This window comes from Haliotis cracherodii, unplaced genomic scaffold, assembly GCF_022045235.1.
Source record: "Haliotis cracherodii isolate W230 unplaced genomic scaffold, xgHalCrac1.p SCAF_11, whole genome shotgun sequence".
In the NCBI taxonomy this organism is placed as follows: domain Eukaryota; kingdom Metazoa; phylum Mollusca; class Gastropoda; order Lepetellida; family Haliotidae; genus Haliotis; species Haliotis cracherodii.
The window spans coordinates 7,672,234-7,816,412 of NW_027266266.1; the positions used below are offsets into that span (position 1 = coordinate 7,672,234).

The window sequence follows — 144,179 nt, forward strand, 5'->3', positions numbered from 1 at the left end:
TGGAAAAGGTCTTCAGCAACCCATGCTTGCCGCAAAAGGTGACTATGCTTGTCGTTGGAGGCGATGAACGGGATCGGGTGGTCAGGCTTGCTGGCTTGGTTGATACATGTCATCGTATTCCGATTGCGTGAATCGATGCTCATGATGTCAATCACTGGATTCAATTATTTGCAGACCGCCATCATACAGCTGAAACATTGCTGAGTGCGGCGTTAAACAACAAACAAACAAACAAACAAACAAAGCTGATGTACAAGGCATAGCGCATTGGATAGAGCATAGAGCATTGGACAGGGCATAGCGCATTGGACAGGGCATAGCGCATTGGACAGGGCATAGAACATTGGACAGGGCATAGATCATTGGACAGGGCATAGAGCATTGGACAGGGCATACAGCATTGGACAGGGCATACAGCATTGGACAGGGCATAGCGCATTGTACAGAGCATAGATCATTGGGCGGGGCACAGAGCATTGTACAGAGCATAGAGCATTGGACAGGGCATAGAGCATTGGACAGGGCATACAGCATTGGACAGGGCATACAGCATTGGACAGGGCATAGCGCATTGTACAGAGCATAGAACATTGTACAGGGCATACAGCATTGGACAGAGCATAGAACATTGTACAGGGCATACAGCATTGGACAGGGCATACAGCATTGTACAGAGCATAGAGCATTGGACAGGGCATAGCGCATTGTACAGAGCATAGAGCATTGGACAGAGCATAGCGCATTGTACAGAGCATAGAGCATTGGACAGGGCATAGCGCATTGGACAGGGCATAGAGCATTGGACAGAGCATAGAGCATTGGACAGGGCATAGAGCATCGGACAGGGCATAGAGCATTGGACAGGGCATACAGCATTGGACAGGGCATACAGCATTGGACAGGGCATACAGCATTGGACAGGGCATAGAGCATTGGACAGGGCATAGAGCATTGGACAGGGCATAGCGCATTGTACAGAGCATAGAGCATTGGACAGGGCATAGAGCACTGGACAGGGCATACAGCATTGGACAGGGCATAGCGCATTGTAGAGAGCATAGAGCATTGGACAGGGCATAGAGCATTGGACAGGGCATAGAGCATTGGACAGAGCATAGAACATTGGACAGAGCATAGAGCATTCGACAGAGCATAGAGCATTGGACAGGGCATAGAGCATTGTACAAGGCATAGAACATTGGACAGGACATAGAGCATTGGACAGAGCATAGAGCATTGTACAAGGCATATAGAATTGGACAGGACATAGAGCATTGGACAGAGCATAGAACATTGGACAGAGCATAGAGCATTGGTAAGGGCATAGAACATTGTACAAGGCATAGAACATTGGACAGAGCATAGAGCATTGGACAGAGCATAGAGCATTGGACAGGGCATGCATCATTGGACAGAGCATAGAGCATTGGACAGGACATAGAGCATTGGACAGGGCATAGAGCATTGGACAGAGCATAGAGCATTGGACAGAGCATAGAGCATTGGACAGGGCATAGAGCATTGTACAAGGCATAGAGCATTGGACAGAGCATAGCGCATTGGACAGAGCATAGCGCATTTGACAGGGCATAGAGCATTGGACAGGGCATAGAGCATTGGACAGGGCATAGCGCATCGGACAGGGCATAGTGCATTGGACAGGACATAGCGCATTTGACAGGGCATAGAGCATTGGACAGGACATAGAGCATAGGACAGGGCATAGCGCATTGGACAGGGCATAGAGCATTGGACAGGGCATAGCGCATTGGACAGGGCATAGAGCATTGGACAGGGCATACAGCATTGGACAGGGCATACGGCATTGGACAGAGCATACAGCATTGGACAGGGCATACAGCATTGGACAGAGCATAGAGCATTGGACAGGACATTGAGCATTGGACAGGGCATACAGCATTGGACAGAGCATAGAGCATTGGACAGAGCATAGAGCATTGGACAGGGCAAAGAGCATTGTACAAGGCATAGAGCATTGGACAGGGCATAGCGCATTGGACAGAGCATAGAGCATTGGACAGGGCATTCATCATTGGACAGAGCATACAGCATTGGACAGGACATAGAGCATTGGACAGGGCATACAGCATTGGACAGAGCATAGAGCATTGGACAGAGCATAGAGCATTGGACATCGCATAGAGCATTGTACAAGGCATAGAGCATTGGACAGGGCATAGCGCGTTGGACAGAGCATAGAGCATTGGACAGGACATAGTGCATTGTACAGGGAATAGAGCATTGGACAGGGCATACAGCATTGGACAGGGCATAGAGCATTGGACAGGGCATAGAGCATTGGGCAGAGCATACAGCATTGTATAAGGCATAGCGCATTGGACAGGGCATGGACCACTGACCAAGTCTGAAATTCACTCACACCAAGCCGTGAAGTACAATGTATGATACATTGTTATCAGCACTTGTCGATTCTGTGCATGTGTATCTCTGATTCTGATCGTGTACAGTATTACGATGAGAGGGTGCCTGTCCCCTCAACCCTAATATACTACTCAAAAGAAGTTAAAGAACACCCGATGTTTTAAGTATTGTTAATCTGACATGGGTGGTGGGTACTCAAAGTCTCCAAGTGTGTGTGTTCTATGATTTGTTTTGAGTAGCATATATAGGAACAGCTTGTTTGGTGATGGATAACATCGACAGCGAAATACAGTGAAAACCCGCCATTCCGGAAACCTCGTCTTTCGTAAGATTACTGTTTGTAACGTCTCCATACAATTAAAGGGACACAACTTCGTAAATACGGATATTTGTTAATCTGGGCAATGTTAACGCCAGTGTCCGTATTTACGTTGTTTAGTTTCTTTGTTTGTTGTTTAACGCCGCATTCGGCCACGTTCCAGCTATATAACGGCGTTCTGTAATTAATGGAATCTGAACCAGACAATCCAGTAATTGACGTCATGGGCATCGATCTGACCAATTGAGATACGATAATATGCTTCAACCAAGTCAGCGAGCCTGACCACCCGAGCCCTCTTACGACAGACAAGCATGGGTTGTTGAAGACTAACTGGATCGGGTGGTCAGGCTCGCTGACTTGGTTGATGATTGTGATCGTATCCCATTTGCGAAGATCGATGCTCATGATATCAGTTACTAGATTGTCTGGTCCGGACTCGATAATTTACAGAACGTCTTCATATAATTTGAATATTGCTGAGTGCGGCGTTAAACAATAAACAAACAAACAAACAAACACGACACCAACTGAGACATATCGAAGGTATTCGGAATCTTAAGTATACAAGAATACATTGCGGTGAATTCTGTGATGTTGTTTAATTGGGGTGACAAATACAGTGTACCTGTCATTAATATAACACGCCATTCCTGGTGTGTCCGTTTTCTAATGGATGTCGTGAATATCGCATGAGTTTATAATCTGTCCGCGTGATCGCATAGCTTACGATGACCCGCGGATCCGGAAGCAGCCAGTGTACCGAGTACTCATATATACCACATACATCGGGTGTACATTCAGGCAATCTAAACTGTCGGCCAAAGAAATAATTCACTTAAGAATTGGAGATGACCTAAAAATTACAAAACGGTATCAAAACGTTACTCGGCTGAAAACAGTCGCCGAAATACTCCAAACTTAAAGACCCGTGAAGATCCGGGGTAGAATAGGTCTTCAGCAACCCATGCTTGCCGTAAAAGGCGACTATGCTTGTCGTAAAAGGCAACTAACGGTATCGGGTGGTCAGGCTCGCTGACTTGGTTGATGCATGTCATCGATCCCAATTGCGTGGATCGGTTGCTCATGATATTAATCACTGGATTGTCTGGCCAAGACTTGATTATTTACAGACCGCCGTCATATAGCTGGAATATTGCTGAGTGCGGCGTTAAACAACCAAACAACCAAATTTAAACCCCGTATCAAATACATCACCATCGAATAACCATTTCTTGTTTGTTTCATTCTAAGCCACAATCAAACATGGGTGTATACTTTCTTTTGTCCGGTAGTTTACCCCAGGAACATAATAACCGACTCTTCAGCTTTTACAATGATGTATTTAGTGATGAAATACTGTATTTATCTAAAAATATTAAATCGATATCTCATACTTTGTACTGGAACTTGTTTCTGTCTGCCTCCATGAAACAATGGTTTAGAGGAAAGTCGGATCAGAAAGAAACAACAAATAGAATTTGGCTTTCTAGTTAAATACCATGTTTGTCTCATCTTGTGACCTCTGAGACGCTGTTTCGAAACATTGTATACTCGCTGTAAAGAGGAAAGAAGCAAATCTTTTTTTTAAACAAGAGATCTTTTCCAGTATTGCTATCTCCAATGCTTACTCGGGTCCACACGGGTCCACTCGGGTCCACTCGGCCGCCCTCGGCTTATTCCGCTTCTTTCATGATTCGGGCAGCATTGGCGTAGTGATATTCCTTGAGTTAACTGTGAGCCGCATAACGATAGATCTCTCCGCATATGCGTTTCGTGTCATATGAAGGCCGTTTTTGAAGACAGTTCACTATTTGCTTAACAGACATTATGTAAACGCTTTGTTTGGAGACCAAAGAAAACAGAAACAATCTATTAAGTTCACGACGGTCGCAAGGTTGTGTTGCGTCTTGAGATAGTCACGTGCACGAAACTCGTTACAAAGTGGATTCCTGACAGTTTTGAACCGTGGTTACCTCCTCCCTCGAGGTATGGTCCCTGACCAAACGGAAATACACATTAAGGTGTAGCACGCATGCGCAAGGTTGATGTCCGTTCCCCTTGACTTTGTCATGCTATTGAGCTGTGCAGAGTTACGTCCCTTTGGCGATTAAGGATCTATGATTCCAATCCCAGATACCCCCAGTCAACTGGTCATTGACCCTGTCCACCGTTTGAGTTACCAGACCGAGTCCACTGCCGGTACAAGGCATTTCTGGTGTTGTCGCACAAACAATTTGCACCGAAACAAAATTCTGTTCTGGTGAAGACGTTAGGATCAATGTGTCACAGATATCACTCGCGGGGTGTGCGGGATTTTACGGGATTACATGAGCCGAATGTTCGTGTGTGGCAGGATGTATATATTTGGGATTATTTTAAAAGTAGTTTAGTATAAACTTATCCAAAACATAGGTATTTTAGGATTAGTGTATTTATTAAATAAATTACTTTACTTAGTCCACTAACTCACACCTCAGTAACATAATCTAACATGTGGTGATTGATTCTTTGTGCTAAGGCTACTGCGGTCTCAGCCTAGCCTTTTGTTCTCTGTCGGCCAGCTTGGCCTGGCTTTGTACTTCCCGCGTCACATGACCACCTTGGTCATGTACTTCACACCTCTACTATGTGCACCATTTCTAGTCACAACTCTCACTGGGAAAGGACAGTTTAGTTTGGGGTCACGTAAGATACTGGATGACCAGTTTTGACGACATCTTGTGGTTTGGCCTCCGTCCCTTAGACGAGGGTTTCATCATCATCATAACCACTGATTGCACACGTGGACCATCATTGGAATAAATCCGGTTGTAAAAACAGCATGCTTTTGTGTCTCTCCATTAAGAAATAAACCGAGAACCTACAGGCGTTTCAAACACCATTACGATACGGAAGATTACGTTAAGAAACCACTGAGTCGTTGCCACAGAAGTGCGCTCGCTAACTTTAGATGCGGGGTAGCCCCATTAAAGTAAGAAGCTGTCCGCTACTCTAATATTCCAGAACAGCGATTTTGTTTTAACTGTAGAGACTGTGTGGAGGACGAGATACACGTCTTACTTTTATGCCCACGATGTAATGATGTGAGAACAGATCTTCTCAAACGATGTACTTTTACTGATCCGTGTTTCAAAGGCTATTCCTACTGTGAGCAATTTACACTACTTCTATCCAGCTCCGATCTCACCTTTTACGTGGCCAAAACCTGCTATGATATTTTATTGAAGCGCCGATCTATTTTATATTCATGATGTATGTATTGTATGTATATTCATTTTGGTATATAAGTTGGTTTTATGATCATATCGTCTCTCATAAGTCGTTTTACGACTGGCCGTAAGTTTACAGCATGTTTTGATTTATATGTATACTGTACAATGTACCTTATGGGTGAGACGCAAATAAATTATTGTCTTGTCTCCATTACCCTGCAGAAGCCTCTGCGACACGTGTCCACCCATCGACCATGCATGGTTTCATGATGTAAAAACGCATTCAGCTCGTAAAATACCGTACAGTCGGCTAGTGACACATGTAACTTATATTCAACCACGAATTTGGAAATTACTCGATTCTGAGTGGTCAATCAGAGGTATCAAATCACAAGAACTACCTCTGATTGAAACAGCCAATATGACGGTCGCAACACCGCAGAAGCTAATATGTATAACAAAATACTTCTTAGTCGTTCTCTGCAGGTATCATTTCCCAAAACAATATAAAGCATTATAGGCTAGAAAATAGAAAAAATGCGATAGAAATCGGCTATTAAAGTGAGACATTTCAAATTTTAGGGACAAGAGAGAGTTTGAAATTCTGGTGCTGTGACGTCATATTTTCGGCGTCTACAGGTAACCTTGAAAACGCAGTATGTCGATTGGTATGAGTCTGCGGATATCATGTCGTCTTGAGGTCACAATTGAAACTGCGCACATCCCCGCTAGCGACACACCTAACTCACTGAGTCTTCTTTTCCAATCTGTCCGCCATATGCATGGTTCCTAACCAATCAGAGCGCTGCTCTCCTTCACTGCCGAACAGCTCGTCACTAGGACCAGTACATAGCAACAAGGACCGTCAGACACCGTGGTATAATAACTTATAACAACACAGGTGATATCTATACGTTAATCCAAACTTTATCAAGAAGCTTACGGTTATTCATACATGGTATTCTCTAAGCCGCCGACATCTGCTTGACAATGCGAAACATTGTGACATGTCAACATCCGATAGGGGTAGATTATCAGAGTATAATACATACCTTACTGTCGTATTGAGTGTTCGGGGTATCTAACTTAGTGAGTCGGGTATATTTGTGTGTGCCTATGTTCTGTAAGGTCAGGGATTTTGTCCAAGAAAATAATATCCAACATGATACAATTGACTGTGTCCAAATTGACTTAAAAGTCTGTTTTCAGGAGAGAGAGAGAGAGAGAGAGAGAGAGAGAGAGAGAGAGAGAGAGAGAGAGAGAGAGAGAGAGAGAGAGAGAGAGAGTTTAATGTTTAACGCCGCGGACTGTTAATAATCGAGTCTGCAACAACGACATGCATCAACCGAGTCAGCGTGACTGACCACCCGATCCCGTTAGTCGCCATTTACGTCAATCAAAGTCGGAAATAGGTCGGATTGACCTGGACTCTATACAAAAGAGAATTCAAAACCTTAATTAAGTATACTGGAATTAGATAACTGTCTACTTGTAGTAAAATATGATAGGGGAAAAGCTTTTTTGACAAACCATCGTATTAAAGCTGGTGACACTTGTATTTTATTACGGTAATTTACCGTTATAATATACCGAATATACGGTAAAGGTATTGACGACTGGGCCACCCGTGCCCCCAAGAGAGAGAGAGAGAGAGAGAGAGAGAGAGAGAGAGAGAGAGTTTGTAGTATAACGCCGCACTCAGCAATATTCCAGCTATATGGCGGCTGCCTGTATGCTTCTCAGTTTTGTCCTTTTAATTGTCTCGCTTGAAGATTTAACTGAAAATCCCTGACTATATTTGAGCAGTATACGCTCCAAACGACAGACATATGCCCTCCCTATCAGTTAGAAGCTATCTCTTTCCGCGACGTATCACATCGTTGAGGATTTTAATTAGACAACTTACTCGGCTTCCTAGTCATAAAAAGACAATGGGGTGGTATTGATTACTGTCAATCAACATGGAGATGGATGGTTGCATTATTGACGAGGTGCCGGTGGGTTGGAGTACGTGGGTCGACAGACGGGCGGCTACAGTACTGATCAAACACTAGCAGGAACTTGCAGGCTTAACACGTGCCCAGGTAAGTCGGTGTATGTTTATTGTTCAGTATAGTGGATCCCTAGGGGTGAGATTGTTACATGAGTGTGTGTGTCTTATTGAATTTGAGAAACAAGTGTCTGGGTGTTAATATTTCCAGTGCGACAGTATGACACGATTTATGACAAACACGCGGATTATGATAGACACTAGTTATTATACACACGGGTTATGATACACACATGCTTTATACAGATAGGAGTTATAATACACACGAGTTATTATACAGATATGACTTGAAATACACAAGGGTTATAATACAGATATGAGTTAAAATACACACACGAGTCATACAGATAGAAGTTATAATATACACACGAGTTATTCAGATATGAGTTATATTACACACACGAATTATACATATATGAGTTATAATACACATACGAGTTATTATACAGATATGAATTATAATACACACACGTGTTATACAGATAGGAGTTATAATATACACACGAGTTATTCAGATATGAGTTATATTACACACACGAATTATACATATATGAGTTATAATACACATACGAGTTATTATACAGATATGAATTATAATACACACACGAGTTATACAGATAGGAGTTAAAATACACACACGGGTTATATAGATATGAGTTATAATACACGAGTTATGCATGTATGAGTTATAATACACAGACGAGTTATATAGATATGAGTTATAATACACGAGTTATGCACGTATAAATTATAATACACATACGAGTTATACAGATAGGAGTTATGATACACACGAGTTATACAGATGTGAGTCATAATACACACGACTTATACAGATAGGAGTTATTATACACACACGAGTTATATAGATATGAGTTATAATACACACACAAGTTATACAGATAGGAGTTATAATACACACGAGTTATACAGATGTGAGTTATAATACACACGAGTTATACAGATGCGAGTTATGATACACGCGAGTTTTTATACAGATGTGAGTTATGATACACGCGAGTTTTTATACAGATAGGAGTTATGATACACGCGAGTTTATACACATATAGGAGTTATGGTACACATAAGAGTTATACAGATGTGAGTTATGACACACGCGAGTTTATACACATATAGAAGTTATAGTACAGACAGCAGTAATGATCCACACTTGAGTGATGATCCACACACGTGATGTTCCACACACACGAAAGCAACATTGCCCACATGGCGTCAACCTTGCTGGAGCGTGACGTACTCATCAAGTGTGACGTCAATAATATTACGTCAACAGCGATGGCTGTATTACGTTAAAACTGTACATTCTTAAATATGTGATTCGTATGCATCTACAGGGTGAGTGAGTCTGTTTACGCCGCTTTTAGCAATATTCCAACAATATCACGGCTTGGGACACCAGAAATAGGTTTCACACATTGTACGCATGTACGAATTGAACGCGAACGCTTTAACCTCTAGGTTACCCTATCGCTCCTTAAATCATGAATTAGAAATCCGGGCATTGCGTTTACTAACGTTCTATTTCTTAACCACATGCATAATAACTAGTGCTATTTACCCGTACAAATAATCTACAGATTAATCAAGGACTTATCTTGTATACTTCCTTCTTCAACGCCGTTTTGCCAAAGGTACCTGGGTGTATATCATTTCAATATGGTATATTTCGGGAGATCAGTTGTTGACTCTGATGAAACGATAAAATGTTTAAGGGCCAGCCAGTTTCATATTGCTTGTTTTATCGTACATAAGATCAGCTATGTTGCCTATACTGTTTTGTTTGTCGCGTATATCACGTGTAATCGTGCCGATTACTTCGCTTTCACCAGTATATACTAGTTGCCGACCGATCTCGAGGGATATATATGTTATATGTGCCCAAAGTGGAGCCCATGTACCCCAACTGCCGAACTGTTGGCATTACAGTTGAAACATACCAATCGCAATTTTGTATCTCGAATTAATGATGTAAGGCGCCATTCTCCGGATATTTACGATATTTTCCGAATGAAATAGATCTAGGGGTAATAAATCTAAGTTTGTTTTCTGTCGTCTGCTATTTTTCGAGGAAGTGGATAAATGCCTAACTATGGTATTCTTACCGATTTTGAAGCATAAGACATACCAGCAGTTGTATGGTAAGATTCGTTGTCCGCCGGTCCCCCGGAAGACATGGGTTAATGGGTTTATGCTAGTATATGTTGCCTAAGCCCGGAGGTATGTACCCCTCGAGTCCGGTAGACAACTAATAATATACCCCGAGGGACAGGTAGACAACAAATATATCTTGCCGGTGAAAGATTACATACAGGCATCCACATCTTCGGGGCTACCATGATCAGTTATGTCAAATCTGAGTGAGTTAATGTAGTTAAACGTCGCAGCTAAACGCCCTGCAAAGCATCAGAATTCAAGGCAGAGAAACCAGTGGTTGACAGCATGACCACCGATCAACATCGTCGGAGCATGATGATACACAACAGCCAGATCACACACTAATCATACGATGGGACACTGGTGGCTCAGTCGTCTCAGGCGCCGCAAGTCGCTGCGCAGAGTTGCCTCCCGTTTTTGCGTCAGAAACCTATGATTGTGAGATCAAATCCTGGTTCACCCCGATTAGGTTTGTCAGCTCCATACCCGTGGGTTTCACCAAAGTGGTTAACGTCTGAGACCTGCATCACTTCGGGCTTTCCTCCCACACGCCGTGATATAACTGGAATACTGTTCAAAGAGCGGTTAAGTCAAACTCACTCACTTACTCATTGTGACCCGTGAAGATCCGGGACAGAATAGGTCTTCAGCAACCCGTAAAAGGCGACTATACTTGTCGTAAGAGGCGACTCACGGGATCGGGTGGTCAGGCTCGCTGACTTGGTTTGATGCATGTCAGCGATCCCAATTGCGTGGATCGATGATCATGATGTCAGTCGCTGGATTGTCTGGTTCAGACTCGATTATTTACAGACCGCCGTCATATAGTTGGAATATTGCTGAGTGCGGCGTTAAACAACAAGCAAACAAACGTAATCATTGTAATCACCCGATGTTCGCGCTTTTGGTGAGTTCAGACTACAAGCATAGGCTATTTTGGGCCTTTTCCACCCAGGAATCGTCACTAGGCCTCATAGCCAATGCCTAATCTTTCCTGTTGGGGCGGTCGGGTAGCCTAGTGGTTAAAGCGTTCACTTGTCACGCCGAAAACCCGGGTTCGATTCCCGACATGGGTACATAGTGTACGGGTACGCCGTGATATTGCTGGAATATTGCTAAAAGCGGTGTAAAGCCATACTCACTCCTTCACTCTTTCCTGTTGGTCAGTCAGTATTTGTGCAAAGGGGATCATCACTCCGGGATCCATACTCAATATAATGAGCGTTTCGAGTGTCGAGGGTTGGGGGTATAGCCCAGTGGTTAAAGCGTTCGCTCGTCACGATAAGGTTCCAGGTTTGATTCCACACACTGATACAATGTGTGAAGCTCATTTCTGAGTGAGTTGGGTTTAACGCCGCTTTTAACAGTCTTCCAGTCAGCTTAATGAGGGAGGAAAGCCCGAAGTGATACAGGTCTTACAAACCTAGAAACATTTCTGGTGTCCCCCGGGCGTAATTTTGCTGAAATATTGCTGAAAGCTGCGTAGAACCATACTCATTCACTTTGGGTGTCATTCAAGCAGTGATATCTTTACCATCTTGACAAATCATTCAGTGAACGTACCGACTATAACGAGCATTATGACAGATCTTAAGAAATTATTGTGCAGATAATTAGCTAAAGCCAACCAATTAAAATGCTGTGTCACATTTCGTGTGCTCACACTCTGGCAGAGTTCACAGTAACGTAAACTTTTGAACGTAAAGTCTTGATTGACAAATACCTTCACGCTCATGGCTAAGTGTCGAGACCGAATTTCAATCAGTCGGGTTTGTCAAACTCGGAACAATGTCTTTTGACATTATCACGTTAAGAAAATCAACAAACAATCGCCAATATCTACATCTAGAGACCGGTACACGATATAGCAGAACATACGATGGAATATACTTATAATTGCTATTCATCTACCATAAGTCATTGACAGACACAATCATGCACCGTACACGTTTCAATACAAATATTATATTTGCGATTGCTTCTTGTCAAGATAAACTTTCTTATTCTTGGACTACAAAGCCACGGGTGAATGCAGAACATATACATATTGGCATGGGTCATATCTGGCAAGGATCACAATCAGTAAATACGACTAACGACATGTCTGCCTTTCGTTTAAACAGTGTGAAGGAAGTATAATAGCAGCCTCTCTCAGATTGACTGGTTCTTTGTGTTGGGAGTGAGTGAGCCAGGTGTGTGTTTATCCACGGGTGTATATATTGTGAAGACGTGCCCATACATAGTGTATATATCTACTGACCCTCGTCATACAGCTTAAGTTTTCAGCGTAACTCAGGCAAGGTGCTAATCGTCTAAGAGGTGGACGAAAACAGGTGAGAGCGCCCAGGTGTGACGAATACAGACTGGTTTAAACATTAATCTACACAAATACGTCGCCAAAAAAAAATAGCCTTAAGTTATTTGATCTTTGTTATGTTGACTTTATTTCAACATACTGTACACAAGTAACGTACAAAGGGGTTCACTTGAACGGACATGTGTCCATCAGAAAACAGCCGTTGTCGTTTGAGTTTCGTGGAGCATACTGGATTTCACCACAGGTAAATCTAAACAGTTCTGTTAAGATTTGTTTGTTTGTTTGTTTGTCGTTTAACGTCGCACCCAGCAATATTTCAGCTATATGACGGCGGTCTGTAGAAAAGCGAGTCTGGACCTAACAATCCAGTGATTGATGTCATGATCATCGATCCATGCAATTGGGTTTGTTTTGTTTTTTGTTTTTTTGTTGTTTAACGCCGCACCGAGCAATATTCCAGCAATATGACGGCAGTCTGTAAATAATCGAGTCCGGACCAGACAACCCAGTGATTGATATCATAAGCATCGATCAACGCAATTGGGATCCACGCATCAACCAAGTCAGCGAGCCTGACCACCCGATCCCGTTAGTCGCTTCTTACGACAAGCATAGTCGCCTTTTACGGCAAGCATGGGTCGCTAAAGACCTAGTCTAACCCAGGTCTTCACGGGGCGTTTTGTTAAGAGAGTGAGTGAATGAATGAGTGTGTGGTTTACGCTGTTTTTAACAATATTCCAGTAACATCACTGCGGGGGAATCGTCAGGGTCTTCGGCTCGACGAGCGAACGCATTAACAACGTGAAGAAGGCTACACCGCCCCCTTTAAAGAAAATCTTTGTTACATGCTGTGTGTCTCGCAGATGAACGATAATCAACGCATCACTTGAATTGAGACACATAGGCCTTCAGATGGAATTTCTGTATCTACCACCTCCGTGGTATAGTGGTTTGAGCATCTGCCCAGAGAGCGGAAAGTCGTTGGTTCGGTACCCGGCCGCGTCACACCAAAAGACGTTGAAAGATGGTACTTGTTGTTACCATGCCCGCTCGGCATTAAGGATAAAGCAAGACTGGTCGGCTCGGAGTCGGATACCTGTGGGGAATCCATGTTAAAACTGTGGGGCATGGTATCGTTATGGGCCAGCACTACCAAGCCGTCATTAGTACGGACTAGAAACACACGCGCGCGCATGCAGAAGCTATTTAAGTGCAAAATAATAATCTTAAACCCCATTTCACATTCGCCTAATTTATCTGTATGACGTGTTGTGTCAAAATATTGCGATGAGAGTCTTGTTTTGCCTTGTTTTAAGGGACCGATATTATGGGGGAAATAACTGTCTTAAAGCTTCCCGAGAAAAAACAACAACTACTGTTCGTCGGACCCGCTGGATGCCTTGCAAAAAATGTGTTGTGAAAAAATATATTCTTCGCCTCCTCCTCCTCCTCCTCGTTTCAGGGTGAATCGATAGAAGCAGCAAATTAAAGTTTGTTTTCTTATAAACAAGATCCTTAATTATTTGAAGCGAGGAAATAAATGTCCTTGTTTTTGTTTCAGATCAGTTCCCTAGGAATGGGTGTCTGGCGTCAACTGTGACTCTCTCCTGCGCCACAGAATCACACCATCGCGGCTATATTGCTTGGCGTTCACTCAATTATTCACCGCAAAAGTCGACCATTGCTCTTATTGGAAGGAAACCCTTCAAGGTCTGATAAAGAATTAATGTCAATCTTGCCGTGGTGTAATTAGAAGTGATGGTATGACACAAGCCCGTATCATCGAAATCAAAGATGGCGGACTGTTGCCATGGCAACAACCAAACGAGAACTACGAATCTCAGTTTCAGTCACATTTCAATGACGACATACCAAAGAACTGTGACAAACACCATCGAACCGTTTTTCCAGAAATTGACACAGTCGCCGCTGCTAATGGTTCCCTCGTATGCAAATGGTCAGGGAGTGCAGTTATTGAAGAGGAGGACGAGGAATATCATGATTTACCAGACAAATGCTCTCCAAAAAACGAGGCGCTTGAGGTCGTGCAGACGACACCTAAATGTATGTGCAATTATGGGAAATCTTCCTCCGGAGAGCAGCTCAAATCGTTTTCGTTGTCAAACAGGAAGTGTTTCTGCAGTCCTATTAATGAAGGAGAGGAGGGTATCATGTGTGCGTGGGGAGGGCCAAAGAACAAGGCTCGACCACAGAATAGTGGTGCGTCTGTGTCAAAACGGAAACCGTACATTTCTGTGTTTCAGCGTCTCTTCGCCGAACATAAGTACACACCATACCACTTCCGACACGTGAGTGACTCCAGCGACTATATGGCTCAGTACCGGAAGTGCCATACTGTAGCGGATGTCGGGAAGGAGTCCCGGCCGCCGCCCAAGTTTGGGGTTGACGTACCAGATCCCTACGCCATCAGGATTAAAAATATATGGTTAGTTTGGCCACTGGGAGTGCATGCTGTGATACAACGACTCCTGGGCCACAAAGCCATCTTAGCGCTAAGGTGACCTCAACTCCCATACTTTAACCCTGGCTCTCGAAAGTCCTAGCGCTAAGATCGCTTTGTGGAACGGTGCCCAGTTTTTGTTTATGGTGCTTTAACAATATTATTAAGAAACGCATAGTGGATTGGTAAGAGCTTGATGGCCGAGACTGAAGGTAGCGAGGCACAAATGATTTTTCTGCCTATTCTAAATGTGTCAATATAACACGTCAACGCCAGCGAAAATCAGTCTAGACTATCTACCGAAACAAATTATTTGGGGCTTTAAAGGAAAAATAGCATTTGATATTATATGAATGGATCACTGAAAATCGGTGATGACGCCAAGTGTTCGCGATAAAAGGGTAAGCATGTCCTGCCCTACAGGTAGCACCCGCCACGCACGCGACTTGTACAAAAAAGTGGTTGTTTGTTGCCTCACAGTAGTACTCCTACCCTACGACGGCGTCCTGTACTCAATCGAATCTTGACCAGACAGACCATTCGTCACAACTCGCCCCTTCCCGTAACCTGCAAAAAGACTCGTACCCCTATCGATGAATGTTATGTGCGAAAATACGACAAACCATTCAGAATGTGTGTATGATTTCAGTTCTTCGTCAAAGAATCCCTCAGTAATAATTTTTGATTTTATGTCTTGCATCTAAAAATATACCCAAGACACGGTTAAATGTGATCAATCATACTGTATAATTCCGCACGCCGTAATGTGCTTTAAATTGCTTCTGAAATATATATAATACATGGGGAAATAATATGTGAACCATTACGCAACGAGTTGACAATTGTTTTAGGCATGCCCGTTTGCGCTAAGACGGAACCCGTTCTCAAAAATGGCCAAGAGAGGGGCACGAGTCGCTATTCGGCTTGTCCCGGAATAACACGAGTTGGTCACGAATGCAGACAATCAAGTGACGATACTAAATCCTAAGACTCGAATAGTCCAGCATTTTTGCGTACATTGTTACTGGTAAAATATAGGTATCCTTTTAAGGAGGTTTCAGGATCCGAGGATTTTCTTAACTTTACTTAACTTTAATGTTTGCACCAAATAAATTGGTTCATCAAGTCTCAGAATCTTGGAAGTTTAAAAACTTTCTTGATTTTATTACTTTAATGTATTTTGTCCCATACCAATTTTCCTGCGGAGGTGCCAAGGTAGAAAAGGTTCCCAGTACCTTGATTAACGTAACCATGGTAACTACAGAGGTTACAGTTATGGCGTGGAATGACGTTCGTCACTGTTCCCCGTCGGCGTGGATCGTTGACCATGCCACCATTTACTCAGACTTAGATTCCTTACAGTCGGTCATATGGATGGAATACTGCTGGTTGCGGTGTAAAACAACATACATTCTCCTCTACCTATACCCAACACGGCACGTCACAAATTATAGCAGGTTCACGTTCACTTGATATTGTTTTCACATTTGAAAGTGTTTCTGATTACCTTGTATGCGTATGGCAACGTTGCGGACTCTTAGTTATTTCGTGTAGTGTCCAGATGTCACGAACCACGCACTTTGTGCATGCCACGAACCCCGCCCCCATGTATTGCACCACGCCCCTTGTGTATGTGTCACTGTCCACACACCCTACGTATGTCACCTACTACACCTATATATAATATATGCTTAGTATATATATATATTTATATGTCACTAACCACACCCCTTGTGTGTGTGTCACTGTCCACAACCCATTGAATGTCACTGACCACACCCTATGTATGTCACTAACCACGCCCACTACGTATGTCATTGACCACGCCCCTATGTATGTCACTAACTATGCCCCTTGTGTATGTCACTGACCACACCCCTATGTATGTCACTGACCACACCCCTATGTATGTCACTGACCACACCCCTATGTATGTCACTCCTCACGCCCATTGATTATGTCACTGACCACACTACCTATATATGTCACTAACCACGCCCCCGACGAATGTAACTGACCTCACTACCACTGCATATCATTGACCACGCCCCATGTATGTCACTGACCACACCCCTATGTATGTCACACCTCACGCCCCTATTGGTTATGTCACTGACCACACTACCTATATATGTCACTAACCACGCCCCCGACGTATGTAACTGACCTCACTACCGCTGCATATAACTGACCATCTCCTTGTGTATGTCACTGACCACGCCCCCTTTGCATGTTTTTGACCACACCCATTTTGTGTTCCAGCTCTATTGTCAACTCATGTGATTTCACTGCACTGCTCCCCGGCGACACGGACGCAAGGTAACAAGGGCAATCTCATTAAAATAGGACCTTAGTTCTCGCTACCTAAACAAAGATCTGAGGACATCCCCACGTCAGAACAATCTTTAGCGTACTGCCAATAAAATGACTAACAAGAAGTAAACATTGGCCAATCAGAAATCCGCTTTTGGACATTTACGGCACTTGTTTCAAACTGGCGGCTTCCATTCCAGACAACCATTTGAAAGTTATTTTTACAAAGCAAAAATTTACAAACTTTACGAAAAAATCTGGAATGGCTAATAGATGGCCGAGATTGTCTGGCAGTACTTCCCACGGGCTATGGAAGTCTCTTCCGTTTCAAATGTTTATCCAACTGAAGTGAGAGATAGACGATGAGTTTGACGCAAGTAGTCTTACACATTCCGACTGTCACTTTCCTGATCAGGTTAGCGACGTTCTGATTGGTAAGATGAAAGGTCGTTCTGACGTGACCGTAATGAGATGTTCTCAGATCTTTTTAAGGGGTAGCGAGAACTTAGATATGATTTTAATGAGATTGGAAACAAGGGCAAAATCTAGCAAAACAAAATCCAAACCGGTAGCTTCGCGTCAAGATCATATCAAATATACAATCGGGCTTTTCCCAACAATCTAAATACTAATACTACCGCTAAGACCTGGTACAACGGCACCCAGCACTAAAGACACTCCGCTTGTCTCGAAATACGGATGTCTCGATATTACGACTCCAATGACTTCGAGTTAACGAGGTGTCACTGTACATCGTGAGTGTTTCTCTGAATAGTTATTTCCAACATATACGAAATCTACGAGTGTCTTGAACAGCAGTATTCTAACACTGAATCAGGCAAGTCTACACCGGAGCGGCCCGTGAAGATCGGAGTAGAATAGGTCTTCAGCAACCCATGCTTGCCGTAAAAGGCGACTATGCTTGTCGTAACAGGCGACTAACGAGATCGGGTGGTCAGGCTCGCTGACTTGGTTGATGCATGGCATCGATCCCAATTGCGTGGATCGATGTTCATTTTGTCAATCATTGGATTATCTGGTCCAGACTCGATTATTTACAGACCGCCGTCATATAGCTGGAATATTGCTGAGTGCGGCGTTAAACAACAAACCAACCAACAAACTATACGGGAGCAAATCAGTATACTTAATGACAACAATTCTCTAATATCATCAAGGCTGGTTCATCTGTGGGGATTCCAGGTAAGAACTTTGGTCCTCAGAAACCCATGCCTGTCGTCAGAGGCAACTAAATGGATCGGGTGGTCAGGCTCAGTGACTCGATTATTTACTGGCCGCCGTCATATAGCTGGGATACTGCTGAGTGTGGCGCTAAACAACAGCAAGCAACAACTGATTGCTGATTATGTACCCCGAAGGCGTGGATAGGCAATCAACCACTGGATTACAGGTTCCCGTGATAAAACAGTTATACTGCTTACTCTGTGTTTCACCTTTCTTTCATAATAATATTAGACCAGCTACCAAAATCCTTCTTTAATAGCTCTGTGGCACGCATAGACATGGTGACAAATACAGGGCTGAGTTAGGTCCCTTTGTCACGACAGGATGTACTGATCATGGGTTCTAATCCAAGAGTAATGTGATCATAGAACACTCCTCTGTTATATTTGGGATTGTAAACCCTCGGGGGAGACTCGTGAGTTAGACCTCCGTCATCGGGACTTCATTTCCCTGGGCTCTCTTCTCTCGGGTTTTACAATCCAGAAGATTACCCTATAACCAGGTCTTATCCGGTCACATAAAGACGACACATCGTGACATCATCGAAACAATGTTTAACTCACTAAACCCCTCCGTGAAGATTCGGGTTAGAATTGGTATTTCGTTCAACCCATGGTTGTCCCCCGTGAAGATCCTGGTTAGAATTGGTCTTCAGCAACTCATGCTTGTCCTCCGTAAAGATTCGAGTTAGAATTGGTCTTCTTTCAACCCATGCTTGTCCCCCGTGAAGTTCCGGGTTAGAACTGGTCTTCTTCAACCCATGCTTGTCCCCCGTGAAGATCCAGGTTAGAATTGGTCTTCTTCAACCCGTGCTTGTCCCCGTGAAGTTCCGGGTTAGAACTGGTCTTCTTCAACCCATGCTTGTCCCGCGTGAAGATCCAGGTTAGAATTGGTCTTCTTCAACCCATGCTTGTCCCCCGTGAAGATCCGAGTTAGAATTGGTCTTCAGCAACCTATGCTTGTCGTAAGGGACCGACTATTTGACATTCGGCGGGGGTTGCTGGTAGTTTGTCTCGAGATTATATATTTTCAGCTACGCTGCTAAACCAGATATGTTTTTTAATAAACAATATGAGCCTGAAACACCTTGCAACAATGTAATTTCTGTGGCTGACAATTTCTATTTTTTCAGCAGTCTGAAGCTATGGGGCGACTAACGGGATCGGGTGGTCAGGCAGGCTGACTTGTTGATGCATGTCATCATAGACCAGTTGTGTAGATCGATGCTCATGTGATGTCAGTCACTGGTTTGTCTGTTCCAGGGTCGATTAGTTAGTCTGCCGTCGCATAGCTGGAATATTGCTGACTGCGGCGTTAAACTACAAAAAACAAACACACACACACACACACACACACACACACACACACACACACACACACTCAAAAAAAAAGGAAAAGTTAACACTAAAAAATAATTATATATCTGTCTTCTCCCCAGCTGCTCCGACCTCAGTAGCGTCATGTCCGCGGAGTCCGGGGGTAAGGAGAAGGAGAGGGGCCATGACAGGACGCCCCAGGGGGACAACCCAAAACGAAAGAAGGGGGACAAACCGTCTTTAACCAGCACCCGCAGCGTTCCAAGTCTGACTCCAGTTCGACAGAAGAAGAGCAGCGACACCGCAGACCATCAACACCGCCGAGCAGACGACACAACTGAAGACCACATGAAGGAATACGAACGTTTGAGAAGGGAACGCGAATTGCAAAAGTCCAACACACTGCCTCAGATCCTGCTTCGACAAGACGCAGAATTAACCGTCAAACCAGGATCCAGACCCAGTTCTGACTCCTCCTCGGCTACCCAGCGGTTACTCGACCAGTTACAGTCTCCCTTCAAACGATTTCTCCAATATAAGCATATTAAGGGGGGACATGTGGAGTTTCTCAGGGAAACATACCATCAAAAGTCCACTAGTGTTAAACTGTCAGAATTCCTGTCAACAGCTCTCCTTGGAGACGGATGTCTAAGAACAGGCTTCAGGACCGCCAAGGTTACGAAGCCGAAGGTCAAGGAGAGAAAGGGAGATAATAAAGAGACACCGGAAGTACATCTGCCAGAGCTTGTTGGACGGACGTGTGACACAAAGAAGGATTCGAAGCAAGGACAGGGGTCTAATGAGTCTCAGAGATGTGCTAATGTTTTGTCGGTGTCCTTTGATGAAGTGCCAAAGACCAAGTCCATACGGAAATCAACAATTCCCAGTGCGGGGGATCAGCTTCCAATTGAATATAAGATAAAGAAGAGACAGATGCAGAAAGTAGTAGACCTGATGTCCATAGCGAGGTAGACCCACGATTGAAGGATTGAAGACCCACGATTGTCATCGGCTGGAATAAATCGTTTATCTTTCCTAATGTGTCATTTATTCCATCTTATAGGTAAACTGTTCCTTGGTTTGAGATTCTTTCTAATTAAGATCCAGATGTAATTAGAGTAAGTGTGTGAGTTGGGTTTAACGCCGCTTTTAACAGTATTCCAGTTATATCACGGCGTGTCAGCTTAATGTGGGAGGAAAGCCCGAAGTGGTGCAGGTCTTAGACGTTTACCACTTCGGTGAAACCCACGAGCACGGGTATAGTACTGACAAACCTAGAAACATAATCGGGCCGAACCGGGATTCGAACCCACAATCATAGATTTCTGGCGTAGCCAAGGGACGCAACTCTGCACAGCGAATTGCGGCGCCTTAGACGACTGGGCCCCCCGTGTCTCCCACGTAATTAGAAACATTATCTTCGTAAAAGGGTAAGACTGGCCCCAAGTACTGGTATAGATGAGGTATAGATGAAATTGGGTTTAACGTCGCCTCCAAGATTATTGCACTTATATAGCGACGTGCATGAACGTGTATGTGTGTGTGTGTGGCTGCTTGTACTAGTCCGGACTGATGCCGATTTATAGTGCTAGCTCACTGAGATACCATGCAGCAGTTTAACATGAATACCCCACCCAGACACAGTATACTGACTCCGAGCCGACCAGTCCTTGTTTTAGCCCCTTAATGCCGAGCGCCAGACAGGGTAACAACAAGCACCACCTTTTAACGTCTTTTGGTATGACGCGGCCGGGGATCGAACTCCGGCCCCTCAGCTCTTCGGGCCACGGAGGCGGTCTGGTATAGATGAGGTGAGGTGAAATATGGTTAAGTTTAGTCTGGATTGATGTTTATAGTGATAAGTACTGCTAACCCACTAAGATACCTTGCTGATGTTTAACCTGGATACCCCTCTAAGATACGTTATACCGACTCCGAGCCGACTAGTCCTTGTATTCGGTTAATGCCGAGCGTCAGGCAGGGTAACAACTAGTACTATCTTATTACTTCTTTTGGTATGACACGGCCGGGGATCGAACCGCCGACCTTCGCTCTCCGGGACGACGCTCTATCCCCTAGACCGCGGAGGCGGTGAAATTGGTGAAAAACAAGACATTATCTTTGTACACTAAGAATTCAAATGGTCCCTGTACTGATAGACAATAAAATTTAAATGTACAAACACAGAGGTTTAAATGACTTTGTTTAACACTTGCTATGATTGCCAATTACCATGAACCTATAGTTTCCCTCTAACTCAACACGGGCGGTCGGGTAGCCTAGTGGTTAAAGCGTTCGTTCGTCACGCCGAAGACCCGGGTTCGATTCCCGACATGGGTACAATATGTGAAGCCCATTTCTGGTGTCCCCCGCCGTGATATTGCTGGATTATTGCTAAAAGCGGCGTAAAACCATAATCACTCACTCAGTCTAACTCAACACCCACACACTCATAGTGTCAGCCTGTAAAGAAAGATACTTTGTTTGTTGTTTAACGTCGCACTCAGCAATATTCCAGCTACATGACGGCGTGCTGTTAATAATCGAGTATGAATCCAGTGATTGTTATCATGAGCATCGATCCACCGTATTGGGATACGATAACAAGTCAGCGACCCTGACCACCCGATCCCGTTGGTCGCCTCTCGCCACAAGCATGGGTTGCTGAAGACCTATTCTAACCCGGGATCTTCACGGGTCTGGGTCTAATACGACTATTAATTACGGTACAGCAATATCTTATCCGAACAGGTCTGCTTGAGACTGATTTTAAGTCGATGCCAGGTGTGCACTGTTCATTGTTTTAATTGAGTCGCGGTGTATGCTTATGTTTTGCAAGTCGACCTATCCGATATGAATAAGTTGATAAGTGAGGTTGAAATAGGTTTAACGTTGCGTTTAAGACTATTGCACTTGTATAGCTGTGGGTGAGTTTGATTTTACGCCGCTTTTAGCAATATTCCAGCAATATCACGGCGGGGGACACCAGAAATGGGCTATGGCGCGGCCGGGAATCGAACCACCGACCTTCCTCTGATCCGTGAGGTGGCATTATCCACTGGACCACGGAAGCGGTCGTGATATCCACGAGGATTCGAAATGTGTGGACAATCCATGGATCCGTTCAACAAAGATATCGCAGCCGTGTCGATTGCAGGATTTGCCGTTCATGTGTACCGTCAAATGGGCGTCGACAGATTTTTTCCAATTTTTTTCAGATTTTTAGTCAAGGTGCTCAGGTGATTTGATGCATCCATTTTATTATAAAACAGATCTTAATTATTGATCAGATTGTCTTGACTGGGCGCCGCCATTTTATTTGAATCAAGTGACACGAAGAAGTGGAATCTGATTGGTCAATAGGAGGGACATAACCTGTTATCTGGCCTTCGATCGAACCAGGAAATTTGCAGCCAAGGTGCGCAAGGGTGGAAACTTTACTTTTACAGTCAGATAACTCCCTTGCCTCGGGATAATGCGTTAAATTATGGGAGTTTTGTGAAAGGGGGCCCACGATAACTCAGGATCAGGGATTCCAGCAAACGATTAGCAGATCCTGGTAGGCGAAGGGGTGTAACTCATTACTGTGTGCCACCTCTTCTTAGAAGTTAATACTCCATTTGTTTCTATTCTAAGGCTTTGTTAAGATACTTCATGACAAACTAGGAAGAACACATCCAACATTCAGAACTTGTAGTGTTTTTTGTGGCAGGGATGCCATTCCATGGTATTGCCATAAGGTCCACTAGACCATGGAGCCATGGTCATAATGTTGAGATCGCAAAAACAAACACGTACATAGACCAAAGGTAACTTTTACTGCCATGGGATATGAACAATGGCCATAGTGGTGAGGTATATACAGGATGCTGACCAGTTGTATAAACATGGAATATACATGATATATGATACACAGTATAAACAACAAGACTGGGTAGACCCAGGCCAATGTGGACATGTGGACAGGACCCTCCATGGTGAACATACTTCACAGCCAGTCACTGAATCTGCAGAGGCAGCTGGAACAGTGAATTCCAGTGATCCATTCATCATATGATGTTCACTATTTTGCTTTTTACACCCAAAGGAATGTTTCGGCAGGTACTCTGGTGTATATATATTTATTTATGAAATATGTATACTATATTGTATATATGTTCCAAAAGATGGCCATCTTTCTGATCAACCCGTGACATCACTGACAATATTGGTTGGTTGATTTGTTGTTGAACACTGCACTCAGCAATATTCCAGCTATATGATGGCGATCTGTAAATAATCAAGTCTGGACTAGACAATCCAGTGATTAATATTGTCCACCATTTCTCACCAAGTCTTTGATAAGCAAACATGAATGATGAATGTTAACTCATCAAATGGTCGTTACAGGTGAGGGGAGGTGAAATGGGGTTAAACGTCGCATCGAAGATTATTGCACTTATAAAGCGACCTGCATGCACGTGTGTGCGTGCGTGCGTGCTTGCGCTTGTACTAGTCCAGACTAATGCCGATTTCATAGCGCTAGCCCACTGAGATATACCATGCCACAGTTTAACATGAATACCCCACTCAGACACAGAGTACTGACTTCAGTCCTTGTTTTAGCCGCTCTACCACTAGACCACAGAGGTGGTCCCCATTGTTACAAATAATAAAGAAGTTTCACATCTCCATCACAGGAAAGATATGTCACATGTCCCAACCGGCCTGGAAGCCACCCTGTCATCTAACGTGATAGACAAAATACTCCCTTGTCCATTGCGTAAATAAATGTTTCATCTAATCTAAACATTTATTTCATTTCTTACCACAGCTCATGGAATTCTTAACACAAGTGTATATAATACATTACAGACATTACCGTAAATATTCTATTATACTAACACCCAGAATGAAAGGATAAAGAGTCCTCTGTATTTCTTCCCTTACCCAAACAATGGTATTGCTCCATAAAAACACTAAAATTACACATGCATAAGATATATACATGAACCATCTCTCCTAGGGCTGGGACGGGTAATCTGGGTACCCAGGTCAGGTGGTTACCGAGTAGGACCCGCGTACCCATAGAACTACCCGGACCCGTGATTAGTCACGTGATATATTGTTTATCTAAAATTATCTAAACTCTATGGTAACACTTCAAGTCACTAATGTTCCCATTTCTTTCTGACTATGCACCCATTTCTTCTGACTTTCATAGGTTTTAATAAAGATAAAACTTCAGTAAACTTCAGTGTTTGCATGACCAGATCGTTTTAAATGTGTATCTTACTTAATACATTTTGCCTGGGCAGACTTTTCCAAATAGGACATTTGTACGTATCTCAGGAGACCTACACCACGTACCCGGGTAGGGTCGGGTAATAGGGGGTTGGGTACCCGGCTAGTAAACTTGGACTCGTCCCAGCCCTAATCTCTACCATGTTATGTCACATGTACAAATACACTGTGTTCTTCATCACTTGAGAATACAAACGACCGCTTTGCGGAATAGATGCTATTTTTAACCAGCGAATCAAAACACGACCTTGGAAACCAGCGAGGACGCAGGCCAATGAACAATAAGTCTACATTGGCGGTATTTCTTATGCAGCATGTGCAATAGCCTTGCTTTGTTTCCATGTCAGGCAACGGCAGGTTTAGCAAAATGTTCATGCAAGAATAAGGATTTACTTGACTTCCACGTTTGTTTGGCGTTTAACACCTACTCAGCATTATTCCAGCTATATGACACGGCCTGTAAACATATCAGACAATCCTGTGATTTACATTATCATCATCAATCGACATAATTGGGATATGATGACATGCATCAATCAAGTGGTTGGTTGCCTCATTTGGTTGCCTCCTACATGCTTGGATTTCTTTGAGTAACACAAAGCCTTATTTCATCAGCTTACTAAAAATAGACACACATCATACATCGCAAAGGTGCCTTTAACTTCATGGCGATGGAGGACACAGTGTATATACACATCTAGAGTAATATAAAACACATATCCATCATTACTGTGCTGTTGTATCAAGAGAATATTTATGATACATGTGTTCCCAGAGCTCCAGATAAGCTGCGTATCTGCGTAAAATACGCATCAGAAATTGAGAAATACGCAGTAAAATAAAATCCAAGCGTATCAAATACGCTACGAACATTACAGATATGCTACAAAAATAAAACTTGTGCGTATCATCAAAATATTGTGAAGTAACCCTACGTATTCGATTAGCAAATCAGCAACTTATTTTGAAATTATAAACGGGCATTCCATCAACCTTGCCAAACTCCACAATGACAGTTACATCATGATCATTTACCATCACACTTTCTTGTGGAAGTATCGTGGTATTTTTGAGTCCTATAAAGCTCTCGAACCCACACGACACCAGTTTGCAGGGACGAGATGAATAGTGTTTTTAAATATTTAACTTAAATACCCACATGTGTAAAAACTAGTGGGTAACAGAAATTTGAATACCCAGATAGAATTACTGATACCCAATGATTTTAAAATGCATGCGTAAAATACCCACAACACCAAAAGCTTATCTGGAGCTCTGGTTCCGACTCCACTTTCACTCTCGACTCCACTTTCACTCTCGACTCCACTTTCACTCTCGACTCCACTTTCACTCTCCTCGAACCGTCTCATTCACTTAATCCTCAGTTGCAAAAACATTCACTCTGCATTCATGGCTATTAAGATACATTGCAGGGATTCTCCACGATTTCAAACTTATTTCCTTTCTTGTAATTGTATCAATACATGAATGAGTTGGGTTTAAAACCGATTTGGTTTATTACATGACCATGGACAGCTTCATATGGGAGGAAAGCCCTAAAGTGATGCAGGTCTTTGACCAATTTGGCACAACCTACAAGTATGGTGCCGACAAACCTAGAATCATAATCACAATGAATTTGGGATTCGAACCCATGATCATCCGATTCTGATAAAGGAGTAACTATTCACAGGTAATTCCAGTGCTTAAGATCACCTGGTCAACCCTCTCCCCAATAATACATAATACAAGCGATCGGCAAAAATTCACAGGTATTCAGACCTTTCAGTTGGATTTGAATCAGGAATCCCATGTCTTCAGATGCTGTTATTGTTAGATACCTATGAAGAGACAAGTGTATCCTAACACCCCTCATGACTCTGTCACTCTTACTTCTAAGAAAGCAATCTATCAATCTAGAACTACATATCAAATCTTTCTCTTCCAAAGAGCAATCTCAGCAGTGTAACCATGGCAACTATGGACACCATGTTTAGTTATGACTTATCTGAGATTACTCCTTGAAAAGTTCTACCAAACTTTATCAAACTAGAATTGATGAGAAATATCAAATATACATTATATCTAATATACAATATATGTAATAAAAACATTTTTGCTGCCTACAAACGAACAAGGTTATTTGATTACCGAACTGTCGATGAGACGGTTGTCAATACTGAATCGGGACGTAGACTTTGAAAGGAACAGATCCAAAGATTTCTGCCCATCACACAAACACTGACCTCTACACTATGAAATCACTACTAAAAACAGGTTGAGAGGTAACCACTAGTCTGCTAGTTTAAGACTAAAGAATATTCTTAAGGACTACTTCCTAGTCTCAACATTTTAATTTACAGGGGTAGACCAGAATCTGTCATATCCAACCAGTCAACAGCTTATATTCGACTAGTGACTTCACGTAAAATAACTAGATTTGGGAAACAAACAATCATTCCCTCTAGATTTTCACTAAACTTGGACTAACAGACTAGTGCTCGTGTTTAACACTGACGTGAACAACCAGTAACAAAATACATGTGGATTACTTAGATTAACTCATTGAGTCCACCCCTGCGGAGACAGCAGAAACATGAAACAAGAATTTACAAAGGCCACAATATAATCATGATAATCATTTTGTTTCGTAATGTTTAACACTGCATTCAGCAATATTTCAACTATGAGCTATATGACGTTGGCGTGTAACTAATCAAGTATGGACCAGACAATCCAGTGATTGACATAAGCATCAATCTCTGCAAATGGAACAGATGATATGCATCTCCAAGTCAGCAAGCCTGACCACCCAATCACCATTTATGACAAGCTTGAAGACCTAATATAACCTGGATTTTCACAGGGACATGATAATCATTATAATTGTAAACCATAATTCATTCATATTACTATAGTTAAACCTCTTTTGAGGAGTATAAATGAAATTTGAAGTTTTGACATTTGATGTTTAACACTTGTCACGTTACCAGTGAACCAGAAAACTGGTTGGTAATAATCATCATAAATTATTGCCAACACAGAAGAGGAACACAAGAGAATTCTTGACAAGAACCCTCGGATATGTATAGTCAACTCAATGTATAGTCCATACTCAATTCTTGTTATACCCTGTGTTCTTCATCATTTCTTGGCAAAGATCATAGAAATTTGAATTCCATGACATCCAACAATAAAATACAAGGGTCATCAGGAGATCGCAAATATCCCCCATCACCACTAGTCTATTTGGAGCTCTGGGTGCCGTTGTACAGGGTTATCTTAGCGCTATGACAGTCGTATCGCTAAGGTTGTTTTGTTCAAAGGCAGCCTGCTCCAGGAATGAGCACTACCTTCCTTTTCAGTAAAATCCAACTTGTCCTCAAGGAAACTTAAAAAATAAAAAAATAAAAATTCCAAATCTTCCATAAACAAGCACTTCCCTCAGTCCAACTTGTCATGATGAAATTTGAAGAAAAAAAATACTAAATCATCAAAAGGCACCATCTCACCACTATACTGATCAATATAGCAAGTTCAACCAGAAATATCTAACGCTTTTGGAGTTCTCCGGAGAGAAATGGAAAACAACTTGTTTTCATCATGAAAAATCATGAAAACGAAACAAAACAAAAAGAATTAAAAAAATCCCAAATCTTCAAAAAGCACCAGTTCCACACTAGACTGATCAATGTAGAAACTTTCAGCAAGAAATATTTGACAGGTTTTGGATTTCTGCTCTGGAAATGCACAACGGACGGCTGACAGATCGACGGACGGACTTACTGATCGCTATACCCCCAAGTTTTTTAAACCTGGGGGATAAAAATGCTCAACTGGAGTTTAAATAATAATCTGTGTGGAGTGTCAAACAATTCTGCCAATCAGCATGATGCCTCCCCGATTAGCCAGTGTTTTATATCTCCATATATAATAATCAATACACTTGACCCTTGCAACCACAGCTTCATGTTGTGTCTAATTCATATGGCATAATGCAAAGAATCAGTCTTATTAAAATCCGATCTTGGTGCATGCTCCTGATACACAAAGATCTAAGGACAAACCATTACTGGTCACGTCAAAATGTTCTTTCATGAAATGACCAATGAAATGACTAACAAGAAGTGAACATTGCCCAATCAGAAAGCAGCTTTCTCAAGCTTTACAGCACTAGTTTTGAAATGGCTACTTTGAATAATATTTTGACAAAGTTCTCCAAAATTGGAAAAAGGAAAATTCTAGAATGTCGAAAAGATGGCAGTACTTCTCATGGACTATGGGATGTTTCTTCCTTTTCAAATGCTTATCATTGAAGCAACATGGAGATGATGAATTTGGGGGATCAGAATACCGTGTTAATCTTTTTAAGTTTGCATGATTAAAACACATTTCGACTGTCACTTTCCTGATCTGTTAAGCAACGCTCCTAATGGGATGTCCCCAGATCCAGTAGCAAGCCCTATGATCTGATGTTTATAAAATAGACATCAAATCAAATCACATCCACAAGCAAAGACAATTCCGTGGAAAGGTAAGAGGAATCAAAATTGTCCATCACTTGCCAAATGAAGTGATAGTGACTGTGTCTGATAATAACCGCCTGCCTGCCCACCTGCACGTGGCTGGTAACTTTTCTGTTGGGCTGCATGAAATTTTCCTCCATCTGCCCAACTGTCTGGCAGATAATTTTAAGAATATTTGCATATTCTGTTTTATTATAACTTTATTATTGTAGTTTCTCAAGTTTGCGTTATTTTAATTTAATCAAGACCTGATTTGTCTCTTAACTTTTGCAAATTTTCAATATTCATAATGCCTGAATGTGGGCAGGTAACTTTGAAGATGGGCAGGCAACACTTATGGGTCACCTGCCTGACTGTCTTGTTGGGTTTAAAAATTATTTCAAAGACTGGACAGTGGTGAATGAGTCCAGGTTCATAATTCTAACAGTATGGAGATATAACACCCTGGATCACCGAGGATGGGAAAGATTGGAGCCAAAGCACTAAAACAACTTTAAATATATACAAATATTAGCGAACATGTTCACCCCATCTGGTTCCACACAGCAATGACTGTCTGATTATAAAAAGCAGACATAGTTCTAAACAATCATACAAACAATATCAATGGTGTGCGAACGTCCCAAACACACCATTTCTGGGATACAAAGTGTTGTGGAGCCTATGTATACAAGTCAAAGTCTATCCTCCGTGTGGAGTAGAACTGGGTGTTAGCTGCATCAACTTTGCGACAATACGCTCCTTCTTTAAAGAATCCTTCGTCTGACCAGTTCATCATCTGTGAGCTGGAGAAGGGGCCATGGATCGTTGCTGTGTCTGTGTCCTCCCACTTGTACTCCCACCTCACCTCCGACGACTCCTCTGCTGCTGCTGCTGATGTTGATGCTGCCTCTGTGGATGTTGATGCTGCTGCAGGTTCTGTTGTACGGGATGAATCTTCTGGAACATGAGATGAAAAGAATTGTTTATACCAACAAAACTATAAGCAGCCTCAACCACTGAAGATGACTGGTATGGTAAATGCAAAATGGGTTGAACATTGTCACAAACATGAGTGAGTGAGTGAGTTTGGTTTTACCCTGCTTTTAGCAATATTCCAGCAATATCATGGCGGGGGACACCAGATAAATGAGAAATGGGGTTCACACAGTGTACCCAAGCCGGGAATCAAACCCAGGTCCTCGGTGTGACAAGTTAACACCTTAACCACAAGGCTACCCGATTGTCCCACAAACATGTGTATGATGCTTTCAAATCTAGAAACATAACCATGAAAATTGCAAATCTATGATTCAAACCATGTTTTATTACTTATCATGTTTATAAACACAAAAAAAGCTGTGATAACCGGCGTATATACCACGGCTATAAGTCCCTGCATATGTTTTAGATCTGTGAAGATCTGAGGTTGAATAGGTCTTCAGCAACCCATGCTTGCCTTAAATGGTGACTATGCTTGTCGTAAGAGGCGACTAACAGGATCGGATTGTCAGGCTCGCTGACTTGGTTGATGCATGTCATCGTATCCCAATTGTGTGGATCGATGCTCATGATGTCAATCACTGGATTGTCTGGTCCAGACTCAATTGTTTACAGACCGCCGTCATATAGCTGGAATATTTCTGAGTGCGGCGTTTAACAACAAACAAACAAAACATATGTTTCACTTCCAACAACTAGAACATTGTAGAATGATTTGTTTCTTGTCTGACCCCTCACTCATACATATTCCAGCTATATGCATCTTCCTGAGGCAAGAGAGTTAACTGACTATAAAAGTCCAGTTTCCACCCTTGCCGCACTAGGCTGGTATTATGGAGTTACATTTTGGCTGGGCTAACGAGTCTATGCATAGTCCAATCAAAATCGTGCACCGAAAACGAAATCTGGTTCATAAACTGTCATGCAGATTTTGATCAATTGCAGGATTTGCAAAGCATGTGCACCGCCAACTCGTTGGCAGCAGATATTTTCCAAATCTTTTAATGTTTTAGTGAAGGTGCTCACGTGATTTGATGCATTTCGCGATGTAAGACCCGTTTTATCACAATATAGATCTTGATTATCGATCAGATCGTCCTGACTGGGCGCCACCATTTTGTGTGAATCAAACGCAAGTGATACGAGAGGTGGAATCTGATTGGTCCATATGAGAGGCTTAGAAGGGACATAGCTGGTAATAGCCACAGGTGGCGCTACGATCGAACCCAGTAATTCAAGCCTTGTTCGGCAAGGGTGGAAACTGGACTTTTAAAGTCAGTTAACTCTCTTGCCTCGGGAAGATGAGCTATATGATGGCGGTCTGTAAATAATCTGGACCACACAATCCAATGATTGACAACATGAGCATCGGTCTATGCAATTGGAATACGACAACGTGCATCAACCAAGTCAGCAACATTGACCATCCAATCCCGTTAGCTGCCTCTTGCGACAACATGGGTTGCTGAAGACCTATTCTAAATTCCAAACAGCATTGTAATAAAGTGACTCTCTGACACCCAAACCCACCTCCATTGCCGTTCATCTCCATCTTGGCTTTCTTGCTGCTGCTTGGTCCAATCTCCTTACTGTCAGCATCCTTCTTATCAAAGTTATCAGCAAACATATCGAGAGCATCATCATCATCAACATCAGCTGGCACATCAAACTTCACCTTCTGACTCTCCATCTTCTTCAAAGTGTGCGTGATCTTCTCGTATGTCATTTCGTATATGTCCATGATGCCATTTGACACAAAGCTGTCGGCAAGTTCTGTCAATTTCGCCATCCTAGCTTTCATCTCCTGGGCTTCATCCTCAGTGCTGCTGTTGTTTTTATTTTCTAATTTCTTTTGTTTCTTCAGTTTTAATCTTTGACTGGCAGACAGATTCTGGTTTCCTCCAATTCGCCGCAGGGCTTTAGCAATTGTCTCACCTGGTTGCAACATAGGCAATATCTCAGCATAGACAGCCTTCTCATCAAAGGGAGGTAACTCTTCATCACTGTCTGACAGTGATCGCTTGAGGTCATGTTTGATCTGTGTTTCTTTTACCTTAACCCAGTCAATGTTGTCCATCCAGCTGTCTCGGATTTGTGCCTGAAATAGACAGTAAAATTTCCATAAAATTTTAAATCATTATCCCTCCGGTGGATAGGTAAGGACAGTTCTCCCTCCCTGCCTCCTAATGGGGATCCGAGGATTACAAAGTGTTATCAGGATGATTTTTTATCAATTATTTTATATTTTAATTTTTTAACTGGCTGATTTGTGTGACACACAGTGAGAGAATGTTGTTCCACAACAGTCAGCAATATTTCAGCTAAATGTACACATCATGGCAGACTGCGGTGATTTTGCTGGGGACAATGAAATTTGAAATTTTTACAATTTTATCAACTTTTTCATTCAGCCATTGTCATATTCGATCATTCACTTGATGAAAGAGCAAAAATTAGCTCTGAAACTTCGGACTTTGAATAAAAGAAGCTGCACTCCATAAAAAAGTGTCATGTTATCCTAAATGCCTATCAAAGACTTCTGGAAAGAGGATGTGCCCGATAATATACATGTCTGAAATAAAACAAATTGCAAGGCTGCCATCAGGACCAACAGACTGTAGAAGCTGCAGGCCCTGACTAAACTCTTCAGGCCCTCATTGAAAAACTACACCTTACTGTGACATATAAATCGACACTGGGCTTTAAGGCCCATACAAATTTGAAACCCATTGGCCCGACAGAACATCTACCTGCCGCAAGCCTACGGGCAGGCATTTTATTTCGAACACTGCACACACACCACAGCCACACCCATAATTGTGTTACAGGTAACATCAGATCCTGTAGCTTCTTTAACCAACAGAACTCCAAGCATCTGATGTATTTGCGTAAAATAACCAAACTAAATCACCATACCCCAATCATTGTAGCGTTGCTTGCGTACAAATATGCATTGCGTACAAATATTACCACGTCCGTGTGTTCCGCCATGCTTACTAGTTGTGCTATGCTACTTCTACCACTACGGGAGGTAACTCTTTCAGTTTCTGTTCCATTTATAGCGAATCACCTCACAAACTGACGATTCAAGTATCATCTGTACCTTAGTAATGATGATATTGTAGGTAACGGTGAATCATTACAGCTCTGATTAAAACCTGTAAGTAAATACTCAATACAATTTCTTGAGCTCTGGTCAAAGATTGCATCAGTACAACATAACATCATAGAACTGAATCAGTGAGTGTTACCATGGTTACCTTATCCTTCTCAAAGATGAACATGCCATCTTTGTCAAAATGTCCTTCTTCCATCTCCTCTGCCATGTTGAAAGGAGTGACCTGAATACCTTCCACTACGTCACTTATTCCTTCTTCCTGACCTGCCAAATAGGATGTTCAGGGATGTTATTATTACCATATTCGACGCAATAAGCGCCCCGCTCTAATAAGCGCCCACGGTGATATTTGCTAATATATTGGCCAGTGGACAATCCCAATTAGCACCCCTTCCGATTGATCACTGTACACAAGACTTATTTATTCGCGTATAATACGCACTCGTCTGATATGTGCACACTTAATTATGGGCAATTAAATACTAGAAATATATCTGTCGTACATAAACATTTCAGGCTGTCAGCACAAACCACGATATTTATCTTTCAACTCTGTTTTTTTCACTAAAATAATATTCCAATAAGAGCCCTCTATTTCTAATTTTGGGAGCGCCTTGGGCGCTTATTACGTTGAATACGGTATTATAATGATGATCATTATCTTTGGGTCCATCATCATCATCATCATCATCATCATCATCATGACCCTGAGGGTGTTTTCCAGTTCCAGATTATATCAAAGTAGTAAAATGTATGATCAGGTGAGGTGAGATGGGGCTTAACATTGCATCCAAGATTATTGCACTTATATGGTGATGTGCATGCACGTGTGTGTGTATGTGTGTGACTGCTTGTACTAGTCCGGACTGATGCTGATTAATAGTGCCAGCCCACTGAGATACCATGCCGCAGTTTAACATGAATACTCCACTCAGACACAGTATACTGACTCCGAGCCGACAAGTCCTTGTTTTAGCCCCTTAATGCAGAGCGCCAGACAGGGTAACAACAAGTACCATCTTTCAACGTCTTTTGGTATGATGCGGCCGTGGATCAAACCCCGGACCTTCCACTCTCTGGGCGGGCCCTCTCCCACTAGACCACGGAGGCGGCCAAATGTATTATCATGATTATGGAAATGAAAACATGTTAACATGGTTATAAAAGTTTATCACAATTGTATAAAATGTATTCAAGGCTTTTTTTTCACAATTCCTCTCAATTTACATGATTTAGCTGTGTAAAACATGCACCAGTGCAACCAGTTACCGAAAAGGGGAACCTAATATTTAAATGAACGTAGTGCATCATGATGCATGTAAAACAAATTCAAATTTGTGTCTGTCCAGAGACCATTTATGGTCTCTGGTCTGTCTAACCCTAACTTTGCCACACAACACACTTTGAACACACTCAATACAATGTACCTCTAACACATAGCCATAACTTGATTATCATATTTTATGTATAAACTGGAGTGAGTGAGTGAGTGAGTGAATTGAGTTTAACGCTGCTTTTAACAGTATTCCAGTTATATCATGACGTGTCAGCTTAATGTGGGAGGAAAGCCCGAAGTGATGCAGGTCTCAGACGTTTAACACTTCGGTGAAACCCATGAGCACGGGTATGGTGCTGACAAACCTAGAAACATAATTTGGGTGAACCAGGATTTGAACCCACAATCATAGGTTTCTGGCGTGCCCAAGGGACGAAACTCTGCACAGCGAATTGTGGCGCCTTAGACGACTGGGCCACCCGTGCCCCCGTATAAACTGGAAATACCATGTAGTCAATTTGGGGGACAGTTACCCAAAAATATCAAGAAATGTCCAAGATGGTCTGTCTGACAAGGTGTCACCTTGTCCATGTTACAATGATACAAGATACAGTTTATACATGATCAAAAAATAACCTGATAATGATAAGGTTTAGTCACTATCAGACTGGTAAGTAAGAATTAATGAATTCCTTATCTCTATGAAAAATGAACTAATTTACCCTATAAGTAGAACTAGCAGTGACTGTGAAATGGGTGGAAAAAGTACCTGTGATCTGTGACAAGATGGTCTGAATTACCTGTGAACAGTTATTAGGCATAGGTATTCCCTTCCCTCTTATATATATAGGCCTATAACCAAATGTCGACATAAAAAGTTCCTAAAACGTTACTGGGACCATACAAAAGAACATGAACAAAACGTTTTCAAATATATACATTTGCTGAGCATTTCGCAATAACATTTTTGAACATGTTGAACGTTATAAATACATTTCTACAGAAAACGTTGGTGAAACCATACAAATTCACATAAATAAAACATGTTCGTGATCCCATTTTCGTAACATTTCTTTGAAATGTTTTAGCGGGTTTGTTATAACATTTTCGTGTTAGCTGCAAGGGTATAGTGGTAGCTTCAAACACAATGTAATCAATATCAGTCTCTCGTTAAGAATTAAATCGAAACTTTTCACTGCATGTTGATGTATGTTATGGCTACCTTCAATGTCTTCATCATCGAGAAGTTCATATTTGTCACCATCGTCGTCTTCTTCGTCACTGTCAAGAGAATGTTTTCCTTTAAACCGTGTCTCCTTCAATTGCTCCTTGGGGCGTTTTACTTCCATTTCAGAAAACATATCTTCTTGAAATTCAGACATCGTGGTTTTTGATCTTTTCTCTTCAACTGTCACAAACCAATATTTATTTGGCAACGAGGAAACACCTCAAATATGAACGGTTTCCACACCACAAAGCATGAACGTTCGTCAACGCATTTGGCGGAAAAACATCAGTCGGATTATCTCGGAGATTTCCGAAATTGTTTTGATCAAGCTCCGGACAGATGATGAGGGTCAACATTCTCTCCAAAAGAAGGCCCTGGGAAATGCATCGGCCGAAAAGTATAATATACGTTACGTGGATCTACGTTAGGGTTTTATTACGCGACATTGCTTTGTGATCGAGAGAGTCTTGCTTATTCATAACTATTTTCAGGCGTGTACGAGAAGGTGCCGATTGTTGGAATGTTATATATTGTGAACTTCCGGTACTATTTAACATGGTTATTGAAACGACCATGGCTTTATCATTATATTGGAAAATGAATATAAGTTAACATCAACATTATGAAAATATTTATTACAATACAAACATGGATTTTAAAAGTATGGAAAAAGCATTAGATTCGGAGTTTTTTGGGGGTATAAATTCTCAGATCGTTTTTTTTGTCACTGGTTAGTTGTAAAAAGAAAATGGAGTCCAAGCACTTGGCAACATGACGCTGAGGAATTTCGTTTCAAGTGTTTGTCGTCTGTCCTAATGTGAATAGGTAACTTGAAGTCTAGTATCATGTCGAAACTTTGCAGTTTTAATTTATTTACGCACGGTTGATTTATTTCCAACATCTGCATTCAGCTGATCACAGCTGTAAACTAATAAGAATATATTATTTTATTCGGCCTCGTAGGATACTCGAGGAATATACAGTGGTACAGTTATTTCTGTACAGCCACGGATTCTTGTGATTTCATCAATTCTCTTTGTTTCCTGCTGGTATCGGTATAGCTGACACTCTCTTTTAGGTGAAATTGGGTTTAACGTGCGTCCAAGATTATTGGACTTATATAGCGACGTGTGTGTGTGTGTGGCTGCCGATTTATAGTGCTAGCCCACTGAGATACCATGCCGCAGTTTAACATGAATACCCCACTCAGACACAGTACACTGACTCCGAGCAGACCAGTCCTTGTTTTAGCTCCTTAATGCAGAGCGCCAGACAGGGTAACAACAAGTACCATCTTTTAACGTCTTTTGGTATGACGCCGCCGTGGATCAAACCCCGGACCTTCCGCTCTCCGGGCGGACGCTTTGCCACTAGACCATGGAGGCGGTCACTCTCTTTTAGAGGAACTGTATTCTCTAACGACTTTCTTTACGTTTGCAGTAGATCTAGCTTTATATGTTTAACATGTTTAATGGTTTTAATTACTAATAATTAATGTGGCTGAAACTGAGGGTATTTCCAGAGTCCTGAATGCTGTATTATTGGTCCTAATTTAGATATCACAATACATGTGAGTTAAAAGTTTGTACAGTGAAAGAATTGACCTGAAAGTCAGTGTTTATTTTTCCTCAGGGAAACAAAATAGCAATTATCGTGTTTAAGACACTTATCATAAAAAGGTGTGCCTGCCCCCAGAAGTTTGTCTATTTTATTCAGACATTCTGCAAGTGTTTTTCATGACCCTCTGCTTCAGATAGCAAATCCTTTAAAGGGCAAATTCAGTGAAGAAATTGGTTGTAATTTTATTGCAAATATTAATTTTCCTAGATAAATTAAGTCATTTCCCAAGAGATAAAATATCATAATGTTCGTAAAAGATATTGAATTTTCGAAGTGAAAGTGCAGAAATCACACGCTCCACAGAGCTACCAATAAGCAGCGTATTTGCGTAAAATACCCCCCCCCCCATATTCAAAACCCAATTACTTTCAATCAACTTGCGTACAGAATCGCATCCATAAACTGAAAAAATCAAATTATAAAAAAAGCTCACGTAAATACCCAATGAAGCTTTATCAGCATGCGTAGAAAGGAGCTAATTTCCGAAACACAATTACGAGCTAATTTACTTTCCGAGTCAAGCCTATATATTTAGAACAGTTATATACTTCTAAAACATAATTTCATTTTGTTTAAATCTTTAAACGTTCACTAATTTTGGGAAATACACGAAAGAGTGATGAATAGATGAGTGAAAAAATATTGGTTACCCAATGAAAAATGTAATAACCCAATTAAAAATAGAAACCCCAGAGTAAAAACACAATTGCTCAAAAAGTTATCTAGAGCTCTCCTTGGATTCCACAGCAATACTATTTGGCGCTTTTTCATAATTCAGTATAGAACAGACTAATGCAAGTATTTTGGGGTGCTTAACATATTGTTTTGCATAATTATATAGATATGCTACTACAACTGAGACAATGAATTTCATGACAATGTATATTTATACATCAAAGTGACCTTATCGCTAGCTCTCTGTTGGGCTTCGACGACAGCACATGGAGCCGTACAACCAATGTATACAAAGGATAACTACGCAAAAACAAGTAGATTTTCACTTATTAGGATACTTTCTTTATGAACCGTAACCATTCTTTGACATTTGTTTATGAAAAGGTGTAGACTTATTAAAGAAGAAACTGATGAAAAGCTTATTCAATATCCTGAATGGACTGTTGAAGATTTGATGAATCGTCACATGGTGCTGGCCTGTGGCAGAGGTCTGTATGAACATCCCTGAAATGGGATGTCCTCAGATCTTTGTTTAGCGGAAGCAAGAACTAAGATCTGATTTTAATGAGATTGGTATTTTCTTGCTCAACCTGCAGTATCTCAATGGATGTCATTGCCATCTGGACCAACATAATTTAGAACCTGCTCTGTCTAAACTGCTGGTCTTTGCTTGTTCCTTTTCGGGGCTCAGTTGGCCCAGTCATCTAAGATTCCCCAATTCGCTGTGCGGAGTTACCTCCCTTGGGCACGCCAGAAACCTATGATTGGAAGTACGAATTCCGGTTCGCCTGATTATGTTTTAGGTTTTTCAGCACTATATCCATGCTTGTGGTTTCACCAAAGAGACAGATGGCTAAGACTTGCATCACACGCTGTGATATATCTGAAGTACTGTTCAAAGTGGCATTACACCTAACTCACTCACTCACGACTTGTTACATTTGGGGTATGCCAATGTTTCATGTGTTCTGCAGCTAGCTTTTGGTGTTGCAGGTAATGTCTAAAACCTGGATCACTTGATTTGATTTAAACATATTTTATTGCAGAAAATCAAATGGATTACCGTAGGCACAAGTGACACACTTACGAGGCCTTCTTCTAAATCACTTCAGGCATTCCTCCCTTATTAAGCTGACACGCCATGATATAGCTGTTCACAGTAGCATTAAGCCTAATCACTCTATCATAACATTTTCAGGTGTCACTACCAATTTGTGACATAAAGAGAAAATCAATATGTTTTCAGATTGACCATGTCGACAATAGAACCATCATCTCGTGTCGGAGTGACTCTCGACCTCATTCTTAAAACCCTGATCGCATCTGCCGACTTCAATGACCTCCAAACAAAAAACTGGGAAGCAATTGCCCGTCTTATTCCCGGAACTACAGCAACACAGGTATGTTGTGTTGTGTTGAACTGAGTTGTGCTGTGTTGTGCTGAGTTGTGCTGAGTTGTGCTGAGTGTCAGGTAATGCACTGTGTGAAATACGACAAGCACATTCTGCCATAACTCAATTAACTGTGCAGAGTTGCCTCCCTTAGTCATGATTGGATCCGATGTATGATGTGCAGAGTGTTGAAGAAAACATCTTGTTGAGTGGGAGCACACTCGGTTATGATCCATGATCAATGATATGAGCACGCAGTGCTCCTCGGTTTCATAAAAGCGGCCATTGTCTTAACCTGTCTCCCACATAACTCAATTATTTCCCAAAGGGACCTTTTGAACAGTCATTTAGCTATATCACTACCAGTCAATGTGGGAGTCACTCTTGGGGATTCAGGGTAAGAATTGGCCCCTATCAACATCTGCTTGTTGCAAGAGGCAACTGAATGGATCGGGTGGTCAGGCTCGCTGACTTGGTTGATGCATGTCATCGTATCCCAATTGCGTGGATCGATGCTCATGATGTCAATCACTTGATTGTCGTGTCCAGACTTGATTATTTACAGACAGGCATCATATAGGTAGAATATTGCTGAGGATTATGTTAAACAACAAACAAACAAAAAAACCAAATAAATAATATTGGAAGAAACCAAAATAACACAGTTTGTAGATCTTGATGGGGGTTTATCCCGTGGGGATTTCCGGTAAGAGATGGTCCCCAGCAACTGAAGGGGGGTCAGGTGACATGGTTGATTGTGCATCATTGTACCATGACTGTTGAATTTTGCTCAGAATATCAACCTCATCAGTGACACCAATAAGGGCAACATGTGTTGTGTTGTTGTGTAGTGCCACCCCCTGTTATCTTAGCGAGATGGCTGCATATGGTGGCTAAGAAACTTAGAAACTGTTACAAAGCAAGAAGCTTATGCTCATTCCTTTCCAAAATGGTGTCCGGTATTCTGTATCCTAGTCAATAACTGTATCAGATTTGTGGAGTAGGCTGTTTGGTTGTCATTCATCACTTCTGAACATTCTTAGAATAGCTTTCTTTGTCATGGGCATTTGAAAGTATCTTTTATCAAATAACTATTATAATATGTACAAGTTATAGCACTAGTCTTGGAATTGTATATTAGTGGAAACTGTACTTGTGTTTTTTTATTTGTGACTCAAACAATGATGCAATTTATGTTACTAGATTATATAGGTATATCCTTGCTTATCCAATGAGAATTGTCAACTAAAATAATATACTAATTACATTAATATTTATGCATTTTGGTTCATTGTCGACTTTAGGAGGAATTATTTGCGAGTACAATTATTAGCAGACGTGTTTTCCAAGATCAGCTTTTATTTATGTCTACATATGTGTAGCAAAAGAATTTAGTTGCCACAAGATATTTTCAAGGTAATCATTTGGCTATGTCTGAAACTTAGATAGTAGACAAACTGAAATTTAGGTCACATGGGTGACTGTTTTAGTCGCAACTTTGAGGCCTGATAGGTAAAACTCATTGCTGAATTTTAGATATATAAACATAAGCATGTTTGAATGATCCCTTGATGAATGACTCCAAAAGGTTAAGCCTCTTGTTTTTATTAATCTCATATTTATTTTCATAAAACAACAACTAACCTAGACAAATGAGAATATATAAACATAAAATAAACGGTGATGCTTGCCTTCTTACTCTCTCTTTTTTCAAAGATGTTTCTCTATATGTGCGACCCAGGTGAGACTCAATTCTTTACATTCTTTACACGGTATATTTCCCTGGCAGTGTTCTAGAAGGTACCAGGAGCTGCTGAGTAGTGGAACTGGTCTGTCCTACGCCCACTTTGGGAAGACCTTCCCACTACAGACGGCCAGTAGCAGCAGCCAAGTGAACCCGACTGAGTCAGACAGTACTAGCAAGACAACTAGCTCTACATCCAGTAGACTTGGCTCCGACAGGCAGAAAGGTCAGTGATGGTGAAGCCTGTGTTCTCACAAGCAAAGCAGGGTGGTCGGGTAGCCTAGTGGTTAAAGCATTTGCTTGTTACCCGAAGACCCGGGTTCAATTCCCCACATGGGTACAATGAGTGAAGCCCATTTCTGGTGTCCTCTGCCGTGATATTGCTGGAATATTGCTAAAAGTGGCGTAAAACCATACTCGCTCACTCACTCACACGCAAAGCTGATATGTGTCAATATTTTTTTAAGATGAGGAAGTACAAATTGTGGGGTCTCCACGTATATTTTATGTAACACAACAACACTGCCTGGCCAGGGACTCAAATCATTTGGTTTCCGAACATTTATTCATGTAACACCTCTACTCCTGGTATTTGTTCCCTTTGTCCATCTGACCACCTCTGTGGTCTAGTGGTAGAGCATCAGCCTGGAGAGCGGAAGGTTCAGGGTTCGACCATACCACGTCATACCAAAAGACTTTAAAAGATGGTACTTGTTGTTAACTTGTCTGGCACAGTATTAAGGGGCTAAAACAAGGACTGGTCAGCTCAGAATCAGTATACTGTGTCTGAGTGGGGTATTCATGTTAAACTGCGGCATGGTATCTCAGTGGACTAGCACTATAAATCGGCATCAGTCCTGACTAGAACAAGCAGCCATATGCACACACACACATGCATGCACATCACTACATAAGTGCAATAATCGTGGATGTGACATTAAACCCCATCTCACCTTTGCCCATCCAGCAGCCTCCATCTATTAGCTGATATTAGAGGCCTTAAATTCAGGGTTTTTACGCGGTGCGCGAATGTAAATATAATGCATCCCTAGTGAGGCACAATAATAGTAATTGTTCCTACAGCGAATCAAGAGCAGTTATAGGTGTCTGTTATTTCATCCATCAATCATGAACACTGTCCGCTTAATGATTGATTCATTCCAGACCCTAACTCTAGGCTCTAAGTAAAGTTACTTGATGTGGGAGAAAAGCCCGAAGTGATGTAGGTCTCAGACCTTTACCACTTTGGTGAAACCCACGAGCACGGGTATGGTGCTGACAAACCTAGAAACATAATCGGGGCGAACAGGGATTCAAACCCACAATCATAGGTTTCTTGCGTGCCCAAGGGACGCAACTCTGCACAGCGAATCACGGCGCCTTAGACACAACACTATGGCAGATGGTGCATACATTGTTCTGCTGCTTCTCGAATGTAATCTTAGTGCTCATTGGTCTGGGTACTCCTGATTTCCCTCCTGCTGAAAACAGGCCATTGTAGGATTCGTTGGTGAAAACAGTGACAACATTGCAAAGTATCAATATGGATTGATGCGTAGTGAGGGAATGAAGTGTAAACACGTCTGTGAAGTATTGATGCATAGTGAAGGAATGAAGTGTGAACACGTCTGTGAAGTATTGATGCGTAGTGAGGGAATGAAGTGTGAACATGTCTGTGAAGTATTGATGATGATTGATAAGAGAACTCTTTCACCTTTCAGGAGTGAAAGAAGAACGAGGAAACACAGAGGTCAAAGGTGAACCTCAGAACTCCGAACATGGAGAACATGGGTAGGTACATCTACAGTGGCGTTCCATGGTATATCTACAGGGGTGTTCCATGGTATATCTACAGGGGCATTCAAATACATCTACAGTGGCATTCCATGGTATATCTACAGGGGTGTTCCATGGTATATCTATAGGGGTGTTCAAATACATCTACAGTGGCATTCCATGGTATATCTACAGGGGTGTTCCATGGTATATCTATAGGGGCATTCAAATACATCTACCGTGGCATTCCATGGTATATCTACAGGGGCATTCCAATACATCTACAGTGGCGTTCCATGGGATATCTACAGGGGTGTTCCATGGTATATCTACAGGGGCATTCAAATACATCTACAGTGGCATTCCATGGTATATCTACAGGGGTGTTCCATGGTATATCTATAGGGGCATTCAAATACATCTACAGTGGCATTCCATGGTATATCTACAGGGGCATTCCAATACATCTACAGTGGCGTTCCATGGTATATCTACAGGGGTGTTCCATGGTATATCTATAGGGGTGTTCCAATACATCTACAGGGGCATTCCATGGTATATCTACAGGGGTGTTCCATGGTATATCTATAGGGGCATTCAAATACATCTACAGTGGCATTCCATGGTATATCTACAGGGGCATTCCAATACATCTACAGTGGCGTTCCATGGTATATCTACAGGGGTGTTCCATGGTATATCTATAGGGGTGTTCAAATACATCTACAGGGGCATTCCATGGTATATCTACAGGGGTGTTCCATGGTATATCTATAGGGGCATTCAAATACATCTACAGTGGCATTCCATGGTATATCTACAGGGGTGTTCCATGGTATATCTACAGTGGCGTTCCATGGTATATCTACAGGGGTGTTCCATGGTATATCTACAGGGGTGTTCCATTACATCTACAGGGGCATTCCAATATATCTACAGGGGCGTTCCATGGTATATCTACGGGGGTGTTCCATTACATCTACATGGGCATTCAATGGTATATCTACAGGGGCATTCCATTAAATTTACAGGGGTGTTCTGTGGTATATCTACAGGGGCGTTCCATGGTAGGTACACCTACAGGGGTGTTCCATGGTAGGTACATCTACAGGGGTGTTCCATGGTAGGTACATCTACAGGGGTGTTCCATGGTAGGTATATCTACAGGGGCGTTCCACGGTATATCTACAGGGGGTGTTCCATGGTAGGTATATCTACAGGGGCGTTCCATGGTAGGTACATCTACAGGGGTGTTCCATGGTAGGTACATCTACAGGGGTGTTCCATGGTAGGAACATCTACAGGAGTGTTCCATGGTAGGTACATCTACAGGGGTGTTCCATGGTAGGTATATCTACAGGGGTGTTCCATGGTAGGTATATTTACAGGGGTGTTCCATGGTAGGTACATCTACAGGGGTGTTCCATGGTAGGAACATCTACAGGAGTGTTCCATGGTAGGTACATCTACAGGGGTGTTCCATGGTAGGTATATCTACAGGGGTGTTCCATGGTAGGAACATGGTGATCATTATTCACTACATGTGGTGCACTTTCAACCAGCAAATAAACATCTGTAAGGGAATATTGGCCTGCAAACTGAAAACCCTGGGTACACAGTGTTGTTGTACCCCTGGGTTTTTAATATTTGACATGTATATTTGTACACAAGAACCTAAATCTTAATCATTGTTAATGACCTATGAAGATCCGGTGTAGAATAGGTCTTCAGCAACCCATGCTTTCCCGAAAAGGCGACTATGCTTGTCATAAGAGGCGACTAACAGCATCGGGTGGTCAGGCTCGCTGACTTGATTGACACATGTCATGGTTCAGACTTGATTATTTACAGACTGCCGGGATATTGCTGAGTGTGGCGTTAAACAACAAACCAATCAATCAATCCTTGATAATAGGGTAATGGTGACTTATTTTGTGTATTTTACACAAATATACAGCATTTATGAAGGTCTGGTAGTGTCAGTATTAACAGTGCATCATTGTACGGTGGGAGTAGTGGCCTGTTCTTTTGTTTCAGACCCATCATGGTGATACATGTCTGTGATGAAGCCAAGAGCTGTGAGTACCGACGTCTTTCTGCTACATTTCATCAGTTAATTGGCTATTATGTAAAGGTATGGGAGTTACGATCACTTTAGCACCACGACTGTAAAAAGTCTACTATACAGGTATGGGAGTTACGATCACTTTAGCACCAAGATCACTTTGTGGAATACGTCCCTAAGCAATCTTAGCCCTACGACTGTGGTAAGTCTACTCTGTAATAGTATGAGAGTTACGATCACTTAAGCCCTACGACTGTCTTAAGTCTACTATGCAAAGCTATTGGAGTTACGATCACTTTAGCACTACGACTGTAAAAAGTCTGCCATAAAGGTATGGGAGTTATGATCACTATAGCACTACGACTGTAAAAAGTCTGCCATGAAGGTATGGGAGTTACGATCACTATAGCACTACGACTGTAAAAAGTCTGCCATGAAGGTATGGGAGTTATGATCACTTTAGCGCTACGACTGTAAAAAGCCTGCCTTAAAGGTATGGGAGTTACGATCACTTTAGCACTACGACTGTAAAAAGCCTGCCTTAAAGGTATGGGAGTTACGATCACTTTAGCACTACGACTGTAAAAAGCCTGCCATAAAGGTATGGGAGTTACGATCACTTTAGCACTACGACTGTAAAAAGTCTGCCATAAAGGTATGGGAGTTATGATCACTATAGCACTACGACTGTAAAAAGTCTGCCATAAAGGTATGGGAGTTACGATCACTTAAGCACTACGACTGTAAAAAGTCTGCCATAAAGGTATGGGAGTTACGATCACTTATGTGCCAAGATCACTTTGTGGAATACGGCTCTAGACACATAATAATCCCGATTTTGAAGCATAGTCACTTTACACACATGATCCTGGGATTTGTTTCTTACACACCTGTGGGTGAAAAAACCCAATTGATATAACTGGTATCAACCGTATGAGATTGAATTCCAATTCTGTGATTGGCTACTGCATGGTGACAACCTAAGGGGGACTACTTTCCTGAATGTAATTTATTGAAAGGTTTCTCGTGTTTCAATCCAATTCACCTACGTCTGTGTCAAAACTTTATGGTTTTAGAATGTAAATATGGCTGAAACTTTATTCGTGGAGGGTCACACAAGGTATGTGTAAGTCGGATGACGTCACTCATGACCCTTGTTTTATGTATTAGTGCGCAACTGTGATCATGAATTGACAAAATATGAATCGATTCAATGCTTTAATGGTACGATTTTAGTTTGTGTAAGAAACGTTCGCTCATTTATAAGAAATGTTTTGAAACAACTTGTAAGATATATGGTACCTGACAGCCACTCGTAGAATAATCCCTACATAACTGGCCATGTGTTTCAGTGAAGAAGGACTTCAACTGTCCCCGAGACCTGCTAGTGAAGGAGATGAAGTACTTCGCGGAGTACCTGTCGACCGACGCCCAGCGCTGGGAGGAGGTGGACATATCCGTCCACTGTGATGTGCAGATCTTTGATTGGCTCATGAAATATGTCAAGAGGTCAACAAAAGACGTCCCGGACAAGCCCAGACTTGGTGAGTAACACAGTATGTTCGTCATGTGACATTGCTCCAGATTGCCAGGGAACAGGTCAATGACCACTGATAAATACAAACGAATTTGTGCAAAGTGTCAATACCAGTTTTTATCTCATTAACATCATAAATGCAAAAACATGTTAAAGTCAATTCTTATAAATAAATGCATCAACAATAATAATTTCACAGACTGCTTGTTTATTTATAACAAAAAAATGACTGTTGACTTGGGCTGCAACAAATACACTATGAGGCTAGTATGATACGTGTCACAAATATACGGTAACGAATATGAAAACTCATTCACGAATACAATAACAAGTTACTTCTGGTGTTACGTGCTCACGGTAATCAGCTGGTATTGACTGTGTGTTGGGGGAAAAACATTGTGTTAGTGTAAATCTTGAGTTAAAAATGTACGTAATGTATGTCATGTTATTGCTTAGGTTGAAACATTTCAGTGATATTTTTGTGAAGCAAACAAGCGATACATAGGGACAGTGCCGCTTACAGCCTCATGTTTTGGTTGACAGTACCATAAGGGGCCTTGGAAAACTGGCACAAGTTACGCGACTGCATGGCTTGTATATACCGTATTCGACGTGATAAGCGCTACGCTCTTATAAGCGCTCACGGCGACATTTGCTAAGATATTGGCTAGTGAACAATCCCAATCAGCACTCCTTCCGATTGATCAATGTACACAAGACTTATTTATTCGCGTATAATACGCACTTGTGTGTTATATGCAACCTTAATTATGGGCATTTAATTCTGGAAAAATATATCTGTCGTACATAAACATTTCAGGCTGTCAGCATAAACCACGAAATTTATCTTTCAACTCTGTATTTTTCACCCAAATAACATTCAAATAAGAGCCCCCTATTTCTAATTTTGATAGCGCCCTGGGTGCTTATTACGTCGAATACGGTATTCCGTTTTGCATATCTCAATTTGATAAATAACAGATGAGTTCAAGTAAAAAACATTCTTTACAAAAAAATTTGTACATATTCAATTCTAGTGGTCACGAATATAGAATTCAATTCATGAAGAGATACGGGTTGATTCACTGAATATGTGTGTGGATCATAACAGCCATATTGTTGACAACAATACAAAATCCCTAAAGCAGTCCCTATGGTTGGCGTGGCTGTATTCTGTTTACATATGTGGACGCATAACCTTTAAAGCAGCTTGGTTAGCCAATCAAATGCAATGAAATCACTTTCAAGTTATTTATTGAGCAATAAATGGTCCCTTGGTTTGGCAATATTGGTCTTGATAAAATAGATCATCGAATTGATATGAAATGGTTGACGTTGATATTAACCACTCCCCAGAGAGCAAGAAGTGTTCTGCAACTTGCTCATCCCAATAAATGTATGAAAGTCATTGCTTGAGAACAAATTGTTATGTATGACCAGACAAGTTGTTTGACATTGTTTGTTTTCAGAACCAAACAATGTGGTCTCCATTCTCATCTCATCTGACTTTCTCAAAATGGACAATCTGGTACGTTGATAAATGTAGTCAGTTCTTGTACAGTCAAGCCAATTTAATTTCTTCTTCAATTCTAGTCTCTCCATAATTTTACCAGAGTGAAAAAGAAATGAAAAAGCTAAATGAATGAAAACATACTTTTTAAAACATCTTTTTGTTTGCTTTTTGTTATGTTGATTTGAAATGTTGTTTTTTTATCTTTAGTTTTAGTAAGTCAGCCTTAATGTACCATGTTTACTCTAACAACTTGTTAATTGTTTACGTTGTTTAGAGTGTTGTTGAGTGAAAAACAACCTAAAACAAAATAATTAAATTTTAACCAGGTCTCTATGCTATATATTTTAAAATATCCTTACTGTATCTAGTTATATAGTTTTAGACCCATGAAGATCCAGGGTAGAATAGGTCTTCAGCAACCCATGCTTGCTGTAAAAGGCAACTATGCTTGTTGTAAAAAGGCGACTAACAGGATTGGGTGGTCAGGCTCTCTGACTTGGTTGATGCATGTCATCGTATCCCAGTTGCGTTGTCTGGTCCAGACACGATTATCTACAGACCGCGGTCATATAGCTGGAGTAATGCTGAGTGCGGCGTTAAACAACAAATAAACAAACAAACAAACAAACAAACAAACACAGTTTTAATGAAGCATTGGGGTCAAGACTCCAAAATCAAGACTCCAAGAGCAGAAATGATTTCTTTGTGTTCATGTTCATACTTTGAGGTTAATGAGTGTGATGGAATAGACAGCTATCCCAGCCATACGTCTCTGTACCCCTACAATTTCTTAGGAAGGGCCCCATGAAACTCAGGGTCAGAATTGGTCTTATTAGGAACCAATACTTGTTGTAAGAGGCGACTAACGGTATCGGGTGGTCAGGCTCTCTGACTTGGTTGATGCATGTCATCATATCCCAACTGTGTAGATCAATGCTCATGATGTCAATCACTGGATTGTCTGGTTAAGACTCGATTATTTACAAACAGTGGTCATAAAGCTGTAATATTGCTGAGTGGGCGTTAAAACAACAAACAAATACAATCTTAGGAAGGTGTAATCTTTCCTTGTTGAGGGAACAGCATGATCACATCTGGTCAAAAGTTCCAAGAAAATATTACCAAGAATAAAGTTCTGATGCCACTAGCAGAATATTTAGATGTTTAGGGTGTATCTTTGTCTGTTGAATACGCCCAAATAGTCTGTATTCAGCATATGGGCTGTCCATGTGTCTAACAAGTTATTGTTGGTTTGAGAAGATCTTCAAACATAATTTGTTTCCACAGGAAGTAATGGGACTGAGAAACTGTGTAATAGTTTTGTGTTTCTAGCGTGTGCCGTGTTGTAGGTTCAGGAATGTATCGAGTACTGCCACAAGCAAATGTCCTCCATCGTCGCCACCAACTGTAATATGAACTGCATCAACGACAAGCTCGTCACAAGGTATGTGTGGCATGCCATGTTCAGAGATTATGTCGAGCATATAAGGCTGCACATGGCAAACTATGGACAGTGAGCCATGATTGTTGGTTATATGCTCAATCAAACTAGCTGGGAATTAGAGAGGATTTTAAACTGACTGCCCTTGACAGCAAAATTGGGAAAAATTGTAATTTAAGTTCTTATTTTCTTAATATCAGAGATACCTTAACAATGTTTTCTACCCTGAATTTGGATATTACTTGATTCTGATTGGTCAATCAGAGGTATCAAATCACAGTGAACCCCATCTGATTGAAACAGCCAATTTGACAGCCACATCACCGCTGAAGCTAATATCCATAGAATAGTACTTTTTTCAGTCATTGTCGGTATTCTTATTTAAGTATCATCTCTCTTGTGTCACAAGGAGCGATGTGACACAAGGAGCGATGTGACGTCTTAATGGTATCATTTTGTTTTGTTTGTTGTCGGTGATTCTGTAATTCAGATCGACAACCCACTCAAAACACTGGACTCAAACCATGCCGCTCCACTCAATATATTTGCTAGCACCAAAGAAGTTGTGTTTTATTTAGTCATTGTAGATTGGAGATAAACCTACGGTGCTTTCATTGTAGAGCAATCTACCTGCAGATTTAACTGCGCCAAATTTAACATTTGAAACCTCATGCTGCGTGTTCGGTTCCAAATTCAATTTAGTGTGGTTAAATCTACAGGTAACCTTGGTCTACATTGAAAACACTGTATGTTTATCTCCAAATGTTTGTCTCCTGATTTAATGCTATAATGTAAAATTAACCACATGCTCCTTATTGGTACGGGGGCACGGGTGGCCCAGTCGTCTAAGGCGCTGCGACTCGCTGTGCAGAGTTTCAGCCCTTGGGCACGCCAGAAACCTATGATTGTGGGTTTGAATCTCGGTTCACCGCGATTATGTTTCTAGGTTTGTCAGCACCATACCTGTGCTCGTCTGTTTCACTAAAGTGGTAAATGTCTGAGACCTGCATTGCTTCAGGCTTTCCTCCCACATTAAGCTGACATGCCTTGATATAACTGGAATACTGTTAAAAGCGGCGTTAAACCCAAGTCACTCACTCACTCTTTATTGGTCCTGTTATCAGTAAAATACAAGTCACCTTGACCAAGTGAGTGAGTGAGTGAGTGAGTTTGATTTTACGCCGCTTTTAGCAATATTCCAGCAATATCACGGCGGGGGACACCAGAAATGGGCTTCACACATTGCACCCATGTCGTGAATCGAACCCGGGTCTTCGGCGTAACGAGCGAACGCTTTAACCACTAGGATACCCGACCGCCCCCACCTTGACCAAGTCATCCATTAGTTATAACTATATTAACATTAATTACCATTGGGGAATTTTCACTGACATTTGCTGCAGACTTGGGGCTGAATATGAACTTCTGAGCTGGTCTAGATAAAACCATGAATCAGTGGATCACATGCCTTCATTAGTTTTTCATTTGGTTCTTTCAAGGCCTGTTTTAAGAGTTATCTCCCATGGTCTGTACATGAGCATCATGGGAATAGGCCTTCAGTGTGCTACCTTCCACCATGTCATTCATTCATCATACTATTGTGGGGCGCTAGGGTCCATTTGTCTGAGGCGACGGAGTTGTGTCCCTTGGGCATGCCAGGAACCTATCATTGTGGGTTTGAATCCCAGGTTTGTCCTGATTATATTTCTAGGTTTATCAGCACCATACCCATGCTCGTGGGTTTCACTTCCTCTCGCATCAAGCAGACATGGCGTAATTTAACTGAAATACTGTTCAAAGCGATTGGGTAGCCTAGTGGTTAAAGCGTTCGCTCGTTACACCAAAGACCCGGGTTCGATTCCTGACATGGGTAGAATGTGTGAAGCCCATTTCTGGTGTCCCCCGCCATGATATTGCGGGAATATTGCTAAAAGTGGCGTAAAACCATACTCACTCACTCGTCACACCAAAGACCCGGGTTCGATTCCTGACATGGGTAGAATGTGTGAAGCCCATTTCTGGTGTCCCCCGCCATGATATTGCTGGAATATTGCTAAAAGCAGCGTAAAACCATACTCACTCGCTCACTCATTACACCTCTGATAAACCACTCATGTTTTATTCTTTCTCAGAATTGCCGACCTGTTCACACATTCTGAAGCAGATGAGATCAAGGACAGGAAAGACAAGTTTAAGAGGTGAAACTTTTGTGACACTTCCCACAAAAATAAAGGATTTTTTAGTTCATTGCAGATCGCGTGTCTCTATATACCCAGTAGTGTTTAAACTTAAGATATGACATATCAGCCAGGCAGCCAGAGTTGCAAGTCTGATAAATTGACAGTCTAGTTTTACAGTTACCATCCAGACTTTTTTTACACAGCTGATCGTGCATTGTCGATATATGCAAAATAATTATTGCAAGGCCTTTGTGTATATCAATATTTGGTCACTGCATCTGTCCATGTAGGGGGCACGGGTGGCCCAATCATCTAAGGCGCTGCAATTCGCTGTGCAGAGTTGCATCCCTTGGGCATGTCAGAAACCTATGATTGTGGGTTCGAATCCAGGTTCACTGCAATTATGTTTCTAGGTTTGTCAGCACCATACCCGTGCTCATGGGTTTCGCCAAAGTGGTAAACATCTGAAACCTGCATCACTTCGGGCTTTCCTCCCACATTAAGCTGTCACGCCAGGATATAACTGGAATACTGTTAAAAGTGGCGTTAAACCCAACTCACTCACTCAATTTAAAGTGTATAACAGTGTTTTATAATGCACAAGGCCATATTGTGATATGTATCACAATATATTGTATACCGTATTCGAGGTAATAAGCGCCCCACTCTAATAAGCGCCCACAGCGATATTTGCTAATATATTGGCTTGTGAATAAATCCCAATTAGCTTATTTATTCGTGTATAATACGCTCTTGTGTGTAATATGCATCCTTAATAATGAGCAATTGAATTCTTGGAATATATAATACTTATAATACGCACAGATGTTTCTCTTGTATCATTTCAGGCTGTCAGCATAGACCACGAAATATACGATCTTTCCACTAAAATTTTATTCTAATAAGAACCCCCTATTTCTAATTTTGAGAGCGCCCTGGGAGCTTATTACATTGAATACGGTATCCTAAATTTTGAATTCAGAAGAAATCTGATACATAAGGTAGGAACTGAAGTTCATGAATTGAACAAAACAAGATGCTGGTACAACATGATGTTTACTCAGTCAATAAATACAGTCAAGTCTTGTTAATCTGACATGGCTTGTTGCATATGATAATGTTGAATAAATGAGTATGTTGGATAAACAAAATTAAGTAGTACCAACGTTCGTTGGTCATAGTTCGCAAAAGGTTCTTCTGTTGTGACCTGTAATGGGATGTCCTCGGTGATAGCGAGAACTTGTATCTGATTTTAATAAGATTGATGTAATCTAAGCATGTGATTAATCCTGTTTTCTTTATTTTAAGCATTAATTGTTTATTGTTAAGCAAAGTTTATCTCTGCAGCTTTGTAATATGCAGCTACCAGCCGACTCGTCTCGCTTTAAAACACTGGCTGTTTACTCGCGGACAGATGACCACAGACTAAGCTGATCACTGTGTTGGTTTAATGAGACTGATTAATGAGTGATTTCAGTAAATTGTTGCAAATTAGGTGTGTCAGAGTCGGTGTGAGAGACTGTCGGATTAACGGGTCTAAATAGCATCGGTTCCCATCATAAGTGTCAGATAAAGCCAATTGTCAGATTAACGAGTGTCAGATTAACAAGTCTTGACTGTATGCATGAGACAGGGGTAACTTGGTGTGACACCACTGCCACAGAGGAACTCCAGAATTGCAAATTTGCATTTTGGAATTACAGAAACATTTCAAAGGTATCTGGCAAATGTATCACATTAAACACGTGATAAAAATCGCTATTTGATGAAATCACCTGATGTATCGAGCATTAAAATATGATATTGTGATGCCTGCCGAGGAAAGAGTGAACGCCAATTTACCCATATACCGGTAATACCGCACACCCTTTGTAATTACGCGTAGTGGTTATACCATTGGGGCTTTTAAAATCTTTTCATACGTATTTGTACTCGTACTCGTACGCCACAGCATTTATATGGGTTGTGGTGATTAATTATGCGTATTTTGTGCAAATATGCAGCTTATAAGAAGCTCTGTTGTATGTTGTTGTGATATTGCTGCACTATGGCAGCCTGTGATGTAAAACTGCATACATATGCATGCTCTCACTAACTTCTTCATCTGAATGTCTGTCTTGTATTTACCACAGCAAGCTGTTCAGCAAGAAGTTGGAGAAGCTGTTTGATGTGGAGAATACATCGCCCGACTCTCTCGAGAGTGCTGTCTCCCTCTTCAAGTAAGTAGTGGGTTGCAGTATTTTTATCCTTTGCCATGAAATGGAAGGGGGATAAAGTCGTCCATCCGTCCGTCACGTTTCGTTTCCGGAGCAGAACTCAAAAACCATGAGTGACATCTTAACCAAATAGTGGTGGACTGGTCCTTTTGAGAATTTGGGATTTTTAAAAATTTATTTGACTGACAAATGGAATGACTGATAAGTAGCGACATTAGCCAATCAGAAGGCAGCTTTCTCATGCTTTATGGCACCAGTTTCAAACTGGTGACTACGTTTCTGAACATATTTTGACAAATTGTCTATTAAAAATTTGAAAAATGAACAAAAGAACATTCAGGACTGGTTAATAGGTGGTCTAGATTGTATGGATTCAGTCGTAAAGCCCGTAACTATCGTTCGGAATACCCTGTGTTCGAGGTTGGATGATTAGAAAACACATTCCAACTGTCACTTTCATGATCTGGTAAGCAACTCTCTGATTGGTCGGATGAAAGGTCGTTCTGACGTGACCCTAATGGGATGTCCTCATATCTTTGTTTAGCAGTAGTGAGAACTAAGATCTGATTTTATTGAGATTGGTTATAATTCTGGTATGTGGTAAAATATGGTGTTAACATTTATTTAATTTTGCAGTAACCATGATAACCTGGCTTCTCCAGCAAGTAGAAAGTTAAACACAAACTAGCTGACTGCAACAAGCTCTTGTCAACCAGGCTACATGGAACATACACAATTTCTCCAAAATACAGTACAAATTCAGTATCGCAATACGTATCATATCATGCCGCAAGTATCATAGTGTGTATTGATACATTAGGTATGTGTATCATAACACCCTTAGCATGTGGTGCTTGTCCACCCCCTATTTGAAATTCCAGGATTTGTCTCTGTGTAGGGAGCCAAGTTATTCTTATAAGATTTAATTACTGTTTTTTTCCAACCTAACTTTATTCCTGTCTTTGAAAGGCCTTTTAGTGAGATATACATAAGGAAGATAATTTATGGATGTCAATGTTTCGGAGTACATGCTTACTCCTTCATCAGGTGAATGAATGCCACGAGACAGAGAGCATATATTATATGTATGTAAGGACAACAAAATTAATAAGATAACATTATGGGTTATATCAGAACGACCTTTCATCTGACCAATCAGAGCATCGTGTTCAGATCAAGAACTTGACAGTTGGAATGTGATTTTTGATCGTGCAACCTCGAAGAAAACCAGACAGGTATTCGAATCCATAAATTCTCTTCCCTAACTTTATTCCTATTTATTTTCAAGCTGTGTATAGCGTTATGATATGTTGAAGTCAGATATTTCTTCAGACTCCATCTGTTTCAGGTGTTCTATTTGTAAACGACACCTCACATCTAAGCTGGAGAAGAAGGTCAAATGTGTAGCCAGCAGGTTAGTGGTCACGGTTTTACCGTAGTTGATGTATTAACAGTTTGTTTATTTTTAGTTTGTCATCCATATTTGTTTGAAATGTGAAGCTGGAGACAATTGATTTGGTATAGTTTATTCTTGTTATTGTTGGAGACATCTGTATACATAAACTGTTGACGGTTGTGATTCACGTGAAGCAGGAATGTTTGGTACCACAATGTATATGGTGTAGTTCATCAAATATGGGAAGAGTTTCTGTGTAAGTGAGTTGATTTAACGCTGCTGTTAACAGTTTCAAGATATATCATGGCGTGTCAGCTTAATGTGGGAGGAAAGCCCGAAGTGATTCAGGTCTCAGATGTTTACCACTTTGGTGAAACTTACGAGTACGGGAATGGTGCTGACAAACCTAGAAACATAATCAGGCGAACAGTTATTCGAACCCACAACCATAGGTTTCTGTTGTGCAGCACAACTTGTGCCAAAGGGACTTAGCCCTGCACAGCGAATTGCATCCTTAGACGACTGGGCCACCCGTGATTTTCTTTGTCTGTAGGTAGATGAGGACTGGAATTGATGCGAGGCTAGGGGTTTGGTGATGAGACGGGCGGGAATGAAAAGCTGACAATTAATTTATTGTTGAATAACAATCCTTTTTTCTGTCTTTCCTGACACTATTAGACACGGTGGTCAAAGTGATTAATTGACATTTCATAAATGATCTTATTTCCTCCCAAGTTTACCAAAACAAATATGATACTTTCAAATTAATTTCCAAATTTTGAAGTCACAGAATTGTTCATTTTTGTTGTTGTTCATGTTGTGTGAGTACATATGTGCAGAGTTGCATCCCTTAGTCATGCCAGGATCCACTGGTCAAATCAAAGATTTGCCCAAGTCATGAGTCCATGACCTTTGCTGGGTCAGCACCTTGTTTGTGCTCGTGGATTTCACCAAAGTTTTAAACATGCATAACCTGCGCCATTTTGGGCTTTACTTCCACAAAGCAACAATGAACCTGACACCCTCTGTTGGGAGTTTGCTTCTCTCACTGTTTTTAAAACTCTGTCACAGGGGATTTTTCAGCCCATGAATAGCTTTCTTGAAAGATAGGATTTTGTTCTATGTCCAAAATTAAAAAAGGTTGCCCGTGAAGATCCGGGTTGGAGTAGGTCTTCAGCAACCCTTTGCTTGCCATAAAAGACGATGTGCTTGTCGTAAGAGGCGACTCACAGGATTATGTGGTCAGGCTCGCTGACTTGGTTGATGCATGTCATCAATCCCAATTGCGTAGTTGCGTAGATCAATGTTCAGGATGTAAATCATTGGATTTTCTGGTCCGCACTCGATTATTTACAGACCGCCGTCGTATAGCTGGAATATTGCTACGTGCGGCGTGAAACAACAAACAAACATTTAAAAACATGGCATTAAATGCCTGAAAGTTTAAGTTGGGTGAGTGAGTTTGGTTTAACAGCGCTTTTAGCAATATTTCAGCAATATCACGGCGGGGGACACCAGAAATGGGCTTCACACATTGTACCCATGTCGGGAATTGAACCCTGGTCTACGGCGTTACGATCGAACGCTTTTACCACTAGGCTACCCGCCTGCCCGAAAGTTTAAGTTTAAACTGAGGTTGAAAATATTAATCTTGCTGTTCAATGAATACTCAGGAACACCCACAAATCTGAAACCCATTGATCCCCTTCTTCACTCCTCTTCAGAATCAGGGGGCACGGTGGCCCAATCGTCTAAGGCGCCGCAATTTGCTGTGCAGAATCGCGTCCCTTGAGCCTGCCAGAAACCTATGATTGTGGTTTCAAATCCAGGTTCGCCCCGATTGTGTTTCTAGGTTTGTCAGCACCATACCTGTGCTTGTGGGTTTCACAAAAGGGGTAAACGTCTGAGACCTGAATCACTTAGGGCTTTCCTCCCACATTAAGCTGACACGCCGTGATATAACTGGAATACTGTTAAAAGCGGCGTTAAACACAACTCACTCACTCACTCACTCACTCACTCACTCACTCACTCTTCAGAATGACTGTCAACAAGCGTGGAGGACTGACCTACTGTCACGTGAGAGACACCACCTTCGATCTGAACGACTACCTGCTGGATCTCAAGTCCCAGATGAAGTACTGGCGGGATGTATACTGGCGAGTGTGGGGGACAATTAACTCCCTGGCGTGCAGTCGATGTGGCGAGACATTCCCGCTTACAGAGTTTGGACACTGTAAATACCACCCAGAAGCCCCCCGCTATGACAACGAGGGAACGGCAGTGGGCCCAGCAGCAACATCGTGTGTCGGGTTATACCCCTGCTGTCATCAGAAAACCATGAGGTTCGATCCCGTCCAACTCAATAAGGTTTGTTTGTTTGTTTGTTTGTTTGAAAAATGTTTACTTTGTTTACATTACAGCGTTAGAAACAAACAGTTTTCTTCCACTAGTCCTTATAATGATAACATATAGCAAAACCCTTAAAAATTGCAATTTTCTACTAGTCATTATGATACCTTTACCATTGGGCAGTTTGGCAACTATAGGACTAGTGCCAATTTCTAACCCTGCATTTTCTATCAGCTTTATTCTGTTCCAACTTGTAGCAAAATTGAAGCATTGAGAACTGGTTCAGAATTATAGCCCTCAAATGCTTAGTCAATGAGTTCTACCATTGGAATTTTACTTGACCTCGGTAGAATTTTGTAGTCTCGGGCTAGCAGACTAGCATGTATTTCGAAGGCTAAATAAAGTGAATGTCTACAGGGTTGCCGTGTGAAGGACCACATCATCAACCTGACAGAGGCGACCCCTGGTGGGGGTGACCTTGACACTGGCTCCAAGTCCCCGCTACACAAGGTGTATGACGACCTGCTGGCACACCGAGACGTGATCTGCGTTCCCTATCAGAGGTTGCCAGACACCAGGTGGGTGTCATCACGTCTGGGTTTTACTTACAGATCTGTTCGCCAACACGCAGCCTATGTTTATAGATCGGGTCACGTGAAACCCATGCTTGCCGTGAAAGGCGACTATGCTTGTCGTGAGAGGCTACTAACAGGATCGGGTGGTCAGGCTTGGTTGATCCATGTCATTGTATCCAAATAACGTCGATCGATGCTCATGATGTCAAACACTGGATTGTCTGGTCCAGACTCGATTACTTACAGACCGCCGTCATATAGCTGGAATATTGCTGGGTGTGGCGTTAAACAACAAACAAACAAACACGTGAAAGCACCATTGTATGAACTATGACTGCACATGAAATGGCCAGGTCCAGGCTGTGACAAATGATTATTTAGTTAGCACTAGACTGACGTAGGCGTTAGACGGCCAGTTTCACATGATATAGCCCTTATAGGTGAGGTGAGGTGAAATGGGGTTTAACGTCGCGTCCAAGATTATTGCACTTATATAGCGACGTGCATGTACGTGTGTGTGTTTGTGTAGCTTAGACCTCCATGTTCATGCCTTAGACCTCCATGTTCATGCCTTCGAACCCACATGTTCATGCCTAAGACCTCCATGTGCATGCCTTAGACCACCACGTTCATGCCTTAGACCCCCATGTTCATGCCTTAGACCTCCTTTATGCCTTAGACCCCCATGTTCATGCCTTAGACGCCCATTTTCATGCCTTAGATCTGCATGTTTATGCCTCAGACCTCATGTTTATGCCTTTGACCCCCATGTCGATGCCTTAGACCTGCATGTTCATGCCTTAGACCCCATGTTCATGCCTTAGACCCCATGTTCATGCCTTAGACCTGCATGTTCATGCCTTAGACCCCATGTTCATGCCTTAGACCTCCATGTTCATGCCTAAGATCCTCATGTTCATGCCTTAGACCTCATGTTCAGGCCTTAGACCTGCATATTCATGCCTAAGACCCGGATGTTCATGCCTTAAACCTCATGTTCAGACCCTAGACCTTCATGTTAATGCCTTAGACCTCCATGTTCAGGCCTTAGACCTCCAGGTTCAAGCCTTAAAACTCATGTTCAGGCCTTAGACCCCTATGTTCATGCCTTAGACCTCATGTTTATGCCTTAGACCTCCATGTTCATGCCTTAGATCCCCATGTTCATGCCTTAGACCTCCATGTTCATGCTTAAGACCCCCATGTCCATGCCTTAGACCTCCATTGTCAGCCCTTAGCCCAGGTTTCGTGGCTTAGAGGGCGGTCGGGTAGCCTAGTGGTTAAAGCGTTCGCTCATCACGCCGAAGACCCGGGTTCGATTCCCGACATGGGTACAATGTGTGAAGCCCATTTAAGGTGTCCCCCGCTGTGATATTGCTGGAATATTGCTAAAAGCGGCGTAAAACCATACTCACACACTCACTCGTGGCTTAGACTCCAAGTCATCCTTGGACCACCAGGTTCATGTCTTCCCCAAAAAAGTATTACTGAGGAGCCTCATGGAAGAGTGAGTGAGTGAGTTGGGTTTAACGCCGCTTTTAACAGTATTCCAGTTATATCACGGCGTGTCAGCTTAATGTGGGAGGAAAGCCCGAAGTGATGCAGGTCTCAGACATTTACCACTTCGGTGAAACCCACGAGCACGGGTATGGTGCTGACAAACCTAGAAACATAATCGGGGCGAACCCGGGATTGGAACCCACAATCATAGGTTTCTGGTGGGCCACCCGTGCCCCCGTCTCATGGTAGAGAGACCCTGAGAAGCCTTTGAGACACAAATACCACTAACTCTCGCACTGACATGAGGAAGCTAGAAGCAAGCTGCATAGTTTGCATTGTTGCCCTGTGGCAGAGTTGTCAAGCCCCAGTGTACAAGAACTCCGATCTAGGACCAGGCACTGGTAGGGGCTTGATAGAGGCAAACAGAATTTACTGAATTTTGCTGCTCAAATAAATACCTCACGTGCTGTCATCCCACTGTTGATGCCAGAAGCCTGGTTAATGTAAATTTGAATTTGAAAATATAGTAAAACTAGTTTTAGGAAGAAAAATATATTTGAATGCAAATGAGCCTGTGTGTCATGTGGTTGTGTGAGATTTAGCACCTAATCTCGAGTGTTACATGACGTGTGCAAATGTTGTCAGATACAGTGTTCCTTCGCTATTACAGCCTTTCAATATAGCGCGGTTATAGTGTGCGGTAACGCATGTTTCCCAAAATTTATGCACATTTTTTATAAACTCAAGTTGTACACTGACACAATGTGTTTTCCCCATTGCAAAAAAAGATTATCAGCTGATCACTGTGAGCAGATAACACCGGAAATACCAATCAACAAGTCCGAACTGAAGTCTGCACTTTAATCCTATTATTACACTATCTGGTCATAAAAACATGTTCGTTGTTTATCTGGACTTATGTTTGTGCCATTTTTTATCAATATTAATCAAAATTTCATTCAATATTGTTTACATTGATTTCGGTGAAATTTTGTTTGAAGAGATCAGAAGATTATTTACAGCAACCAAGGTCAGATTACCGCTATTGATGCCTTGAAATGAACTTTAGTTGACAGAGAATGGATACATACAACATGAATGCCTCGTTTTTTTAAAAGTCAGGGGGCATGGGTGGCCCAGTCGTCTAAGGCGTCGTGATGCTGTGCAGAGTTGCGTCCCTTGGGCATGCCAGAAACCTATGATTGTGGGTTTGACTCCCAGTTCGCACTGATTTTGTTTCTATGCGCTTGTGGGTTTCACCAAAGTGCTAAACGTCTGAGACTTGCATCAATTCGGGCTTTCCTCCATTCATTAAGCTGACACGCCGTGATATAACTGGAGTAATGTTAAAAGCGGCCTTAAACCCAACTCACTCATGTTAAAAGTCATATTAGTTGTAGTTTGACTGTTATATGTCAGGTATATTTCTCTGGTCATGTTTCAGTGAAGCCGAGCTCAACATATTTGGCAATGAGGTGTTTGCCAGTAGGTCAAGGTCATCAGGGGTGCATATATCCAAGTTGTCCTCCCCAGGAGAAGAGGACAAGAAAATAGAGGTAGCTTGTTGATATATAATATTTTAGCTAGATCACTTTGTCTCTTGTTTTGCAACAGAAGTCCTCATTAGTGTAAACTATCTATAAACAGTTGTGTAGGAAGTAGTATCTAGTTGCCTAAAGGCTCTTGTGCATGCGCAATGAGGGAAACCTCACTTCTCTCTGTTGGAGGTGAGGTGAAATTGGGTTTAACGTCGCGTCCAAGATTATTGCACTTATATAGCAACGTGCATGCACGTGTATGTGTGTGTGGCTGTTTGTACTAGTCTGGACTGATGCCGATTTATAGTGCTAGCTCACTGAGATACCATGCCGCAGTTTAACATGAATACCCCACTCAGACACTTGTTTTAGCCACTTAATGTCAGTCAGGGTAACAACAAGTACCATCTTTTAAAGTCTTTGGGTATGACGCGATCGGGGATCGAACCCCGGACCTTCAGCTCTCCGGGCGGACGCTCTACCATTAGATCACGGAGGCGGTCCTCTCTGTTGGAAATTTGAAGATTTTATAGTGTGATGACACCAAAAACACAGGATTTATGGCAGTGATGTAATAGAGGTAGTATTCTTAGAATTACTGACAATGATGACTATTGACACACAATGCCATTTAGAAAGTGGTCAAATGTTATATTTGGGATAACACTTTCGGAGTAAAGTACAGATTCTTGTACTATTTGGGGTTGAATCCCGTCCGGGATTCGAACCAACGCTGCCAGAGCGAGGCACCTAATCTCCAGCACACAAAGTCAGCGTTCTAACCCACTCAGCAACCACCCAACGGAACCGTGCCAATACACACTTGTCAGAGGGGTACACAAAGTATGTGATCTAGACCACCAGTTGTCGGACTTTCGTTTTGTGGAAGCCTCGGTGTGTGCTGGCGATTAGGTGCAGTGTGGGTTCGAATCCCAAATGGGAGTCAACCCCAAAAAGTACGAGAATCTGTACTTTACTCAGAAAGTTTTATCCCAAATATAACATTTGTTACAATGATGACTATTGTTTGATATTTTAGTGTTTTTGTAAACTGTTAGTTGGGGTAGTGTTAAGCAGTGTCTTCCATGTGTTCCAGCATCACCACCCCAAGCCCCAGCCACGCCTACAAGCTCTCACCGTGGAGAGAGAAGTGTCCTTTGAGATTGACGAGTTTGCTTTCGGTGAAAGTGATGACGAGATTGGGGATGAAGAGTCCCTCAAAGGCTCAGGTGAATGTGCAGATTAGTCAGGAAATGATAAATGAAGTCTGATATGCATCGCGGTTCCTTGGTCATTCAATAATATATGTTCAGCTTCTTTGATAGACATTTAGAAGTTGGAGTACTAAGTTTGTTGGTTGGTTGGTTGGTTGGTTGGTTGGTTGGTTGGTTGTTTTAAGCCGCAATCAGCAACATTACAGCTACATGACGGCGGTCTGTAAATAATTGAGTCTGAACCAGACAATCCAGTGATTGATATCATGAGCATCGATTCACGCAATTGGGATCGATGACATGCATCAACCAAGTCAGAGAGCCTGACCACCTGATCCTGTTAGTCGCCTTTTACGGCAAGTATTGGTTGCTGAAGACCGGATCTTCATGGGTCTGGAGTACTAAGTAAGGATAAGGTTTATGGATGAACAACTTCTTTACTTGCTTGATAACGGTGTTAGAACCTACACCGAAATGTCGCTCTTAATTCTAATAAAGAAGTTGTTCATCCATAAATCTTATCCTTACTCAATAATATATGTCATGATGCACTATTTTATAGTAAATTGGCATGAATGTATTCATATTTTGGTATAACAGAGAAGAAAACAAATCTTTTTAGTGTCATGTTTATCCTGGATATGTGATCACATTGTAGGTGGGCTTTATTCTTCATTACCTTTGCATGTTCCAGTAAATTGTTTATTATTTGGCTAAATTTGCTGAAAGATCTTGTGTATGGCCTATCACTGCTACTGTGGAGCAGCGTCTTCATGCAGAAATACCAACCTGTTCGAGGCTTCAGATGTGCTAACAAGCTCCGGCTGTATGCTCCAACTTTCAAATTGAAGTCTTTTGGTTTCTGGTCCTTTTCCTATTCTGATGGCCCAGTCGACTAAGGCGCCGTGATTCGCTGTGCAGAGTTTCGTCACTTGGGCACGCCAGAAACCTATGATTGTGGGTTCAAATCCCGGTTCGCCCCGATTATGTTTCTAGGTTTGTCACTCACTCACTACTATGGAGCAACGTCTTCATATTTCATAGACTTGGTACAGAAGTAGCAACCTGTTCGAAGCTTCAGATCTGCTAACAACTCCAGCTGTATGCTCCAACTTTCAAATTGAAGTCTTTGGTTTCTGGTCCTTTTCCCATTCTGGGGGCATCACGGGTGGCCCAGTCGTCTAAGGCGCCGTGATTCGCTGTGCAGAGTTGCGTCCCTTGGGCACGCCAGAAACCTATGATTGTGGGTTCAAATCCCAATTCGCCCCGATTATGTTTCTAGGTTTGTCAGCACCATACCTGTGCTTGTGGGTTTCACCAAAGTGGTAAACGTCTGAGACCTGCATCACTTCGGGCTTTCCTTCCACATTAAGCTGACACACCATGATATAACTGTAATACTGTTAAAAGCGGCGTTAAACCCAACTCATTCACACTTGGCATAAAAGGTGACTATGTGGTCGTAAGAGGCGACTAACAGGATTGTGTGGTCAGGCTTGCGTCATACCAAAAGACGTTAAAAGATGGTACTTGTTGTTACCCTGTCTGGCGCTCGGCATTAAGGTGCTAAAACAAGGACTGGTCAGCTCGGAGTCAGTATACTGTGTCTGAGTGGGGTATTCATGTTAAACTGCGGCATGATATCTCAGTGAGCTAGCACTATAAATCGGCATCAGTCCGGACTAGTACAAGCAGCCACACACACACATGTGCATGCACGTTGCTATTTAAGTGCAATAATCTTGGACACGACGTTAAACCCCATTTCACTTCACCGCACCTTACCTAATTGCGTGGATTGATGCTCATGATGTCAATCTCTGGTTTGTCTGGTCCAGACTCGATTATTTACAGACCGACATCATATGGCTGGAATATTGCTGAGTGCGGCGTTAAACAACAAACAAACAATGGACATTATGAATAATAAGGTTACTGTCCATATTTTGAAATTGACCTATTTTACTCCATGCCCAATAAAAAACTCAATGATATCACGACTCACAATCCTTAATTCTTTGCAGTCAAGAAACCAAGGGCCACCAGGAAATCACGAGTCACCATCGACCCCCAGGCCATTCTACTGGATGCTCCAGGATTTGAGTATGTCAAAAGTCATGGAATCCTTTAGTTAGGCCATCTGTGATTTTTGCTTGTATTTCCCTCCTCCCGCTTGTCTGAGGTACTCTCTGGATTAAATATGTTAAAAAAAATGTTTTAGGCTTAAAAAAGTAAAATTGGTTCTCATGCAATGGTTTTTGAAAATATAGTGTGGGTGGGGGGTGTCTTTCTTTTTTTTCTTTTTTTTTGGTTATTCTAACTAGTATGTAGCCAAATAAGCAGTTGTGTGACCAAATAAACAGTTGTGTACAATCAGTCTGGGCAAGGGCCTCCCTACATAAATGTATTCCTTGATGACTAAAATACAGTATTTGACAACCGTCGGACTTGGAATACTTAAGGGTTTTTGGGTATGTTTTTTTAAAAATGGAAATAAAAATGCAATGTGCAGCAAACTTTATGATAATGCGGCCCAAGACTATCATTTATAGCCTTACTGTCCACCAGTGTACCACTTGTAAATGTATCCTGCCCTGGAAATACAATGAATGAACTTCCCATTTCATTAAGGCATCAGATGAGGTTAAATGTCTTTTTTTATAGCTCTGTGCTGAATATTGTGACATGCTCATGACATCGATCACTGGTCTGTTCGAGTTTCCACTGGCACTGAAGTATTTTGAATGTCAGGAAAATGACAACTTTTACAACATCAACAAGCATTCATACTCCTTGACTGTTTTTTGTTTGTTTGTTTGCTTGGTTTTTTTACGCCGCATTCAGCATTATTTTAGCTGTAGGACAGTGGCTGTAAATAATGAAGTCGCAACCAGACAGACCAGTGATCGATGTCATGAGCACGTCACAATATTCACATCCTTTTCGACGCATACTTTTCATGTTAACATATAACTAAAGCATTTAGTCACGTGTTTTCAACAAAAGTAACACATAATTGACTTATATTTGGCTAACAATGCAGATTGTTTCGTGAATAATGATTCACCATTTTTGTATTTTAAGTATTTTAAGTGCTCCTGACCACATCAGGGAACGATCACACGTAATCAGGCAGGTCACTGAGTCTGACCTCACGATATCTTCCGTCATCTTGTACAACAAGCATAGGGTACTGGAAACCTATTTTGACCCAGAATCTGTTACTGAGTGTTGGTAAATTTAGATTGGCCCTGGTGAACTTGACCTGGATTAAAACAGATCCCAGCACACCATAGTTTGTCGCAAGAGGCTTATGTTTTCAGTCACGGGTTCGTCTGGGTCAAGTTTGATACTTTACGAGGAACTGTGACAAGCAACTTCTCCAGTGAAGTAGCTTCTTACTACAAGCATCAGTGTGCTGGAGATCTGTTTTTAATACCGTATTCAACATAATAACCACCTAGGGCACTCTCAAAATTAGAAATAGGGGGCCCTTATTATAATAAAATATTGATGGAAAAAAAACAGAGTTGAAAGATCGTGAATTTCGTGGTTTATGTTGACAGCCTGAAATGAAGAAAAGTCTGTACGTATAATACACGACATTTTTCCAGAAATTAATTGCCCATAATTTAGGGTGCATATAACACATGAGTGCGTAGTATACACAAATAAATATGTCTTGTGGACATTGATAAATCGGAAAGGGTGTTAATTGGGATTGTTCACTCGCCAATATATACTCTTCAAAAAAAGAAACTTGACACTGACATTCAAAATGTAATATAATGTGATTGTTTCAAAATAGGACACAGAAACCATAATTGAAACACTGTTTGAAGATCAATGAACACAATGCTCAAAACATTAATCGTGTCACCTAGACAGACACACGTACATGATACAGTCAATGTCACAGGGGTACAGAAAATGTCAGTATCGGTTGTGCCCACCACGTGCATCAATCACCGATTTACACTGACGACAATCAAGTTGTCAATAACACGCTGTTGGATGTGCCGCCATTCATGCTGAAGTGCATCAAGAAGCGCCGGAAGTGTTTGGGGTGGTAGATCCAACTAGTCCCACAGATGCTCAATCCAGGACAAATCTGGTGACCGGGCTGGCCAAGGTAATGTCTGGATGTTGTTGTGCTGTAAGAAGTCCTGACAAACACGTGCAATATGCGGTCAAGCGTTGTCCTGCTGGAACTGTCCGCCATGAACGTTGCCATGAGGAAGAACGTAAGGCTGTAGGATCAAGTCTCTGTAACGCACACCTGTCAATGCACCTGCCACATGCACGAGATGAATTCCGGCCCATGCCATGACACTCCCACCGCCAAATGGGACAACCTGCTGCACACAGTTGGGGGCGTAACGTTCACCCCAACGTCTGTTGACACATGCGCGCCCATCAGCACGTGTGAATAGGAATTGGGACTCGTCAGTAAACAGTACATTTCTCCACCTTGCACGTGCCCATCTAACCCTCTGTTGGCACCAAAGCAGACGGTCCGCCAGATGACGTGGGGTCAATACATGACGTCGAACAGGTCTTCGTGCAAAAAGTTCAGCCTCCCTCAGTCTGTTGCGCACCGTTTAATCTGATATTCTGCGTTCCCCAGGGATCTGTGTGGTTGTACACGTGGCTGTGGTAGTGCGGTCTCGGAGGTGTCACAGCCGGATGTATCGATCTTGTGCTTGGGTTGTCACCCTTGGTCTTCCTGACCTTGGTCTGTCGTCAACTCTGTTGGTGTTATTGTATCGGGTCCACAGTGCGGAGATTGTCTGTCTGGATACGCCAAAGTGCCTGGCTACTTCTTGCTGAGTTGCTTCAGCTTGTGATCTCCCAATGGCGTTGTTCCGTTGAGCTGCATTCAGTCTTGGCATTCTGTCACCGCCTCTACTGCCGTTATAAGGACTGTATGAACAGCTGTTGATGTGGATTTTTATACCCATTTAGCAGGGGGGCTTGCATGCCTAAATGCAGGATCCTGTGCTGCACGTTTTTTACAGGCAGTTGCGTTTGGATGAAGCTGTAAAATTGATCCCCAAACGCTACGTTTTTTCGCGAAGTATAGACACATCATCGTTCTGTTCGACTTATTTGGTTCTCATTTAATGTAATTATTTTAGATATTTGGCAAAAAGTGGTTTAACATCTATGTCAAGTTTCTTTGTTTGAAGAGTATATTAGCAAATTTCGCCGTGGGTGCTTATTAGAGCAGGGTGCCCATTACGTCGACTACGGCAACCGGGATCCCCACAGGGCTTCCTTTAAATGTGATCCTGTGTGCATTTCAGACAGACGAAGAAGTCGACATGGGACACGCAGAGATCGATGAGATACAACCAGGATGCACAGAGACAGGAAGGTAGGACAGTAGGAGCCATGTTATATGCCAGGACTCATTCAGCTCTATTAACCATGCACCAGTGCAACGTATTACTGAAACATGCAACCATACATTTTTGACTACATGCACTAAATGCATGTCAAAATGTTGCAAATTTGTGTCCAACTTTGAAGGGACTTCACATTCAAGACTTTTAAGTTTTATTTTCCATACTACATCAATGATTCCTATCATATATGATTTACCATGCCTTCTTGGCCTTGATGTCAAACTGTGGGTACTTAAAGATAATTGCATGTTTCAATTTTGATCAGTTTATAGAACCAGGGTGCAACCTGGTTTTGTCTGGTGCAACTAGTTTTTCATGTCAATATGCACCTGGTGCATGTTCCTAAGATTGATCCCTGTATACTGCGTGGTTTTGTCCGATGCAACTAGTTTTTTCATGTCAATATGCACCTGGTGCAAGTTCCTAAGATTGATCCCTGTATACTACCTGGTTTTGTCTGGTGCATCTAGTTTTTCATGTCAACATGCACCTGGTGCATGTTCCTAAGATAGATCCCTGTATACAACCTGGTTTTGTCTGGTGCAACTAGTTTTTTTATGTCAATATGCACCTGGTGCATGTTCCTAAGATTGATCCATGTATACTGCATGGTTTTGTCCGATGCAACTAGTTTTTTCATGTCAATATGCACCTGGTGCAAGTTCCTAAGATTGATCCCTGTATACAACCTGGTTTTGTCTGGTGCAACTAGTTTTTCATGTCAATATGCACCTGGTGCATGTTCCTATGATTGAACCCTGTATACTACCTGGTTTTGTCTGGTGCAACTAGTTTTTCATGTCAATATGCACCTGGTGCATGTTCCTAAGATAGATCCCTGTATACAACCTGGTTTTGTCTGGTGCAACTAGTTTTTTTATGTCAATATGCACCTGGTGCATGTTCCTAAGATTGATCCATGTATACTGCATGGTTTTGTCCGATGCAACTAGTTTTTTCATGTCAATATGCACCTGGTGCAAGTTCCTAAGATTGATCCCTGTATACAACCTGGTTTTGTCTGGTGCAACTAGTTTTTCATGTCAATATGCACCTGGTGCATGTTCCTATGATTGAACCCTGTATACTACCTGGTTTTGTCTGGTGCAACTAGTTTTTCATGTCAATATGCACCTGGTGCATGTTCATGGTCTCAGAGACAAATTTTATTGTTTACCTATAAGGACAGCAAGTGGCAAATTTGTCGAATGACATCGAAATCTTCAGCTTTGACCTCGTTTCCAGTGTAACGTCATTCCAACCTCATGTCGCAATAAGATTCTAATGACATCAACAATGCTGTCCAGATGACAGAAACAATACACTGTTATCTCATGATTTTTTTTAACCCAGATATGTTTGCCCTCGTAGGAAATAAGAACATTTACTGTTAGCTGAGATAGTAGCTATCTTGCTTTGATGTATATTTGTTTGTTCTTCAGACCAGAGACGTATGAAGGACATCCGACTCTATCTGACCAAACTGAGACTGAAAGCCGACAGGATTGACAAGCCCAAAAGGGAGGTAATCATGGAGAATGTTATTCATTTATTAAATAAATAAATTGCAAGTGATTCCTTGCATTTGATTGGCTAACTGAGCAATTGCTTGGTGTGTAGCTTATGTTTCCTTCAACTGGAAAAATGTCCATTGTTTTGACGGGATTTACTCTTTATAACAACCCCAGCACATGTAAGGCACCGAGGTCGAAGAATTAGATTCTGGTGGCACGGGTGGCATGGGTGGCCCAGGCGTCTAAGGTGCCGCGATTCCCTGTGCAGAGTTGCATCCCTTGGGCACGCCAGAAACCTATGATTGTGGGTTTGAATCCTGATGCGCCCCGATTATGTTTCTAGGTTTGTCAGCACCATACCCGTGCTCGTGGGTTTCACCGAAGTGGTAAACATCTGAGACTTGCATCACTTCGGGCTTTCCTCCCACATTAAGCTGACACGCCACGATATAACTGGAATACTGGTAAAAGTGGCGTTAAACCCAACTCACTCACTCACTCACAATTAGATTCTGACAAGAGGGGAGCAAGCCTCAGAAGCAGGTGTTTTGTATCACCATGCATAGTGCAGTACATTCATGACCCCCGTGTTATATGTTATAAGTCAGTTCCTTAAGTGTTGAACGTTCGTGTCGCCCTTGAGAAGTATGCTAACCTAGAGGCACACACACACTATAGTCCAATAGATGGGATACACAGCATGAAAAATACACTTGGAAACAACAAACATGCCTATTTACTGAGATATTTAGGATTAAAGACTCTATACTGAACAAATGGAATGAACACTGTGTGAAGTCATGTATTTTTTCCTGGGTAGTTCTCTGGTGGAATATTCAGCAAGTTGGAGGCCCAGTGGAAGATGGCCAACACCACCCAGCCCACAAAACAGCAGGGACAGACCCAGGCCAGGTGAGTCCACTAGTCGTGAGTCAGCTGGTCACCTCCAGGCCAGGTGAGTCCACTAGTCGTGAGTCAGCTAGTCACCTCCAGGCCATGTGAGTCCGCTAGTCACCTCCACGCCAAGTGAGTCTGCTAGTCACCTTCATGCCACATGAGTCTGCTAGTCACCTTCAGGCCACATGAGTCTGCTAGTCACCTTCAGGCCAGGTGACTCTACAAGTCATGAGTCTGCTAGTCGCCTCCAGGCCAGGTGAGTCTGCTGATCGCCTCCAGGCCAGGTGAGTTCATTAATCACCACCAGGCCAGATGAGTCCACTAGTCACCTCCTGGCCAGGTGCACCCGTGAAGATTCCGGGGAAGAATAGGTCTCATGCTTGCTGTAAAAGGTGACTATGCTTGTCGTAAAAGGCGACTAACGGGATCGGGTGGTCAGGCTCGCTGACTTGGTTGATGCATGTCATCGATCCCAATTGCTTGGATCGATGCTCATATTGTCTGACTTAATGAAAGTTGCATTCCAATCCACTAATGTTTCAATGATTTTGAAATTGTAAATTTGACCATGATGACAATTTCATTTGGGATATGAGGTTTCTCTGCAATCTCATTCAAATGAAGACAAAAGCCATCCTTTATTGGTCAAAGTTTGTTTAGGGTACATCTGATGAAAGCTCCTACAGAGGAGTCCTTGGGTGTTCACGCAGGGTGGTATGATATTGGAGACAAAGATTGGATAAGAATAAGAATAGTCATAAAGTGTAAAATATTCCTTTTTTTCCAGCTTCATGTCATGTAATTGAACCCTGCAGTTATTCTGGGTCAAAATAGGTTCCCAGCAACCTGTGCTAGTCATTGAGTGTCCAAATGGATCGGTTGGTCAGGCTTGGTTCATAGTGTGTCCTTGCTCATCGACAGCCGGGATCGTTGCTCACAATATCGATCACTGGATTGTCTGGCCCAGATTGATTATTTACAGGCCGCCATCACATAGCTGGAATACGTCTGAGTGCAGCATTAAACAACAAACAAACAAATCCTGTTATTGCTGAATCATGTGTTGAGTCTCTGCATACTCCTTCCCAGGCATCGCATGGGGTCGGGTCAGACGTACAACCAGCGCAGACAACAATCATTTACAAACAAAGCCTAGCTCGTTAGGGTACAGAAACAGGTATATTTATCTGCTGCATCTGCTGCACTTCTGGGCATGTCCACACAACTCACCTGTCTCGGGCATCACTAATCTCTGTACACTGTGCTTGTAGCAGAATACACTCAAGCTGAACAAGTTGATACACAGGAGGTTACGCTTTTAGCTTCATATGCATAGACATTGCAGTTATTTATCATGATACTTACTGAAATTGAAGTGCTTAAGTAGATTACATGCTTACAAATGAAAACTTTTTATTTATAATGTATTAGGGGAAAGAGGTGTATGTCTAAGTGGAAGGGAAGGAGGTGTGTCTCCAAGTGTTGGGGGAAGGGGGGTGTCTCCCGAGTGGTAAGGGATGAGGTGTGCCTCCAAGTGGGAGGGGAAGGAGGTGTGTCTCCATGTGGGAGGGGAAGGAGGTGTGCCTCCGAGTGGTAAGGGACGAGGTGTGTCTCCGAGTGGTAAGGGACGAGGTGTGTCTCCAAGTGGGAGGGGAAGGAGGTGTGTCTCTAAGTGGGAAGGGAAGGAGGTGTGTCTCTAAGTGGGAAGGGAAGGAGGTGTGTCTCTAAGTGGGAAGGGAAGGAGGTGTGTCTCTGAGTGGTGGGGGAAGCAGGTGTGTCTCCGAGTGGATGGGGAAGGAGGTGTGTCTCCGAGTGGCAGGGGAAGCAGTAGTGTCTCCAAGTGGTTGGGGAAGCAGGTGTGTCTCCGAGTGGTAAGGGACGAGGTGTGTCTCCAAGTGGAAGGGAAGGAGGTGTGTCTCCGAGTGGTAAGGGACGAGGTGTGTCTCCGAGTGGTAAAGGACGAGGTGTGTCTCCAAGTGGGAGGGGAAGGAGGTGTGTCTCCGAGTGGGAGGGGAAGGAGGTGTGTCTCTAAGTGGGAAGGGAAGGAGGTGTGTCTCCGAGTGGGAAGGGAAGGAGGTGTGTCTCCGAGTGGGAAGAGAAGGAGGTGTGTCTCTAAGTGGGAAGGGAAGGAGCTGTGTCTCTGAGTGGTGGGGGAAGGAGGTGTGTCTCCAAGTGGGAAGGGAAGGAGGTGTGTCTCTGAGTGGTGGGGGAAGGAGGTGTGTCTCTAAGTGGGAGGGGAAGGAGGTGTGTCTCTAAGTGGGAGCGGAAGGAGGTGTGTCTAAGTTGGAAGGGAAGGAGGTGTGTCTCTAAGTGGGAGGGGAAGGAGGTGTGTCTCTGAGGGTTGGGGGAAGGAGGTGTGTCTCCAAGTGGAGGGGGAAGGAGGTGTGTCTCTGAGGGTTGGGGGAAGGAGGTGTGTCTTCAAGGGGAGGGGGAAGGAGGTGTGTCTCCGAGTGATGGGGGAAGGAAGTGTGTCTCCAAGTTGGAATGGAAGGAGGTGTGTCTCAGACCAGTAATGAAGCAGGTGTGTCTCCGAGTGGTTGGGGAAGGAGTAGTGTCTCCGAGTGGTTGGGGGAGGTGTGTCTCCAAGTAGTGGGGGAAGTAAGTGTTTCTCATAATGAAATAATGAAAAGGATTGAGATTGTCAGAGACATGTATAAATAATCTGTTGGGTTAGATAGATATGATTATTCTTTATTTTTTAATTTTTTGTTTCATTTTTGTAGATGTAGATTTTGCTTCAAATCATATATGTGTATATTTAATTACAATCTTTCAAATTACTTTAAGATTCTTGGAGTGTTTTCTGATGCATTTTAGTTAAGATAAATTTATTGAAATAATTTTTTTATAAATTACTAAGTGCAGCCAAATGTGTCTTTATGCATGACATTGCATCCTGCATGCATGTTTTTCCCCAATCTTGTTACACACCCGGCATGTATAGACTACATTAACTACCTCCCACCAACCATTAACATCAGGGATCCACTCTTGTCTTATTTCAGACTCAGAGGTCACATAGGTATTTTAAATACATTTTTTGTATTCAAATCTTAATCAATCTTAAAGAGCTTCTTTTTCTGAGACAGGAAGTTATGGTGTTGAAACTATGCATAGATGACAGCTTCTACTGCAAAAGGCCTCTCCCAAAATCGCTAGAACTATCTCATCAAAATGTCAATATGGTTTCTATGGCAACAATATTGAAAAGGTATTTGGCATTGGGTTGTTGTCTCCGTATAAAAAAATCCATGTTATAACATTACACATCACAAAAAGAAAATAAGGACTTAGGATGTTATCAATTGGTAATAATTCTGTGTTATTGGATGCATTGGAAACAGTTATGTAATGTTTTTTGGCAGAAATTCTGTGACCTCTGAGGCATGATATATATACTAAAAAAAATGTTAGGGATCACAAGTATTTTGGGGTACCTTTTTTTGTAGTGAACGCTGAGCACACAATTTCATCCTTCAAAATATTCATGATCCCTGAGTTGTCTTGTTCAGTATATATATACTTCCACTAAAAACCATGTCCCAACACTTCTCATTTCAACCCCTCACCATTTCTCACCCAAACATCTCTCCCCTTATATACGATGATAATCTCACAAATGTAGATCAGCTCCATGTCAGTTACAGGGCTGGATTTAAGAAACTTGATTTAACTTGCACCAGGTGTATATTGACATGAAAACCTTGTTGCACCAGACAAAACCAGGGTGCAGTTGAAACATTGGCTGGTCTGCTGCCGGTGTCAAATAAATTAATGACGTGTCACTGAAATATGTAATAGGAAGCCCATTCTTTCCGTAACAGGCGACTATGCTTGTCGTGAGAGGCGACTATGCTTGCCGTAACAGGCGACTATGCTTGTCGTGTGAGGCGACTATGCTTGTCGTGAGAGGCGACTATGCTTGTCGTAGAGGCGACTATGCTTGTCGTGAGAGGCGACTATGCTTGTCGTGAGAGGCGACTAACAGGATCAGGTGGTCAGACTCGCTGACTTGATTTATGCATGTCATCAGTTCCCAATTTCATGACTTGATGCTCATGATGTCAGTCACTGGATTGTCTGGTCCAGACCGGATTATTTACAGACCGCCATCATATGGCTAAATATTGGAGTGCGGTTACACAACAATAAACAAAAAACAAACAAAATAGGAACATATGTGGTCATTATTTTGATGTACCCACAGGTTAATGATGGGAAACCCAGGAAATCACAACAAATTACACGTAACACAGGGATCAGTGATGTACAGCATGTAGTGTGGTAAATAATCCTTTGTGGTATCGAATGTGTTCCAAGATTGATGTTGTGTTCAAAAGGGTAAGACAGAAAAGAAATTACATCTAAATTGACATGACCGCCCCATAGGTCTAATGGCAGAGCGTCTGCCCTGTGAGCGAGAGGTCTTGGGTTTGATCCCCGGCCGTGTCATACCACAAGACGTTAAAAGATAGTACTTGTCATACCCTGCATTAAGCTACCCTGGCGCTCAGCATTAAGGAGATAAAACAAGGATCTTCTCAGAGTCAGTATACTGTGTCTGAGTAGGGTACTCAAGTTAAACTACGGCATGGTATCTCAGTGGGCTAGCACTTTAAAATCGGCATTAGTCCGGACTAGTACAAGCAGACACACACACACGCACCTGTATGCACGTCGCTATATAAGTGTAATGATTGGACGCGACGTTAAACCCCACCTTACCTCACCTCTAAATTGACATAAACATAAGTTCGTAGTTTTCAATAATAGGTTGCACTGGTGCATGTTTTATTTTGCTAAATTGAGCCCTGTGCTTCTTACCAGGGAGATTTGGGTGGTCCCTGGCAATCTATGCTTGTTGTAAAAGGGGGCAGTCTAGTGGTTAAAGCGTTTGCTTGTCCAGCTGAAGACCCGGATCGATTCCCGACATGGGTATAATGTGTAAAGAATATTTCTTATGTCCCCCACCATGATTATGCTGGAATATTGCTAAAAGTGGCGTAAAACCATACTCACTCACTCACTCATTTGTTGTTAGAGGCTGCCTTGTGGATCAGGTGGTCAGACTCAGTGACAGGTAGAGGGTGTGCCGACATACCCGATGGGGTTGATCATTGTTCACAAGATCCATCACTGGATTGTCATTGAATGGGATGGAACACGCTCAATGTTTTAACGATTACCGTAATCAACGTAATTACTACCCCGAAGCCAAAGGAGGCATTATTGGGATACAATATTGAGCGGGAGCTTTTAATTTAGCATTGTATTAATGGGAGCTGTTGTCAGAGGAGAGGTGCTAATTATGTCGATTACCATGCTTCTCTGTCACAGCTAGACTATCAACCAGCTTACAAATGATACAATTCTTCAATTTTGTAAATCTGATGACGTTGCTGTTGTTAGTTTGAATTATGGTTGTGAAAAACAAACACATATTCCGTTTTATAAATGTAAAACAAATATATATATATAAAAATTAATTAATGGTTTCCAGCTAATTTGATGTTTTAAATGTTTAACATCCATTACATGTCTAGTTGATAGCGATGATGATGTTTTGAGATCAGACTCTAACAACGATTTTGGACTCGTATGAATGTTTGGAAAATTTTTGTTAATTGGTTTATGGATTCTGATGCGGAGATTTCTGGACCTATTGAGTGCCCAGTCCCCATGGTTGTCATGTGTTCAATCCTCAGCTTCCCCTCATCACAATCCAGCACAAGCAACAGCAACAGCAACAGCAACAGCACCATCCCAAACATCTGGATCAGCATCACTTGATCTTTCCTCACAGATTTAACTGACATTTCATGATGTCACTGAAACACCTGTAGACACAGCGTCAATTTGAACTCACCCACTCAATCACTCACTCACCAATGTTTGATGTGTTTTGTTTTGCAGGCCCAAACCCAGACTGGGACAAGTCAGATCCTCCTTCTCCTGATCTCTACAGGCACACACTACGTACTGGAGACATTACTGTAGCTTATAAACATTTTTAAAACTTCATGGCTTCGTACACTCTGAGCTCGGCTCATAAACGGCTGTTTCTTGCTGGACAATATGTGCAGCATCTTCCTGAGGCAAGGGAGTTAACTGACCTTAAAAATCCAGTTTCCACCCTTGCAGGATCCATAAGGCTGGATTTATGGAGTTATATTTTGGCTGGACTAACGAGTTTATGCATAGTCTAATCAAAATTGCATAATGAAATCGACATCCGGTTCATAAACTGACGTGCAGAGGTCGGTCGACTGCAGGATTTGCAAATCATGTGTACCGTCAACTTAGCATCAACAGATATTTTCCAAATCTCTTCATGTTTTTAATCAAGGTGCTAACGTGATTTGATGCACTTCGCAAAGTAAGACCCGTTTTATTACAATATGGATCTTGATTATCAATCAAATCGTCTTCACTTGGTGCCGCCATTTTGTTTGAGGCAAATGCAAGTGATATGAGAGGTGGAATCTGATTGGTCAATAGGAGGGACATAGAAGGGACATAACTTGTAATAGCCACTGGTGGCGCTACAATTGAACCCAGAATTCTGGTCTAGTTGGCAAGGTTGGAAACTAGACCTTTATAGTGCCTTGCCTTGGGAAGATGTATGTGCAGCTGTCTGCTCTACCCATTGCTTTAATGGTGTCCAATGGTAAGGTTTGCTCAAAGTTAATGCACGTTTATACTACAAAAAATATAGTTGCAGGTGATGGAGGAATGTACTGTGTGTACAAACTCATGATGTATTAATGATGATCAGGATCTGTGTAGGCATGTGTAAGCATGTGTAGGCATGTGTAAGCTAGGCATGTGTAGGCATATGTATGTGTGGATTGAATCAATGCAGTATTTATGATTAAAATTGGACTGAAATTTTGCTTAAAGAGACGATTGGTCAATGGCTTGGTGTGATTGATTGATTGATTGGTTGATTGGTTGGTTGGTTGGTTGGTTGGTTGGTTGATTGATTGGTTGGTTGGTTGGTTGGTTGGTTGGTTGGTTGGTTGGTTGGTTGATTCATTCTACACATCATGAAATATGTATTTGGAGGCAAAGTTGTGTTTGAGGACATGAATCAAAATTGCTTGGACTGACAATGTGCCAGAGCATAGTCCCACTTTAAAATGTGTGCTGTGAGGACTGTATTAGTGGTGTCAATTCAGTGGTCAGTGTTATGTAAAATTCCAAATACCATGTTAGTGTTGCTGTACAAATTATGTGACAGTGATGCCATTAAAGATGAAATTCATGTTTTATTTGTTGGTGCAGCTGACACCGCTGTAAGAAATAAATACTTGAACAACTACACAAGGCACCTACGGCACATCACGCTTTTACTACTTCATGAAGTGAAGGAATTTTAAAATTATTCATAATATAAGCGGGTGGGCTAGTCATCTAAGGCGCAGCGATTCGCTTTGCAGAGTTGCGTCCCTTGGGCTCGCCAGAAACCTATGATTGTTGGTTTCGAATCCCGATTCACCCCAATTATGTTTCTAGGTTTGTCAGTACCATACCCTTGCTAGTGGGTTTTACCAAAGTGGTAAACGTCTGAGACCTGCATCACTTCGGGCTTTCCTCCCACATTAAGCTGACACGCCATGATATAACTGGAATAATGTTCAAAGCGGTGTTAAACCCAACTCACTCATAATATAAGCTTGTTTATATACAGTGTTAAAAATAAGGAATTTTGATAATGTGGGCTTATAATGAATAAAATGTCTGTCTGTCTGTTACATTAACTTGTCACAGTTCTGCTGACTTTCAGGATTTCTGTTGGGTATCTGACTACTTGCATTTTTTGCACACACACCTTTTGTAAAAATCCTGGAATCTCTTCCAGTATATGTTTAGGTACAAGAACAGACTTCCTTCTATTTAGATTTTTTGTTAGAGTTGAACTTGTCAAAATATATCACGTAATATGGCATTAATTACAATTCGTACAAAGATGTGCGCATTAGTGATTAGGGATATCCCAATCTGGTGATTGGTTGAAATAAGATTCATGAGTTGTATTGAGTGCAGACCTGAAGAATCTGTCCTTAGTGTATTGAAACTCTATAAACCTGGACATCACAGTTCCCAGTGAAGTTGTCTGGATTGTTAGTAAATAAAGCCAATCTCACTCACTCACTCACTCACGCACGGTCAATAAAGGCCAGTGGGGTAGCCGATTCTTGATGTACCCTGCCCTGATAGCCTAGTCAAAACCAAACTCACTAAATATGAACGTTGTACACATAATTAATCTTGACATGGTCAATATGCGAAAACAAGAATCATGGATCCCACCCCTGAGGTGACCTGACCAGACTGAGGCGGCAGATCCGAGGTCCGGTCAGACCCCCGAAGTGGTCGGGTCAGAGGGTTGCATAATGACCTCATTGAGAGTAATCATTCGTCTTGTTATACGGAAATTCACTTTAAAGTTTATGAAGCCTTTAAACCTCTGTATCATTACAGTAACCGAGACGCGAACCGTGAATTGTTACTACCACACGCCATCTTGTTTTCTAACAGACGAGTCAATAATCATCATGTGAGAGTCAAACGTCACGTGTCAGTCACATGATTTGGTTGTCTACATTGAAATGTAATATTTCGTAACATGGTACAGATTTATCAATGGAATTGCAAGATTCTTAATGGACGAATGATCATAAAGTTTTATTTGTGATGCTATTTTCTCCAGGACAACTCCAGAGTAGCTGGACTGACATCCATCAATGATTGTACATGTTTTTACGAACTAAAAATGATTTATAGTTTTCATGTTTTTGTTTTAGTGTTTTCTCTTGTCTGTATGCAACGAATGTGTCAACTGTACACGAACATAATGATATACCTTTTACATAAGAAAAACAAGTTTTGTTTGTGTACAGCTGCACATTCTCTGTTGCTGCTGCAACCTGACATCAGTGAAGCTTCATCTTATACCAACACAAATGTTTAGAAATAATTTAGGGACTGGTCAGTTATTTCCAGGGGCGGTCAGGTAGCCAAGTGGTTAAAGCGTTCGCTCATCACGCCAAAGACCCGGGTTCATTTCCCGACATGGGTACAATGTGTGAAGCCCATTTCTGGTGTCCCCTGCCGTGATATTGCTGGAATTTTGCTAAAAGCAGCGTAAAACCATACTCACTCACCCAACGGGATCGGGTGGTCAGGCTCGCTGACATGGTTAATGCATGTCATTGTAACCCAACTGTGTAGATCTATGTTCATGATGTCAATCACTGGTTTGTCTGGTCCAGACTCGATTATTTACAGACCGCCATCATATAGAAGGAATATTGCTGAGTGCGGAGTTAAGCAACAAACAAACAAACCATGGACATGGTGGGTCAGAGGTGTTTGATGGACCAATGTATTTAAAATAATAGCCTCTCCTAATGCTGGTCATATTTTTGGATGACCCTACCCCATGTTTTTGTACATTCTTTTCATGACCTTCCTTGAAAATGCAAAAGCACTTTATTTTTTGTATATTTGACTGAATCCCCTTGACCCAAACCGCCCTAAAGTAGAGGACTGGTCTCTTACCGTAGGCACGATTCCATGGAACTAACATACCATTGTTTATTATCCCCCGCCACGAAGTGGAAGGGGGATATAGGAATGGATGCCGTCCGTCCTTCCATCTGTCCATCTGTCCATCTATCACAGTTCGTTTCCAGGGCAGAACTCAAAAACCATGAGAGATATCTTAACCAAACTTGGCTCAGTGCCTTTTGATAGCTTGAGATTTTTATAAAAAAAAATTAAAAAATTCAACTTTCCTTGGCAACGACTTGGACTTGGACTGAAAACGGCGCTAGTGCTCAATTCCAGAGCAGATCTTGAAAACCGTACAATATACCCTCACCAAACTTGGCACATATATAGGTCTAGTGCAAAGGTGGTGCCTTTTGATACTTTAGCATTTATCAAATATGGTCAATGTCACGTGTAGATATTTCCACTAGATTTGAGGAGGTTCAGAATCTAAGAAAATAGAAAAGGTTTGGTGCTTAACATTTTTCAAAGTGTATAATTTGATTTTTCATCCAAAACTGATTTCAACAGGAGTTATCCTGGGGTGAGATCAAGCAATGTATTATGCAATGGAAATGTTTCAGGATAAAGCCAATTGATTAAAAACAGTATGTGTTATGGTCATTTGTGGATAAATATTCAAATATAAAATGGTCAGGTCGGCACTACTTATATACTGAACCGCAAAAGAAACATGAACATGGATAGATATATGAGAAACCTTATGTGTCCAAACACTGTAATCATACTTTGAGACATATTAAAAAGATGAAACTTGGCAAAACTGATGATCAAGGTTGAAATTAAAGTGTAAAATGTTCTTTAAGTGAAACAAAACACTAGTCTCTGAGAAAGTGGCATCACAAGTCAGTAAGTCTAAGTATCTCGTGTGTCCGCCATGTGCATTAATGACTGCCATGCAATGGCGATACATGGAGTGGATGAGGCGGTTGATGAAGGCACTCGAGCTCACACTCTGAGGAACGCCTGACGCAGTTCAGGTGCAGTTGTTGGCCTTGGTCCGACGTCATTCAGCAGTCTTTGAATCTCGTCCAACAGGTGCTCAATGGGATTTAAATTGTTACTGAGGCAGACCACTGCATGGTTCTAATGCCATTCTGCTGGAGGAAGTCTCTAGTTGCTCTCGCAGTGTGGGCACGGGCGTTATCATGCTGAACCTTGTGGTTGCTGCGACGTGCCAAATGAAGCTTGATCAATGTACCGAGCTGCTGTGACACCATTGCCACTCCCTGGACCGATGTTGTGCAAGAACAATTCCACCCCATGAGTCTCTCTCAACAACACAAGCATCCAAATAATGTACCCCACGGCGTCGCCAGACTCTCTCTCTGCCATCTGCTGTTGAGATACAGGACTCAGAAGATGACTCCTCCACTGGTGGTGGCGCCAATGCTGGTGCTGTGTTGCTCACTGAAACCAATCCCGGCGATGACATGGTGTCAGAATGGGTCCTCGGTGTGGACTGTGACAGTGGAGGTGTCTGTTCATCAATCGTCGACACACTCTGTCCACACTAATGTGTCACTGATGTGTCCCCAGGGTCTGTTGAGCAGTTGCCGCAGCAGTAACAAAGTGATCTTGACGATCCTGACGTCGGGTGGTTACTGGGTGGCTAAAACAAGGACTGGTCGGCTCGGAGTCAGTATACTGTGACTGAGTGGGGTATTCATGTTAAACTGCCGCATGGTATTTCAGTGGGCTAGCACTGTAAATCGGCATCAGTCCGGACTAGTACAAGCAGACTCGCGCGTGCATGCACGTCGTTATATAAATGCAATAATCTTGGATGTGACGTTAAACCCAACTTTACCTCACCTCACTTCACCCAGCGAGCCCCATGAAGATCCGGGGTAGAATAGGTCTTCAGCAACCCATGCATGCCATAAAAGGCGACTATGCTTGTCCTGAAAGGCGACTAACGGGATCGGGTGGTCAGGCTCGCTGACTTGGTTGATGCATGGCATTGATCCCAATTGTGTTGATCGATGCTCATGATATTAATCACTGGATTGTCTGGTCCAGACTCGATTATTTACAGACCGCCATCATATAGCTGGAATATTGCTGAGTGCGGCGTTAAACAACAAACCAACCAACCAATAACCCAGCGACATACAGGTGGTTGGCAGTGTCACACCACTACAAGGAGATAGGTTTCTCCTTATTGCAGCAAAACGTCATTACTACGTAACTTCCACCACACTCAGAAATGACCTGCGGAACACCAGTGCGTTAACGTTTCTACTAGCCAGCGCGTAATCGTCTCAGTGAGACTGGTCTCTGGTCACGGAGGGCATGCATTCGCATCCTACTGACCGACATCACAGGCAGGCACGTTTGGATTGGGATGAGGATCACGTCAACTGGACAGACCAGGACTCAGCTCCAGTTCTTTTCAGTGATGATTTGAGATACTGCCTAGACAGATCGTCATACCTGAGTGTGGCGTATATAAGGAGACGGATTTCAGGATTCAAACGTAGCCAAATATGACCGCTATGGATGGGGCTCAATCATAATTTGGAATGGGATCAGAAGAGCTGTAAGAACCGATCTCCAGCAAGGCACGATGACAGGAGTGAGCTACAGGGATGACATTCTGAATATGTACCGTATGTTGGTGCATTTGGACCGACTTCATCCTCATGGTCAATAACGCACAACCTCATCGAGCCAGGGTTGTTGATATCTACTCAGAGCAGGATAACTTTTTAAAGTGGTGATCCTTAGCAAGCCTTGAGTAGTATAGTTCAGGGCAAAACTATACTTTATTAAACTAGAGTAAACTTTCTTAAAAAGTGTGTTTCCATTCTCGATTTATCATTGTTTGAATGTAGCTCCATTTGTGGGATAACCTGCTTTAATTACAGCCAGACTCTCCCATTCTACGGGGGCAGTCGGGTAGCCTAGAAATTAAAGCATTCGCTGGTCACGCCGAAGACCCGCCGATTCCCGACATGGGCACAATGTGTGAAGCCCATTTCTGGTGTTTCCCGCCGTGTTAATATTGCTAAAAGCGGCACAAAACCATACTCACTCACTCTACGTGTGTAACGGAAATAACGTACAAGTCTCTCGGCAGCATCGTTGTACACACGCACGTTAGGCATAATAGAGTACCATTTATCCGATGTTATAGCCACTTTAGCATCCTATAACTTAGGACTTAATATGTTTCTTGCCATATTAATGTATAGTGGCCTATTTGTAGTGAAACCTACCTTACTGAACCCCATCAGCTGGATCCATTAGAGGGAGACAAATGAGGATTCTGGTAGAATCGTGATCGATACTGTTCTGACTTCGACCTGGTCAGTCCTTTTATCTAAGATCATTGCACTTAAATAGCAGAGTACATGCACGAGTGTGTGACTGCTTGTAATAGTGCGGACTTAGCGCAATCCTACTGAGATACCATGCCATAGTGTTTTTAATAAATTAACTGCGACCATTCCTTGTTTTATCCCCTTGATGCCGAGCGATATGCAGGGTAACATCAAGTACCATGTTTTAATGTGCGTATGTTTTTTGGTATGACGAGACCAATGGATGGAACCGCCGACATTCCGCTCTCTGGGCTGCCGCTCTATATCCTCGACAACGGAGGCGGTCCTTTAGTCATATGAACAAACGCAGTGCTTGTCAATGGACATTGTTTTACGGAGCTTGCTATAAACTGAGGATGGTTGGTTGATCGCGCTCCAGCGGCCGGATTATTGTTCATATTTTTTTATTTTTTTTAACGCCGCACTCAGTAATATTCCAGCTATATGACGGCAGTCGTTGTTCATGTGATCAGCTTCAGGTTTGGTTTCTCCAGACTTATGCATGTGAAGTACCTGAAATATTTCTGTGAAGTAAAAAATATGCATTCGAAATATTTCCCTCTGTGACGTAAAACAAAATACATTCAAAATATTTCTGAGTGTGCCCTAATTCCAAATGCATTCGAAATATTTCTGACTGTGACGTAAAAGAAGATGCATTCGAAATATTTCTGACTGTGACGTAAAACAATATGCATTCGAAATGTTTCTTACTGTGACGTAAAACAAATATTTGACTGTGGCCTAAGACAATACGCATTCGAAATATTTCCGACTTTGATGATTAACAATATACATTCAAATATTTGACTGTGACGTAGAACAATAAGCATTTGAAATATTTCTGACCGGCGTAAAACAATATTCTTTGTCAAGCGCACGTCTTCATGTTAGTTGTTACCTTCAAATAAGTCTGGTAACGTGTATTAAAATGCCACACCGCTTTTATTTAAGCCCGACTATCCATGCCAGAAGACCAGACAACACACAATGTGTCCTTTTGTGTAAGGACGTTGGAATAACACGTGTTGTATAAGAAGAATGTGTTACTATGGCAACTTACTCATTTATGCCGTGTCTGTTTTGTCAGATTTCCATCCTGTGATGACCTGTATCTGACTCACGTTGTTCGTATATATATATATATATATATATATATATATATATATATATATATATATATGCCAACGCCTTTGAGCAATTTACACAATAAATGCATACATACTCATCGCCAAAGGAAACGCGAATACCAAACATGTCGGTTAAGATATGAAGACCTATTACTCATATTTAAGAGATATTAGATTGGTTCGATGCACAAACGAACATACTGGTACTGGTACGTGACGTCATAGATCCATGACACGAGATGCACCATTTGTCTCGTGCAGGATTAGCGCGTAAAGTTTGGAAATCACGTGCAGCATATCGTGATAAGATTAAAGACTCCGTGGCAACACTTGACTGAGTGTTAGTTTTGTCATTAAGTAGTACACATTGGAAACATCTCTTCTTAACATACATACATCTCTGTATATTTCTATGGTTCGCGTTTCTTTTGGTGGTGATTATATATTATATGAAGAAAGGGTATGCACTCGTGACCTTTAACCTCCATCGGTCATGGGTTCGAATTCAATATTTGTCCCGATTACGATCCCTGGTGTGTCAGCATCAGACCCCTGTTTGCAGTGTTTACCGCGGGATCAAGTGGGCAGGCCTGCTCACTTGGTTGATGCATGTCATCGCATCCCAACTGCGTAGATCGAAGCTCATGATGACAATCACTGGATCGTCTGGTCCAGACTCAACTATTTACAGACCGCCTGACGGGGTAGAATAGGACTTCAGCAACCCATGCTTGTCGTAAGAGGCGACTAACGGGATCGGGTGGTCAGGCCCGCTGACTTGGTTGATGCATGTCATCGATCGCGTGGATCGATGCTCATGATGTCAATCACTGGATTGTCTGGTCCAGACCCGATTATCTACAGACCGCCGTCATATAGCTGGAATATTGCTGAGTGCGGCGTAAAACAAAATGCTACCAGACCGCCTGTATATTTTTGCGGCAAACAAACAAATAGTGTTCACCGAAATGAACTAGAGGTGAGGTGAAATGGGGTTCAACGTCGCGTTCAAGGTTACTGCACTTATACAGCGACGTGCACGTAATTGTGTATGTGTGTGTGGCTGCTTGTATTAGTCCGGACTGATGCCGATTTATAGTGCTAGCTCACTGAGATACCATGCCGCAGTTTAACATGAATATCCCACTCAGGCACAGTATACTGACTTGTTTTATCCCCTTAATGCCGAGCGCCATGCAGGGTAACAACAATTACCAACTTTTTAAAGTCTTTTGGTATGACGCGGCACGGGTGGCCCAGTCGTCTAAGGCGCCGCGATTCGCTGTGCAGAGTTGCGTCCCTTGGGCACGCCAGAGACCTATGATTGTGGGTTCGAATCCCAGTTCGCCCCGATTATGTTTCCAGGTTTGTCAGCACCATACCCGTGCACGTGGTAAACGTCCGAGACCTGTATCACTTCGGGCTTTCCTCCCACATTAAGCTGACACGCCGTGATATAACTGGAATACTGTTAAAAGCGGCTTTAAACCCAACCCAACTCACTCACTCGAACCCCGGACTTTCCGCTCTCCCGGCCGACGCTCTACCACTAGACCATGGTGGCGGTCCTACTCTCATCAGAGGGACTGCATATATCACTTTTCTTCTCAAACCCTGATGCGGATTCCCTGGCAAAACATGCGTTAAAGCCCACTCACGTGTGTATCTTAAGTTGAAAAGCTATTATATATTAAGTGCTGTATTTTCACTGCCGGGCAAAAAAAATATACACCCATGTTTGAAGATGGCTGGAAATGAAACAAACAAGAAATGGTTATTCATTTGTGATGATGATGATGATGATGATGATGATGATGGGGATGTGACGTGTTTGATACGGGCATCACAGTTGTGTTTCGGACCTTACATCTGCATTGTTTCAGCGCTTGTTTTCAGCCCAATAACATTTTGATAACGTTTGTAATTTTGTACTCAAATCCAATTTTAAAGTGTATACTTTATTTTGCCGAAGATACAAAATCATAGACACTTTGGTTTCCAGAAAAAAAAGATCGAGAAGATCAGTAAGTAAATACATAATAAATATAACATTTGTCTTCTCTGGTCAAATAACACGTTTCTTTCATAACGTGAACTACAAAGTTGCCATTTTCACTCTAGGGGCGGTCGGGTAGCCTAGAGGTTAAAGCGTTCGCTCGTCACGCCGAAGACCAGGGTTGGATTCCCGACATGGGTACAATGTGTGAAACCCATTTCTGGTGCCCCCCCCCCCCCGGTGATATTGCTGGAATATTGCTAAAAGCGGCGTAAAAACCATACTCACTCACTCACTCACTCATTTTAACTCTAGTCTGTGTCATTCATTATCTTCTCAACTGTATCACCCGGCGAGACAAACCCACCAGTAAACACGGTACAGACACCCCTATGTATATGATAGCGATATCAACACGGATAACTAACTTCCAAGCGAACATTTCATTTGAACACCTAATACAGGTAGTTTCATTATTTTATTGCAAAATGTATGTCTAAATGTTTCAAATTTTAGTATTACGTTAATATTAATTAGGTATACAGTTTGATGTCGAGAAACATTTATATAAGGGTCACGAATACCGCCAGATTGTGTTGTTTGTGTAGTGTAAGAGTCGTGTGAACTAGGGAAACTAGTTCTAATATTGCTGCATTTACTGGCCGAGATGACGTACAGCACCGAGACATTAAGGACACTATGGGAAACGCCTGGACCTGCACGTTCCTGAAAAACAAAATGTACACGGTAGAAAAATACACCGCGTGTCTGAACTACCTTCAATACAAACTTGTAGCTATATTCAGATTGCGCCACCCGTATCCCCATGGCTTTTAATATTCTGTGGAAGTCACAGAATGAATCAATGGTTACATGAGGTGACCTATTTACTTTTGGTTACAAGCGGTGGTAATTTTCTTCTGTTTACTAGGGATGATATATTTACTTTTGGTTACAGGCGGTGATACATTTACTTCTGTTTACTAGGGATGATATATTTACTTTTGGTTACAAGCGGTGATACATTTACTTCTGTTTACTAGGGATGATATATTTACTTTTGGTTACAAGCGGTGATACATTTACTTCTGTTTACTAGGGATGATATATTTACTTTTGGTTACAAGCGGTGATACATTTAATTCTGTTTACTAGGGATGATATATTTACTTTTGGTTACAAGCGGTGATACATTTACTTCTGTTTACTAGGGATGATATATTTACTTTTGGTTACAAGTGGTGATACATTTACTTCTGTTTAATAGGGATGATATATTTACTTTTGGTTACAAGCGGTGATACATTTACTTCTGTTTACTAGGGATGATATATTTACTTTTGGTTACAAGCGGTGATACATTTACTTCTGTTTACTAGGGATGATATATTTACTTTTGGTTACAAGCGGTGATACATTTACTTCTGTTTAATAGGGATGATATATTTACTTTTGGTTACAGGCGGTGATACATTTACTTCTGTTTACTAGGGACGATATATTTACTTTTGGTTACAAGCGGTGATACATTTACTTCTGTTTACTAGGGATGATATATTTACTTTTGGTTACAAGCGGTGATACATTTACTTCTGTTTACTAGGGATGATATATTTACTTTTGGTTACAAGCGGTGATACATTTACTTCTGTTTACTAGGGATGATATATTTACTTTTGGTTACAAGCGGTGACAATTTACTTCTGTTTACTAGGGATGATATATTTACTTTTGGTTACAAGCGGTTATAATTTACTTCTGTTTACTAGGGATGATATATTTACTTCTGGTTACAAGCGGTGATACATTTACTTCTGTTTACTAGGGATGATATATTTTCTTTTGGTTACAAGCGTTGATACATTTACTTCTGTTTACTAGGGATGATATATTTACTTTTGGTTACAAGCGTTGATACATTTACTTTTGTTAGTATGGATGATATATTTACTTTTGGTTACAAGCGGTGATAAATTACTTTTGTTACTGGAGATGATATATTTACTTTTGGTGACAAGTTGTGATATATTTGCTTTTCTTACTAGGGATGATATATTTGTTTTCAAGAGGCGACGTATGTACCTCTGGTGACAAGTGGTGACATATTAACATCTGTTTACTGATGATGATGTATTTACTTATGGTTACAATAGGTGACATATTTACTGTTGGTTATATGGAGGTATACTTCTGATGACAAGTGGTGATATATTAACATCTGTTTAATGGGGATGATATACTAGTATTTACTTATGGTTACAATAGGTGACATATTTACTGTTGGTTATAGGGAGGTATACCTCTGGTGACAAGTGGTGAAATAGTTCATCTGTTTAATGGGGATGATATACTAGTATTTACTTATGGGTACAATAGGTGACATATTTACTGTTGGTTATAGGGAGGTATACCTCTGGTGACAAGTGGTGAAATAGTTCATCTGTTTAAGGGGGATGATATACTAGTATTTACTTATGGGTACAATAGGTGACATATTTACTGTTGGTTATAGGGAGGTATACCTCTGGTGACAAGTGGTGAAATAGTTCATCTGTTTAATGGGGATGATATACTAGTATTTACTTATGGGTACAATAGGTGACATATTTACTGTTGGTTATAGGGAGGTATACCTCTGGTGACAAGTGGTGAAATAGTTCATCTGTTTAAGGGGGATGATATACTAGTATTTACTTATGGGTACAATAGGTGACATATTTACTGTTGGTTATAGGGAGGTATACCTCTGGTGACAAGTGGTGAAATAGTTCATCTGTTTAATGGGGATGATATACTAGTATTTACTTATGGGTACAATAGGTGACATATTTACTGTTGGTTATAGGGAGGTATACCTCTGGTGACAAGTGGTGAAATAGTTCATCTGTTTAATGGGGATGATATACTAGTATTTACTTATGGGTACAATAGGTGACATATTTACTGTTGGTTATAGAGAGGTATACTTCTGATGACAAGTGGTGATATATTACATCTGTTTAATGGGGATGATATACTTGTATTTACTTATGGTTACAATAGGTGACATATTTACTGTTGGTTACAGAGATGATATATATTTTATTCTGGTTACAAGTAGTGTCATATTTACTTGGTGTGATATATTTACTTCTGGTTATGGGGAATGATACATTTACTTCCGGTTACAAGTTGCGAATTTAATTTTGCCTCTTAGGAGGGATGCATTTAGCCCTGGGCGGAATGATATTAATAGTTTGTAGTTACTGGGGGTGATCAATTTAACTTTCTGTCGAGATATAATTACCAAATTTTGCTCTCTATTTAGGCGACATAGTTAGCCAATTTTACTTTCTTAGTAGTCACCGCTAGTTCCTAGAAAGACGTGGGCCTGATGCATACCTTTCCTGGGGGTGTTATACTGAGGGTGACAGTTACCTCTAGACCCCAAGGGAGCATATGGGTCGTCGGATCCACAGTAAAGACCATCGAGACAGCGGCACTCATGCACCTTCCAACGTGACTGACCCCAGGACTCTATTCCGGAGTACATCTGGCAATCTGAGAAAACATACTCCAGAGCAATCATAATACGTGGATGTAACTTATACGTTCTGGATCAATTTAGGTTAACCCAAATTCGGGTAACAGTTGTGTATATATAATCAAGTTAATGTTGCGTCTAAATTATTACTTTTGAAATGATTAGTTCTCATTATAAGCAGAACTGATTTAACACGAGATAGATGGGCATAGAACTGTACCGGGGGAGTTACAGTCATTTGAGGGGGTGGTCGGGTAGCCTAGTGGTTAAAGCGTCCGCTCGTCACGCCGAAGACCCGGTTCGATTCCCGACATGGGTACAAAATGTGAAGCCCATTTCTTCTGTCCCCCGCCGTGATATTGCTGGAATATTGCTAAAAGCGGCGTAAAACCATACTCACACACTCACTCATTTGAGAACACTATACTGAGGGGCAAAGAAACTATACTACTCATTTGATACAATATATTTGATTTTCAGTTGAACATATCTTAAGTTAGAGTTATTATATCCAAACCACGAACTGTACTGGCGCTCAGCCAGTATTCAAAGAATGCTTCTACATGGTTTTGTTTTTAAATTTGATTTGATTTACAACTTTTAACAATTGAAAAGACAAATTCACATGATAATAAACTGGATGGGTAAGGAAGAGAATTTACGGATCTCAACTTCTTTATAATGAGAAAAACAAAGTTATGGATGTCAACTTCTTTATAATGAGGAAAACAAAGTTATGGGTGTCAACTTCTTTATAATGAGGAAAACAAAGTTACGGATGTCAACTTCTTTATAATGAGGAAAACAAAGTTATGGGTGTCAACTTCTTTATAATGAGGAAAACAAAGTTACGGATGTCAACTTCTTTATAATGAGGAAAACAAAGTTACTGATGTCAACTTCTTTATAATGAGGAAAACAAAGTTACGGATGTCAACTTCTAAAATATGATAGCGGTCATGTGGTTGCAATTTTATTTCATACCCCAGTCTCCATTGAACCACATTTTTTTTCTCGCAACATTACCCAGCCATTGATTCAGATTACTTTTTACAAACTGTTGTAGGAATGAGTCATGGTTAAATAGACATGATCAAATTTAGCAACAATCGTTTACCTCTCAGTTTAAGTTGTCCAGGTAACGAGAGTCTAAAGAGGCTTGGGTGATGACCTATACGACACAACCTTCGGAGAGGTATATACAAATGTGAGTACATTTGGCAATCCAAAAAACAAAACAAAAAAACAAAAAATAAAAAAACAAAAAAAAACAAATGTGAGTACACACACACTTCAAAAAAAGAAACGCACATGTAGTATGCAGTTCATTGAACCCGACCACAAAAACTCCGGTATATAAATTGGATATATGTTATTGGAAATTGTTGGTGGCCTGATATTCGACAAACAGTGCGTCAAAACGCAGCCATTGTAGATTTGTAGATATGGAAGACAGTGTGTCTATCGTCGTCGAAAAGTGTTTTGCCCCACATTGTGTACTTGAATTCGACAATTTCGGTGGCGGTAGTGTCATGGTGTGTATGAGTGTGTGTGTGTGTGTGTGTGTGGGAGGGGGGGGGGGGGGGGGGGGGGGGTGTCATATCCTACACTACGAGATCTGAGATCTGACTTGGTTGTGGTTCAGGAACATTTGACAGCAAATCGCTACATGAATCAAATTCTTCAACCTTACCTTCTACAATCACTGACCGCCAGAGGGAGCTGTTTCAACAGGACGCCGCTCCACCGCACACAGCTCGTGTCACGGTAGACTACCTTCATAATGCCAACATCATCGACTTGTCCTGGCCGTCGAGATGTCTAGATCTGAACCAAATCGAACACCTCTGGCATGAACTCGATCGACGTGTCAGACGTCAACGTCAGAACACGCCATAGACACTCCCACAACTGACCAACGCGTTACAAGCAGAAGGGCGCAGAATTCTACAGAACAGAATTCGTACACTTATCCAATCAGTGCCGAGGAGATGCAGAACCGTGATTGCTACCCGGGGCGGTCACATGAGATACTGAGTTCAGTGCAACCCTGTGGCCTTATGTTACATGACAATGAACAGTTTTTTATCGACTATCGAGCTCCAAAATTTCATTGTGGTATCTATGATATTAAATTATATATATATATCGACTTTATTAGGTACAATACATTTACTAAACATCTACGAGTGCGTTTCTTGTTTTGAAGAGTGTATAAGATGTGCAATACACGAGATGTTGCCTCTATCTGATTCAGGAAAAAATTGCCCAATTGTTTATGGAGCGGATTCTCTAACGTGAGTTCGAATCCTAGATTCGCCCTTATTGTGATCTCGTGAGTTTCGCCAAAGTGAAACTTACTTTAAACTAAACATTGCAAGGGTTCGTTTGAAAGTGCCTACCTACACCGACAGACTTCAGCGGAGCGCAGTAGCCCTGGGATTTGCGGCTCCCCAAGCAGCACATGTCCCGGGGACAATCCCTACCCACAGAGCACGGCACCTGCCCAGCAACCGCGTGCAGCACCAACACCATGGACAGAAAGCACCAAATTCTGCTCACATACACTTTCGTTTTTTTTACTATTCAGATTGTCGCCTACTCTTAAACACAATTTGATGATGTTTGTAGAGGCTATTTCATAAACTATATTCCGTGTTCAGCAACAGCTCTGAAGATCTTATCGGGGTACTATAGATATAAATAGATAGAAATAATCAACATACCCACGTTGGCAATAGCTTTTACCAGAAACATATATTTTGCTGCGTTCTAATTGGCGTCGATCAATTTTGCCTTTGGGAAGCATACTTTAGATTCTGAATAAACTGCAGGGCTAAAGTGAGTGAGTGAGTTTGATTTTACGCCGCTTTTAGCAATATTCCAGCAATATCACGGCGGGGGACACCAGAAATGGGCTTCACACATTGTACCCATGTCAGGAATCGAACCCGGGGTCTTCAGCGTGACGAGCGAACGCTTTAACCACCAGGCTACCCGACTGCCCCCAGGGCTAAAGAAAGTATACACCTATGTTTGATGGTGGCTAAATGCACCAAGAAATGGTTATTCGATGGTATGTAATGTATGTTATATGGGTTCCGCCCGGAGAGCGGAAGATCCGGGGTTCGATCCCCGGCCGCGTCATACCAAAAGACGTTAAAAGATGATACTTGTTGTTACCCTGTCTGGCGCTCGACATTAAGGGGCTAAAACAAGGACTGGTAGGCTCCGAGTCAGTATAGTGTGTCTGAGTGGGGTATTCATGTTAAACTGCGGCATGGTATCTCAGTGAGCTAGCACTATAAATCGGCATCAGTCCGGACTAATACAAGCAGCCACACACACACACGTGCATGCTCGTCGCTATATAAGTGCAATAATCTTGGACGCGACGTTAAACCCCATTTCACCTCACCTCACCTTTAGTTTGAGGTGTTTCGGAGACTGTTTTCAGCCAAGGAACGATTTTGATTTTTTGGTCAAATCCAATTTTCAAGTGAGTACTTTCTTTTGCCCGGTAGTTTATTTTAGACGAGCAAGCACGGGAAGGCAACATGGAAGTTATATTGCTGTACTGTTAAGTGCATTATGGGGTACAAGTTGTCTTTTAAAATACATTTAATATGGCCAGATTTGGCATTTTAGAAGATATAGATCAACTACGCATGATTTTTATACAGCACAAACATAGTTTTGTGCCAAATTAATGAGAGATAAACGGATTTTTTATATTCTAGATATAGATACAGTAAACTACGGTTATAACGAACTCAAAGGGTCCATTAATTGTAGTTCGTTATAACCATAGTTCGTTATAAGCATATATACACCATAGTAACACAGTACTTACCACGATCCAGTACAAACACTTCATCTTTGTTGTGTGGGGCGTGTCAGCACCAGGTGGGTCGTGTCAGTATCACGTGGGTCGTGTCAGTACCACGTCGCTCGTGTCAGCACCTCGTCGCTCGTGTCAGCATCACGTGGGTCGCGCGCAGCAAGCAATTTGTTTGTAGTTAGAGTTATCAGTATTCATGTGATAAGATTCCATTACTCATTACATAACTTTTTGACGACGTAACTAGAAAATACCAACGATCTAAGATTGTAAAACCTGAGCCTTTGGTGGAGATTTATACCATTCATTCACGAGGGACTAACATTATTTTTTATGTATATTATTGTAGCCACAACTTCGCCGTCATTCGGGACTTCTCGGCTTTTTCCGTTACCTTCAGGCGACACCAGGCAGCAAGGGAGTGATAGATCGATAAACATAAATGTGAGTTGGAAGAGAAACAAAATGGGTTTTGAATGAACTATTCAAAATTGTCAATACTACCGATTGGCACGAGCCAAGTGCAACTTTAAAAACATCAATGAACAAGAATGCAACGATACCCACAAAGATGAAATGTAACATTTTGTCAATATTTGAACATGTGCATTTTAGCGAGTATCAATGCTGGTTTGCAAGTCGAAGCGAAATGATGTCCCATTGCGTTTTGATATGACGTCACAAACTGATACCATTACGTTATCTGAACAATAGCTTGTCTCTGTGTAGGTTGACATTTCTAATTTATATCATAGTTTTTCTTTTACAATCATATCGAGTAATATGAATAACTACCTCCGGAAGCTCCAGGATTTTGAATTATCTGATAATATGTATTTACTTGACTGTCGTTAGCCCTTTTGAGTGAGTGAGTTTATATCTAACGTCACATCGGCAATATTTCAGCCATATGGTGACGAGAAGTTTTACATTATTAATACATATATTTAGACTAAATAAAAACCTGTCATCGATGGACTGTAAAATAACTAGAATATCACAGATTAATATTTAAAACTAGCATACAACTATTAAAATATACTACTATATGGAACAATACAATATAAAAAAGGGGCTATAGATCGCCAGCAACTGAAGGTAGTTCACCATACTAGAGGCCATAGGAGACCTACAGTACCTTTGCTACCTGCATGGACCCCAGCAGGATTTACATCATCCCTTCAGTTGTTGGCGATGGCTGACTGATTTAGCCAAACATTAAAACAACACATATGCTACGATTACAAAACGTGGCAGAAAAAAATATACTTTGAAGGATGTGGTCTTACGTACCCTCTGAGAGGGACAAGCTCTTTTGAGAATGGCAAGGGACACTCGTTGAGGAGGGACAGATATTCCTTACTCCTTATGTTTTCCTTATATCAGCCGTTGTTTTTTCCGAATATGTTTCTTAACGTCTTTTTTTACTTATAAAGCAGCAAAATCTTTTTACTTAGACGTAATTCAAAATTAACATACCGTTTTTATTACTTTCAACAATATCAGTAATGGTACTCTCTTGTCACTGGATTTTATGGCTCATCGATCAATTGATTGTGTGGTTTGTTTGAGTACTGCTGTCAGGAAAGATCTGATTACTTTTTATGCAAATTGTGTGAATTGCCGGCGCTATCGGTAGGGCAGGACATTCTTCGCGTTTACCTGGTGTCATCGCTGATTTTCCATTCATATAATTTCCACAGCTATTTGCCCTTTACGCCAAGTAGGGGCCGTCGGGTAGCCGTGTAGTTAAAGCATTCGCTCGTCACGCCGAAGACCCAGGTTCGATTCCCGACATGGGTACAATGCGTGTGAAGCCCATTTCTGGTGTCTTCCGCTGTGATATTGCTGGAATATTGCTAAAATTTAAGCGGCGTAAAACCAATCTCACTCACTCACTTTACGCCAAGTGGAATCTGTTTCAACAGAAAATCTAGGCTGGTTATTCTCTTGCATTGACAACTTTATATTTTCTGACAAAATGTAGAGAAGGAAGGCTTAATGATCTTAAGTGGAGACACCTCAATTACTCTATGTTACCTTATTTCTGACGTCAAGAACACTGGATAACGTCAATTGTTTGCGACAATACGTTCATGTGACGTTATGTTAGAATCAAGTTCCAAATATTTAGGCTGGTTGGTACGGCATGTTTTCTATAGAAGCTGGCACAGACAGGGTTCAGTGTGTATAGGCCATAATATTTCCGAGTCCCGTGAAGGGATTCGAACCACGAACCTTCTGATCAGAGGTCGGACGCCTTGTCCACATGACCAAAGAAGCTGACAAGGTAAGAATGCCATCTGTTGGATGACTCCACGCCCTGCTACAAGTGAAAAAAAGAAATGTTCTCAATAGTAGAGTGTAAAGTCGATTAAATTAATCCTCACGGGCAGAAACATTTAATGAAGAACAAACAAATACCCATGACAGGTAAATCGATTCAGTACACATCGAGCCGACTAATTGAGAGGATACTGGGCTACAAGCTCTGCAACATCTATGATTATATTTCCATTAATGTACTCAATGATACAGAACTGAACGCTTGAAACAATTAGCAGTTGTATACTGGCAACAGTGTACTCCTTGTTTGGTTGCCCGTGGTTACAGATGAGGAGGGGGGGTGGGTGGCTCAGTCGTCTAAGGCGCCGCGATTCGCTGTGCAGAGTTGCGTCCCTTGGGAACGCCAGAAACCTATGACTGTGGGTTCGAATCCCGGTTCGCCCCGATTATGTTTCTAGGTTTGTCAGCACCACACCCGTGCTCGTGGGTTTCACCGAAGAGGTAAACGTCTGAGACATGTATCACTTCGGGCTTTCCTCCCACATTAAGCTGACACGCCGTGATATAACTGGAATACTGTTAAAAGCGGCGTTAAACCCAACTCACTCACTCACTACAGATGATGATGCTGTTTCTCTCTGTCTTGACATATTGTCCTGGGCACGGTTGAGGACAGTTGATGAGGGTGAGGAAATGAGGGTGACCTGATCACAGCTTCATGTCGCCCCATCCTTTGTTCTTGATGCATTGTAATGTAATTTACTGGAAACATATTCTAATCCCCCTAAGGGGCGGTTGGATAGTCTAATGGTTAAAGCGCCCTTCTGAAAATCGGGTAGTCCTGCACCAAGACTGGAATATATATATTTTATGAGAAAAACAATCTAGAAACGCATACAAAAGCAAGTCTTACCAGCTCCAGCTAGCTCTATTCCACATGACATCAGCATAGGGAATAGTGATTTTTTTTAAAAATATTTAGACTCAAGAAGGATATTCTGTAATATAGATTTCATAGACTAAATGTTAGTCTAACTATCTGGGTCACTTAAATGTATCACCACAACAGAAAATCCTAAAATATTTGGCTTTAACTTAGACTATGGTACCAGTTTCTGTCAAATCATCCATTCCCGCCTCATGTTAGGATGCAGTTATTTAAATGCGCACAAATATTATAGACATAGTTGTCATGGGTCTACTACCTGCTCCTGTGGATATCATTATGAGGATCCTCCACATTACTTATTTTTATGTCGCAACTACTGCAATCTTCGTAACAATATGTACTATTATATAAAGGGATATGACTTGGATTCAGTATTATATGGAAATGCTACAATATCTACAGATATTAACCTTGCTTTTGTACAATCTGTTCATTTGTTCGTTGCTAAATCTAAAAGATTTGTGTGTGTGTGTGTGTGTGTGTGTGTGTGTGTGTGTGTGTGTGTGTGTGTGTGTGTGTGTGTGTGTGTGTACGTATGCATGGACCCGTTTGTTTATGTACCAACATATGTATGTGTGTATTTGCGTGTGACTTGTATATTCACATCATAATATCTGCAACAGTTGGTACAATTAATCTATTTTTTGTATGTTTAGTTTACTCTTATTAATTGTTAAATTCGTTTGTAGGGAGAGGTGTTTACATAGGCTTTGCCTGTTCACCAATCCCATTCCTTTTTGGGGAAATAAATATTGTTTAAATCACAATTTGGGTAATGCAGAAGGCTGCAGTGTTGGGGAGTCTTCACATTCTCAGAAAAGTTCTGGTTGGGTTTGACTAGGCAGCGCTTCCTAGGAGAAGTCGCTTTCGCTGTCTGTCACCATCATCATCACCCGGTCAATGGATCAGTGAGCACTCGATCTACATTCCCATCTCCCTTGGGAGAACACAACCCATTTGAGGAAACAAGAGACATTTGACGAGGACCCAAAATTAGTTTGTTCTATGGAGGACTGGTTGACAGACCGGGATTCGACCTTATACTTAACAGGGATAGTCGACCTGAAATAGAGATGGAACAAGTTTATCAACAGCGCAGGAACTAAACGTATGTTGAAAAAAAAAAATTCAGTTGTATGTATGCTACGCTCAAAACCCCTAGAAACCTCTCGTAGTTCCACTGTAAAACTGGTGACTCTCGGTGTAACAGCGGCATCCATTTACTTCCACAGAGATGTTTGAGGAACTTGATTGAAACTTTTCGCCATCCTCTTTTATCCAGTGTACTGTCTCCATTCTGTAATGATAAATAATATAATATGGATATAATATCGTGTCTAACCGAGGATGCAATTTGGCGAGGGACTAGTCTCATCTAGTCTGAGGACAGACATCGCTATGTGTATCGGGGCATCGTGGCTGGGTAATGTCACTGAACGTTTTAGTGTTGAGCGAGTTGGGTTAAAGGCCGCTTTTACCAAAATTCCAACAATATCATGGTGGAAATGGGCTTAACACATTCTATCCATGTGGTCAACCGAACACGGGATTAGGAGTCACGAGAACGCTTTAACCAGTTGCCTACCCCTTCAGCCCCCACTGAAATATTGACAGACATTAATTATTTGTTTGTTTGTTTGTTGTTTAATGCCGCACTCCGCAATATTCCAGCTATATGACGGCGGTCTGTAAATAATCGAGTCTGGACCAGACAGTATAGTGACTGACACCATGAACATAGATCTACACGAATTGGGTTACGATGACATACATCAATCAAATCAGCGAGCCTGACCCGTTAGTCGCCTCTTGCGAGGAGCATGGCCATGGGTTGCTGAAGACCAGTTCTGACTCGGAATCTTCACGGGACACTGACTTTAATTAATATCAGCGACGTGACTATCCAGACATTTACCTATGAATTAATTATTGACTCTGTTAACTTCAGGGGCGGTCGGGTAGCCTAGTGGTTAAAGCGTTCGCTCGTCCACCGAAGACCCCGGGTTCGATTCCCGCCATGTGTGAAGCCTATTTCTGGTGTCCCCCGCCGTGATATTGCTGGAATATTGCTAAAAGCGGCGTAAAACCATACTCACTCACTCTCTGTTAACTTCAGACAAGTACTTTAATAATTAACAAAATAATTAACAAAAAATCAAGTTCTAGACTCTGTAGGGTAAATCCAGACGAACACTGCAATGTTTTACAACAAAATGCAACTTAAGTGTACTTTGTCGGTGTTGTTGATGTTATAAATATACCGTGTATTGATTAAATGGGAATGGCTTCTGGCAGTACCGTGGACGGCAATTATCAGTCGAGAGGGAATCGACATCTGTTGATGAGGACAAGGCGGGTCCTGGAGCAGCATTTGTGCAGCTTCCTAACGGGCTCCATTACGAACCTAACACCACCCAGAGCTGCAGCAGGCTTCACTCATAATGGCGTGATGCCCAACATTTAATTTGCCTGATTGTGTGTTGTCGGATTAGTGGTACATTTTAATCTCAATGTTGTTATCCCCTGCAAAATAAAATAATCTAAATGATACTGTCGTCTGTAGAATGTGATCTAAATACTACTGTAGTCTGTTGAATGTGATCTAAATGATACTGTCGTCTGTTGAATGTGATCTAATTGCTACTGTCGTCTGTTGAATGTGATCTAAATGCTACTGTCGTCTGTTGAAATAGATCTAAATGCTACTGTCGTCTGTTGAAATAGATCTAAATGCTACTGTCGTCTGTTGAATGTGATCTAAATGCTACTGTCGTGTGATGAATGTGATCTAAATAGTACTGTCGTCAGTAGAATGTGATCTAAATGCTACTGTCCTTTCTTGAATCTGATTTAAATGATACTGTCGTCTGTTGAATGTACTATAAATACTGTGTACACCACGGGAGCTAACAATGTCATCTGTGTACACCACAGGAGCTAACAATGTCATCTGTGTACACCACAGGAACTAACCATGTCATCTGTGTACACCACAGGAGCCAACAATGTCATCTGTGTACCCCACAGGAGCTAACAATGTCATCTGTGTACACCACAGGAGCTAACAATGTCATCTGTGTACACCACAGGAGCTAACAATGTCATCTGTGTACCCCACAGGAGCTAACAATGTCATCTGTGTACACCACAGGAGCTAACAATGTCATCTGTGTACACCACAGGAGCTAACAATGTCATCTGTGTACACCACAGGTGATAACAATGTCATCTGTGTACACCACAGGTGATAACAATGTCATTTGTGTACACCACAGGAGCTAACAATGTCATTTGTGTACACCACATGAGCTAACAATGTCATTTGTGTACACCACAGGAGCTAACAATGTCATTTGTGTACACCACAGGAGCTAACAATGTCATCTGTGTACACCACAGGAGCTAACAATGTCATTTGTGTACACCACAGGAGCTAACAATGTCATCTGTGTACACCACATGAGCTAACAATGTCATCTGTGTACACCACATGAGCTAACAATGTCATCTGTGTACACCACATGAGCTAACAATGTCATTTGTGTAAACCACAGGAGCTAACAATGTCATTTGTGTACACCACAGGAGCCAACAATGTCATCTGTGTACACCACAGGTGATAACAATGTCATTTGTGTACACCACATGAGCTAACAAAGTCATCTGTGTACACCACAGGAGCTAACAATGTCAGCTGTGTAAACCACAGGAGCTAACAATGTCATCTGTGTACACCACATGAGCTAACAATGTCATCTGTGTACACCACAGGAGCTAACAATGTCAGCTGTGTAAACCACAGGAGCTAACAATGTCATTTGTGTACACCACAGGAGCTAACAATGTCAGCTGTGTAAACCACAGGTGATAACAATGTCATTTGTGTACACCACATGAGCCAACTATGTCATCTGTGTACATCAGAGGAGCTAACAATGTCATCTGTGTACACCACAGGAACTAACAATGTCATCTGTGTACACCACAGGAGCTAACAATGTCATCTGTGTACACCACATGAGCTAACAATGTCATCTGTGTACACCACAGGTGATAACAATGTCATCTGTGTACACCACAGGAGCTAACAATGTCATCTGTGTACACCACATGAGCTAACAATGTCATCTGTGTATACCACAGGAGCTAACAATGTCATCTGTGTACACCACAGGAGCTAACAATGTCATCTGTGTACACCACAGGAGCCAACAATGTCATCTGTGTACACCACAGGTGATAACAATGTCATCTGTGTACACCACAGGAGCTAACAATGTCATCTGTGTACACCACAGGTGATAACAATGTCATCTGTGTACACCACAGGTGATAACAATGTCATCTGTGTACACCACAGGTGATAACAATGTCATCTGTGTACACCACAGGAGCTAACAATGTCATCTGTGTACACCACAGGAGCCAACAATGTCATCTGTGTACACCACAGGAGCTAACAATGTCATCTGTGTACACCACAGGAGCTAACAATGTCATCTGTGTACACCACAGGAGCTAACAATGTCATCTGTGTACACCACAGGAGCTAACAATGTCATCTGTGTACACCACAGGAGCTAACAATGTCATCTGTGTACACCACAGGAGCTAACAATGTCATCTGTGTACACCACAGGAGCTAACAATGTCATCTGTGTACACCACAGGTGATAACAATGTCATCTGTGTGCACCACAGGAGCCAACAATGTCATCTGTGTACACCACAGGAGCTAACAATGTCATCTGTGTACACCACAGGAGCTAACAATGTCATCTGTGTACACCACAGGTGATAACAATGTCGTAGTAGGGTAGGATTTCTTTAGTGGCTTCTGGTGTTAAAACAGTGTCAACTTTTGGAGTTTTTAAATTCCTGGGAGGTGTAACCCATTGAAGTGACTTTTGTGTGGCTGAATGTCATCACAATTGTGACTTCGGATGAGTTCATGTACTAATATCCCAGATGGCTTTGGTAAGGGATTTTTCCGAGTTAGGGCTTCATCTCGGGTGATTTTGTCTTGCCATATCAAGGGGTTTGATGTCCCCAGAACGATAATATTGCCTGCTCTCTTCTTAGTTTCAATGGGAGTTCTCCCGTCTCTACTTGTAGTGCTTCTAGTGTAGTACCTGTTGCTGCACCTGTGGCAAGCATTAGGGCTTTGTATTGTATTCTGTCGAGGCGGCTCAAGACAGTATTTGATGCTGAGTGAAAGGCCTCACAATCACAGTCTATTTTTGATCTGATCAGTGATGTGTAGAGGTCCAGCTGAGCGTCCCTAGAGGTACACCAAGATGTGCCTGAAATTGCCTGCAATATGTTCATGTCTTTATGACATCTGTTTTCCACATATTCTATATGTTTGCGCCAAATGAAGTGGTGATCAAGGATCACCCCTAGAAATTTGGCGGATTTTTCAAATTTGAATTTTACGCTCGTAATGGAGAGGCGGGGTATCATGGCATCTTTCCCTCTGCGTTTGAATAGAACTCCCACAGTTGTTTTCACTTGAAAGGGTGAACCCCCATTTATTGCACCATTGATCTACTCCGTCCAGGGTTGACTGGAATATTTCTCTGATTTTTTAAATATCTTATATTGCTCCGTCATCAGCGAATTTAGAAGTTTGGGTTGGAGAGTTGACATGATCAAATAGATCACTGATCTTGATGTTAAACAGGGTTGGTCTTGTAATGTTGCCTTGTGGCGTGCCATTGGCCAGTGACATAGGATCAGGATTATTGTTCCCTAGTTTTACTGATAGCGACATGTCTTCCAGGAAGCTGTCTGTGAAGTTTGCAGGGTTCCCTGCTTCTCCTTTTTGTGCTAGTTTTGTGAGGAGTCCTCATGCCATACCATGTCGAGACCTTTGCCAAATTCCGGAAATACTGCGGCTATGTGTTATCATGTCTAGATCATACACTAAGACTAGGAAGGGACACTCATGCCTAGATCATACACTAAGACTAGGAAGGGACACTCATGTCTAGATCATACACTAAGACTAGGAAGGGACACTCATGCCTAGATCATACACTAAGACTAGGAAGGGACACTCATGCCTAGATCATACACTAAGACTAGGAAGGGACACTCATGTCTAGATCATACACTAAGACTAGGAAGGGACACTCATGCCTAGATCATACACTAAGACTAGGAAGGGACACTCATGTCTAGATCATACACTAAGACTAGGAAGGGACACTCATGCCTAGATCATACACTAAGACTAGGAAGGGACACTCATGCCTAGATCATACACTAAGACTAGGAAGGGACACTCATGTCTAGACTAGGAAGGGAAACTCATGTCTAGATCATACACTAAGACTAGGAAGGGACACTCATGTCTAGATCATACACTAAGACTAGGAAGGGACACTAATGTCTAGATCATACACTAAGACTAGGAAGGGACACTTATGCCTAGATCATACACTAAGACTAGGAAGGGACACTCATGTCTAGATCATACACTAAGACTAGGAAGGGACACTCATGCCTAGATCATACACTAAGACTAGGAAGGGACACTCATGCCTAGATCATACACTAAGACTAGGAAGGGACACTCATGCCTAGATCATACACTAAGACTAGGAAGGGACACTCATGTCTAGATCATACACTAAGACTAGGAAGGGACACTCGTGCCTAGATCATACACTAAGACTAGGAAGGGACACTCATGCATAGATCATACACTAAGACTAGGAAGGGACACTCATGTCTAGACTAGGGAGGGACACTTATGCCTAGATCATACACTAAGACTAGAAGGGACACTCATGTCTAGATCATACACTAAGACTAGGAAGGGACACTCATGTCTAGATCATACACTAAGACTAGGAAGAGACACTCATGTCTAGATCATACACTAAGACTAGAAGGGACACTCATGTCTAGATCATACACTAAGACTAGGAAGGGACACTCATGTCTAGATCATACACTAAGACTAGGAAGGGACACTCATGTCTAGATCATACACTAAGACTAGGAAGGGACACTCATGCCTAGATCATACACTAAGACTAGGAAGGGACACTCATGTCTAGATCATACACTAAGACTAGGAAGAGACACTCATGTCTAGATCATACACTAAGACTAGAAGGGACACTCATGTCTAGATCATACACTAAGACTAGAAGGGACACTCATGCCTAGATCATACACTAAGACTAGGAAGGGACACTCATGCCTAGATCATACACTAAGACTAGGAAGGGACACTCATGCCTAGATCATACACTAAGACTAGGAAGGGACACTCATGCCTAGATCATACACTAAGACTAGGAAGGGACACTCATGCCTAGATCATACACTAAGACTAGGAAGGGACACTTATGCCTAGATCATACACTAAGACTAGAAGGGACACTCATGTCTAGATCATACACTAAGACTAGGAAGGGACGCTCATGCCTAGATCATACACTAAGACTAGGAAGGGACGCTCATGCCTAGATCATACACTAAGACTAGGAAGGGACACTCATGCCTAGATCATACACTAAGACTAGGAAGGGACACTCATGCCTAGATCATACACTAAGACTAGGAAGGGACACTCATGTCTAGACTAGGAAGGGACACTCATGTCTAGACTAGGAAGGGACACACTTCTAGACACTCTTATGCCATTTTTTGGTGATTTTCTGCTTGTTTACACTTTTAATTCTGATTTTGAGATGGGTAAGTTTAAGCTTATTTCCGGGATTTTGAGGGATAGTTTAGCTGCTTTATCGGCGTTTTCATTACCGTATATTCCTACGTGAGCGGGGATCCATAAGAATGTTATTCGTTTGCCTGCCTTAGTTAGGTCGTTGGAGCTTTTAAGTATTTGATTTATTAATTTAGGGCGGTTTTTGGTATTTTTGTTTTGGAGGGCTTGCAGTCCACTTAGGGAGTCGGTAAGTATTAGGATTTTTTTGTGGTTTTTGGATTCTTGATTATGGAGGGCTGAGGCCATGCCCATTAGTTCTGCCGTGAATATTGATTGGCTGTTTGGGAGTCGGAAGGATTGTGTGGTTTTAGTTGGTTGTGTGGTATGGACTCCGAAACCGAATCCGTGAAGTTTCTTTTGTCCGTCAGTGTATATATAAGCAGGGTGGAGTAGTCCATTATTCTATAGGTAGGTTCGTTTTAGCCCCGTTTTTTCGTATTCACAATGGGCGTGCGCGCTGACGTTATCTGTCAAACATGTGCCAGCTGGTTAAAAAATACTTATCAGCGATTGACCAGTGCCGAAATTGATGTCTGTGGTCTTGTCAGCTGCGCCCGGTGCGCGCTGACCCTTATCTGTGATGACGCAAGTTAACGCTCGCGTGCCAGGTGTTTGTTCAGTGAATACAGCTCCGAGTCATTAGTGGCGATAGGTACGAGGTGTGTGGTGCCTAGCAACTCGCGAATTACCGTTAATGTGTGGAAAATATGAAAAGTGTAAGGAAATATATGAGGTTGAAAGGGTTAAATAGAATGTGATGCCTCGTATTTTGGCAGCTTTGGTCAAATACCCCCAGTCTCCAGTGACCACATTATCACTTAAAATCACATATTCCAAGAGTTGATTAAGAAGCATCTTTCTGAAAATTTGCAATTAAACCTATGAGCTTATTTTACTAATGTTGAAAAAAGAAACATTCTGCAACAATGTATTTTTGTGGCAGACAATTTCTTCTTCTTTTTCTAGAGTCTGAGACATTATTATGTTTTTCAAGTATTTTCTGGGACGATTTATATTTTGGGATTGTTCGCGTTCATATTCGGTCACGTTCGACAGGGTGATCGTAGCACTAAGGTGATCATAACTCCAATACTTTAACATTGACTTACCAGTGGGGGTTTCGGGTAACAATATAGGTCCCCCTGAAACCCATGCTTGTCGTAAGAGGCCACTAAATTGATCGGGTGGACAGGCTCGGTGACTTGGATGCAACTGATGGCATATCATCGTATCCCAATTGTGGGGATCGATGCTCATGATATCAATCACTGAGTTGCTTGGTCCAGACTCCATTATTTAAAGACAGCCCTCGTATAGCATATAGAAGACGAGGTCCATGTTTTGTTTCACTGCGCATTATATGATGATATCAGGGCAACTCTTTTTAATGAATGTATTGCTAAATCTTATAATGTTTTAGATATGCCTGATGTCGACAAACTTTGTTTTATTTTCAGTGACTCCAGTGTGTGTTTTATACTTGCCAAAGTCTGCTTTTTAATTCTTAATCGTAGAAAACATATTTTATATGGATAACTTTTTACTATATCATCTTTATATCATTTATGTATAAATTCTGTGATAATTCGTCTCTCATGATTCTATTGAATGGTTCTGTACATTTTATCTATGTAAAGTTGTATAAAGCTGTTTTATGTATGTACAGGAGTGAGACGTTAATAAACTATTGTCTGTCTGACTGTCTGGAATATTGTCGTGTGGCGTTAAACAAAAAAAACAAAAAACGTATATAGTTTTCTGTTCGTCCATGATATTTTTGCCGTCTGCTTGCTCGCGATCTTTATCGTCAGTTTTCCCGTTATCTTAATCGTCTACTTGACCATCACCACTTGTCTGGAAGATCAGTTTATACAACGGTGGAATTCTGATATCACAAATTCAAGTAAAGGAAAATTTTATAAAGTCATTAAAGATAATATCTCACTGGAAACATATCTGTGTAATTTACCAAAAGGTGTGTACATACCACAACTACTTTTCAGAACTTTTTGCCATTATTTACCGATTGAATGTGGAAGATGGAATCACACCCCTTTATTAGATAGAAAGTATACTGTTTGTAAAAGCCAAGACATTGCGAATGAATATCATTATATTTTTAAATGTGAATATTTTAAAGAAGTAAGACAATTATACATACCAAAGACTCTTATTGTACATCCATCTATGTTTAAACTTCAACAGATGTTTCATAGTAAAAATAATATCTTCTTGAAAAAATTATCAAAATATTGTAAAATAGTAAAGGCTACATTTAAATAATTATTATAGCTGCCATCACTATTATACGTCACATCTCCTGTTAAACCTCAACATGTTACTTTTTGTAGCTTTGGGCGTAATAAAGTTCTGTTCTGTTCTGTTCTGTCATCGTCTGATCATATACGTTGCTTGTCGTCTACTCTGATTTAATCATTGTTGTTTGATCATATGTGATCTTTGTTGTCTGATCACATGTGATCTTTGTTGTTTGATCACATGTGATTCTTGTTGCCTGCTATATTTGTCGTATACTCTGTGGTGATCATTGTCGTATGTTCGTCTGTGATCTCCCCTCACTTGTTCATCCGTGATATTTATCGTCTGCTGTCTCAATTCATCCATTGATGAGTTTGACCGCGACCATCCCTAGTCGTCAACAACTGATGCCCGTGCGCGAGCAGCAGAACACGCCCCAATATAGATTAAACAACAGTGTCGCCTGTTGCAGAATCCCGCGAAGTGACGTCACGCAGGTTATTTGTCCGTACGATTACAGTACCAGCAGAATTATAGAGCGCCAACTGCTCAGCCGAAAGCAGTCGTCTGCTCATACTGACTGGAAATGAACCTTCTTAATGAGGTCTACAGGGAACGGACAGGTGCCCACGTGGTCATACTTCGCATGCAAATTAAATGTCATTAGGGAACAGGAATGACCTCTGCTCGCATGTGATGGAACATGAATGGATTTATCGGAGAAGATAAGGTCAGCTGTCTACCTCCGACATATCGACTGATTATAACCGCTTCCACCTGGCCGCATTGGGCAGAATGTGATCGCGGCAGCATTATTATCTGCATGAAGGTGTAATGTGTGTGTGACCCCAGATACGCGGCTGAAATTCAGGATTATATGTGATAACGAATATTTTTAAATTTACACGAGAAAATCAACAGTGATGCCCCGGGATGGGATTAACTGTTGCCATCTATTGCCATTAAATCACGTGAAGCTAGTGTGACATATTTCTACCAAATGTCATATATGAAGACTTTGAGGATTCCGTTGCCTGGTGCTGTTGAGTTGATGAGGCCCTGAACTTGTCTGCGATTCATACTGGACCAATGAGATGCTGGTGGTCAGATCACACAGGTGCGGTGGACACGAGGAGGTCAGCGCTACTGACGGAGACGGTGAGTGTTCATCACACATTACATTGCAGAATGAGGGTTCATGAGCGTTTGTCAGGGTGGGGAGGGGGAGTGAAGGAGTGGGGAAGAAAGTAAAAGGGTAGGTAGAGGGTGTGTTAGTGAGTGAGAGAGTGAGGGAGGTGTTGGTCACACCTTGAGTGAGTGAGGGAGGGAGGATGTGAGTGAGTGAGAGCGTCAGTGACAGAGTGAGTGCGATTGGGGATGAGCGTTAGCTAATGAGGGTTGGGGAGGGTTATCGAGAGAGTGACAGAGAATGAGTCTTAGTCAGAGTGAGTGAGTGGGATTGTGAGTGAGTGAGGGAGTGTCTTCGTGAGAGTGAATGAGATTGTAAGTAAGTGAGGGAGAATCTTCGTGAGAGTGAGTGAGATTGTGAGTAAGTGAGGTAGTGTCTTCGTGAGAGTGAGTGCTTGAGTGACGGAGGGAGTGTCTTCGTGAGAGTGAGTGAGTGACATTGTGAGTGAGAATCTTCGTGAGATTGAGTGAGTGTCTTCGTGAGAGTGAGTGAGTGAAGGAGTGTCTTCGTGAAAGTGAGTGAGTGAGATTGTGAGTGAGGGATGGAGTGTCTTCGTGAGAGTGAGTGAGATTGTGAGTGAGGGATGGAGTGTCTTCGTGAGAGTGAGTGAGTGTCTTCGTGAGGGTGAGTGAGTGAAGGAGTGTCTTCGTGAGAGTGAGTGAGATTGTGAGTGAGGGATGGAAAGTCTTCGTGAGAGTGAGTGAGATTGTGAGTGAGGGATGGAGTGTCTTCGTGAGAGTGAGTGAGTGTCTTCGTGAGAGTGAGTGAAGGAGTGTCTTCGTGAGCGTGAGTGAGTGAGATTGTGAGTGAGGGAAGGAGTGTCTTCGTGAGAGTGAGTGAGAGTCTTAGTCAGAGTAAGGGAGGGAGGGAGATTGTGAGGTGTGTGTGTGTGTGTGTGTGGGGGGGGGGGGGGGGTTGTTGCGGGGTTATTGTGGAGTATGAAAGTGAGAGAAAGTGTGTGTTTATTGTGGGGGGGGGGGGGGGGGGTAGAAGGATGTTTGAGGATGTCAGTGAGAGCGGGGTTAGCGAATGATTATAGGATGGGTAAGCGAGAAAAATATGTCAGGTTATGCGCCCATTTAGAATCAATGTTACCATGGACTTCGGGCCGACATCAAGTACAAACTTCACTCACAGAACACATAGAACACACTTCAAACAGAGAACACATTAGTAACAAAACTGACGGACTATCGTTAACACATCATCACTTATCAGTCTCTAGTATTGTGTCTTTAACAATTTCAACAATATGACTTTTATTTGACTGATTAAACAGGTCTCCATGTACCAAAGCATTACTGAAAAAAACATGTATGTCATTTTGATCTATATTTACCCTCGCTTAAAAAAACGCATTGATGTTTTAAATCAATAATCACCACTGCACCAAGGCAATGTATGGTAAAATGAACTGAAATAAAACAGGGATATTCCGTTGAATATTCATAGGATCAAAGCAATGTATTAGTGGCTTCCGTGTTTTTTTATCATCCCTTGAATCTTTTATGATAAAACATTATTTGAAATCGATTTCAATCAAACCTCATCGATCATTTTCATATCGTGTATCCAAAATGCCAAAGTCTTACTCCGTTCTCCCATAGTTATGGTTTGTTTGTCTTTATGTGGTAGAAGGGAAAATGCTATCGTTGTAAATAGTGTAACATCAAGATGGCTGTACAATAGGTCTAATGGTCTTCATCACTGGAGAACAGCCTCCGTGGTCTAGTGGATTGGGCGCCTGGTACAGGGCGGTATGGTATCTAAGTGGGCCAGCTATAACAGACAAAGACACACACACACACGCACGCACTCACGCGCACGCACGCACGCACGCGCGCTAAAAATGAAACAAAGAAGAAAAGGTTATTCGGTGGTGATGTATTTAATACGGGTATCATTGGTGTGTTGCTCTGGACCTTAAGTTTGTAGTGTTCGGAGACTGTTTTCAGTTTAGTAACGTTGTAAAAAAATTTATCAAATCCATTTTTCAATTGTAAAATTTCTTTTGCCGGCCAGTTTATATAGATACAGTAAAATTATTGAATGTTGGTTGACTCACTCATGATTCTACTACACAGGCGGTCGGGTAACCTAGTGGTTAAAGCGTTCGCTCGTCACGCCGAAGACCCGGGTTCGATTCCCGACATGGGTGTGATGCCCATTTCTGGTGTCCCCCGCCGTGATGTTGCTGGAATATTGCTAAAAGCGGCGTAAAACCATACTCACTCACTCACTCACTGAAGTACATCAAGACGTTCAAGATCATTGCACTGACATAGCTACGTGTGTGTGTGTGTGTGTGTGTGTATGCTTGTATTAATCCGGACTATTACCAATTTCATGTGCTAGCCCACTGAGATACCATGCCGCAGTTTAAACATGAATACCCAACTCAGACACAGCATACTGACTTCGAGCCGATCAGTCCTTGTTTTAGCTTCTTAATGCCGAGCGCCAGACAGGGTAACAACTAGTACCATCTTTTAACGTCCTTTGGTATGACGCGCTCGGGGATCGAACCCCGGACCTTCCGCTCTCCGGGTGGACGCTCTTCCGGGCGAACATATGTACATACATATACGTGTATATTAGAACAATATAGCAATATACAAGTATGATGACGTTTTAACTCATATAGAGTGAGTGAGTTGGGTTTAACTCCGCTTTTAACAGTATTCCAGTTATATTGCGGCGTGTCAGCTTAATGTGGGAGGAAAGCCCGAAGTGTTGCAGGTCTCAGACGTTTACCACTTCGGTGAAACCCACGAGCACGGGTATGGTGCTGACAAACCTAGACATTATCGGGGCGAACCGGGATTCGAACCCACAATCATAGGTTTATGGCGTACCCAAGGGACGCAACTCTGCACACGAATCGCAGCGCCTTAGACGACTGTGCCACCCGTGTCCCCTTTAACCCATAGAGTTTAACATCATACACATAAACAGTTAACGAATCCCATGGGATCTTACATAAATTCACCAATTCTCTATTCAGAATGTGAACATCAACGTATTTTTGCCTTCACTTGTGTCTCCCCCACGAACACACCACGCCATGTTCGATTTCGCATACGAGAATATTAAATTAAATACTCTGGGTTTCCCCCGACGTGATAAGACTGAACTAATTTATAAAGTGGCATAAACATTTAATGAAGATTACCAATCTCATTTAATTGTTTGTTGTTTAACGCCTCACTCAGCAAGTGTATACCTACATGGCGGCGGTCTGTAAATAATCGAGTCTGGATCAGAGAATTCAGTGATTGACATCATGAAGATCGATGACATGCCTCCGGCATCCAAGTCAATAAGCCTGACCACCCGATCCCGTTAGTCGCCTCTTTCGACAAGAATAGGTTCTCTGTTACTCCGACACGATACCCCTTGCATTAAAATCAGATCTTCTACTCCGATACGTTACCTCTCAATGCTGTTCCGATTTTAATGAGATTAAAATGATTCAGATAGTCAGGAAGCATACATTGCAAGATTGTGATGAACTCTCATTTTCTGTCACGATTGCCGAACCAGCACGATGACGCGCGTTGAAATCGGTATTGATGATGAGTATCAATGATGCTGCATAAGCACAGGTTCAGACGCAAATGCACACATTAATATGACAATGTAATACAAATTTATTTGATAAATATAAACTTTACAACATGAGTGAGTGAGTTTGTGTGTATGATTCTTTTAGCAATACTCTAGTCATAAAATGAAGAGGAGGTCGAACCAGGGTCTTCGTCTTGACGAACCATCAATACGCTTTTCTATGGTGGCCGAGAGGGGACATCGCTCTATCGCTTTCTCGCTCTATCGCTTTCTCGGGGTATAGCAATATTCCCCCTTGGCCACTATATGGGTAGATTTACAGTACATACTATTCAAAAGAAGTTAAAGAACACCCGATTCTTTCATTTGACTATGGTTAGTCATTAGAAAAAGCGATAGAGCGAGAAAGCGATATTTCCCATAATGCCGTACATTAAAACGGTTTTTGCTGATATTTAGTGATCCATTCCTGTAATTCCTGGAGTTCTGTAGTTATCTACTACATTTTTACACAGACAATGAGTCGGACACACACACATACATACATAATTTTGACAAAACTGTACTTAAGATATACATAAAATATTACAATGATAGCTGATTTAATATATGTTATAGATAATCATAGTAATGCATTTCATATTGTTATCAACCTTAACTATGTGGCCACACTAATTATGTCTCTCCATATGTGTAGTTTACACAAGTACACATATCAACTGTGGTAACGCCACAGCGATGGGGGCAGTGGGGTAGCCTTGTGGTTAAAGTGTTCGCTCGTCAAGCCGAAGACCCATTTCGATTCCCCACATGGGTACAATGTGTGAAGCCCATTTCTGGTGTTCCCCGTGATATTACTGGACTATTGTTAAAAGTGACGTGAAACCATTCTCACTCACAGCGGTGTTTATCAAATTACTGTATGCAAGTTCATATATTTGTAGATTTGCACAAGAAAAAAACCAATTCAAGTTAAACATACATCAAATGTTAAAGACAGTATGACACACTGTAACATCATATACTACCGAAAACAAGTTATAGAACACCCACAATTATAAGATTGTATTTTTGCAAAACAATCAGCCATGACTAATTAAGTCTTCTTAACTTCTTTTGAAAAGTATATATTTAGATTTTAACCTGATTTATTTAGAGCGTATTGCCATGATCTGCCACGCGCTTTCGGCGTGATGGTCACATACAACTGAATAGGGCCATAAATCAATCAATTACATTTTACGCAGAAATCTGTGGATTGTTTTAACATCACGTATGTCTGTACACTTAAATTATATTTTAAGTAAATAGTGAGAAAAGTTCAACATTCACTCCCAGTTGCAGCAGATATCACATGCGGCCCCTATAGAGGTCAAGAGCGGATATAACCGCGAGAAAGCGATGTCCCCTCTCGGCCACCATACTTTTCCGTTGCCGTCCTTAAAATGTTTTTTGCAACTATAAGTGTGAGAATATTAAACGTGACGTATTCCTGACGTACCAATATTGGCGTGAAAATCAGTGATTCATCACTACCCTCGGCAGAGTACTGTCTGTAGACCTCCAGTGAGATTTTGTACTCTACTGCAGACAGTCCATGCTCCTCCGAGCTTGCGGACCCTGGTCAGAACACGGACCGCTGGACCTTCTCAACTTTGACCCCAGGTAGGCATGTGTACCGGCTTTGAGTGATCGAGTATTGTTTTACGCCGCTTTTATCAATATTCCAGCAATATCACGTCGGGGGACACCATAAATGGGCTTCACACATTGTACCCATTTGGGGAATCGAACCCGGGTCTTCGGCGCGACGAGTGAACGCTTTAACCACTAGGCTACCCCGCCGCCCCATTACCGGATTCGAAGTGTGTGCATTTAGTTCACGAAACAATATTACAACCCACGGGTGTCGTTCCGGAACAAGCCGATCGGTGTTGTAAGATCCGGAAAGATGCGATTGGTGACATTGCAACCATATCAGCGCGGAGGTAAGCAAAAATGGATAATAAAAGGCCGTTCGTGGAGGCAGATCACTTTGTTATATTTGGATTATTTTTAAAGCACGATGGCAAACATTATAAAATTATGATTCTGGTAACAAACCGAGAATAATGATCAGGAAGAATCGGGAATTTTCACGATTGGACTGCCTGTGGTCAACTGGATAGAGCGTCTGTCCGGAGAAATGAAGGTCGGTTGTTTGATCCGAGGCCGCTTCATAACAAAGGACGTTATAAAATAGTACTTGTTACCACGCTTGGCGTCGGCATTATAGGGATAGAACAAGGACTGGTTGGCTCGGAGTCAGCATACTGAGTGGGGTAATCATGTTAAACTGCAGTCTCTGTGTCTCAGAGTCCGGAATAGTACAAGCAGCCACACCTTTTCATTTCGCCTCGCCTCCTCTTGGTCATATGAGTAAGTGAGTATGGTTTTACGCCGCTTTTAGCAATATTCCAGCAATATCACGGTGGGGGACATCACAAATGGGCTTCACACATTTTACCCATGTGGGGAATCGAACCCGGGTCTTCGGCGTGACGAGCGAACGCTTTAACCACTAGGCTATCCGCCCCCTCAAATGACTGTAACTCCCCCGGTTCAGTTCTATGCCCATCTATCTCGTGTTAAATCAGTTCTGCTTATAATGAGAACTAATAATTTCAAAAATAATAATTTAGACGCGGTCATATGATCCACTCGCACAATATGATATACCACTCAAAAGAAGTTCAGCACCACCCGATTCTTTCATATGACTATAGTTAATCTGTCTTGCCATGGCAATAGTTATATGAAAGAATCGTGTGGTCCTTAACTTATTTTGAGCAGTGTATTAACAATTTAACTAGAATATCAATAGAATGAGATTTAAAAAAAAATCATTTTATTCTGTTACGGTTAACAACCATTGCAGTTCGGTAGCCAATTAGGGCGATGGGGTAGCCTAGTGGTCAAAGCGTTCGCGCGTCAAGCCGAAGGCCCGGGTTTGATTCCCCACGTGGGTACAATGTGTGAAGCCCATTTCTGTGTCCCCCGCCGTGATATTGCTGGAATATAGCTAAATGCGATGTAAGACAATACTCACTGTAGCCATTTGGATGATGCAAGTAATGGGAATGGCAGGTGTAACGTTGCCCCGACAGCCTTCAGAGGCGCGACCCACTCGTTAAGTAACACAATGGGACTGCCGACCGAATGGTTCACGTTACTGCGGAACATCGCAGTAATTATCTGAAACATACATGCATCACTTATTGGTCTGTACTTAGCAGTGTGACTGACAATACGGTGATTTAACAGGTTTGCTGTATACACGCCTTGTTATTGTCAGTTATTGTTGTTCTAATGGAGCCAGCACTGGCGTCCTGTAGGATGCGCTAGATGTGACATTTGCAGTTACCATGACAACTTACCAAACAACTCGATCCAAAGGGAATACATATAGCTGATGCTACTTGGGGCTATGTTGATAGTTTGTTTGCAGCCATTGTGGTTTCTAATTTGAGTAGGAAATGGTTATATTATCAGCAAGGAGGTGAGCACAATTGGTTCCCATGGGGATGCTTAAATGTCATATCCCCAAATATCGCATTGATGTTATCTACGAGGAAGGCAAACATTTCACTTATTGTTTTCTCAGCAAACTTCAGATGACACACAGACACGAATCATGAAGCACATATACACTAAGCATGAAGCACATATACACTAAGCATGAAGCACACACAGGAAGCACACACAGGAAGCATGAAGCACACACACAAAGCATGAAGCACACACACGAAGCATGAAGCACATATACACTAAGCATGAAGCACACACATGAAGCACACACACAAAACATGACGCACACACACGAAGCATGAAGCACATATACACTAATCATGAAGCGCACACACAAAGCATGAAGCACATATACACTAATCATGAAGCATACACACACAGCATGAAGCACACACATGAAGCACACATACACTATGCATTAAGCACACACACGAATCATGAAGCACACAGAAAGCATGAAGCACATATACACTAATCATGAAGCACACACACGAAGCATGAAGCACACACAAAAATCATGAAGCACACATACACAATGCATGAAGCACACATACACAATGCATGAAGCACACACACACATGAAGCATAAAGCACACATACACTGAGCATGAAGCACACATACACCATGCATGAAGCACACACATATGAAGCATTAAGCACACACACATGAAGCATAAAGCACACACACGAAGCATGAAGCACACACACACATGAAGCACATATACACGACTGACAATGTGTGTTCAGTCAGTCTGATGTAACACGGTACTTCCATCATGCTGACTAAACAACACGCTTGTCTCCTCAACAGCTGATAGTCTTGGTTATCCTTAAAATGTTTTTTGCAACTATAAGTGTGGGAATATTAAACGTGACGTATTCCTGACGTACCAATATTGGCGTGAAAATCAGTGATTCATCACTACCTTCGACAGAGTACTGTCTGGAGACCTCCAGTGAGATTTTGTACTCTACTGCAAACAGTCCATGCTCCTCCGAGCTCATGACCCTGGTCAGAACACGGACCGCTGGACCTTCTCACCTTTGACCCCAGGTAGGCATGTGTACCGGCTTTGAGTGAGTGAGTATTGTTTTATGAGCAATATTCCAGCAATATCACTTCGGGGGACACCATAAATGGTCTTCACACATTTTACCCATTTGGGGAATCGAACCCGGGTCTTCGGCGTGACGAGTGAACGCTTTAACCACTAGGCTACCACGCCGCCCCATTACCGGATTCGAAGTGTGTGCATTAAGTTCACGAAACAATATTACAACCCACGGGTATCGTTCCGGAACAAGCCGATCGGTGTTCTTGTAAGATCCGGAAAGATGCGATTGGTGACATTGCAACCATTTCAGCGCGGAGGTAAGCAAAAATGGGTAAGAAAAGGCCGTTCGTGGAGGCAGATCATTTTGTTATATTTGGATTATTTTTAAAGCACGATGGCAAACATTATAAAATTATTATTCTGGTAACAAACCGAGAATAATGATCAGGAAGAATCGGGAATTTTCACGATTGGACTGCCTGTGGTCAACTGGATAGAGCGTCTGTCCGGAGAAATGAAGGTGGGTTGTTCGATCCGAGGCCGCTTCATAACAAAGGACGTTATAAAATAGTACTTGTTACTACGCTTGGCGTCGGCATTATAGGGATAGAACAAGGACTGGTTGGCTCGGAGTCAGCATACTGAGTGGGGTAACCAGGTTAAACTGCAGTCTCTGTGTCTCAGAGTCCGGAATAGTACAAGCAGCCACACCTTTTCATTTCGCCTCGCCTCCTCTTGGTCATATGAGTAAGTGAGTATGGTTTTACGCCGCTTTTAGCAATATTCCAGCAATATCACGGCGGAGGACACCACAAATGGGCTTCACACATTTTACCCATGTGGGGAATCGAACCCGGGTCTTCGGCGTGACGAGCGAACGCTTTAACCACTAGGCTACCCAACCGCCCCTTACGGTCATATGATCCACTCGCACAATGTGATATACCACTCAAAAGAAGTTCAGGACCACCCGATTCTTTCATATGACTATAGTTAATCTGTCATGCCATGGCAATAGTTATATGAAAGAATCGGGTGGTCCTTAACTTATTTTGAGCAGTGTATTAACAATTTAACTAGAATATCAATAGAATGAGATTAAAAAACTTTTCATTTTATTCTGTTACGGTTAACAACCATTGCAGTTCTGTAGCCAATTAGGACGATGGGGTAGCCTAGTGGTCAAAGCGTTCGCTCGTCAAGCCGAAGGCCCAGGTTTGATTCCCCACGTGGGTACAATGTGTGAAGCCCATTTCTGTGTCCCCCGCCGTGATATTGCTGGAATATTGCTAAATGCAGTGAAAGACAATACTCACTGTAGCCATTTGGATGATGCAAGTAACGGGAATGGCAGGTGTAACGTTGCCCCGACAGCCTTCAGAGGCGCGACCCACTCGTTAAGTAACACAATGGGACTGCTGACCGAATGGTTCACGTTACTGCGGAACATCGCAGTAATTATCTGAAACATACAGGCATCACTTATTGGTCTGTACTTAGCAGTGTGACTGACAATACGGTGATTTAACAGGTTTGCTGTATACACGCCTTGTTATTGTCAGCTATTGTTGTTCTAATGGAGCCAGCACTGGCGTCCTGTAGGATGCGCTAGATGTGACATTTGCAGTTACCATGACAACTTACCAAACAACTCGATCCAAAGGGAATACATATAGCTGATGCTACTTGGGGCTATGTTGATAGTTTGTTTGCAGCCATTGTGGTTTCTAATTTGAGTAGGAAATGGTTATATTATCAGCAAGGAGGTGAGCACAATTGGTTCCCATTGGGATGCTTAAATGTCATATCCCCAAATATCGCATTGATGTTATCTACGAGGAAGTCAAACATTTCACTTATTGTTTTCTCAGCAAACTTCAGATGACACACAGACGCGAATCATGAAGCACATATACACTAATCATGAAGCACACACACGAAGCATGAAGCACACACACGAAGCATGAAGCACATGTACACTAATCATGAAGCGCACACACAAAGCATGAAGCACATATACACTAATCATGAAGCATACACACAAAGCATGAAGCACACACACAAATCATGAAGCACACATACACTATGAAATAAGCACACACACGAATCATGAAGCACACACACGAAGTATGAAGCACACACAAAGCATAAAGCACATATACACTAATCACGAAGCACACACACGAAGCATGAAGCACACACAAAATTCATGAAGCACACATACACTATGCATTAAGCACACACACAAGAAGCATGAAGCACACACACGAAGCATTAAGCACAGACACATGAAGCATAAAGCACACATACCCTTAGCATGAAGCACACATACACCATGCATGAAGCACACAGATGTAGCATTAAGCACACATATATGAAGCATTAAGCACACACACATGAAGCATAAAGCACACATACCCTTAGCATGAAGCACACATATGAAGCATTAAGCACACACACATATGAAGCATTAAGCACACACACATGAAGCATAAAGCACACACATGAAGCATAAAGCACACACATGAAGCACATATACACGACTGACAATGTGTGTTCAGTCAGTCTGATGTAACACGGTACTTCCATCATGCTGACTAAACAACACGCTTGTCTCCTCAACAGCTGATAGTCTTGGTTATCCTTAAAATGTTTTTTGCCACTATAAGTGTGGGAATATTAAACGTGACGTATTCCTGACGTACCAATATTGGCGTGAAAATCACTGATTCATCACTACTCTCGGCAGAGTACTGTCTGGAGACCTCTAGTGAGACCTTGTACTCTACTGCAAACAGTCCATGCTCCTCCGAGCTCGCGGACCCTGGTCAGAACACGGACCGCTGGACCTTCTCACCTTTGACCCCAGGTAGGCATGTGTACCGGCTTTGAGTGAGTGAGTATTGTTTTACGCCGCTTTTAGCAATATTCCAGCAATATCACGGTGGGGGACACCAGAAATGGGCTTCACACATTTTACCCATGTGGGGAATCGAACCCGGGTCTTCGGCGTGACGAGCGAACGCTTTAACCACTAGGCTACCCGACCGCCCCTTACGGTCATATGATCCACTCGCACAATATGATATACCACTCAAAAGAAGTTCAGATTCTTTCATATGACTATAGTTAATCTGTCATGCCATGGCAATAGTTATATGAAAGAATCGGGTAGTCCTTAACTTATTTTGAGCAGTGTATTAACAATTTAACTAGAATATCAATAGAATGAGATTAAAAAAAATTTCATTTTATTCTGTTACGGTTAACAACCATTGCAGTTCGGTAGCCAATTAGGACGATGGGGTAGCCTAGTGGTCAAAGCGTTCGCGCGTCAAGCCGAAGGCCCGGGTTTGATTCCCCACGTGGGTACAATGTGTGAAGCCCATTTCTGTGTCCCCCGCCGTGATATTGCTGGAATATAGCTAAATGCGATGTAAGACAATACTCACTGTAGCCATTTGGATGATGCAAGTAATGGGAATGGCAGGTGTAACGTTGCCCCGACAGCCTTCAGAGGCGCGACCAACTCGTTAAGTAACACAATGGGACTGCTGACCGAATGGTTCACGTTACTGTGGAACATCGCAGTAATTATCTGAAACATACAGGCATCACTTATTGGTCTGTACTTAGCAGTGTGACTGACAATGCGGTGATTTAACAGGTTTGCTGTATACACGCCTTGTTATTGTCAGCTAATGTTGTTCTAATGGAGCCAGCACTGGCGTCCTGTAGGATGCGCTAGATGTGACATTTGCAGTTACCATGACAACTTACCAAACAACTCGATCCAAAGGGAATACATATAGCTGATGCTACTTGGGGCTATGTTGATAGTTTGTTTGCAGCCATTGTGGTTTCTAATTTGAGTAGGAAATGGTTTTATTATCAGCAAGGAGGTGAGCACAATTGGTTCCCATGGGGATGCTTAAATGTCATATCCCCCAAATATCGCATTGATGTTATCTACGAGGAAGGCAAACATTTCACTTATTGTTTTCTCAGCAAACTTCAGATGACACACAGACGCGAATCATGAAGCACATATACACTAATCATGAAGCGCACACACAAAGCATGAAGCACATATGCACTAATCATGAAGCACACACACAAAGCATGAAGCACACATACACTATGCATTAAGCAAACACACGAATCATGAAGCACACACACGAAGCATGAAGCACACACAAAGCATGAAGCACATATACACTAATAATGAAGCACACACACGAAGCATGAGGCACACACACAAATCATGAAGCACAAACGCTATGCATGAAGCACACACACACGAAGCATGGAGCACACACATGAAGCATGAAGCACACATACCCTTAGCATGAAGCACACATACACTATGCATGAAGCACACACATATGAAGCATTAAGCACACACACGAAGCATTAAGCACATACACATGAAGCATAAAGCACACACATATGAAGCATTAAGCACATATACATGAAACATTAAGCACATACACATGAAGCATGAAGCACACATACCCTTAGCATGAAGCACACATATGAAGCATTAAGCACACACACATGAAGCATAAAGCACACATACCCTTAGCATGAAGCACACATACATGAAGCACATATACACGACTGACAATGTGTGTTCAGTCAGTCTGATGTAACACGGTACTTCCATCATGCTGACTAAACAACACGCTTGTCTCCGCAACAGCTGATAGTCTTGGTTATCATAAAGGTCTGTGACTTGTATCACGTGTTTAGTTGTACTTGCCCACACACGCCATGCCTGCCCTGGGAGCATTCTTTATTGTTCCAGTCGTGTTAGCCTTGCTCCAAGGGTGTACTGGATGATAAGGTCATGGATGCATAGTAATTCTATCCTTACAATAGGCTAGATAAGCGGACAAGAGACTTAGTACGACAGTCTTTTACAGGACAACTTGTTCTCATTATATATTTTAGAAAATATAATTTAAACTAATTATTGCCTGACATGTACAAATCTACAGTCGTGTCGGGGGGCACGGGTGGTCCAGTCGTCTAAGGCGCCGCGATACGATGTGCAGAGTTGCGCCCCTTGGGCACGCCAGAAACCTATGACTGTGGGTTTGAATCCCGGTTCGCCCCGATTGAGACCTGCATCACTTCGGGCTTTCCTCCCACATTAAGCTGACACGTCGAGATATAACTGGAATACTGTTAAAAGGGGCGTTAAACCCAACACACTCACTCACACTACAGTCGTGTCAATGCTTCCTGAAATTAAAACACCACATTCAAAACGTTTGTGTAAAATACATTTTATATGGTTTTGATTTATTTTAGGAGCTTAATTCAATTTAACAACATAATAAATAATAATATAGATAATACTGAAAGTAGACCAGATGAAAACTGCACAAATTACACGATCGATGGATCGATTAAGATCAGAATGTACATTGCACTATACCCATAGGGTTGTGATAGAGTGTCATTACCCAATAGATACTCCTTATCAACTAGAGGTGTCAGTGTCAGTTTTGTAAGATAATAAGTTTTATGTTACAGTACATTATGAGTGAGTGAGTATGGTTTTACGCCGCTTTTAGCACTATTCCAGCAATATCACGGCGGGGGACACCAGAAATATGCTTCACACATTGTACCCATGTCGGGAATCGAACCCGGGTCTTCGGCGTGACGAGCGAACGCTTTAACCACTAGGCTTCCCGACCGCCCCCAGTACATTCTGAAGAGGCCGAATTTGATGACAAAACGCGAAGGAGTGCTGGTGATTCAAAAAGTGCTTTATCAATGTTATTTCTGAGACGTCTGTTGATTTTTGTGTTCCTTTAGGTGTGTATTTTCAGTATACCACCTGGAGCCTTGGCAAAGTATTGTTTTGGAAGGATAGTTCTACAAACCTCCTTATCACTCAACCGCCTTATTCATCCTTCATGACAAATATGGGTCGGTGGTAGCCTGGTGGTTAAAGAATTCGCTCGTCACGCAGAAGTCCCAGGTTCGAAGCCCCACATGGGTGCAATGTGTGAAGCCCATTTCTGGTGTCCCCGCCATGGTATCGCTAGTATACTGCTAAATAAAAGCTGCAAAACCCTCTCCATATCCAACAAAAATCTCGATTGTACGATTCCGACTATATCATGAGCATGTGTTAATGAATCACTATCACATAGTGATGATACCAGGTGTTCGCGAAAAGGTGAGCGTATCCTGCCCCATCGGTGGCACCCGTCACAAACACATGCAAAGGCAAGTCAAGTGTCCATCTGAAAAAAACACGGGAACATATGGTACAAGTCAAAGTAGGGAATTGCATCAGACATCATTTTTGTCAAATTTGGAAATGTCCACCACCTGTCTACCATAAAACTTTTTGAAAGCTTTACTGAGCCCTTGTATGTTGTAACCTTGATCAAACAACTTCTGAACAAAAGAACATGGCAGCATGGCCTTATGTCTGATGGCGGAGTGAGTTGGGTTTAACGCCGCTGTTAACAGTATTCCAGTTATATCGCGGCGTGTCAGCTTAATGTGGGAGGAAAGCCCGAAGTGATGCAGGTCTCAGATGTTTACCACTTCGGTGAAACCCACGAGCACGGGTATGGTGCTGACAAACCTGGAAACATAATCGGGGCGAACCGGGATTCGAACCCACAGTCGTAGGTTTCTGGCGTGCCCAAGGGACGCAACTCTGCACAGCGAATCGCGGCGCCTTTTACGACTGGGCCACCCGTGCCCCCGTCTGATGGTGGAATGAAGTGGGTTGTCATGAGGACAGCTGGACGTATGGTGAGTGAGTGAGTGGGTATGAATTTACGCCGCTTTTAGCAACATTCAAGCAATATCACGGCGGGGGACACCAGAAATGAGCTACCCATGTCGGGAATCGAACCCGGGTCTTCGGCGTGACGAGCGAACGCTTTAACCACTAGGCTACCCGACCGCCCCTCTGGACGTATGGAAGAGATAATGTATGTAGACATAAAGTCATCGGAATGGCTCACGTAGATATGCATCCCATAGGCACCAAATGTCCTCTCCGCGGGAGATTTGATCAAACAAACTGTGGACGTCCGTCATCAGTATTAAGATTCAGTTGGTCGCCATTTTGTTTTACCCTAACGTCTTAGTGGAAAGATAAGAGAAGTCGTTTAGCATGTTCTAAAATGGCGAAGCGAACAGACACGGGCTGATCTAAAGTTATGGATTCATATTCACCGCAATAAAACTCTGAAAATGTTTTAAAGTATTTGAAATTTCTTTTTGAACTGTACCTGTTCAGTCTGTCCTTGCATGTGATGCGTTCTACCGGTTGATAATTTCGTGTAATGTTTTCCATCCTCCAACACCCCACCCGACCACATCAGCTGACCCACACCATCAACAGCGGCCACAAGGCAAAACACCACAATCAATTATCTTATCTGACAATATTTCCCTAGCGCTGATAACTGGCAATATTGCTGCTCATATGCAACACATAATATGCCTAAACCTCACCAGTATGTCTACCCAGGGATTAAGCTCTTATCGTTTAATCCAGCGTTCATGTCGCTGCCACTGATACTGCGGTGATTTACTGCCTCGCTGTTCTAGTGGTCGATGTTGAAACGATGTCAATTTGGATTCTCGTCATGGAGTAGCTTTCTTCAAGTGCACTCGAACTCATATTAAAAACTCCCCCATATCTCAAGCCTCCAAGCTCGTGACATCGTTATAGTTAGTCGGGGTCTTGTTTACAATCTCGCTGTATTTGGAAACCCTCACAAATTGTGGTGGTTGTTTTAAGTCGTATATACAATCAGCGTACCGCTCCGTAATCGGGCGGGTGGTTACACAAGTCCTAGTTTATGTTTCAAGCCCGGGGAGGATTGTTACTCGACGCTCGTCATACAGATGTGGAAGTACTAGGATCATAAAAGACTGATAAGAATAGAGAATGGTTAAGTTGATCACGTGGATTGCGATTAAGTTTAACATTCCTGCTTCTCGAAATCAGGGTAAGTATAGTCTTGAAGTTCTAATAATAGGGCGTTTCGGGGCCTTGAATAGTATCGGGGATTCGTTGCATGGTGTTATAAAGACGCCCTGTTTATATGGACTAGATGCGCACACCTCCAACTGAGGTTTGTTTTGGGGTCACGCCCAATGTCAGTATTCGCTTCTTTATATATTTACTATTTTTATGGTATTGAATACTGTTATAGGATAATTTCTACTTCTTGAAATATGGATAAATATAATCTTCAAGTTACAAGAAGTTTGTTTTGGGGGTCATGCTAAATATCCGGGGATCTCAATCATATTTTATAGAAGAAATGAAATAAATCTTGTTCCTCTATTTTTATTGCACAATAAATTAATGCATTAAGTACTCATAAAAAGAAGGCCGTCGTATTGAAGAGTGTGATATAGAGGGTTTATATAGAGAGAGTCCAGATATTCGTGCTTGTCAAAACTCCTTTATCCTTTATTCTTTATCCTGGATAAAGGAGTTTTGACAAGCACGAATATCTAGACCATGTTTCCTTGTATATTTAAAACTTATACACCTGAAGAAATATTAATGCGTATAATACATATATGCTTAACGTAAAATGTGAATATGCTTGTCATAAAAGGCGACTAACGGGATCGGGTGACCAGGCTCGCTGACTTGGTTGATGCATGTCATCGATCCCAATTGCGTGGATCGATGCTCATGATGTCAATCACTGGATTGTGTGGTCAGACTCGATTATTTACAGATTGCCGTCATATGTCTGAAATAATGCTGAGTGCGGCGTTAAACAACAAACAAACAAACAAACACTTCATAATAATACACATGATTGCCCGTCAAGCCATCGGTGATATAAAACCCCAAATTTTATTCAGTTTTATTCAACGACTGCAGGCGATATGCGTTGTTTCCTGTGATGGCTGAGTGCAATGGAATAGATACACAGTTGCAATGAAGGATAACATCGCTTCTAAGACCATTATTTCCATTCTTGGTAAACATCCCACGGTCACACACCGTTAAACCTGGTGCCAGTCCTCTGGCTTCACCTCTAGTTTGCCACCCTTTCGTCCTGTCGGTTCTATCTTTCACTCAGCACTGAACCCCTGGTGCTAAAAGTTGTGCAAATATACACTGAATGTTGTCTCCGTGGATCGATACACCAGTGACACTTCCCATCAGTGTTAATGACACTTGCATTGAACAGGCATGTCAGTGTAGATGGAATGATTGACAGTTTGGCTTGTGTATTGATTAAACAAGCTCTCACACTACACCAGTACACACAGACTGCGCACCTATCAGAGGCGGGTATTAGCTCAGGTGATATGTACACCTGCGCGTCAAGTTCCTCGAACAGACTGTCGTGTGGTCGGAGGTACGGAAGGTCACTTCTTTGGCGGTGGTCCCACATCACCGGTACCTTCACTAGAAATTGGTCACTTCTTCCAGTCTGAAATAGTCCTTACACGCTACACCAAACTGTGAGTCAACATTTACCGTTGTTGTTTGTTTGTTTGTTGTTTAACGCCACACTCAGCAATATTCCAGCTATATGACGGCGGTCTTTAAATAATCGAGTCTGACCACACAATCCAGTGATTGACATCATGAGCATCGACCCACCCAATTGATGACATGCATCAATCAAGATAAAGAGTCTGGCCACTCGATCCCATTAGTCGCCTCTTACGACAAGCATAGTCGCCTTTAACGGCAAGAAGGGGTTGTTGGAGACCTATTCTACCCCGGATCTTCACGGGTCCATTTGCTGGGTACCGATATAGATGTAGACATTGTCGAGTTGTATTAGCATCGTGTCATGTGCCTCATCACTTGTATTATCTTTTACAGACAGGACCTTCCTCATCGTTGTGGTTTAATGGAGCCTATACACTTGATGGAGAAGTGGTTTAACCCTCAATACGTCAGCTTCGGAAGCAATGTAAAGAAAACGAATTGTACGACGATGTGAGGATCTTCGCGATTAGACAACTGTGATGAGTGTTTTCTATCAAGGGCGGTATTGTCAGTGAGAAGTTCGTGACGACCGTCGACAACAATAATATTCCTGCATTCCTTTAAAATATCGTTATGCACTGTTGGGATAACCTGTGTAAAACGGACAAGAATTAACTGCATGTGTTCTTACGGTGACAAAAGATGAAAGGGTCAGATCGGAAATATAGGTCAAGGTCAAGGTTGTTGACCCGGAAATGACACCTGTTTCTAGTTGATCGGTATCTGCGCGCAATGAACAACACCACCGGAGAGTGTGAAAACATTTCTAGTGGCTGCGAAGTGTGGAAGCTTCCGTACGGGGTTACCGTTGTCGCGTTGCTCTGTCTTTCCGTCAACATCGTCGTCAGCCTCCTCATCAACGCTTTGTTGATGTTGATACTGCAACACTCCCCTAGTCTGAAGACGCCCCCCAACAGCCACCTCCTCAACATCTGCATCAACAACATCCTTCTCTGCATCAGTATGCTCCTCGCCATTGTTGGCGTCAATGTCAACAGCGTCAACGACGTCACGTACGAGGTGAGCCAGGCTCTTTCTGGCACGCAGTTGTTCATTGTGTATAATTCCCTCCTTCAGTATTGGGGGACATTTGCATGCATTGGCTACTACCGCAAAAAGACAATCAAGGAGCCGTCTCTGACCTTGAGGATCCGGCGGCAAATTGTGTCAAGGTCAATCGCCGGAAATTGGATTATCTCCCTTTGTTTGAGCACGACGTGCAGCTTGACCTACGGTGGAACGAGCAACATCATGGAGACAACATTAGACCCATTTCGTAAGGACTATTACCAATCAAAAATGTCAACCTTTGCCGCGGAACAAATGACAATCATGTTATTCATTCTCGGTGTGTTCCTGGTCGGCTTCGTGACTATATTTTCTTCCTATTACAGTATTTTCAAGACATTAAATGTCACTGGTACTTTTGCCAAAAATCGCGTGACTCCATTTCAACGCGCCCCTAGTCTTGCCTCGGACGTGGCGGACCTGACAGTGCCTTGTGGACGGTCTTATCATCCTGCCGATGCGCCAGCCGGTAGGCCGTTCACCGTCTCCCAAAAATCAAATGATACACTTGTAGTGCACTACCAGAAGTGTGACAACACTCTTGCCTTTGAAGACATTCTTGCCTTAGAAAACCCCATCCGCGCTGCCAACTTAGTGAAGCAGGATCATCAGAAGCGTCAATTGCAAATGACCTTGAGCAATGGAAGCACAACTTCTACAAGGTCACGTTGCCCGGATTTCACGGACATATCACTGGGTGCGGATCTCGAGCGTTTCCAGATGATGAAGAACAGCTCTGCCTTGAGGAACCAGTTTCTAAGACGGGACCGAGACAGCTTGAGCAGTGCTATCAGAAACAGCCTTGTTATGTTCTGCGCGTATCTCGTCTGCTCGCTTCCTCTCATTTTTTGCAGTTTCCCGCGCGCTCTTGCTGCCGTCCCACCTCAGAACCGGGTGATCACACTGCTTGCTTGTCGTCTGCTCTTCTTCGTCAACGCACCAGTGTATCCCACCTGGTATCTGCTGTTCAGCAAACGGGTGCGTAAGTGCTTGCGGCGAATGTCGGACACAATGCTTCTACGACTGAACGTGAGGCGGTGATACACGTCAGTGAAAGTACATGACAGGAACAGTTGGGATTTTGTGATGCCTTTGCCAAAGAAATAATGAAATGCTGTGATTGGACCAGGACCGGCCTTTTGATATTTTTGTTATCGGGTGTGTGTGGTTGGTTTTGGTTGGTTTGTTGTTTAACGCCGCACTCAGCAATATTCCAGCTATATGACGGCGGTCTGTAAGTAATCGAGTCTAGACCAGACAATGTTTGTGATTGATCTGATCTCAATTTCTAGGTTATTTTCCCAGGCTAAGGTTGTAATGAACAATTACTAATGTTGTAATGTGACACGGGGGCACGGGTGGCCCAGTCGTCTAAGGCGCCGCGATTCCCTGTGCAGAGTTGCGTCCCCTGGACACGCCAGAAACCTATGATTATGGGTTCGAATCCCGGTTCACCCCAATTATGTTTCTAGGTTTGTCAGCACCATACCCGTGCTCGTGGGTTTCACCGAAGTGATTAACGTCTGAGACCTGCATCACTTCGGGCTTTCCTCCCACATTAAGCTGACACGCCGTGATATGACTGGAATACTGTTAAAAGCGGCGTTAAACCCAACTCACTCACTCACTCACTGTAATGTGACACGGGCTTCTGCCATTCCTAATGCTACACTTCTCAATCAACTTACAAACCTGTGAAACTAACGGACCCGTATAAAGTCTTCAAAATCTTGAGTGATATTTAAAAAATTACATTAAAACAACAAAACATCCATTACGATTGTTTTGGCATTCAGCTGTGTTGACGTCATAGGTGTATAACGGCTGTATATCCGTTGTTCCTATGTTCACGTAATTACATCCGGGGCCTGCTGAAAAGGGAAGGAACTGGTTTAATTGTTGCCGTGCAGACAGTAGAACGATGTGACAATATGTCTGACTGACGAAACTGACCCTGCCTTAATATTGCCTCATATACCTGTAACCCACATCCTCAATTATCCAGTGTACATAAAAATTGAATGGAGATGTTATACACTGGATAATTGAGGGTCTGCCCCACTAGGAGTGAGTGAGTATGGTTTTCGCAATATTCCAGCAATATCACGGCGGGGGACACCAGAAATGGGCTTCACACATTGTACCCATATCGGGAATCGAACCCGGGTCTACGGTGTGACGAGCGAACGCTTTAACCACTAGGCTAACCGACCGCCCCTCCCCACTAGGAGATGTGTCATGATATAATTATTTATATACCGGTCTCTTGTTATATGTGAGATATATACAACATGTTCAAGTGATGTTATTGTGTCTTGTTATTATATACAGTGGAATCTGTCAAAACTGGACTTTGATTTATCCGGATTTCTGTCTATACCGACTTTTTCGGTCCCGAATATATTATGATGAATAATGTTTCTTTCAATCTTCCATCTTTGTGCCTGTTTTTTAATATCCTCTTATAATCTCACTTATCCGGATCTCTGTTTAAATCGAACTCAACTTTCAGTCTCACAGACCACATGTGATGATTCGGGTTAGAACTGGTGAACAGCAGCCCACGCTTGTCGTAAGAGACGACTAACGGGATCGGGTGGTCAGGCTCGCTGACGTGGTTGATGCATGTCATCGTATCCCAATTGCGTGGATTGATGCTCATGATGATAATCACTAGAGCTGCAACGATACACCTAGGTCACGATACGATACGTATCTCGATACTTACATCACGATTCGATACGTATCTCGATACTTACATCACGATTCGATACGTATCTCGATACTTACATCACGATTCGATACGTATCTCGATACTTACATCACGATTCGATACGTATCTCGATACTTACATCTCGATTCGATACGTATCTCGATACTTACATCACGATTCGATACGTATCTCGATACTTACATCACGATACGATACGTATCTCGATACTTACATCACGATTCGATACGTATCTCGATACTTACATCACGATTCGATACGTATCTCGATACTTACATCTCGATTAGATACATATCTCGATACGCAACGATACACAGAGTGACAAGAGAAGACAAGAGATATATGAATAAAACTGAGTTTATTAAAATGAAAAGTTAAATGAAAGTGAATGAATGTTCATGAGTCATAAAATATATACTGTACAGTGTCCAGTAACAGATTATTTGTCATTTTCATGTATAAAGGGGAAAAAACAATTTAAAACATTACTGCGACCTACAGAACAGTCATGTTATACACCATTTGAAGGTCTAATCCTATTGTTTATTAATATGAAAGTTATGTTTATCACATTATTTAAATATTGCATTTACAACTTAATTTAGTTCGTTGTAAATAAAAAAAATGTAAGATAATACATTCATAACGTCCAGATTAAAGACCAAGGAAGCGAAAATTTCCACTTACTCATTTCTTTTTTTTATTTTCATTGTTTACGTAATTGGAAAATTATTTTAAAAAGAATTATAATTAGTATCTGTTTTCACCCATTTCCCGATAACATTGTCCGCTCAGTAACATGAAGAAATACTTCCGTTTTCGAAGCTTCGTATGAATAACACGTCCGTCGAAGACTGACATATGACACATCGCTAGAAAGCTTCTCTTTTTTTTCATCTACAAGCTCGTAACATAGCCTGGAGTCTTTCCGAAGCTATAACATACGATTTCATTAGATGGAAATTGGTTTCTAATGACGCTTTCTTGTCGAAATTTGAAACACATTTCGTGACTTTATATAAATATTTTGGTTAAATCCTGATTTTCTGAACGTTCTAAGCAGGAAATCGCGATCTATATTAAAACTATGGAGCTTCTTGAAGGTTACGGAAAGGGCCGAGAGGTGACGAATGCTATCGCTGCCACCATTCGTCACCACTCCGTAACCTGCAAGAAGACTCGCCCCCCTATCGATGAATGTTATGTGCGCAAATACGACAAACCAATCAGAACGCGCGTATGATTTTAAGTTCTTCGACAAAGAATCCCCCAGAAATAATTTTTGATTTTACATATGTCTTGCATCTTAAAATATACCAAAGACACAGTTAAATGTGTTCAATCATACTGTATAATTCCGCACGTTCCAATGTGCTTTAAATTGCATCTGAAATATACATAATACATGGGGAAATAATATGTGAACCATTACGCAACGAGTTGACAATTGTTTTAGGTATGCCCGTTTACGCTGAGACGGAACCCGGTCGCAAAAATGGCCATGAGAGGGGCACGAGTCGCTATTCGGCTTGTCCCGGAATAACACGAGTTGGTCACGAATGCGCTGCCACCAGTCAAAACTCCCCGCTGTGATAGGTGGTCACAACCATGCTTGGAGTTGAACTCGCAACCGACTGACCGTTATCTTTACAAACAAGTGATGACTGTCGTGACCCCGAATACTCATACCCTAACTTAATTAGTTTCTTTGTTATCTTGCTTTGAACATCGCAGTGTGGGCTAGGTAGGCCACCAAAGAAGGTACCACTTCACTGCAAATGCATATGCAATGTTTGTTTCTTGTTTAACGCCGCACTCAGCAATGTTCCAGCTATATAACGGCAGCCTGTAAATAATCGAGTCTGGATCAGACAATACAGTGATTGACATCATGAGCATCGATCCACGCAATTGGGATACTATGACATGAATCAACCAAGTCAGCAAGCCTGACCACCCGATCCCGTTAGTCGCCTCTTACGACAAGCATGGGTTGCTGAAGACCTATTCTTCCCCGGATCTTCTCGGCTCAATCTAATTAGTGACCGGTATTGTCAGATAAATACTGAATAGGGATCGCCTCAATATATGTTGTTGTTTTGCTGCAGTACGTACATTTACAAATAAACTGATCTGGGCCGAAGAGTACAGTAGTTCCCTTAAGCCAATTTATCACCATTGTGGTATGTGCTGTCAACTCATGAATATTATGGCGTAGACAGTGAGAGCGTTTAATATGAACCCTGTCCCGTAACTGGGATAATGCCGGTACTAAAGCATGCTTCCCTTTCTTAGAAATAGATATTGTGAAATAACGTTTGTCATTTTGTTTATGTAGAACTGTGTTTTATAATTGAAATTTGCATACGTACGTCATTAAGCGCTTGGAGATAGGAGATTTTGCAAGCTGATCAAAGCGATCGAAAAACACTTACGCAGTTGACTACACATTTCGCATTTCCACTAGTGTATCAGCAGAACGCCTGTTATGTTTCAATGTAGGAGTCAGTAGGCATTACATAAGTATGGAGACAAACATTGATTTGTGTAGCAGAGTGAAAATACAAAACTGTAAGACTCCACTGTCAGCTGAGGACTGCGTCTTCGCGGAGGAAAGCCCGGGTGATAAAATGTTGCGTTGCATACAGCTGCTCAGGAAACGAGAACACGTGCAAATCGTGAGAGAACAATTTTCACATTCAATTGTAGTTCGATTTATACATGCAACTTTGTTTAATGGTCAAGTAAACACAACATAGCAAGATTTTCATTCTTTGGGCATGTTTAATTACAAATGCTTTACCTAAATCACATTTGAAAAACGGTAGCAGATGATTAAAAACTCGTCGCTCCAACGAAAATATTCACCACTGGGGTTATAACGGGTTTCAGGTGTTTGTCGCGCTGCGCAATTTCAACGATCAGTCGGCGCCTAGTCTGTCCGCTTCCACCTTAGATTTTTTAATCGCATTCCCGGACCATTTCTGTCTCCGCGTGAACAACTTAAGTTATGCATTAGTAACAACACAGAAGATGCCTGCCGTTGTCTTCTCAATTGTTCATTCCTTATTAACCCGTACATTCAAGTTTATCGTTGGCTAGCAATAATCGTTGGGAGCCTGACACATGTTGGTGATATCAATGTAAGGAGAATGAACTTGGAAAACTTACACTAAACATTTTCTTGACATGTCATTTCTGTAAAGAAGTTTACCAAGGTGGCAAAGCTGCTTAACATTTTGAATGCTGAATAATTTTCAAGTTTAAAGACAGAAGGGTTGTTCCAACAACATTATTTGGTGTACATTTCCCTGTACCGGCGGAGGGGACACGGGTGGCCCAGTCTTCTAAGGAGTCGCGATTCGCTGTGCAGAGTTGCGTCCCTTGGGCAAGCCAGAAACCTATGATTGTGGGTTCGAATCCCGGTTCGCCCCGATTATGTTTCTAAGTTTGTCAGCACCATACCCGTGCTCGTGGGTTTCACCGAAGTGGTAAACGTCTGAGACCTGCATCACTTGGGGCTTTCCCCCACATTAAGCTGACACGCCGTGATATAACTGTAATAATGTTAAAGGTGGCGTTAAACCCAACTCTCACTCACTGTACCGGCGTAAAGTGGACGCTTCAGTACAAAATGAAATTCTTCTTTAACACTGGGACAGTACTGTGCAGTAAACATAAAAACAAGAGACAGACGGACTGACAACTAATTGCAATTTGTATATATATAAACCAATCTTCATCTGTCGGATCACTAAAACCTGGAATAAGATTAAAATGATTAATTACACATTGATGTACACGATATAATATCATAAATTAACCCCTGTTACACAAGTTAGGCATTTTCTTTCTTGAACATTAATACACAGATACCTTCCAGTTTCAAGGCCAAATTTGGTGAAGAAAGTATTCTTTGTGTATAGAAGGGATAGAGGTCGGAAGATAATTTTGTAAAGTATAAATATGAATAATTCTTTTTATGAATTATACATTTGGAAGAATTTGTCAATTGACGTGAACGCACAATGCCTTGTCAGATGGGTACACAAAGTACGTAATCTAGACTACCAGTTGTCGTACTTTCGTTTTTGTGGAAACCTCGGTGGCTGAGTGGGTTAGATCGCTGACTTTGTGTGCTGGCGATTAGGTGCCTCACTCTGGCAGTACAGGTTCGAATCCAGGACGGGACTCAACCCCCAAAAAGTACGGGAATCTGTACTGTACTCAGAAAGTGTTATCCCAAATCTAACATTTGTTATATTGTCAATTGGCTTCGAATAAACTGAAATGCATGATGCATTTCTGTTTAATTAAAGGTAATTGACTAATATCCAATTCTTGCTTCTACAGCACTTCACCATAACCTATATTGTCAATTAATGTTTTACCTGATGGCCAATTGTACGTTACGGGGTTTTAACATCATCGTATTGACCTCTTGTTGTATTAACTACAATGTGTGACGACGCAGTTCATGGCCATGATGCCTTGTGAAGGATTGGTTGGTTGGTTGTTTATTGTTTAACGCCGCACTCACTAATATTCCAGCTATATGACGGCGGTCTGTAAATAATCGAGTCTGGACCAGACAATCCAGTGATTAATATCATGAGCATCGATCCACGCAATTGGGATCGATGACATGCATCAACCAAGTCAGCGAACCTGACCACCCGATCCCGTTAGTCGCCTCTTACGACGAGTATAGTCGCCTTTTATACAGCAAGTATGAGTTGCTGAAGACCTATTCTATCCGATGAAGGACGAGCCAACATCAGCACAGACTCTGTCACAGCGGTCAGTCAGTCTGACAACAATAATGATACCAAATATAACCATTATGGTTTGGGATGCTAATTACATTAAGCCAAACATTGTTAGGACACAAAGGCAAGCTCGCGACATGCGGTGTCTAATAAAGTTTCCCATTCAATGGTGATGTCCTTGCCACAGTGGTCGATGAGGTTAATGGTATGAGCGAGAGGTATCTGAAATCCTACCATATACCTGTTATTAGTTGACGCTGATGACTTAACAACAAGCCATTTACACTGTATCGATTATTACCTGCCTCCATAAATTCATAATTCCTCGGGATGCAATGAAGTAGTGACAGTGCATGATGTCATTAAGTCTGCCGACAGAGGGCGCTGGCTTGACGGAAATAGCCGGACGCGAGATTGGACGTCACTGTAAGCGGCATACCGCGATCTATGAGCCTCGTACAACATATCGGGTGATTGTTACTATGCAAAAGGGTGTAACATATCGATTAAATGATATCAAGTAACATTAGTACAAGGTCGTCACTGACGCCAGATGTTTGTGTGATGTGAGTTATGTAAACAATTGACCGGTCCCCAGGTAATGCTTCGCCTTTGCGTAACAGAGGCAGGGGACCATTCAAAGTGGAAGAGCCGAGTGAGACTGAACCCAGTCTCTGTTATCAGACAAACCGAGGTCCATGCCATTTTATCTCACCCTAATTAAAATACCAGCTTCTGATTGGTTAAGGAGTTTCCAATTATTTTCCATGTAGCCCGCCCATCTATCCCGCTGAGAAAGCGATCGGAACACATCGTAGGTAACTTGCTTATTTCGCATTAGTATCGTTGAGCTGAAATGAACCGATGTTTGGCGAATGCATTCGGTAAAGGGAAGTAATTCGTTTTGCGTGTTCTGCTTGCTGCCAAATGGCTGAATTAAAGCGTTCTACTCGGTGAAACTTCGGACATATATTCCGGGCCTCTATCAATGACTGTCGGTAATATATTAACCGATCCCTCGTGGCATATGGTGTGATGTACCCTGTGTGTGAGCCAATGTGCCTGACGGCTAGGACTACATAGGCTCGCACACAGGGTACATCACACCATATACAACTCGAAATCGGTTGACAACTTATAATATTGGCAAGTTCCGATTGAATACCAGACTCAATTCTCAAACCACGTGACTCTTGGGGGCGTGGAAATATTTTCGCAATTTCAGGGTGGTTTTTTTCACAATAACACCGTGTATTAAACATTTTCTTTCGTAAATCAACATGTTTATAGATTTCAGGAAATATACTAAAAACTACAGATACACTGACTAAAGGAACTGTGTATCTTAAATCTCCGGAAAGTCAAAGAAGAAAAAACAGCAAGAAAACACTGAATATTTTTTTTATTTTTTTAAAAATTTTATTTTGTATTGTTCCTGGTAAAAGTACATCATGTTTTTGTAGAACTCATTATACATGACCAGGGTTAAAAATAACAACACTGAATAATGATATATTATGTTTAAAATCAAACATGAAAAACGGAATGTGCTCATTGAAACACCGAAAAGTCAAATGAGAATCACAGTAAAAAAAGTTCAAAATATTAAATAAAAACTAACGAAAAACTATTACAACCCCGTGATAAGGAATCTACGTCATTGAATGAGTGATTTTGATTTAACGTCGCTTTGAACATTATTCAATCATTTCACGGGTCATCGTCGAATGGCATATGGCAGGAAACGTAATTCGGATCTGACTCGCTTTCCAGTGTGGTATTGGAGGAACGGAACAATAACAGCGAGGAGTTTGGGATTCGAACCCGCGGATCATAACATCTCTGACCCTTGTAGACCAGAAGATAAGAACATCGAAAACTACATATATGAATGACGTGGCTGCTGCCGAACAAACGACGATTATGTTTGTTTTTGTTTGTGGTTTAACACCACACTCTGGACCAGACAATCTAGTGGTCGAAATCATGAGCATCGATCTACGCAATTGGGATACGATGACATATGTCAATCAAGACAGCGTCCATGACCACCCGATCCCGTTCGTCGCCTCTTACGACAAGCATAGTTGCCTCTTACGACAAGCATACTCGCCTCTTACGACAAGCATAGTTGCCTCTTACGACAAGCATAGTCGCCTCTTACGACAAGCATGGGTTGCTGAAGACCTCTTCGAGCCCGGATCTTCACGGGGCAGGAGGGATTATGAAACTTGAAAGTTTATGAAAGTGTTCTTTTATCGATCTTATCGTAACACTGATTGCAACAGTTATGTAAGGTCGATACTTTTTCTTTGTTTGAAACATTTATTGTCATTTGCCTGTCAGTTGCTTGCCAGTTACCTGTCATTTGCCTGTCCTAATTGGGAATTGACTTTCACTTGTATGAGTTCGTTGGAGTAGGCGACGGCGAAGAGTGATGCCATCCTGTATCAACCTCAGAATTAGCACAATTTGGATGTTTGCGTGTGTGTTGGGAGAATGATTGAGGATGATATTGTGAACAGCAGACAGTGATTGTTTAGCAGCCAGGTGCTCATAAAAACGCCTTATTTTGTTAAACCGTAAATAACGCTAACGCAAAGATGACGTTGCTGGAATCGACGTCGACGCGCAATTTGTATGCGGCAAACAGGAATGGCGCAAAACGAAGTTGCCAGGCATTTTAATGTTCATCGAAACACAATCTTATTTCTTTGGATACGTTAAACACAGCAGGGCAATACTCATGACATGCCATGTGTTGACCAATATATGAGTGCACATTAACAGCTCGGGCAATTCCTAGTTTGAGACCAGTTAGTGGCAGAACCATACGCAACGGGTTGAGGGAGCACCCATCCGGCCCGACGCCCAGCGACACGCCCAATTTGGCTTGCACATCAACACCAGACACGTCTAGCGTGCATTCGTCACCACTCGCCCCTTTCCGTAACCTGCAAGAAGACTCGTCCCCCTATCGATGAATGTTATGTGCGCAAATACGACAAACCAATCAGAATGCGCGTATGATTTTAAGTTCTTCGTCAAAGAATCCCTCAGAAATAATTTTTGATTTTACAGTTGTCTTGCATCTAAAAATATACCCAAGACACAGTTAAATGTGTTCAATCATACTGTATAATTCCGCATGTCCAGATGTGCTTTAAATTGCATTTGAACTATATATAATATATGGGGAAATATATGTGAACCATTATGCAACGAGTTGACAATTGTTTTGGGTATGCCCGTTTTGCGCTAAGACGGAACCCGGTCACAAATATGGCCATGAGATGGGCACGAGTCGCTATTCGGCTTGTCCCGGAATAACACGAGTTGGTCACGAATGGTCTAGCTTGGTGTAGAGAGTATCTGAGGTTCAGATGACAAAACTGGGCGTCATGTTCATCTGGACAGGTCTGATGGTCCTGCAGGGGTCTGTAGACGCCCAGGACAACGTTTTAGGGCTCAGTCACACATTCACGATTTTTACTGCCGTCCTTGATAGGACCATTCCCGATTAAAATTTGTCAAATGTCTGATCAAGATCCTGTGATTCGTGGCGGGAAATTCACAAACAATCAGATATTTCCAGCCGAATTCGTCCCGATTCTCCCGTGACCTGATCCGATTTGTATCTTCCGCATAGTGAAAAACGACCGAATCTGCCAGGACAGCGTGACGATTCTTCCGAATGCGATCCGAGAGAAATCAGACAGTGACCGGACAGTTGACCGACAAAGACGGTTCGCATTCGGCAAGATCTAGACGCAATCTGGACTCAATCGCCAAGAAACGGCAATGCCCGTTCATCGCGACAGCGTCCCGATCCACAGGGCACTGTCCAGACAACAAAGAACATTGTTACGATTTTGATCCGATACAGCAGAATCTGTCACGACATGGTCACGATTGTAATCCGACTAGACAAAATGGGCTGAATGTTACCCTACGCACCATACTGTCGGGAGTGCTTGGCCGACCTCTCTGGACCTTTCCCGATCCGTAGGACTCTGTTACGAACGTATACGACTGCGTTCAGACAATGATAGGACATTCCAGATCATTGAGGATAGTAATCCGACTTTTTCACGTTTCGTGTCGTAGCGCACTCTGACCTGAAACGGTCATAATCGGCACTGTGTGAACCTGGCCTTAGCGACGTGGAGTTTGAGGTGGAACTGTAATGGTATGGGGTGGCATCACAACTCACATCTTCCCGAGGCAAGTAAGTTAACTGACTATAAAAGTCCAGTTTCCACCCTTGCCGAACTAGGCTGGTATTATGGAGTTAAATTTTGGCTGGACTAACGAGTCTCTGCATAGTCCAATCAAAATCGCGCACCGAAATCGAAATCCGGTTCGTAATGTGTCATGCAGATTTCGGTCGACTGCAGGATTTGCAAAACATGTGCACCTCTAACTCGTTGTCAACAGACATTTTCTAAATCTTTTCATGTTTTTAATCAAGGTGCTCACGTGATTTGATGCACTTCGCGATGTATGACTCGTTTGATCACAATATGGATCTTGATTATCGATCAGATCGTCTTGACTGGGCGCCACCGTTTTGTTTGAAGCAAATGCAAGTGATACGAGAGGTTGAATCTGATTGGTCAATAGGAGAGGCATAGAAAGGATATTACTCGTAATAGCCACTGGTGGCGCTACGATCGAGCCCAGGAATTCCAGCCTAGTTCGGCAAGGGTGGAAACTGGACTTTTTAAGTCAGTTAACTCTCTTGCCTCGGGAAGATGCACAACTCATGGGAGAACACAATTCTTCATTATTAATGGCAGTTTGAATGGTGTACGCTAACGGGGTTACATCGTTCGAGATCATGTTTTACCCTTCGACGCCTACGACAGGACCAGAACCAGCCGGTAACGCTAGGTCAGCTGGGCCAATCTGTGGTTGACAATTGGAACAACATCCCCCAGGATGTTTTCTATCATCTGGTGATTTCAATGCGCCGCCGCAGCCTCGCCTGTATAAACGCAAATTGCGGTCAAACCCGATATTGACATTGTTAATTGAGTTGTTACGCAACCCTTCTTTTAGGACGTGACTCTCTTCTTCCTGTTACCAGGAATGTCAATGAATTTGTTATAAAAAAGTATTGATCAGACGAATAATCAAATATTATGATGTTATGGTCAATAACATAACACCTACACCACTTTATATGAAGTACAGTTACTTTTTTCCGTTAGTATGTTTTGGTTGTTTGGCATTTAATGGGGATATTGAAGTTTGTTGTTTGTCTGGGAGTGTTTTGTTTGTTTTTGTTGTTGTTGTTTGTTTTTTTTGGGTTTTATTTGTTTTGTTGGGTTGTTGTTTTTTGTTGTTGTTGTTTTTTGTTTTTTTTGGGGGGGTGTTTTGTTTTGTTTTGGCTTTAGTTTTGGTTTTGTTTTCTGTTGTTGTTTGTTTGTTTGTTTGTTTGTTGTTGTTGTTGTTGTTTTGGGGGGTTGGGGGGGGGGTTAACTTAAAATAGGACATCTTTCATTGTCAGTTTCTGTTTTCTGAATGATAGAATTTATGAACACTACACTCTAAAACATCTCCGGCATTCGGGCTCACAACCTCAGGATTTGTAATCCTTCATGTCTCCACCTGTGCTACGGAGATAATTGACGTCACAAATATCATATATTTCTTGTCACATGGTTTATTTTAACATTATTATGTGAATATTTTACTTAATTCCTCCTTGTGAGTCCTAGTGCTATATGCAAGTGCCCTTGAATCGGACTGTACATCTTATTTAATATTCGACTTAATCCCCAATAATATGCACTTTATCTAAACATGTTTAGTCAACAACACCCACACCAGCGTCATTACAGCTTCATCAAATCCTCTTACCGACAGATGGTGCTGCTGGGAAATGTCACGTATATCGGCTCACCTCAATCCTTAAGATTATCTCGGCGGTATTATAACGGTAACGGAATAAGCCGAGTGGAGCCGAATGAGTAACGTTGCAGCGCCGAGGGCGTTCCCATGCAGTTTTTCGCCCACCCAACTTTTTAAGCTCAGTTGATGATGGCATCGATTTTATCTGCTTTGCTAATATGACTTTGTCTGTGGCCATCATTTCCGGTCCTTATTTTTACAGCTGCATCGCTTGAGGCCAGTGCCCAATACCTGATTGTCAGAACTCGCTGATTTACTGATGGAAATTGTTATTACAGCTGAGGCTTTGTTTCATGATGAATCTTTATAACGCCATTATCGGGGAATCTGATAACAGTGCTGCATCTTCAAATGACGGATGCTGGTTTTGAATACAGTAAACTACGTTTATAACGAACACGCTTATAACGAACTGACGGATATAACGAACTATTTTTTTAGTCCCGAGTTAGCTGTAGTTATGCTGTATATATGCTTATAACGAAATACGGTTATAACGAACTAAAATTAGTAGTCCCTTTGAGTTCGTTATAACCGTAGTTTACTGTATACTGTCCGTCTAGAGACTTGGCCATCATCTTGCAACTACTGGTATATATACCACTCAAAAGAAATTAAAGAACTCCCGATTCTTTCATATTACTACAGTTAATCTGTCGCGGAATTCTTTTGAGTAGTATATTTCATGATCTGATGATAACGTCAAAACAGATTGATTTTGATGTTGAACGTCAAGGACTATTTTGTTTTATCATCTAAAACTGGCTGCCACAGGAGATATCGCTTGGATTAGATCAAGCGATATCTACACTGTAGATATCCTGCAATGAAATTACATCACAATGCTTTGCAGACCATTGCGACGTCCCTGGTTACCATGACGTCACAATCAAATGACATTACTAATGGCTCTGCTACTGAAGCTGTTAGCAGTACTTTTTACACTGAAGACACTGCTAATTACTGTCTACAAATTGAAAAAGTTGGAAGAATGATGTTGGATGATAAATAAAATCTCACCCTCGTGTCTTTTGATATCAAATATATCAACACTCGTTGATATATTTGATATCAAAAGACACTCGGATGAGATTCTCTATATGTTACCTATCAGGATTGAACAATCAGGGCCCAGTTCACAAAGCGATCTTAGCGCTAAGATGATCGTTACGCCCAAGCTCTATCATAGACTTAAGATAGACGTAGTGCTAAGTTCTCTTTGTGCAAGTGGACCCAGCAAAATAATCCTCCGATATTCAAACATGCGTTTCAGCCATTTCTCAAAGCCGATGAACGAAGATGACGTTATACTCTTGCGTTGCGAACAACGATATGATGTGTTTCGTTTATCTTGACGTCACCACGTAGAATTTTTTAATTTGAAGTTAACACGATATACGGCTTTTCCATTGGACGAGAGGTCGGTCACATGACCGCGAAATTGACGTTCATTTAAGGATTGACTGTGTATTTATTTCGGTTCATTGAGGTATGAATCGAAAAACTTTTGTAAGAATCCGCTACGCCGAAATACACTGTCAATACTTATAATTAAATTCGACAACATAAAACATGTTTTATCTACAATAGTTTAACCAAACACAGTTGTATATAACAGACAAAAATGACGATAAACATTCAATGTTCATACTCCAAAGAACTCACACAAAGTGAAGGCCAATTCTTAAGTACAGTGTACATTTTTCTTCAGTTTCTTTTGGACAGTGGGAAAAAATAGAATAACGCCAAGACGCCAAGTGCTTTTACAATTTGTTTTCGATGTAAGGTCACCAGGTCGCAAAGCTCTTCAGGTGCATTCCTGTGGCTGTTTACCTTCCATGATGACTCACCCGTGAAGATTCGGGATAGAAAAGGTCTTCAGTGCTTGTCGTAGGAGGTGACTAACGGGATCGTTTGGTCAGGTCCGCTGACTTGGTTGACGCATATCATCGTATCCCAATTACGTGGATCGATGCTCATGATGTCAATCACTGGATTGTTTGGTCCAGACTCGATTATTTACAGACCGCAGTCAAATAGCTGTAATATTAATAGTTACCCAACACTTACTGTATAACGGGACAGTGGGGGTAGCCTAGTGGTTAAAGATCCGGGTTTGATTGCCCACATGCATACAGTGTGCGAAGCCCAATCCTGGTGTCCTCCGCCGTGATGTTGCTGGAATATTGCTGATACTGCCAATACTCTCTCACTTACTGTATAACAGGTTATACAGGGCCCCTCATTGTCTTAGTGCTAACATCCTGTAACTGTATAAAATGTCCAACTCCATGGAGATATTCAGGTAGTCTGGTATTCCCACTGCTAACGTACGGACAACAGAGAGCAGGATGTGCTGCTGGCAGGCATTCTCCCGAGGCAAGGGAGTTAACTGACAATAAAAGTCAAGCTTCCACCCTTGCCGGACTAGGCTGGAATGTCTGGGGTCCATCGTAGCGCCACCAGTGGCTATTACGAGTTATGTCCCTTCTATGCCTCTCCTACTGACCAATCACATTCCACCTTTCGCATCACTTGCATTTGCAAACAAAATGGCGGCACCCTGTCTAGAAGATCTGATCGATAATAATAATAATCATGATAAAACGGGTCTTTCATCGCAAAGTGCATCAAAACATGAAAAGATTTGGAAAATATCTGTTGACGCCGAGTTGTCGGTGCACATGTGTTGCAAATCCTGCAATCGACCGAAATCTGCACGACAGTTTACGAACCGGATGTCGATTTCGTTAAACGATTTTGATTGGACTACACGTAAGTCCAGCCAAAATGTAACTCCATAATTCCAGTCTAGTTTTGCAAGGGTGAAAACTGGACTTTAAAATGTCACTTAACTCTCTTGCCTCGGGAAGATGGCTTGAGGTGTACGCTCGGAGGTTGAGCTGGAGCTCCGCTCACCTCAGAACTGGAAACTCATCATTGGGGTAGAATAGGTCTTCAGCGACCCATGCTTGTCGTAAAATGCGACTATGCTTGTCGTAAGAGGCGACTAACAGGATCGGGTGACCAGGCTCGCTGACTTGGTAAATATATGTCATCGTATCTCATTTGCGTGGATCGATGCTCATGATATCAACCACTGGGTTGTCTGGTCCAGACTCGATTATCTACAGACCGCCGTAATATAGCTGGAATATTGCGGAGTGCGGCGTAAAAAACAAACAAACAAACAAACAGATCTGGCATTCAGCTCAATGTGTATTTGGTGTATATTGTTTGTATTTTGTGTATGAAATGTTCCGGAACAGTGATGCCGATATTGTCCTTCATTCTCCCTATGTGATTATTCCATCGAGGCTGCACGCGGTGTCAAAAGTAATCACAGGTTTGTCGGACCCATACTTGATTATTTTCAGGCCCAAGGTAAAGAA

The 144,179-nt window shown here is 42.0% G+C and overlaps 4 protein-coding genes across 5 annotated transcripts; 3 read left to right on the forward strand and 1 right to left on the reverse strand.

Annotated features, from left to right (window-relative positions):
• The first annotated feature begins 14,242 nt into the window (after positions 1-14,242).
• LOC139455338 (uncharacterized) lies at positions 14,243-20,786 on the forward strand. The gene is made up of 3 exons (XM_071236891.1): positions 14,243-14,925; positions 17,203-17,259; positions 19,937-20,786. The coding sequence occupies exons 1-3, from the start codon at positions 14,243-14,245 to the stop codon at positions 20,784-20,786; spliced, it is 1,590 nt and encodes a 529-aa protein (XP_071092992.1).
• Positions 20,787-23,622: 2,836 nt separating this feature from the next.
• Positions 23,623-36,492, reverse strand: LOC139456170 (CD2 antigen cytoplasmic tail-binding protein 2-like). The gene is made up of 4 exons (XM_071237725.1): positions 36,221-36,492; positions 33,865-33,986; positions 32,135-32,702; positions 23,623-30,562 (listed from the first exon to the last, which is right to left on the reverse strand). Exons 1-4 carry the CDS (start codon positions 36,378-36,380, stop codon positions 30,285-30,287), a joined length of 1,128 nt encoding a protein of 375 aa, XP_071093826.1. The 5' UTR covers positions 36,381-36,492; the 3' UTR covers positions 23,623-30,284.
• A 493-nt stretch (positions 36,493-36,985) lies between these two features.
• On the forward strand, positions 36,986-77,675 carry LOC139455339 (SANT and BTB domain regulator of class switch recombination-like). 2 transcript variants are annotated; one of them, XM_071236893.1, is made up of 21 exons: positions 36,986-37,051; positions 39,768-39,921; positions 41,702-41,882; positions 43,378-43,447; positions 45,470-45,510; positions 46,850-47,041; positions 48,504-48,562; positions 49,897-49,991; positions 52,121-52,186; positions 54,301-54,387; positions 55,733-55,798; positions 57,820-58,150; positions 58,550-58,710; positions 61,652-61,763; positions 62,842-62,974; positions 64,984-65,062; positions 68,266-68,336; positions 69,810-69,892; positions 70,702-70,793; positions 71,868-71,955; positions 76,692-77,675. In XM_071236893.1, exons 2-20 carry the CDS (start codon positions 39,775-39,777, stop codon positions 71,932-71,934), a joined length of 2,133 nt encoding a protein of 710 aa, XP_071092994.1. In that variant the 5' UTR covers positions 36,986-37,051; positions 39,768-39,774; the 3' UTR covers positions 71,935-71,955; positions 76,692-77,675. The 2 variants fall into 2 exon arrangements, with proteins under 2 accessions (XP_071092994.1, XP_071092993.1); XM_071236892.1 differs by lacking the exons at positions 36,986-37,051; positions 39,768-39,921; positions 41,702-41,882; positions 71,868-71,955 and having other exon boundaries at positions 43,391-43,447.
• A 49,360-nt stretch (positions 77,676-127,035) lies between these two features.
• LOC139455340 (uncharacterized) lies at positions 127,036-128,602 on the forward strand. Its single transcript, XM_071236894.1, has one exon. It carries the CDS (start codon positions 127,036-127,038, stop codon positions 128,410-128,412), a length of 1,377 nt encoding a protein of 458 aa, XP_071092995.1. The 3' UTR covers positions 128,413-128,602.
• Positions 128,603-144,179: the final 15,577 nt, after the last annotated feature.

Coding starts and splice junctions, on each gene's coding strand:
- LOC139455338 (XM_071236891.1), top strand. CDS start 14,243: ATGACACAAGCCCGTATCATCGAAATCAAAGATGGCGGACTGTTGCCA. Junction 14,926..17,202: donor ATCAGGATTAAAAATATATG/GTTAGTTTGGCC, acceptor TTTGTGTTCCAG/CTCTATTGTCAACTCATGTG. Junction 17,260..19,936: donor CCCGGCGACACGGACGCAAG/GTAACAAGGGCA, acceptor TCTTCTCCCCAG/CTGCTCCGACCTCAGTAGCG.
- LOC139456170 (XM_071237725.1), bottom strand. CDS start 36,380: ATGTCTGAATTTCAAGAAGATATGTTTTCTGAAATGGAAGTAAAACGC. Junction 32,703..33,864: donor TCATCTTTGAGAAGGATAAG/GTAACCATGGTA, acceptor TGTCTATTTCAG/GCACAAATCCGAGACAGCTG. Junction 30,563..32,134: donor GGAGATGAACGGCAATGGAG/GTGGGTTTGGGT, acceptor CTCATGTTCCAG/AAGATTCATCCCGTACAACA.
- LOC139455339 (XM_071236893.1), top strand. CDS start 39,775: ATGTCGACAATAGAACCATCATCTCGTGTCGGAGTGACTCTCGACCTC. Junction 43,448..45,469: donor TCCGAACATGGAGAACATGG/GTAGGTACATCT, acceptor CTTTTGTTTCAG/ACCCATCATGGTGATACATG. Junction 52,187..54,300: donor AGGAAAGACAAGTTTAAGAG/GTGAAACTTTTG, acceptor TATTTACCACAG/CAAGCTGTTCAGCAAGAAGT.
- LOC139455340 (XM_071236894.1), top strand. CDS start 127,036: ATGAACAACACCACCGGAGAGTGTGAAAACATTTCTAGTGGCTGCGAA.